The 144179-nt window shown below is 38.6% G+C and overlaps 2 protein-coding genes across 2 annotated transcripts; one reads left to right on the plus strand and one right to left on the minus strand.

Annotated features, from left to right (window-relative positions):
* Positions 1-2098: 2098 nt before the first annotated feature.
* UTP23 (UTP23 small subunit processome component) lies at positions 2099-8429 on the minus strand. The gene is made up of 3 exons (XM_041769699.1): positions 8157-8429; positions 4720-4894; positions 2099-2960 (listed from the first exon to the last, which is right to left on the minus strand). The coding sequence occupies exons 1-3, from the start codon at positions 8342-8344 to the stop codon at positions 2580-2582; spliced, it is 744 nt and encodes a 247-aa protein (XP_041625633.1). The 5' UTR covers positions 8345-8429; the 3' UTR covers positions 2099-2579.
* An 11902-nt stretch (positions 8430-20331) lies between these two features.
* Positions 20332-116217, plus strand: EIF3H (eukaryotic translation initiation factor 3 subunit H). The gene is made up of 8 exons (XM_041769409.1): positions 20332-20499; positions 43102-43258; positions 100794-100961; positions 102485-102584; positions 103791-103940; positions 112373-112493; positions 114452-114584; positions 115994-116217. Exons 1-8 carry the CDS (start codon positions 20368-20370, stop codon positions 116089-116091), a joined length of 1059 nt encoding a protein of 352 aa, XP_041625343.1. The 5' UTR covers positions 20332-20367; the 3' UTR covers positions 116092-116217.
* Positions 116218-144179: the final 27962 nt, after the last annotated feature.

Raw genomic sequence — 144179 nt, forward strand, 5'->3', positions numbered from 1 at the left:
TACCTGATCATGAAACCCTAGGGATACTGATTCAGAACCACCATTCAAAGGTGTCATAGGCAGTACAAAGTCAGGCGTTAAAGATCAGATTCCACTTTTCCAACTTTATATTTCAATAGTACAGCACAGAAACATTGTAATTTTGGTTTGGTGGATAATTAAAACAATTGGGGAGAGGGCTGAAAAAGACAACTTTATTCCTAATAGATTCCTAATAGAATCAGCCATTCAGACATTTTATTAAAAAATTCAGGGGATCCCTGGGTAGCGCAGCGGTTTAGCGCCTGCCTTTGGCCCAGGGCGCGATCCTGGAGACCCGGGATCGAATCCCATGTCGGGCTCCCGGTGCGTGGAGCCTGATTCTCCCTCTGCCTGTGTCTCTGCCTCTCTCTCTCTCTCTCTCTGTCACTGTGTGCCTATCATAAATAAATAAAATAAAAATTTTAAAAAATTCAAATGTATTTACTACATAACCTGTTAAGTTCTATTTTTTTTAAGACTTTATTTATTCATGAGACGCAGAGAGGCAGAGACATAGGCAGAGGGAGAAGCAGGCTCCCTGCAGGGAGACTGATGCAGAACTAAATCCCAGGACCCCGGGATCATGATCTGAGCCAAAGGTAGATGCTCAATCACTGAGCCACCTAGGTGTCCCAAAATCTATTAAATTCTGGTGACCCCTTAGACACCCTTTAATTTACATTCATAACCAATCTTAGAGTATTATTTTGGAATTTTGCTATTGAATTTAACATTTACTTTCTTAGTGGACAAATGGAAGTAAAAAAATTTTTTAAAAATTCTTTTTTCCCCCTTGGACCCTGTAAACAATTAGGAGACTCTCTAGGGGAACTCAGTGAAATGATTCTCAATCAAGAATTATCTTCTTGGGATCCCTGAGTGGCACAGTGGTTTGGCGCCTGCCTTTGGCCCAGGGCGCAACCCTTGAGACCCGGGATCGAATCCCACGTCGGGCTCCCTGCATGGAGCCTGCTTCTCCCTCTGCCTGTGTCTCTGACTCTCTCTCTCTCTCTCTCTCTCTGTGACTATCATGAATAAATAAATAAAATCTTTAAAAAAAAAAATTATCTTCAGGCTCCCTGCTCAGCAGGGAGTCTTCCTCTCCCTCTCCTGCTCCCCCTCTTGTGCTGTGTGTCAAAAAAATAAGTATTTTTTTAAAAAGGGGGGCACGTGGATGGCTCAGGTGGTAAGCATCTGCTTTTGGCTCAGGTCATGATCTCAGGGTCGAGATCAAGCCTCATGTCCATCTGGCTCCCTGCTAAGTGGGGAGTCTGCTTCTTCCTCTGCTGCTCCGCCTGCTTGTGCTCTGTCAAAAAAATAAATTTTTTTTTTTTTTTTGAAAAAGAACTATTTTGTTAGGGCTGCCTGATTAGTAGAGTAGAGCTTGCAACACTTGATCTCAGGGTTGTGAGTTCAAGTATCATTTTGGGTGCAGATATTACTTTAAATTTTTTTAAAGTAATTATCTTGGGGCACCTGGGTGGCTCAGTGGTTGAGCATCTGCCTTTGGCTCAGGTCATGGTCCCAGGGTCCTGGGAGCTTATCCCACATTGGGGTCCCCATAGGGAGCCTGCTTCTCCCTCTGCCTGTGTCTCTGCCTCTCTTTCTGTGTCTCTCATGAATAAATAAAATCTTAAAAAAAATCTTTAAAAATAAAATAAATTAAAAAAAAATTCTTGCTAGATTATTAGTGCAACAAATGAGGATAAACACTGGTTGAGCCTCAAAAAATGTACTACCTACACGCTCCATGCTTCACTACAGCAAAAGGGAAAACCAAGAAAGAGTACAAAAACCTGTAAGTTTCTGGATAAGGGCAAGAAGTACTTGGATGACAGCTGAGCAACATAGCTGGCAGAAAACCTTCCTACATTGGAGGACAGAGGACTCTAGAAGTATCTCCTGGAGTGAGGAATTCTCTCACATTATCATATAGAAAATTCTAAGTTCCTTTACAGAGTTATTGGAAAATGAGGCAAAACCTAGTCAGAGACTTAAAGAAAATGAGGACATTATTAACTTTCAGAATAACAAAGTAGTACAGGAAATAAATTCAATCATAGCATGGAAAAGTTTATAGTCATAATAATGAAAATGCTTTATTTATAAAGGCTAAAGTATTAATATATTAGAAATGTGGAGGAGTAATAAAAGCAAAATTTCCACTTTATAGTAGAAAGTCAAATAACAGATGGACGAAAAGGTAGCAGCATATTCTTATTATTTGGAAGTATAAATTTTACAACCACTGTGTGAATTGAATGAAGACTTTCTGTGAATGTGAAAGGGGACAACCTCTTGTTACAAATCTTTTGTATTTTTTTACACTATTTGCATATAATGTTAGGGTGTAGAGGGATATGGTGAGACAAAGAGACAACAGTTTTATACTGAAAAAGTGTTTTGTTTTGTTTTTTAATACAAATAATCTTACTCAAAGGCTTATGGGTCAATATCTATTTATAAAAATAATAGTCTTTTATTGTAAATACTTCCACAGTTTTAAAAAGAAATTTGTTTTTCACATTTGAGCGTCTTTAAAAGTATTCAAAGAATTATCATTCTGCATTCTGCTTTTCAGAAAGTACTTTTGAGATAGATCTGTTCCGAATTCTTTTTCTTTTTCTTTTCTTTTCAGAGGCAGACGATTTTGTATCCTGTGCTTTCTTCTTTTTCTTCAAACAGCTAAGAGGATTGGGGCCACTTATTTTCTTGTGTTTCTTTCTTCTTCTCTGTTCAGGGTTTTTCACTAAACCCTGTTCTTCTTTGAGTTGCTTGATACTTTGTTTCTCATGCACAGAGACAAGCTGACCTGACTCTACTGCTTTAACAAAAGCAACTGTTTTGGGAGAAGGTTTGTCCAAGACTATAGTGTTCTGAATAATAAACATGAGAGGAACTCCAGGCTTTTTCTTTACTTTCATAGACAAATTCTGATCCTATTAAAAGAAAAAAGAATGGTTTAGTTCAGATATTAAGCCAATTAAATAAGATGCCTTAAATAGTAAAAATAAAAGAGATCACAAGTTTTACTTTACCTTTTTTTTTTTTTAAAGATTTTATTTATTTATTCATGAGAGAGAGAAAGAAAGAGAGAGAGAGAGAGACAGAGAGAGAGAGGAGAGGCAGAGACAAAGGCAGAAGGAGAAGCAGGCTCCATGCAGGGAGCCTGATGTGGGACTCGATCCTTGGTCTCCAGGATCACACCCCAGGCTGAAGGCAGTGCTAAACTGCTAAGCCACCAGGGCTGCCCACAAGTTTTACTTTTCAAATCAGTTATGTCCGTATCACTAATGGGAGTATACATTATGATTTAAAAAAAAGGAAGACAACCATGAAATCTGAACACAGTTAAGAGGCAACAATGTGAACCAGACATCATTATGTAGCACCACAAATTACAAACTAACCCAAAGGTAAATGTATTAGGCAATGCCCCATGTTTCTACTCTAAGACATGCTTCAAAAAGGGGTAAGAATGTTAACAGAGGATGAAGGAATAGCAATAAAGAATTAGCTGACTCAGATTCTAGATTCAGCTCTGCATCTAATTGTATGATTTTATAATTCTAAGCATATTTAAACAAATTTGTATGTATGTGAACTTCTTTGTTAACATCAATCCTGAGAGTCTCTCTTTCCCCTTCCTAGTCTTTAAAAGTCAGAAACAGTTCTATATTGGTAGCACAATTTCAAGTAATATGAAACATGACTTTTAAAATTTTTTTTTTTTTTTTTTTTTTTAATGATAGTCATACAGAGAGAGAGAGATAGAGGCAGAGGCATAGGCAGAGGGAGAAGCAGGCTCCATGCACCAGGAGCCCGACGTGGGATTGGATCCCGGGTCTCCAGGATCGCGCCCTGGGCAAAATGCAGGCGCTAAACCGCTGCACCACCCAGGGATCCCTGAAACATGACTTTTTGAGAAAAAATATGAACTATAAGAACATGAAAAAACACTGATGAACACAGAATGTAAAATCTTTGCTCCACACATTTTCCCTTCAAGAACCCTGAAACATACAATCACATCTTTGTCAATAACTGTATTTATTTTATTTTACTATTTTATTTTAAGATTTTATTTATTTATTAATGAGAGAGAGAGAAAGCGAGAGAGAGAGAGAGGCAGAGACACAGGCAGAGGGAGAAGCAGGCTCCATGCAGGAGCCTGACGTGGGACTCGATCCCAGGTCTCCAGAATCACGCCCTGGGCTGAAGGCAGCGCTAAGCTGCTGAGCCACCCGGGCTGCCCAATAAATGTATTAAAAAAAAAAAACCTCAGAAAGAAGAAAAATCAATTATGCTTAAGGTTCTCTTCTCAAATTCTCCAATGATAACTGCTTTTTTTTTCCTCTAAGATTTTATTTATTTGACAGAGAGAGAGCACACAAGCAGAGGGAGTGGCAGGGAGAGGGAGAAGCAGGCTCTCTGCAGAGCAAGAAGCCCAACGTGGAGTCAAACCCAGGACCCTGGGATCATGACTAGAGCCGAAGGCAGATGCTTAACTAACTGAGCTACCCAGGTGCACTGACAACTGCTTTTATTGACTGTAAATTAACTTAAAAGGCTTCATTTTAAAAAGTTGAAACATTTTAACCAAGCACTTCCACCTAATTTTTTCTGATTATAAGTAGCTCCACATGAAATATAAATACAAATGATTAAAATGGAATCTGGTTTCAAAAGCATTATCACCTGTGTTGCCACAAAATAATGATGAGGATTTCCCTCTTCAATCATGGAGAGCAGACATTCTGATCCACTCACTGCATTCTTGAAATGGGGACAATTTCGGACTTGGCATTTTTGTGCAATCAGTTTTGCCCCATATAAGTCCTTTCCCAACGTTTCTAACTCTTTTAACACACATCTGGGGAAAAAAAAAGTTATTAGCAGCTCACAATTATATCATAGACATATATCGATTGTTCACATAAACTAAGTATAAAAAATACTCAATTTTATGAAATTAAAACTATATCATTACAATCAATTTGTCATGTGTTGGCCCCAATCATATGGTAGCCATTTTACTCTTTTAAAAACCTGGAAAACACAAACATTAAGTAGAAGGAATAATAGTTCACAACTTGCTTTTTCAGTCTGCATTTCTGTATTAATATAAGCCAATGTTTTTCAAAGTGTCAGCTAAAAACTAACCATATCAAAATGAAAGTGATAATTGCATTAATTTATACTCCTTTCTCATCCCCAAATCTGCACCTCTCGTGGAGCCAAGTATTAGCATTTTAATAAGCTCCCTAGGCACGTCTTCCATCAAAGAAAGAAAGAAAAAGAAAGGAAGGAAAGAAACTGGGAGGGTGAGTTGGTGGAAGGAAGGGAGAAAAAATTATGAGAACTACCTAGTTAAAAATTAATCTCTAGCCAGCTCTTGCCAGACTCTACTCACTTTAGCATGTCTTTAGTTTTTAAGAAGAGACTCCTTTCTAGTCGTCAGTTTTGAACCCTTTTTTGGAGTTTCAGGCCCAAACCGCCAAGTATTTATTGAATGTTTCCTATGGATGTACATCAGCTCTTCAAATTCATGTTTATAATTAAAGTACTTCCCTGCCTCCAAACTTCTCCAGGGCAAGCTATCTCTTTGAATTTATTTTATTTATTTTTAATAGATAAAATCTTCATATTAAAAAAAATTTATTTATTCAAGAGAGACAGAGATAGAGAGAGAGAGGCAGAGACACAGGCAGAGAAGCAGGCTCCATGCAGGGAGCCAGATGCGGACTTGATCCTGGGTCTCCAGGATCGCGCCCTGGGCTGCAGGCGGCGCTAAACGGCTGAGCCACCCGGGCTGCCCTAGCTCTTTGAATTTATTAACTTCTCAGACCCTGGGTGTAAGTCAGAAATCCTAATTGACCTTTTCTTCCTCATCCCTACCTCTACCCCACTACCTGTTAGTCCTATTTCGGCTGTTGGTATCTATCTTATGTCTCTTTGTAGAACTCCGACATTCCTGCCTTTCCTCTCTAAAGTCCAGGCTCCCATTGTATCTTGATTGGACAACCATAAAAGGAGTTTGCCTGTCTTCATGCTTTTGCTTCTCCAACTTAGCTGCCGCACCACCGCAATTAGCTTTTCTAAAAGACAGCTATCAGGTCTGACAGCAATTATCTCTTCATAATGCACACCAAGAATTGACAGAATAATATGCTTTAAAATGAACTATTAGTAAGGTGGGAGGATGGATAAATGAAACAAGATTGGCTGTGCCGATAATTCGAAAAGCTGGGTGATAGACATTTCATTGGACTACTCTACTTTTGCGTATATATATAAAATATTCTTGAAGTTAAAATGAATCTTTTAAGGAAAAAAATGCTATAGAATATTGTTTCATGCCGTACTTCCCAAACTTTTTTTATTATAGTACTACATTAAAAACATTAATATTTCTAGGCACACAGGAGTAAACAGACAGGTTTTGTGTAGCCAGAAGCGAGGGACTCAGGGCACAGGCCAACTAAGGAGCTGTCTGGCAGCCCTGAGGGCTAAGGGGATAAAAAAATTGTGGGGTATCTATAACCAATCTGAGGCGCTACTAGAATATGGAAAGCTGTTCAGTATTATGCGAGAAAAGCAGGCCAATAATGTTGTATGCCCAGGAAGAGTCCGTTCCTGTGTGTGTGCATGTGCATACATAAAGAACGGGATGGATGCTGCAGCATGTTAACAGTGGTAGTAATTCACTGGGGACATTTTAATTTTCTTTTTTTACTTTTTTTGAGTAAATACTCTCCAATGGGGGAGAACCCCCTAAGTTTCTTATCAGTTCATATTGTATATTCGATTTACCTTCTTCCCAGCTTCGTTTCCAATTACATCCTGTGCTCTAACCTCTTTTCCAGGCATTTCACGACTCCATTTCTTTCCTTTTTAAATAAAAAGGATTTATTCATTTATTCATGAGAGACACAGGCAGAGGGAGAAGCAGGCCCCATGCAGGGAGCCCGACGCGGGATCGGATCCCGGGTCTCCACGATGATCACGCCCCGGGCCGAAGGCGGTGCTAAACCGCTGAGCCACCCAGGCATCCAGGAGTCGATTTCTTTACTCAAGAGGTCTCCACAAGTCACTTATCTCTTTTCTGTCACTCAAATAGTCCTTCGGGGGAAGCCCGGGTGGCTCAGCATTTTAGCGCCTGCCTTCAGCCTGGGGAGTGATCCCGGAGTCCTGGGATCGGGTCCCGCGTCGGGCTCCCTGCGTGGAGCCTGCTTCTCCCTCTGCCTGTGTCTCTGCCTCTCTCTCTCTGTGTGTGTTTCTCATGGATAAATAAAATAAAGATCTTAAAAAAAAAAAATAGTCCTTCGCCTCAGAACCGAAAGGAGTCTGGGCTCGAAAGTGATGTCTTCTACGAAACCCTCGGTGACTGCATCCTCACTCCCATCCCCAAGAAGTTCCATTTTAAAAGTGTCCCCACACTGAGGAAGTCACGACAGGTTGGGGTCAAATCACACCCACGGGGGCGGACTTAGGCACTTCGCTGGCCATGAGGGGGGCCGTGTGTCCTGTTGGAGTAACCCTCCGTGACCGGAGCAGTGCCCGGCCTGCGGCTGGTACCTATTAAGGCGGCTGAATAAACAAATGATCACGGGCAAAGGTTTTAACCTCGAGTTCTGGATTCTCTGCCTAGCGATCGAAGATGTCACCTCACCGAGCAGTTGGCAGGCTTGAAATTTTTTTTTTCATTTACGCCAGGAAAAGGTGCCCAAATGACAGCAACCCCTGACGGGGCAGGTTCTGGGCGCCCGCAAGCGCTCTACACACACTCGACCTCGTTTGAGCCTCACAGCAACCTCCTCAGTCACGGTCTCCTCCGCACAGACGAGAACTCCAAGGCCCAGAGTGAACTCGCCGGAAAAGCACCGCTGGTGGGGCTGGGGCCTAGACTCGAGGCCAGGTCGCACTGCGGGGCACGGGTCTTACGCGTGGCGCTGCACTTTCTACCGACATTGCAGACACTCGCCTGGCCTCCTCAGCGCCTGCGCGGTCACCTCCTCGTGGGTGGGGCGTTTGGCGCGGCGCGCCTCCGCCTCCACCACACCCGCACGACCCCCGCCCGCCCGGGCCTCCTCCCCGGACCCGCCGGGCCTCCTCCCCGGACCCGCCGGGCCCACCTGGTGGTGCACAGCTGCGTCTCCCCCATGAGGTAGCGGGGCAGCTGCTCCCGCAGCTGGATACGGCCGCGCAGCGCCGCCTGACAGAAGGTACCGTCCAGCAGGATCTGGTACGGCTCGCGAACTCCGAAATTATTGCGGAAGAAGCTGAGATGCTTCTTGGCGTGTTTCTGCCTCGTGATCTTCATGTCCGGTTGTCGAGGACCGAGACCTACGGCTCTAAGAGACGCCTACAGCACCGGCCGCCCCTCCCGGAAGTAAAGCTCCTTTGCCCCCGGAAGCAAACGCCCCCATCTCCCGGGCCTGCCCCGCCCCTGCTTACGTCACGGCCAGACGAGCGCGCGCTTCATTCGCAGCGCCCGCGCTTTACGGCGCGCGCCCTCGGAGCCGTGCTTGCGCCCGGCGCGACCCTGGGCCTGCCGTCAGGCGCAGCCTCTCAAAGGTTGGCGGTAAACGATAATCAGCGAGAGATCTCGGAACCCTGGTATGCTGCCGCCATCGTTCTAAGTAATTTACCATCCGTCATTCCCTTTAATGCGTGTAATTCCCAAGTGGGGAAAGCTGGACGACGCCGGGAGGTTTGTCCGACTGCCTTCCCCTAAAGTTAAGGCAGTTTGCTAAGGGCACGTGGTCTGCAGTGTTAGGACTGAACCTGGAAACCGCCGCTGGGGTTAGGGTCCCCGTAGTCCGGTGTTCTTGCTACCCACCCCCCGGAGGAGCTACTGTGGCCCAGAGCCGAAGTTTGGGCGGAAGATCACATCATTTTCCATTTCCCCCGCCCCTTAGGACCGTTCTAAATGGTTTCCCCAAGGTGTTTTCCAAAACACTGTCAAGAGCTGCTTTTTCTGAGGGTCAGAATCGCTAAACTTGAGTCCTATTTCTGCCACTAACCCAGGCTGTTTCACCTTGAGCAACAACTCACAAGAGCTGGGTCCAGTTCTTCAGTCTCCCAACTGGTTGGTGGGACTAGACTATTTAAAATATAAATATATATATTATTTATTTGTTCATGAGAGACACATGCAGAGGGAGAAGAAGCAGGCTCCATGCAGGGAGCCCGACGTGGGACTCGATCCCAGGTCTCCAGGATCAGGGCCTGGGCTGAAGGTAGCGCTAAGCCGCTGAGCCATCCAGGCTGCCCCTGGGTGAGACAAAATAATTATTTTATTTTGCTTATTTTTTTTAATTTATGATAGTCACACAGAGAGAGAGAGAGAGAGGCAGAGACACAGGCAGAGGGAGAAGCAGGCTCCATGCACCGGGAGCCCGACGTGGGACTCGATCCCGGGTCTCCAGGATCGCGCCCTGGGGCAAAGGCAGGCGCCAAACCGCTGCGCCACCCAGGGATCCCCTAAGAACACTTTATGTGTCTCCACTCTCTTGAGGTGTGAAGATCACATACTGCAGTAATAATAGGAAGGGGAAAAGATGGCCAAAAGTTTGCAAATTAGGTGGTCAACTCAACTAATGAAGAGTTCTTTAGAAAACGTTGTTCTCCAGCAAGTAACTGCCAAGCATCCGCCTCAATTCACAGCATGATAATCAAAGAATGGGGAGAATAGAATTTTGCATATTTGCCCTGGCCTGGAATCTGTCCCAGATCTAGTTTTGGCTAACGCTCGAAAGAAAGGACCGACACAGAACAGTGATTTACAAAGTGATTGAGATGTATTATTTGCATTTGGGGTTGTCTTTGAAGATCCAGGTTTATGAAATTGGAACTAAGACCTTATATAATGTTTGCCGTGTTCTAATTCCCAAGACCAACACTTAGATGGGCACTTTTATCTGACTGAAAATAAATGTAGGAACTGAAGCTATAACGTGTTATTATGGGATTGGATTCATGATTCTTGAGTATAATTGCTCACTGCTTTCCAGTGTTACTCTTTTATTCCTTCATGCCAACTCCCCACCCCAGCTATACTCCCACCACAGAGAAATTATACCATCCGAGCCTTGCAAAACAGTTAAAACATTTGTTTTTTTAATTGAGGTATTATTTACTATCACATGTTTATGTACTTACAAAATTGTTTTTATCCAATACACCATCCTACATAATATCTCAAGAATGAATATCATATTCCGGAAGTAAAAATGCAAGCTTCTTAATAATGTATGCATAACCCAACATCTTTTGGATCACAAAATACCATCTATTTGGCTTCAGAGAACACAAATAACTTTTTACAATTTTTTGTAGTCAAGAAGAAAGTAAAAAAAAAGAACAAAGTAAATTCAACAACATAAATTTAGTTGACCCTGAGTGTATTGCTAATTTGCATGATTTTTTTAATACATGCATATCATTCTTCCCTTAAACTTACTGGTACACTACCATTTGGTTTCTATTCAGTCATCTCGATTTTCTACCTTATTTAATTCCTAAGATAAGAAGGAACAGAGAGGGACGCCTGGGTGGCTCAGTGGTTGAGCGCCTGCCTTTGGCCCAGGGCATGACCCTGGAGTCCGGGGATTGAGTCCCATTTTGGGCTCCCTGCATAGAGCCTGCTTCTCCCTCTGCCTATGTCTTTGGGTGTCTCTCATGAATAAATAAATAACATCTTTAAAAAAAAAAGAACAGAGAATGGGCAACAGTTAAAACATTAAAAAAAAAAACATAAGATTCACAGATTTATCTACCAACTTCATCCCATTGGTCGTATTTTATTTGTGATCATTAATAAAGGGAAACCTCACTGTAATGGAGTTGGAAAATTAGGCAGAGAGAGCTCTCACACCCCACTACTCTTACTCAATAACAGACCCAATGGGAAGCGACAGACCTTGTAGGTGGATACTACTTTACTACCCCAGCAGGGGGATAAAAGGCTTTCATTATCCAATGCCCCACCAACAGCCCAGCCAATGATAGACAGTCACAACTTAGCCCTGGAGAAGCCACTACAAAGTTCTCAGTTTACACCAATGGGCTTTTTGTTTATCCCGGTCTTTCTAACCCTCTGATTACCTCTATAAAAAGACCAGTACCAAAAAAAAAAAAAAAAAAAAAAAAAAAAAAAGACCAGTACCTCCTCTTTGTTTCCCAGATTTGCCTGTGGTTTTGCTGTAGCTCGCGTGTCTGGTATCGCAATTGTCTGCTATTCCTGAATGAAGCCATCTTTTTTCCTTGGTAAAATAACTGGGTTAAAATAACTGGTTTGATTTTTAAGGTTTACTAGTGAGAAAAATGTGGTGCAGGACTAGGGATCTTATTCTAGTTTTTTTTTTTTTTAATTTACTAAATGACAGCATAATTACTCTTCAAATTTTCTATATAGGACAGTGCAGCTTGCATATCAGATCCTTATTTAACAAACATGAAGACAGTCAATAATGGTGATTACCAAGTTTAAAACAGTTTTCTGTTATAGCAGTATTTCTCAAAACATGATCCTGGGACATACAGAAAAAGGCTCTTTTTCTGAGCCTTTTCTGCTGTGCTTGTTTAAAATGACCATTTCTGGCTTGGAACATGTATTGAGGAATAGGGATACTATTCAGAAAGGAAGTGATGTTTATTACAATTTCCCAAATCATTATTATGCATATTAATGTTCCTGAGGTTTGCAGTAAAGCATCACTGTTTATCCAATAGGACATTTTCAGTAGGTAGTCCAATGAATACTTTTTGGTCTGATGGTCAATGACCTAGTATTAGAAAGCCAATAAGTGGCCACAACCAAGGCAGAAGACAAATATTGCCATTAATGGTTGAACTATTTAGATATAAATTAAAATCTGAAATTATCTTTAAAAATTATTATGATATCATTGTTAAGAGTTTTAATACTCATTGAAAATAATTTTGGCCTTCTATTGCTGGAACAATAATCTGCTAGCTTTTTTCTTAGGTCACTACCCTGGACATTTTCCATGCCAAATAGACATTCAACTCAGGTAGTTAGGGAATTAATTTTTTTTCTTTATTTTTTCATGCCCTTCATATTCTTTATTATGTCTGGATCAAATATAATTTATAATATGATTTGTTGTACATGATTTTGAAGTTTTTTTTCTTCATGAAATTTTGATGAAGCCAAGTTGACAGAATGATTTATTCTTGCAAGGTGTGGCTAATTCCCAAACAAGACTTCTTCATGAAAGATTCATGGCCGAAATGGAATTAAATAGGTAAACATTAAATACAACTCATAAAGGTTATTTTGTTTAATTTCATAAATGTTAGTATTCCAGATAATTCACAAAGATCTCTTGTGACATTATTCTGCTTTACATTCATATTTAAATATTTTAAAACATTGGTTAACATCCATTAGTTCAAAAAGAATACAATGTTCTTTCTAATATTGTGTAGCTAACACATGTCCTAAGCAAATAATTTCCCTAAATAAGTCATTTAAAACAACTTAGGTAAACTGCATTGAGGGCCTACTAAGTTCTTCACTAGGATCCCCTGTGATAAACTCCATCCTGGACTTGCTTACCGTGAATTTTCATATGTGGCAGACAGTGTTTTGAAGGTTGGATCTGGAGGCTCTCAATGTTTTAAAACATTTTTATGTTTTTCAAATTGCAAAAATGGCTATCACAACAAGTGGAACAATGGAACAACGCAAAGATATTCATCCCTTCTTCCCTTGCCCAGAAAAGACATGAACAACCTACTGTGTATCCTTCAATTTCTCATACTCATATACTTACACATCATTTGCAGACACACATGTAGAGTTTTGCCACTTTATGTTATTAAAAATGAAATAATATTTTATCACTTTTATACATTTTGCTTTTCTCACCCAGCAATCCTTGTGGAAATCCTCCCCCGCCACATACCCCAAGTCAGTTGGCATAGATCTCATTCATTATTTTTAATGGCTGCATGACATTCCCCACAAAACCATCACATATAACATAGTGGATGTGACAGACTGTGAATTGTCACCCAAACTCTCTTTTTTTTTAGTAATAGAATTTTGATTTTATTCAGGACATTAATACGTGCTCAAAGAAAAGAATCCATTTTCCAGACTTCTGTGAAGGTAAGTATCATCATATGGTTAAGTTCTAGCCAAGGATACATAAGTATAAATGTTACAAGGGACTTCTGGGAAGGCTGCTTAAAAGATGCCAACTTAGCTCAGCGATTGGCACTTTGGTTTTTTTCCACTTTCTTCCTTCCTACTGGAATTGGGTTGTGATGAATGGAATACTAGAAGCCTATTTTAGTCCATGAGGTAAACTTGGGCATGGAGACCATGCTAACCTGGCAAAGCAGATAAAGGAAGGAGTCTGTGTTATTTGTGAGACCATCTTTCCAAATCTAGGCTTTCTATGTCTGGACTTGTTTTACATGAGAAGAAAAATAAACTTTTACCTTGGTTTAAAAAATATTATTTTAAGTTTTTTTTTTTCCACTTCCCGAGACTTTATTTATTTTGGAGCAACTTAAGGTTTACAACAAAATTAAAAGGAAGATGCAGGGATTCCCTATATATCCCCAGCCTCAAGACATATGCAGCTTCCCTCATTATCGACATCACTCACCAGAATGGTACTTTTTTTTTTCATCCGAGGATAAATCTAGAATGGCACATTCAGTTTCTTTTATATGCAGCCAAACCCACTCCTAACTGATAAAGTTAAAACTACTTGCCAGAATTTTAAATTGTCAGATGTTTTCGATGAAACTTTGATGTTGGTTTGTGTTTGCCAATATAATTGCCCTTTCTTTGAACAGACTAAAAATTCTAGTTTATATATTTTCTGTAAAAGGTAGAATATTTTTTCAAGGCAAATTAAGTTAAACCTTTTTACATACAATAAAAGCTATCTTAACATTTTTTTTTCTTTTGAAAGTTTAAACAATTTGATTTGAACTGGATATGTCAATGGGATGAATCTTCTGTTGAGTAAAGTTATTTAAATACGAAGACCCCCCACCCCCACCACCTCCAGCTGCTTGGGCAATAAACATCAAGGAAATGTTAGTGCAACCCAGTTGTCAATTAAAGAAAGCAATTAGGATTTTTGTCTGTTGGCCCAACTAGTACCAGTGAGCACTTCCTCCAGGGTATATGAGAATAAAGAAAATGTCTCTTAGAAAAAAATTTCAAGGGATTTCGGTTTGTCAACGATATTTTCAAACCAGGCAGTAAACAGGAAGTATCCACCATTGGTTATCAGATGGCTGTAAAATTAGGCTAGCAAATTTGCTTGCTGTAATAGTCTATCTGAATGAAATCATACAGAGAACAAATACTGCCACGGGAATTAAGTCTAAAGGGATTCAGTATTTCATTATAACAGATCTGAATAGTGTTCTACATCGGGAGGTTACTAACAAAATGTTTAATGGTATTAATTAAAGTAAAATCGAAAACTGGTAGAGAAGAGGAAAAGTTCAAAAGTGGCAGCAATGTGCAAACTATTTTACTTTGATGCATAACAAACTGCCCTTTGAAATTTAATTAAATCATAACTGAAACTAGTAGAGAAGTTTGTACCGTATGGGGTCTTTCATTTTAACTTATCAAAGCATTTTAGAAGATTAATGAATCCTTGTAAAATTACTCTAGGTAAGCAAATATTATTGCTGTTACTTAAAGGAGTTCGAAGATTGAAAATTATGTCAGATTATGGCATCAAAAGGATTTTCTACAAACACTATTTATTTATATTGAACAAAATGTTGAAGACAACCATTTCACTCATGCTTTCGTATATATTTTTAAGCAGCAGGAGGACTTTAGGGCAGAAACCGAACTCCTGGTGGCAAGAAATTAAACAGACTTTCAATAATCCAGTAGAATATTATTTCAAAGTCTCATATTTATAATTAAATTGCACCAATACAAGGTATTAATTACATGATATTATACAAAAGAAAAGTCACTCTTAGAACCTGTGCTAATGTTTTCAGTGCTAGATCACTTGTTTTAATACTAGTTGGTAATTCATAAATCAAAATACTGGGATGAAAAGGCCAAATGTTGTTCTTTAAATTATTATTATTTTAGCAAACACATAGAAAATGCCTGCATGCTGGGTCATATGTATAAATGAATATTATTTTCTTTTTATTGGCTCGATCTCTCTATTGTTCCTTTCGTGATACTGAGCAAATCACTTAGCTCTTTAAACAATGGCCTCACACAGTCTCATTCCACATGTACATAGAGGGAAGCTTAGGACTTAAATTGATCCCAATCAGACTAAAGAGAAAGATCCTTTTTCCCCATGCGTGGGGGAGAGGTTTTCTTTTTCTCGCAATAAATGTAAGAAATTAAGTGCATTGTGTCCATTGCTACTGGCAGCTGTTTTGAAATTATAGGGGTAGCCAGTCTGTGGACAGAACCAAAACATGTCAGAAGCCAGAGTCAAGAGAATCATAATGATATGGAACTGAGATTTTATGCTACTTTATTCGGAATATGCTCGTACTAGAAATTTTATTATGTGATTGAATATATATCCTTCTTGTTTAAAATAATTAAAATTGTTTGTGTGTGTGTATTTGTTTTTTTTGTTACTTATAGCCCAAAATGACCTAACTGATGGAATATTTGCTAAATCCAGCCCCCCAAAAAGTGTATTTTAAAAGGAAAAATGATGCAGGTGCCTGGCTGACTCAGTTGGTGGAACGTGCAACTCTTGGTCTCAGAGTTGTGAATTTAAGCCCCATTTTGGGCATAGAGCTCACTTAAAAAAATAAATAAGTAAAAGGAAAAATGATGGTATTACCTCTATAATACCTTACTTTATTTATTTATTTATTTTTTTATAATACCTTACTTTAAAGAAATTTAAGATGTTCTGCATATGTTCTTGTCAACATTAGGAAGAGGCTTGGATGCAGAAACCTGTTGCTATTATCTGCTTTCAGCATCTCCCAAAGGCATCTTTTCCACTCTAGTTAAATATTAAGCAAAGGGGATCCCTGGGTGGCTCAGCGGTTTGGCACCTGCCTTTGGCCCAGGGCGTGATCCTGGAGTCCCGGGATCAAGTCCCACGTTGGACTCCCTGAATGGAGCCTACTTCTCCCTCTGCCTGTGTCTCTGCCTCTCTCTCTCTCTCTCTCTCTCTCTCTGTCTATCATGAATGAATAAATAAAATCTTTAAAAAAATAAAAATAAAAAAATAAATATTAAGCAAAATGTTAGTGTTTCAGCCTGATGATTTTCTTTGGCCAAGTGAATATTTGTAGACTTCTAAATATTTGTAGTTTTTCCTTATTTATATGTTGTTTCTTCTGGCTTTGCTTACATCTAATTTTTGTGTCGTAGACTTGGCCTGTTATTTATGATGACACCATATAGTCTCATAGGGAGGAGGAGAAATTGCCCTTTCCTCTCATTTCCATAGAAGGGGGAGTTTCTGATCCCCTCCTGACGAGTGAGTATCATTGGAGGGTAGCCTTCCTGTTTCTCTCCATTCCCTGTTACTTGTGACGCCTGAAAGAAGGAAGAGCTAATCTGATATTTTTGGAGATCTCATAACCATTACATAACCACATCTCCTTCCCAAGGGTATAAAAGATCTTTGTACTTCTTTCCTAGAAAATAATCTATATAGAAGAGTTAAGAACATACATCTCTTACAGAATCTTTTGCTGGAAGCTTTGAAAGTTTCCTAGCTTTGTTTGTTTCTAATGGATAGTAGAGGACAACCTCTTAGCTGTTGTCATGGATATACAGTTATTTCCCAAAAGGAACAGTAAATAGAAAGATCAGATTATTTCCTACCCTCTTCCTTCCCACGAAAGCTAGAACAGATGTTAAGTTGGTCCTATAGAGGTTAGCTATAAGCCCTGGGCAGGCACAGACACAGAGCCCAATCTATGTCTATCTACTCCATGACCTAGAGAGCTGCTCAGCTCAGGCCTCGAGACTTATCAGATGTTCAAAGGAACTTTGCCTTCCACAGAGGTCTGGAAGCAGGCAACAACTGAATAGGAATAAGCTGATATTAAAAAAAAAAAATTCTTCTGCTCATCTGTGTACTAAATAGGAATAAAGTGGCATTTAAAAAAATCCTATGGCTCATCTTGGGTGTCTTGACTCTCATTTTACTACATTGAAAGATTTAAGTAGGCCTTAGCCAAGTCAGAAAAAGCAGCTCCAACACTGGCTGGTTTCTAGAGTATATGGCTGGCTGGACTGGTGACAGTCTGACATTCAATGGGCTGTGTTTTCCTAGTGGGTAGAGTTACTATGCCACAAAGCAGAACTAGTCAGACTGTTTATTTTTTCACTTTTTCATTCAGGTATGACAGGCTATTCTTTGCTTCCTGACTCTAGGCAGTAGTCACCCCCCGGCACAGCCCACAGCTTGCTTTGGAAGGTCCTTCCCATCCTCTCTCTTTTTGCTTCTGACTAAATTTGTAATATTTTTGGGATATGTAGAAGTTTGCTAAAAACTTTAGTTCCTGTGACAGAAATAATGAAGAATGTATTATTACAAATACAGGGTAAATATATTTTGTTCAGTAAATGAATAGCCACAATAACATTAATATCCATGATATCAAACTGCTTTTGGCTGGGGCGGGGGGCAGAAGTACAATGTAATGACTCTGACCAAACTTCTTTGGGTGATCAGTAGAGAATAATCAGCATTCTGCAATAATCTGTTATTTAAATTTTTCTGCACGCTTTGGTTTTATTTTTTATGTTTATTTTATTTTATTTTTTATGTTTATTTTTTAAAAAATATTTTATTTATTTATTAGAGACACAGAGAGAGAGAGAGAGACAGAGAGAGAGAAAGAGGCAGAGACACAGGCAGAGGGAGAAGCGGGCTCCCTGCAGGGAGCCCAACATGGGACTCAATCCCAAGAACCCAGGATTATGCCCTGGGCTGAAGGTGGCGCTAAACCGCTAAACCACTGGGCTGCCCTTTTTAATGTTTATTTTAAAGATTTTATTTATTTATTTATTTATTTATTTATTTATTTATTTATTTATTTGAGAGGGAAAGAGAGAGAGAGAGTGCACAAGCAGGGGGAAGGGTGAGGGAGAAGCAGACTCCCCAATGAATGGGGAGCCCTACACAATCCCAGGACCCTGGGATCATGACCTGAACCAAATGCAGACGCTTAATTGAGCCACCCAGGACTTTAGGTTTATTTTGCTCTTATTTTTCTAAGATTTTGAGAAGGGAGCTTTGGTTATTGATTTGAGATATTTCCTCTTCCATAATGTATACATTTAGCTATAAACTTTTCTCTTAGCACTGATGTAGCTGTGTCTCACAAATTTTGACATTTTATGTTTTCACATTCATTCAGTTCAATGTGTTTGTGTTTTTAAAGTTCCCTGAAGACTTCCTCTTTGATCCATGGGTTATTAGAAGCATGTTGTTTAGCTTCCAAGTATTTGGAAAATTTTCTGTTACCTTTTTGTTTTGACTTCTAGTTTGAATCTGTTGTGGTTGGAGAACATATTCTGTGATTTTAGTTCTTTTAAACTTGTTGAGGTTTGTTCATGGCTCAGGATATGGTTCATACCTTCCATGGGCATTTGAAAATAACGAAACAAATGTGTATTCTGTTGTTCGGTGGAATGTTTTATAAATGTTGATTAGATCCTGTTGATGGTATTGCTGAGTTCTTTTATATTTTTGATGATTTTCTCTCTAGTTGTTCTGTTAATTGTTGAGAGAGGGGAGTTGATGTCTTAAACTATGGCTGTGTATATGTCTATTTGTCTTTGAGTTCCAGGAGTTTTTTCTTTACAGAAGCTCAGCTTTGTTGCTAGGGAATACACATTTAGAATTACTATGTGTTTTTGGTGATTGGCCAATTTATCATTATATAACGTCTCTCTCTGTCTCTGGTGGTTTTCTTTGCTCCAAATTCTCCTTTATCTGGTATTAATAATATAGCCACTCCTGCATTCTTTGGCGTAATGTTTGCATGATATATTTTCCATCATTTCACTTTCAGTGTGCCTATATTACTATATTTGAAATGAGTTTCTTTTCGACAGCCTATAATTGGGTGGATTTGTACTATGTCAACTTTGCTAAGCTGGAATCATACTTCCTAGAATCCCCTTTCTTGTAGAGTCTGAGCTAGGGTTGGCTGCAGGGGTGTGAGGGAAACAGAGAAGTCAAAGATGACTCTAGGGTTTTTGGTCTAATAAACTGGAAGAATTGAGCTGTCATCAAATGAGATGAGGAAGACTATGGAGGGAGGTGGTATTTGGAGTTCAGTTTTGGAAAGTCTGGGTTGGAAGAGCATGTTGAACGTTTAAGTAGAGAAGTTGCATAGGCAGATGGACATGACGGTGTGGATTTCAGTGGAGGCGTCTAGGGAAAATCAATTTGGGAATGATCAGTTCTGCATAGACATCTCTTGAAGGCGTAAACATTTCAAAAATAAGCAACAGGCAAAATTTGGAAAGACGGAAAGAATGTCTTAAATCCCTTATCTAAAATGATTTGCTAAAGCTGTCAAGTATTCTTTCTTTTTAAAAAATTTTTATTTATTTATTTTTTTAGTATTCTTTCAAAGACTTGGGTTTTGTATTTCAGAGAACTGTCAGAAGTCAGCATGATTTTTAGGGAGTATGTTCTGCATCAACCCTGAACACTACGTAAAATAGCTTCTTTGGTACTCGGGTAAATCCTGCATGAAACTAGTATCAGCAAAGGGCTATTCATTCTTTGTATTCTGATCAAAGCTGCCATATTTTAATTAATTTCTAAGTGGTTAGAGACCGCTATGTAAAATTACCTAAATAAAGCAAATTGCAATACCAGCTCGTACCGATCCACAGAATGACCTTGGACAAACTGCGCCTCAGTTTCCCAGTATGTGTGATCGGAGTTAGCAGAGCTCTTCATAGTTTACAAAATTTCACAAAATTTTTAATTAAAAAAAAAAAATTAAAAGTGAAATCGTTTTCAGGCGGGACGCTACATGCATGAGAGCTATAACGCTGTTACGGCCAACTGACTCATGGAGACCGACTAAACGTGAGGTGGGAGATTCCTTTAAAAGTCTATCTACCTGCGTCTTAGAAAGCTTTTGAGGAGAAAGAAGCCGCAAACGCACTTCGCACATGCGCAAAGGCGCACCCTGGCGGGAGCGTGGAAGCGGGACGGGCGGAGGGAGGCGGGGCCCCGCGCCAGCCTTTCCTCCCCGCTCCGCCCCTCGGCGCCGGGCTGTGCGTGACGTCACGTGAAGTGCGTACTTCCGCTTCCGGCCACTCACGTTTCTCTTTTTTCCTGTCCGGCTGAAAAGATGGCGTCCCGCAAGGAAGGCGCCGGCTCCGCGGCCACTTCTTCCAGCTCCACCACCGGCCCGGCGGGGAAAGGCAAAGGCAAAGGCGGGTCCGGAGATTCGGCCGTGAAGCAAGTGCAGATAGATGGCTTGGTGAGTGGGCTTCCGTTTCGCCGGGTCCACGTGGGGACCTCAGTTCTTCGTCCTGTCCCGCCAGACGCGCTGCTTGGCAGCCTCTGCCTGGGGCCTGGTGAGACTGGGACAGAGTTTTCCCCGAAAACCTTTCTCTTTCATCTTCACTGTTTGTGGGGAGGCGCGACAACTTTCTCTGCCACCCATCGTGGGGGTTGAGGACTTAGGGAACAGGGGCTAGGGGTGTGTGTGTGACAGATTGTTGGGGTCTTGTCATGAGACGCTTAGATTTGGAGAAAGAGTCGTCTGGAAGACACACAGGGGAAGGGAGGTGTCAAGAAGGATCTAGGAATCTACGGCTTTTGGAAGGTGAGGTAAACTTCATTGCTTCTCTGCTGGGGTCTGACATCCGTAACTTCCCAAGTGGAGATTGACTTTATAGCCACTTGTGAGCCGGTGAAGCCGTGGAGTGGGGATAAACACTTCTTATGTTGGCTTCCCCTTTCCCCGTCTGTGCCTGTTGGAGTGCCTCGGGATTGGGGTTTAGGCATCTTTCTATCCGGTCTCTGTTTGACTGGTGTAACCAGAGGAGGTAAAAGCACACTCCTGGAGCCAGACGGCGTGGGTTTGAGTCCCACCTGAATAAGAGACGCCTGGTGGCTCAGTGGTTGAGCATCTGCCTTCGGCTCAGGTCCTGGGATCGAGTCCCGCATCAGCCTCCCCCCATGGAGCCCGCTTCTCCCTCTGCCTGTGTCTGCCTCTCGCTCTGTGTGTCTCTCATGAATAAGTAAGTAAAATCATTAAAAAAAAAAATTAAAATTAGCTGAATGGTATTGGTTAAGTTAATCTTTACATTTATGTTCCTCATTTCGGTTGTTTTGAGGATTAAAATTGGCTTAATATGTGTCAATAACTAGAACAGTGTTCTGGGACATAGTTAATGACCATTTAATCCCTAGTTGCTCAAGTGTTATTATTTGTGTTCCAAAAAGTCACAACAGTAGATACTCCTTGAATTCCTTTTTTGTGGCTTTAAATATAATTTATATTCTGATAACCTTTAGATTTATATTTCTTGCCAGACTTGGTTTTTCAGTGCCACTCTTGAACACCCCACTCCTTGCCTGACATCCCTATTTGGATATCTTAGAGGCATCTCAAATTTTACTTGTCCAAAATAAAAGTATGGCCATCTCCCTTTCCTTCCTTTCTCCTCTTTGGTCTTTCCTTGGTCTCCCGTCTTAGGAAATGGATCTATCATCTATGCATTTGAACAAGTCAGAAAACCTAGGCATTAACCTACATTTTTTTTTTTCCTCCATCAGCAAATCCTGTTAGTTCCACCTCCAAAATGTATCAAATTCCATTGCTTTTTTTTTTTTTTTTAAGATTTTATTTATTTATTCATGAGAGACAGAGAGAGAGAGAGAGAGAGAGAGGCAGAGACACAGGCAGAGGGAGAAGCAGGCTCCATGCAGGGAGCCCGATGCGGGACTTGATCCCAGGACCCAGGATCACAGCGTGAGCCAGAGGCAGACGCTCAACCGCTGAGCCACCCAGGCGTCCCTATATCAAATTTCTCTGCTTCTCATCTATATGCCATCAACCATGTCCACTTGAATAAAATATAGACTTCTTACCCCATTCTTCAAGGTTCTGCTATTCTAGTCTCTTCTCCAAACTCACCTCCTACTTGTAGACTACATTCCTAATGACATTTTAGTTCTTTGTTTTCTCCTGAAATACTCAAGTATTTCTTACTACTTGGTGGCTTCTTATGATCCTCGAGGTCCTTGGCTTTATTTTTAATTTTTATTTTTTTAAGATTTTATTTATTTATTCATGAGAGAGAGAGAGAGAGAGAGAGAGGCAGAGACACAGGCAGAGGGAAAAGCAGGCTCCATGCAGGGAGCCCGACATGGGACTCGATCCCAGGTCTCCAGGATCACGCCCTGGGCTGAAGGCAGCGCTAAACCACTGAGCCACCCGGGCTGCCCTGGTCCTTGACTTTAATGCCGCATTTTAAGAACGGCTTTGCCTACCAAACCTGTCGAAATGTATCTCTCCATCATCCTCCATCACACCACTCTGTTTCATAGCATTTTCCACTGCCTGTAACTGTCCTTGTTTTCTTGTCTCCCCCACCAGAATGTAAGCTCCTGAGGGCAGGCAAGGGACTATGCTCTTTCATGAGTTATGTTTCCAATAGAACCTTTTAGCTGATATGGATAGAATTTAAATGAATGAATAAAAGATTTCATTTTATTTTTGTTTAAGATTTCTTTATTTTAAGAGAGGGAGTGGGCAGGGTAAGGGTGTGGGTCAGAGGAAGGAGAGAAGCAGACTTCCCACCCACCAAGTGCTAGCTGGCTGTGAGGCTACATCCTATGACCCTGAGATTATGACCTGAACCAAAATCAAGAGTTGGACACCTAATGACTGAGCCACCCAGGTGTCCCTCATTTTTATACTGATCCTAGTTCATGTCCTGATATCTTATAGATTATTTTAATGATATCTTGAATTGTTCTCTTAGCCCTCTTCAGTCAATCCTTCATACATTTTTTTTTTAATTTTCATTTTTAAGATTTAGTTTATTTGAGAGATAGCAAGAGAAAGAGAACACACAAGCAGAGCAGGGAGGGAGGGAGAAGCAGGCTCCTCTCTGTGCAAGGAGCTGGACACAAGGCACCCAGAGTCCTGGGATCATGACCTGAGCCAAAGGCAGATGCTTAACCAGCTAAGCCACCCAGGTGCCCCCTTCCTTCATACTTTCATTAAAACCTTCACTTAATGTGAAAGTTAAGATCTTGTTAACTTCCTTCCTGAAATGTTTACAGTGATATTGTATTGAATTCAAGGCCTTCTAAGATGTCCTTGGTTTTGTGTTCAGATTAATTTCCTACTGTTTCCAAGACTTGTAGAAAGTGTATGTTCCAGCCACATAGGACAATTCGTTAGCTTGGTGTTTAATTACATTTGTTCCTGCCATCTTGTTAGAGGTCAAGACCTGTTTTTCTTCTTGTATTGACCCTTTCCTTTCCTATCTTTGGTCTATTTCATAAAATCTTCTATATCTTTAATATTACCTTTCTTTTACGAACATTGTCAGGACTTTTCCCATGTTAAAATGCTCAGTTCTCTTTTTCACGTAACACTGTTCCATTCTTAGTTGCCACTTTTTTCCTCTTGAAGTCAACGGTTAATTACATAGATTTGTAGTTTTTCATTCTTTCTTCAACTCACTGTTAGAATCTCCATCCCTGATTTAGTATTTATTTATTTAAAGATTTTATTTATTTATTCATGAGTGACACAGAGAGAGACAGAGACACAGGTAGAGGGAGAAGCAGGCTCCATGCAGGAAGCCTGATGTGGGACTCTATCCCCAGACCCTGGGATCACATCCTGAATCAAAGGCGGACACTCAACTGCTGAGCCACTCAGGTGTCCCCCTGATTTAGTATTTAGAAAAATCATTGATAGCATTTGCAAAGAAGTATAAAAAATGCCAAAATATTCTCACACATGCAAAATATCACACATGCAATTATATCTATGATACATAATTTAAATAATCACAAAATTAACATCCAGTTATCTGCCATTCAACCTGAGAAATAGAACATTATGAATATCTTTGAAACCTCTTCCCCTATTTCGTTCTTTTCTCCCGTCCCTAATCCCGACTATGTAATCACTATTGTGAGTTTTGTTTCAAGGATTGGGTTTTCTTTATAGCTTCACCATAGAGTATTTCTAAACAATTTGTTTACTTTTGCCTCTTTATATTGATAATATGAATGAAATGTGAATTAAATCATAGTACATGTTCTCTAATGTCTTGAGTCATATATGCATATCTCACATTGTTTTTGAGATTAGCCCATTCTAGACAAAGTGGCTATAATTCATTCATTTTCATTACAGGTAGAGCATCTCATTGTATAAATATGACATAATTGTCCTCATCTGACCATTAATGGACAATTAGATGGCTTGTTTCCCTTGTGTGAAACGGTATCTCACAAGAATCTTTTCGTTGTCCATTCCATTAGGCTTGTCAATGTGACTTGTACTGTCACATTGTACTTGTACTTATCATTGTACTTGTCACTTGTACTGACGCTGCAGAGTCAGTGCTCATGTATCCTCTTGGAATGGAGGAGTGGATCTGTGGATCTTTGTTGTAGTCAGATGATCTCATTGTTCCTAGAAAAGATCAAACTTATCCTTCCTGTTGAACTTTTCACGTAAAACCCATGTCATTCCCCCAAACCAGTTTCCATGGATTAGAGAGACAAGCTGAGTTGCTCTCACCTGGTACCTTGTTAAAAATGCAGAAATACAGTATATCAGAATCTCAGGCCCCCATCTTGATTTACTGCATCAGGTGATTTATGGCATATTAATGTTTGAGAAGTATTGTTCTGGTCCACATTGATTTCTTCCTTTATCTGAACTTTTTATGATGACTGCTTATATTGCTCATCTTGACACATGGTCCTAGACTGTTCATTACTGGTTTCCTGTTTATTTTTCTTTTCTCACTGAGATGACAATTTGAAGGCAAAATTGTAAAAAAAAATTTAGGATTTTATTTATTTATTTTACAGAGAGAGTGATTGTTAGTGGGGGATGGAGAGGGACAAGAAGACACTGTGCTGAATTCTTGAGTCTGGAGCCAAACTCCAGAAGCAGGGCTTGGTCTTGACCTTGAGATCACTACCTGAGCCAAAACCAAGAGTCAGACCATTGCTTAACTGACTATGCCCCCAAGGTACCAAATTGTAAAATATTTGTATCTTTCATAGTTCCAGTGCTTAAAACTAATTACCATAGAAATTTATTTCCTTTTAAATTTTGTTTTTCTCTTTATGTAAAACTATCTTACTGTTTAAAATTGTTAGCTACCTCATCCGTCCTTTATTGGAAGTAAGGTAGAATATGTTACTAATAAATGAAAAAGTCAGAGTTCCATATACTTTGTCATCTGGGTGTCAGCTCAGATGTTACCTCACAGGTACTTCCCAACTGCTCTACGGTGACCCCATCAGTTCATTGACCTTTATATTCGCTCTGTTGGGCCCTTTGTTACTGTTGAAATTCTCTGATTTGTTGCTTGTCTTCTCTCTCTCTGTCTCTCTTTTTTTAAAAGATTTTATTTATTTATTTATTCATGAGAGACACAGAGAGAGAGAGAGAGGTAGAGACACAGGCAGAGGGAGAAGCAGGCTCCACGCAGGGAGCCTGATGCGGGACTCAACCCCGGGTCTCCAGGATCAGGCCCTGGGCTGAAGGTGGCACTAAACTGCTGAGCCACCCGGGCTGCCCTGTTGCTTGTTTTCTCAAACTAAAATACCAACTTCCTGAGAGCAGGGCCAGTGTCAGGTTTGTTCACTGCAATGTTAATAGTGACTGACACAAAGAAAGCACTAAGATACTATAAATGAATTAATACAGTTCTGTGGTACAAGAAATTTTCTTGAAAATGAATCGTGAGGAAACTGGGGCAGTAAATGCTTTGTAGCAATGTGTTGGTGAGGAACACAGTGAGTCTGGGAGACTGAGCTTTATAAACTCACTCATATTTCTTCCTTTTTTTAAGCATCGGTGTCTTGGGGATCCCTGGGTGGCGCAGCGGTTTGGCGCCTGCCTTTGGCCCAGGGCGCGATCCTGGAGACCCGGGATCGAATCCCACGTCGGGCTCCCGGTGCATGGAGCCTGCTTCTCCCTCTGCCTGTGTCTCTGCCTCTCTCTCTCTCTCTCTACCATAAATAAATAAAAATTAAAAAAAAAATATTTAAGCATCGGTGTCTTATCTATAAGAAAAATCACTAGTGTTAATTGAGCACCTGCTATTTATAAGACCCTGTGAAGGAAAGTTCAGTTAGATTATGTCTGATTCTCACAACAGTTTTAAGGGTAGATGTTACCTGTCTTACTTAACTGGTGGTTATTCAGATCTGATGAGAAAATGGTGGTAGAAGTGCTTTGTGAACTGAAATGAGTAATTCCAATTTGTAAGGAGATTATACGAGGCTATGACACATATGACTGTATATTTTGTGTGTGTGTGTGTGTGTGTGTGTGTGACACTACATGAAGTTGCAGAGACTAGATTGCAGCGCATTAAACTATAAAATGGAAGCCCTAGTCTAAAATCCATGTCTCAAGTAGAATACAGTTTGGCCTTTTAATGTTTCAACAACAAAAAATTGTGTGGCTCTTGGCTCCTTCTTTCCTTTTAGGTTTTTATTATTTATTCATGAGAGAGACAGAGAGAGAGGCAGAGACATAGGCAGAGGGAGAGGCAGGCTCCCTGCAGGGAGCCCGATTCAGGACTCGGATCCTAGGACCCCAGGATCACAACCTGAGCCAAAGGCAAGATGCTCAACCACTGAGCCACCCAGGTGTTCCAGATTGTCTTCAGGAAAGAATAAGTTGCTTCACGTACTTGGATATTTTAGTCAAATAACTTGACATTCTTTCAAGCACCAAAATTTTTACATTTTAGCCATTTTAATTATAAATCATTCTGAAGTGTATTACATGAATTTCTGCCTCTTTAGTCAGAGAATATTGGACATAGCCAAGTTTTGATGACTTAGTATTATCATTAAGAACAAAATTTATTGCCCCATACTAGACAGTCCTCTTGAATCCCGTTGGGTATTTACATCTGTTTATTTCTATATTGTCCTGTGTCTTTGAGGTGTCTTGAGTAATTTGTCTTTCTAGTTGGCTGCCTTTCTTTCTTACTGTTTTGTTGGTAAATTTACATGTCTTTTACCCCATTTATTTCCAACTTGTCATTTGCTGTGGATAGTAAACCAGATAAGCAGTCTTGTTAGCATTATTTTTAATATGAGACTAAACAGACTCTGAGTGAGGATTGAATTAAGTATGCAGTCTGACATTTTGACTACTTATATTTTTTGCTTTGGCAAGTAAGATATCACTAATTTTAAGTAATAGTGTTTTATAGTAGATTAAAACATTTGACAGGACATACAATATTATATCCCTGGAACTTCAGGAGCTGATAGAACTAATATTAGCTGGATTAGATGTCTATTCAGTCACTCATGGAAACTGAGTGGCTTTTCAAGGGCATAAAGTGATTTTAATTGGGAGCTTGGACTCAAATCACAAATTGCCACCTTTTTTCATTTTGTTTTCCATTATTCAACTGCTTCATATATTGTAAGTACTCAGTAGATGTTAGCTCTTATTAATGTGCTAGGTACTATTCAGAGTACTTTATATCTATTATAGCGTTGAAACTGTATAGCTCTGATTTGGGAACCATTATTACCCCCATTTTACAAATGAGGAAGCTTATATATATATATATATATATGTATATATATATATATAGGTTATGTGACTTGATGAATCTCAGGATAAGGGGAAATAGAAGTAGTGTTCACAAAAGAATTAATCCAGTGTTTCTTGCTCAAGCATCAGGAAGTGCATTTTCCAAAACTTAAGTCTCTTAGAGACTTAGAACTTTAAAATGTACAAGAAAGCTAATATATCAGAATCTGTATATTTAATAATCTGTCATATTCAAGGGGAAGATTTGTAGCTAAAAGAAGTCAATTTAGTAAACATTCTTATTTAGGAAAAGGCAACTTTAGCTGGTGGGTCACACTGTAAGATATTGGGGAATCAACATTGAAGAAAATAGGAGGCATACCAAAGACAACTGAGAGGAGTGCTGGTAGGTATTCCTCAGTAAGGTTGTTTACTTGCCTTAGGATAGGCAAATCTAAGTCTGTCTGACTTCTTAGGATGCTTTTAAGATTTGTATAATCGTGCAGACATTCTGGACTTTGTTCCTTTCCTTTAAGGTCAGAGGGCTTATTGAAATCCATTGCCTTTTTGAGACCGCTTTCTGATCGTGCTTCTTGTTTACGGCATATATATCAGTGTTTCTTGTAGCTGTCTTGGAATAACTTAAGGGGCATAGCATACACGGTATTTCTCATGGGGGAAATGATTTAAAAAATCAGTTGCATCTCTGGGTCTTAGTTTCTTCCTTAATATGAGGATAACGTGGCCTTCCTATTGTAATAAATAGAAGCTTAATATATATTATTTTTATTGATGTTTAATTATTGCTAGTAACAGATTCAGTAGTTGGTATTGATTTTAATAGTTGGTATTCATTACAGTGGGATTCCAAACTCGATGTTTTACAGAGTAAATGGAAGATAATGAAAAATTTTAACTTTAGTTGTAGCATATCTGACCCAGATGAAATGGCATATGTACTCTTCAAATGGTTTTTTTGACATTAAAAGGTGTGGTTGCACAATATTTAGGTTTCTTTTGTTTTCTTGTCATCTTTGGCTCCAGCTAGCTCTTATATAATTATAAATTCTGATCTTCAGCTTAAAATCTGAGATTTCAAGAGCTTTGCTGAGCAACACTAGGTATTTTAAGTCTTCCTAGCATTTTTCTGGATGTTCAGCTTAGTCCAGCCTTTAATACTGGGGAGACAAGCCTCTACAAAGCATTAGGCTTTAGCTAGGGTCCTCTGGTCAAGTATCCTCACTTGTACTTTACCAGGTCTTCCTTAATTTCTTGGGTGAAAACTTAACGATTTCAGCACTGACATGGAAACTTGGTTGCATTTCCTTTTCTCTTGGAGATTAGTTCATAATTTTTCTTTTGTAAAATATCATTTAAATTATGGTACTTGGACATGATTTCCTTCAGCAATGTATGAGAAAATATACTTAAAGAGAAAATAGATTTTTTCCCCATAAACTGTAGATCATTTTTTAAAAAAATTTTAATTTAATTTAATTTTTATTTTTTTAGATCATTCTATAAAATGGTTATATCTTGTTAAAGATAAGATTTAATAGCAGAAATTACAGTGCAATGTACATCTCCATCTATATGGTGACAAACTGTACTTATTTCATTAAAACCGAAAAAGCTGAAACGGACACTGGTGTATGCCAGAGTAGTACCCTGTATTTTTGTTAATGTTGGCACCAAGCCCAAAAATACAGGAGAGAAAATTGATTTCAGCAAAATAGTGATAACTTAGTATTAACTTAATCAAAATATAAAACTTTTTTACTGTTTGAGTCTGGATAGCAGCTGTATTTTGGCATAACATTTTAGAGTTTTAGTTTTACTCCAAATAGTACCTAAATACCACAGATACTCCTCACATCCTGATGATTAATATGAATTTTTTTCCTCAGTACCTCTTCTACTTCTATCCTTGTCCCAAGCTAGTTTAATCTGACGTAAGTAGCAAAAGTTTATCTGTGGGACAGTAGTAATGTGCTAAAATTCGATTTTTTTAAACAAAAATTAATATGTATTCATTGAATGGAAAGTTTGGAGAAATCAATCATAGATACATGCACATGCACACGCCTACACACACAAACCAGAAAGAAAATTTCTCAGTTTATAAGCTCATAACATGAGGGTGGGTAGCACCATTAAGATTTTGAGGTTTACTTTTCTAATGTTTTCCCTATGCTTTAATAAATACCTACATTGAGGTTAATGGCTTGAAGATTATGCATGATTTTAAGCATGTTGCCAAATTGCTCTCCAGAATAGTTGTATAATATAGTTTATTTTCCCATGTATAGAGGATTGAAGTGCTGCTTCTTGGCATCATTGCCAAAGGAGTTAGGATTTTTAAAAATCTTACTCTTTTTTTTTTAAGATTTTATTTATTTATTCATGAGAGACACGGAGAGAGAGAGAGGCAGAGACACAGGCAGAGGGAGAAGCAGGCTCCATGCAGGGAGTTGGACGTGGGACTCGATCCTGGGTCTCCAGGATCACATCCTGGGCTGAAGGCGGCGTTTAAACCGCTGAGCCACCCGGGCTGCCCAAAATCTTATTTTATATTTTTAAAATTACATGTGCCTATTAGTATGCTAATATACTTGTTACAGTGATTCCAGTGAGATGCTTTTTGTTGTCTGTTAGTGTTACCACCATCTGCCCAAGTCACTAGGGCTTCTGATATCATCTTTGATTGCTCTATAGGGTTTCCCTTGGATTGTTTTTTTTAGAATCACTTAGTTTGTGAGTCTATAACTGTGTTATCTACAGTATTCATTTCTTACTCTCTGAATTATTGCAAAAGCCTCATGTGACTGGTCTTACAGATTCTATTTTATACTTGGCTACTACTACACACAATGCTGCTGAGTAAATAATTACCTTTTTTTAAAAAAGATATATTTATTCATGAGAGAAACCTAGAGGCAGAGACTCAGGCAGAGGGAGAACAGGCTCTCTGCAGGGAGCCTGTTGTGGGACTTGATCCCAGTACCCTGGGATCGTGACCTGAGCCGAAGGCAGACACTCAACCACCGAGCCACCCAGGCATCCCATAAATAATTATCTTAAAGGACAGCTATAGTCCTAGAATGCAAGAACCTTTTGGAAAATCCCCATTACACAAAATAAAATCCAACCTGATACCCTGACTATTAAGATCTTTATCTTCTGTTTTTACCTCCAAATGAGGACTTGTAGATAACTGTAGATAAATTTTCAAGTTTGGTTTAAGGATAGCCTTTAAAACAATTAAAACCAAAGTATTTTCCCTTGAACCTATGGTACATAAATCAAAAAGCAAAAAAGAGTATGTATTGCAAAGAAGCTCTCACTTTCATCCATCTTCAACCACCATCTTCTCAGAGGCAGTCACAATTACTCTTTTTAATGTGTCCTTCTGGACTTATTTTAGTAAGCACTGCCTCCTGTTAAGAACAGAAACAAACTATAATTGAAGTGCCCCCAGATCACCTAAAGGCCTTCTAACTAAGCAGTGATCCATTCTCCTCAATATAACAAACTTAAAACATGTTAGGAGTGGATCGCTCATAGCAGTTTTGTAATTTTTCGGTTTGTTTTGTATGAGAGAGGAAATGAATTTTGTTCCAGCAAAGCTTTTTTTTTTTTTAAGATTTTATTTATTTATTCATGATAGACACACAGAGAGAGAGAGAGAGGCAGAGACACAGGCAGAGGGAGAAGCAGGCTTCATGCCGGGAGCCCGACGCCCAGGAAAGCGTTTTTATCACTCATTTTACTTTGGAAAAATTAATTTTTTAGTTTTTGGGAAAATTTGCAGATCGGTTATGTACATTGAGTTGGTAAAAACTTAACGTTAAAAATAAAACATCCTCATCACTTAACATTTAATTGTGATTATACATTTGTATGTTTGATTACATTATTGGACTTTCTCATGACAAATTTTTATGAGGAGAGCAGTGCTATTCTGTTGAATTTCTGGAGACTACTTTACCTTTCTCCCCCTTTCTGCAACAATTATTAGTTGATTTAACTTTAAAATTGTGGACCATTGATGAACATTAGATCCAAGAGAATAATGATGAAGTATGCTCTTTCAACTGAAATATTCTAGAAGTGATATTGATTAAGTGTTTTGGAGCATTGCAACTAATCCTGTATGTGTCAGGAGCAAAATGTCTTTTTTTTTTTTTTTCGCTATTGAAGTTACTTAAATTTCTTTCACATCAAAACTGAACAGCAGTGATTTAAATCCTATTTATTATTTGACTCAGCCAGTTATGAAATGGAGCCCCTATCCCACTTGAGCCATAAAATGTGTTAAATTTAAGACTAATGCTGCTTTCTGCTTTTTGAATTTACATTTTGGCAGTAACTACCTTCTTTGTTCAGTGTTAGAAAAAAATGATCTAGGCTTAACCAAATAAGAAAACTGCCAAGTTCACAGATCAGTCAGTGAAAGAAGCCAGAATTAAATGAAAGTCTAGTTATTGACTTTACAGAATATGCTAAGGGGAGATTCTGTGGCATTACAGTTTCTTTGAGACTAAAATTCTTCTATGGTAATAGCTATTCTTTGACAGTGATTGATGTGAGAAATTCAGGCTGTGGACCTTACCTCCCAGAATCTCTAAAACTGGAATAAAGCCAGTGTAGGAATCATGCATCCTGCCTGACCTCTTCTCTAAATGACCAGCAACTGGTGCAGTTGGGTGTTTTGCCTTTTTATTTCAGTTTTAAGAAACTTTTGGAGTGGATCTAGTCTTTACCTTTAGCAAGGATGATGATATTTTTAAGGGAACTTGCGTGCATATGTAAACACATGTATACACCGTATGCACTGCTGTTTTGAATAAGTCCATTTACTGTTAACTTTGACAATTTAATACAGATGTAAAAGTCTTGTTTTAAAACCCTGTGGTAGGGTATCCCTGGGTGGCTCAGCGGTTTAACGCCTGCCTTTGGCCCAGGGCGCGATCCTGGAGTCCCGGGATCGAGTCCCACGTTGGGCTCCCTGCATGGAGCCTGCTTCTCCCTCTGCCTGTGTCTCTGCCTCTCTCTCTCTCTCTCTCTCTCTCTCTCTCTCTCATAAATAAATAAATAAATAAATAAATAAATAAATAAATAAATCTTTAAAAAAAAACAAACCCTGTGGTATTGGTTGTTATAAGAGCTCTAGATCAACATGATTGATACGTCTTAACAAAACTAGAAGTTTGGTGTCAGGTGGTTGATTTTTTTTTTTAAATAAATCTCCTTTATTAGATTAAGTTTTTTTTTTTCTTTTTTAAGATTTCATTCATTCATTCACGACACAGAGAGAGAGAGAGAGAGAGAGAGAGAGAGGCAGAGAGGCAGAGGGAGAGAAGCAGGCTCCATGCAGGGAGCCCGAGCAGGACTCGATCCCGGGTCTCCAGGATCCAGCCCTGGGCTGAAGGCCACGCTAAACCGCTGAGCCACCTGGGCTGCCCAGGTGGTTGATTTTTAATAAATTATATTTACATCTTACTAGACTGAAAGAAATCTCTGAGGAATAAACTGAACATTCTGGGGAGGCAAGGGTCAGTGACATGACCTGGCATATTCTAGTCAGTCACTAAATATTTGTTGGATAGGTGGACAGATGAGTGAATGGATTAGGTGAAATGTTTTTTCTAGTAGCTATTGTGTTTCTGAGAATTTACTAGGCACTGTGTGCTCTAGGTACTTTGGGCGGATTATTTTTTGATCTTTGCAACAGTGCTGTGAGATAGGCACTGACTGATTTATCTCCACAGGAGGTAGATGAGGGCTGCCAAACTTTATTTTGAATTCTAGTACTCCAGCCTTTCAACTGTGCTATATAGTTTTTCTTTGTACAAACCAGAGGTTCACATTTGTGTATACAATCATAAGAAATAATTTTTAAGCTTTTACTAAAATTTTCTTTCTCACTTGAACATTATTTTTTTTCACACAGAAATTAAGATTACTTCTAGAGTAATCTAGATTAAATTAGTAAATTAAGGTTAATAAATTAAGATTACTTCTAGAGTTACTATGTACAACAAGTGGAAGACAGCAAATTGACATTTGAATGTTGGGTCTTCAGCTAGGCTTACTCACTGGATAAATAATCCACTTTCTTACCTCTGTCCTGTAGAGCTTATAATTTAAAGTGGGCCGCTGACATAAGTTTGTTTTTACCCCTGTTGAAAATGCAGTGTTCAGAATGGAATTAGAGCTAAGAGAATAGTGGTTTGACCCCATCTAAGGACTATGCTTGTCCTCTCCTACAGAAGCAGCATGGGGTGGTAGAGGAACTATTGGGCTCGATAGCCCCATAGTTTGGAGTATATCCCTATTGAAATATTGTCATATTTTGAAAGACTTCGTATCAGTAACATAATTTAAGATTTGTTTGATTATAATGTCTAAGTGTTCATCTTCTAGAGCTAGGAGAGAATGGTCTACCTGCTTAATGTTACAGCTTCCATAAACCAGTGCCACCTAAAATATGGGTATGGTTTGTGAACTGTTTACTGTCTATATGAAATAAACACAGGATTGAGATTAAGTGTTTAAAAACCTCTGTAGCAGTATAATATTGCTGTGATAGCCAAGAGTGTGATCCCTGGGCTTGTATTTTCTCTTTTGAAAAAATGTCACTTTTCTTGTAAGTTTTATTTTTTTTACTATGGTATTGGTCTGTGAGGGCCCAGAGGAAAATAAGTTCTTCATTATGGATACTTTGAGAAGCCCTGTTATAAACTATTTGCATACCTATTTTATTTAGCTAATAGCATCTTCAAATAACCAGAGTCTAATAATCTTATATAGAACCTTGTATAAAATACTATTGTGATTATTAAATATCACTAGATTGGCTTTTTTTGTATTGGCTTTAGTGATAAAACATTTAAATGCTTTCAGCATTTCTTTTATCTGTGAGCTGTTTAAAAAGATGAACAAATGGATTTAGTGTTTTCTTATTCTAGGTGCACAATACAAGTTGCAACCTCTGAACATTCCCTGTGAACTCAGCTTTATACAAGAAGGTTTAAAATGATAGAAGGTATAGTTCTACAATTTAAAAGCTACTTATGCCTAATTTTATTTTATTTTTATTATTTTTTAAAGATTTTATTTATTTATTTATGAGAGACTCACAGAGAGAGAGGCAGAGACATAGGCAGAGGGAGAAGCAGGGTCCATTCAGGGAGCCCGATGTGGGACCTGATCCCGGGACTCCAGGATTATGCCCTGGGCAGAAGGCAAGCGCTAAACTGCTGGGCCACCCAGGGATCCCCTTATGTCTTTAATTTTAATTGGGCTTTCAGCAGATCCTTTTTCTGTCTACTATAGGGACAGTGGGAAACCAGCTTTTCTTGGTGAAGACTTACTGCTGTTAGTTTGCTCAAAATTTGAATTGATATTTTTGCTGATTTAAATTGGCTTATATTAGGCTTCTCTTAAACAGACCTCTCTGCTTGTTGAAAACCAGACTGTATATCCAGAAGTTACCTCTTTGACCTTGGTGGTATGTACATACACATATTGTGTAGTCCTTTGTATATGTGAGTGCAGTGAGATCTGTGAATAGAGGTGAAGAGTAACCATATCAGCAGGAGATTAGAATTTAAAGTCAGTAGATGTTCAGGCTTACAGTTGTATTTTTTCATTTTCTTCTCTTTCAAAGCCACTTATTCACCCACTCCTTTTTTACATACCCCCAGAAACATGCTAAAATCAAGATAAGTCCACATTCTGTAAACTCAGGAGCATTGTCAGAAAGAAATTTTGGGTTTTTTTTTTTGGGTGAAACTTCATGCAGTAAATTGCTGTAGTCGCTGGATTTTAAAATCTTTTAACTTTTTCTTTCTTTTTCTTTTTTTTTAAGATTTATTTATTTATTTATTCAGAGAGAGTGAAAGAGAGGCAGAGACACAGGCAGAGAGAGAAGCAGGCTCCATGCAGGGAGCCCGATGCAGGACTCGATCCCGGGTCTTCAGGATCACACCCTGGGCTGCAGGCGGCGCTAAACCACTGCACCACCGGGGCTGCCCATCTTTTAACTTTTTCTTAACATTTGATGTTTTTTGAATTGAAAACAAATACATGCCTATTATAACTAAATAATAACAGATTCATAAAAGATATGTCCTTCACCATTCTTGTTCATGCAGACATAAAAGCATACCTGCATGTATATAATACATTTTTATTACTAACTCAGAAGTCTAGGACACCATCTTTTGATCTAGGACAGAAAATGGATTGTAATCCAACTCCTAGCTCTTGGATATTATATCTAGGTCTGATGTACCTTTGGATACTACCGTGTGTTAATTCACACGGTTAATGTTCTGGTTGTTGGTTTCCTTGTCTTTACTTGATTGATCTATTTTAAACTTTATAGAAATTCAGTATATTCAACATTTCTGTATGTCTACAGGAGTAGAGGGGATTCGGGTACTGCAAACTGGCATATTGCAAAGACTAAAAATTCCAGGTATATTTCCTAAATAGTTTGTTTTAACCCTGAACTTTAGTAAAGTTCCCTGTGGGAGCCCAATGAGGGACTCAATCCCAGGACCCTGGAATCACGCCCTGAGCTGAAGGCAGATACTCAACCACTGAGCCACCCAAGTAAAGTTGCTTTAAAAGGGGAATTTTGTGTGGTAGATTCATAGACCTAAATTTACTGGGTTAAAGATGGACTCTGACACTGGTATTGGAAATATTGTTGATCAAAAGTCATTGCAATATTTCCTGAAAGGATTTTGCTAATCTACAAAAATTATATGAAATTTCTCAAATTAATATGATGGTATCTTGAGACATAACTTCCTGTGAGGAGATTGAGTTTATTATTTATATACCAGTGCTTTTGGTAAAAGCCTGAAAGTCTTCTGCTCCCATCCTAGTGTTCATCCATCTTTAGGCTTTTTTGTTCTCCTGAAGTTTAACTTGTGTACTTCATAAAAAGTAAATATTAGCATTTTAATTTGAAATCCAGAGCTGGCAAGTATTCTCTTCACCTAAGCTGGCTGACTGATTTTCACTTCTCTATTCAGGTGTCATCAGGGGTCTTTCCAGGGTCATTCCAGTGGAGGTTACCTCCTTTTCACTCCTCTCTCTATTTTCTTCAGAGTGCACTTCACTATAATTTTCATTCATTTTCTTAATTGTCATTCTGGAATAGTGGTCTTTTTTTAAGATTTTATTTTATTCATGAGAGACACACAGAGAGGCAGGGACATAGGCAGAGGGAGAAGCTGGCTCCATGCAGGGACTTGATCCTGGGACTCCGGGATCACACCCTGAAGGCAGACGCTCAACCCCTGAGCCACCCAGGTGTCCCAGGAATAGTGGTTCTTAAAGTGGGAGAATTCCCAATACTTTTATAGAGGGTCTCTGAGATCTAAACTATTTTCATAATAATATTTAAACGTTACTTGTCATTTTTACTTTGATTTATGAGGGTTAAATAGAGGTTTCTTCTTTTCTCTTTTCTTTTCTTTTCTTTTCTTTTCTTTTCTTTTCTTTTCTTTTCTTTTCTTTTCTTTTCTTTTCTTTTCTTTTCTTTTCTTTTCTTTTCTTTTCTTCTTAATTTTAATTCATTCATGAGAGACACAGAGAGAGGGGCAGAGACATAGGCAGAGGGAGAAGCAGGTTCCCTGTGGGAGCCCAATGAGGGACTCAATCCCAGGACCCTGGAATCACGCCCTGAGCTGAAGGCAGATACTCAACCACTGAGCCACCCAAGTACCCCTAGGCCGTCAGCTTTTTATTTTCTTTTTTGTTTTTGCTTTTGTTTTTGTTCTTTAATACTGATGGCTTTAATATATAGCCGAGGTGAAGACCACTCTTCATTTATTTAAAAATATTCTGCAGGCCATTTTGATGAGCTGAGAACAAGGGATATAGAACTCTTGAGTATGTGGGATCATTTGTGACACTTACAAATAAAATATAGGAGTATGTTTTTGTTTTGGAGATTATTAAGCTTTCATGTATCTATTTTTAAAAGAGGAAGCATGACATAAACTATTAATTAAAATTATATCAGCACTGTTCTAGGGACAGAGGCATATGGTTGGTTGAGGGAGGGAAATAAAAGGGGATGAGCTTGACTGAAACAGGACTTCTGTGGTGGAACATTCCCATCTTGTGGCTTGTGAGAATAGTGCTGCTCAATATTGAAAGCTGTATTGCATTCTGGCAACTAGTGGCAGTTTCCTGTTGATGCTACTTGATACCTAGTGGTCAGGGCCAAAAAATTTCACCTCTAGCACCATTCCCTTACTGTCTTTTGCTGCCTGACCCTATAACCTTACACTGAACTTTTTCTGCTTCATGACAAAACCTTGCTTCTGCAGTCTAGTTACAGGGGCTTCTTCAGAGCTGTTGCCCCTGCATTCTGTTTTAACCTTGTAATTACAAAGTTACTCAGTTATTGTCAAGTAATTATAAGTACCTTGAAGTCGAAAGTCATATCTCACCTCCCTGATTTAATAAGTCTGTGTCAGATTGTCTCTGTTTCCTTATCTGTCAAGTAAATGAGGAAATAATATTTCTCACTTCATACAATAGTTATGGGATTGAGTCATTGTGTGTAAGACACTGTGGAGTGCTTGATGTAAGTTATTGATAAATGTTTAACTTTCATTCCTTCAGCAAATATATTCTGAGTATCTTTTAAGTGCCAGTACCTGTGTTGGGTGTTGAAGATGTGGTGAATAAAAACATCTCTTCATTTCTATGAGAATTTTTAAGAGGAAAGCAGAACATGAATTTTTGTCTTAGAAATATGAAACATCTGTCAAACATTTTTAGTTATACAGTAAATTACTGGATATTTCTATAGAATATCAAAAACTTGCATGTGAATTTGTTCCTTCTGATCAGGAGTTTCCTTTTGACATCTCTCAAGTTTGAATTGCAAGTCCATTACATGATTTTTTGAACTAAAGAATAGAGATTTTAGCCTGTATGTAGGAAATAAGGGTATAAGATGTCAGACTGAACAATGAGTTAGCTTAATTTTGATAGAAAAATTAAAAAAATTTTTTTGGATGTTTTATCAGATTACATTACAGTGCAAGATCATAAATGATAGAGTGGGGAATTATTTTACTGATCACTAAAGTCTTTTTATTTTGAACAGCATTAAATGCTAGAGAGAATTCATCCTTAAAATTTAAGCCTTCTTTCCTGATACTGTCACCTGTGGTCTAGTATGTCTTTCAAAAGAAGACACATCCTCTTGTGCCTCACTAGAGAGTGCTGTTTGTGATGGGCTCTACTCTGGAGAGAGATTGGAATTCATTGAACTAGTTCTTATCACAGGGTTTTAAGCTTTCTTACTTATAATTATCCCTTTCTGTGTATACTTATTTACGTTGTTTATAGCAGATAGTTAAACCACCTGCTTCTCCCATCTCTGGTTGGGTACTGTTCCTGTAAATGTTCTCTGGTCATCATAGAGAACTGAATATGACAGGTGATAATTTCTCTTACTTGAAGTACTGTTGATGCTATATGAAGTTGCAATGATTCTTTAGGCATATCAAGCTGCGGTGCTGTTTGGTTATATTCTCTCCTATCCCTCCCCCTCCATTGATCTACAGTTCATTTTTGTTACAGTTAAGACAGTGCTTCCGTACAAGTTATTTTTGTATTGTGGTAACTAATTTTCAAGTATAATAATAATTTTTCTTAATTTTCTTTGTAAGAGGAAATGGGGTTGTTTTGGACTGGCTTCTTTTTGAAACTGCTGGGTCCTTGTCATCACACTCCTTTTTGCACGTGTGAGTGCCAGCTGTTGAATCAACTCTAGAGTTTGTCTAAAGATCTTCATTAAGCTCCTCTGTCTTCTGGCATCTCTCATCTCTCATTTACTTTGATTTCAACAGTGGTTCAGTGATCTCATTGATAGGGTTAAGTGTCTAGGAACCTAGGCAACCTAGACAAGCTGGTAGGTGTGTTTTTAATAACTTTTATTAAAATAAAACTTTTTTTTTCTGTTTATCCTTTCTTAGTCATCCATGTTTCTTTTTTAAGTGTGACAACAATTGCCCTTAGCAGAGAAGTAAATTGAATAGGAGTTAGTGGTTTTTATTAGTTAGTGCTTTTTATTGACAAAAATCAATAATTTTGATCATTTATTTATTAATTACGTGTCAGACCCTGTGTGAAGTATTTATAATACATTATCTCATTTTTAATAGTGTCCATGTTGCAAATTAGAAGTCAAAGATTGAGGGGACACCTGGGTGGCTCAGCAGTTTAGCGCCTGCCTTTGACCCAGGGCATGATCCTGGAGTTTGGGGATCGAGTCCCGTGTCGGGCTCCCTGCGTGGAGCCTGCTTCTCCCTCTGCCTGTGTCTCTGCCTCTCTCTGTGTCTCTCATGAATAAATAAATAAAATATTAAAAAAAAAAAGAAGCCAAAGATTTAGAAAGATCAAATAGCTTTCCCAGGGTCACAGCTAGTAAATGTTAGAACTGGAACTCCTACCCATACCTGCATGACTCTTAAAGCTCATTTTGTGCTTTTTCAAGAAGGGGAAGAGGTCTTTTATGTACAAATGTGTAAGATGGTGCACTTTCTTCATTTCACAGTATTGATGGTCTTAATCAGTTGGTGTTCTTTCCACGTTAAGTTCTTTTCCCTGCTAATTGCTTGGTATCCTTAAAAGGGCTGGGTCTCATTGGTGTAAAATCTTTTTGGGGTCAGTTAATCTGTGAGTAATCCACTGTTTTAGTTATTGAATTATTGATTTTAAAGTCAGTTTTCTCGTTATTAAAGTTAAAATACTCACAAAGCTTTGGAGTTCGGCTTGGTTTAAAACTTGGTTTTTCCACTTCTTGGATGTGTGATCTTTAGCCATTTATTTTCTCTCTGCTTTTGTTTTGTTTTGTTTTGAAAGATTTATCTTAGAGAAGAGAGAGGAGAGGGGTCGAGGGAGGGGGAGAAAGAGTCTTATGCCGACTCTGTGCTGAATGCAGAGCCATATACAGGGCTCAATCCCATGATGTTGAGATCACAACCTGAGTCAGTACTAAGAGTTGGATGCCCAACTGACTGCACCACCCAGGCGCCCCACTGCTTTTGTTCTCTTGTTTGTTGAAAGATTATATTCCTTTCTCTTAAAATAGTTATAGGAATTACATGATTTGATAATACACATGAAATAATTAGAATATTGCCTGGCATATAATATTCACTAATTATAACCTGTTATTAACTGGTTATCTATGATTAATTTATGTCATAATGTATTTGTTTTAAGTGAAACACAAATCAATAAAATACTAGTTAGCATTTTGTTGTAAGACTTATTTTGCCCTCTGGGAACTTACTACATTTTAGATTGTGTTGCCCTTTAGTCTTCAGCTCATGTGCTTATACTAAATGTTGTTACTACTGTTAATAAATACTATGTGCCATTTGCCATTCAAAGCACTTCACATACATTAAAAACCTTATTTCCGGGCAGCCCCGGTGGTCCAGTGGTTTAGCGCCTTCGGCCTGGGGCGGGATCCTGGATTCCCGGGGTCGAGTCCCACGTCAGGCTCCCTGCATGGAGCCTGCTTCTCCCTCTGCCTGTGTCTCTGCCTCTCTCTCTGTGTGTCTCTCATGAATAAATAAATAAAACCTTTAAAAAAAATAAAAACCTTATTTCCTAGGAATTATAATTAATGAGTACTGTTACTGTGAACTTTTAAATTAATTGCATGTCCAGCCTTACAGTGTTACTTCTTTATCTTTGTGGAAATGTTATAGGAGGGAGTAATATAAGAGCCAGTTTTTCCATTAAAGGTTATTTGGTGTATCTTTCTGGTTGAGGAAAATTATCTAGTGCTGGAGACTTTGTTCTTTGTTTTTTGTGTTACCAAACATCCTTCTTGGATACAGGTTTTCACTGTTGCTTTCTTTGGCTTAATGAGATGTTCTGTTCAGGAACCATCTTGAGATGTTGAAATTGTCAGGGGAATAGTTTGTTTCAGAAGAGGACAGAGTTTCTTTACAGAATTTCAAGAATTTAGGGGAGTCTGCAGCATTAAGAAGCCTGCTGCTCAACCCACACCTTAGACAGCTGATGGTCAGCCTCGATCAGGGCGACAACAAGGCGAAGCTCATGCGAGCCTGCATGCAGGAGCCCTTGTTTGTGGAGTTTGCAGACTGTTGTTTACGGATTGTGGAACCATCCCAGGATGAGGATTCCTAAGATGGACTATTGTCCTGCTCATTCGAACACGTGTGCATGACTCTAAGAACCTGCCTCCTCCCCCCAGAAGAACTAGCGTGGGGCCCTCAGCAAGGGTGTGCGGCACAAAGGGTGTGTGTTTCAGGCAAGATGAGGATACTCGAGGTGGTAAACCCTTTATTGGAGGGAGAACTTAACATTCAGATAGTTGTCTTTAAATGTTTTAATTTTGGTGCAGTTTAGACATTACACATAATTTGTCAAGTTTCATACTCATCTGAGTTAAAACTTGCTTAATGTCGCTAAATAAAATCAAGATACAGTGAAAAAAAATTGAGGTAATTGAGTTCTTTGTGTCTTTTTTTTTTTTTTAAGATTTTATTTATTTATTTATAGACACAGAGAGAGAGAGGCAGAGACATAGGCAGAGGGAGAAGCAGGCTCCATGCAGGGAGCGTGATGTGGGACTCGATCCCAGGTCTCCAGGATCACACACTAGGCTGCAGGCGGCGCCAAATGGCTGAGCCACCGGGGCCGCCCTTATCTCTGTGTCTTATTGATGGTTTTATCATCTCTGTCATGAAATTATCATCCTATTAACAGACATTAACTTTGGATTGAGGTGATACTCTTTGAAGGAGTTCCTGGATGCCAGACCTTTTGGAAGCCTTGACCTGAAGGTCAAAAGTGCTGTACGTGGACATTTAAAAACATTTTAAAAAATTTATTCATTCATAAGAGAGAGGCAGAGACATAGGTGGAGAAAGAAGCAGGCTCTATGCAGGGAGCCTGATGTGGGACTTGATCCCGGGACTGCGGGATCACACCCTGGGCCGAAGGCAGGCGCTAAACCGCTGAGCCACCCAGGGATCCCCATGTACTTGGACGTTTTTGACATATCTTCAAACTCTAGGAGTTAACAGATGTACATTTAGATTATATCAGTTTTATTACTTGTATCAGAGTAAAGGAATTGATTTGTAAGAAACTTGGTTAGTTCTGTCACATAATTTTGTGATTTTTGCAAACCCACTATTTTGGTTCATTTTTTTCCTTTGAAATAAGGAGATGTAAATTGTTAGGATTGTTTTAAACTTACTTTTGTATTTCTTTTAGGTGGTATTAAAAATAATCAAACATTATCAGGAAGAGGGACAAGGAACTGAAGTGGTTCAAGGAGTGCTTTTGGGCTTGGTTGTAGAAGATCGACTTGAAATTACCAACTGCTTTCCTTTCCCCCAGCACACAGAAGATGATGCTGATTTTGATGAAGGTAAGGGTACTTATTTCACATGTCTACAGTACACACAAATGTTGACTTGTGAGTTGAGGGAGGGGCAGAAGGAGAGAGAAACAGACTCTTAGGCAGATTCTGTGTCAAACTTGGAGCCGGATGCGAGGTTTGGTCTTACTACCCTGAGATCACGACCTGAGCTGAAATTTAACAGTTGGATGCTTAACTGACTGAGCTACCCAGGAGCTCCAGAAATTGTTTTTAATACAGATCTTACCATAATCTTTGATTATCTCTTATTGGGAGCCTATCAGGCCAGCCTAGTACATTTGATTACTGGGTTTCTTGAAAAAATTATGCAAATTATTTGAAATGAGGATTTATATTAAAAACTTCAGGAATTGGCCTTATTTGGAATTTGAGATTCTGATTTTGTAATTTGGATAGGAGCTGTGCTGTTAAGTTTCCCATCATGAAATCACTTGCAAATGACTGACATGGTGAAGGGTAGAGATTATCATTATGTGTCCATCATCCATTTTCTTCTATAGTATTTTGAATTAATGTTTAAGAGGATCAGCATAGCCATCTATTTCAAAAAGAAGACACGAAAGATTTCAGGAGTTGTGGTTTTTTTTGGTTTGTTTGTTTGTTTGTTTATTTATTTATTTATTTATTTATTTATTTATTTATGTGCTACAGATATAATTGCTTTGTTAGCAAAGGCCATTAGTAGTTACAGCTCACACCAAAGGCTAAGGTCAATAATTTCCCATTTGTTTGAACCCTCAGGGATCGTTTTCTATATAACTTTTTTTTTATAATGATAAGAATGAATAGCTTAATTTACCATCTTAAAGTGTTTTTGGGTGTGTAATATAGAGTGTTAACTATATGCAGGTTCTGCAACAAAGCTCTGGAATTTTTTCATCTGGCAGAAACCTGAAATTGTATCCTTTGACCAACCCCAGTTCTTTTCCTCCTTGCCAGCCTCTGGCAACCACTATTCTGCTTGCCTGCTTGCTTGCTGACTTGCTTTGCTTTGCTTTGCTTTGCTTTGCTTTGCTTTGCTTTGCTTTGCCTTTCCTTTCCCTTTCCCTTTCCCTTTCCTTTCCCTTTCCCTTTCCCTTTCCCTTTCCCTTTCCCTTCCTTTCCTTTCCTTTTCTATTTTATTTTTAATTAATTTCTATTTCCAAAGTTGGGCTCAAACCCATGACCCTGAGATCAAGAGCCAGCTAGGTGTGCCATCTGCTTTCTGTTTCTAATAGTTTGACTCCTTTAAATATTTCATAAAAGTGAAATCATGCAGTGTTTGTCTTTCTAGAGACTGGATTACTTGACTTAGCTTAATGTTCTCAAGGTTCATCCATGTTATAGCATATGACAAGATATGCTTTTTTAAGGCTGAATAATATTCTGTGATATGTATATACTACTTTATCCATTTATCTGTTGATAAATATTTAGATTGTTTCCGTCTTTTGGCTCTTTTGGATCATGTTGCAGATATGTCTTCAAGGTTCTGTTTTCAGTTCTCTTAAATGTATACCCAGAAATGGGATTTGCAAGATCATATAGCAATTCTGTATTTAATTTTTTTTTGAAGAACTTCCATACTGTTTTTCATAGTGGTTACACTAGTTTGTATTACCCACCAGTACTGGGCAAGAGTTCTGATTTCTTCACATCCTCACCAAAATTTGTTATTTTCTGGTTATTTTTTTGATAGCGATCCTTCTAATAGGTATTAGGTGATATCTCAGTGTGGTTATGATTTCTATTTCCCTGAGGGATAATGATGTTGAGCATCTTTTCATGTGCTTGTTGTCTGTATGTATGCTTTGAAGAAAGGTCTGTTAAGGCCCTTTGCCCATTTTATAGGATTGTTGTTGAATTGAAGAAGTTCTCAGTGTATTCTAGATATTAACAGTTTATCATATGTATGGTTTGCAGATATTTTCTCCCATTGTGTAAGTTACTTTTTTGCTCTGTTGGTTGTTTCCTTTGCAGAAGTTTTTTAGTTTGATGTAATCCATATTGTCTGTTTCTGCTTTTGTTGCTAGTGCTTTTGGTGTAACATGTAAGAAATTATTGCCAAGATCAGTGTTAGGAAGTTTCTTTTTTATATTTTCCTCTAGGAATGCTATGCTGGTACCATTCTGCTTTGGTTACTGTTGCTTTGTAATATGTTTTGAAATCAGGAAATGTGATCCAGCTTTGTTTTGCTTTCTCAAGATTTTGGCTGTTTAGGGTTCTTTGAAATTCCATATGAATTTTAGGATTTTTCCCCCCTATTTCCATGAAAATACATTGTGATTTTGATAGGGATTACATAAAATCTGTAGATCACTTTCGGTAGCTTGGGCATTTTAACTATATTAAATCTTCAATCTGTGAACACAGTATGTCTCTCTATTTATTTGTGTTGTCTTTATTTTCTTTTTTTAATATTTTTTTCCTTTTTTTATTTTTTATTTTTTTATTTTTTTTATTTATGATAGTCACAGAGAGAGAGAGAGAGAGGCAGAGACACAGGCAGAGGGAGAAGCAGGCTCCATGCACTGGGAGCCCGATGTGGGATTGGATCCCGGGTCTCCAGGATCGTGCCCTGGGCCAAAGACAGGCGCCAAACCGCTGCGCCACCCAGGGATCCCGTGTTGTCTTTATTTTCTTCCGGCTCTTTTGTAGTTTTCAGTGTACAAGTTATTGCCAGGTGTTTTATTCATTTTGATGCTTTTATAAATGAGACTTTAAAAATTTTTCCTTTTTATTTGTTTCCTGTGTAACTTTTAACTGATGACTTTTCACATGGATAAAATGTTACTTATATTATTTGATTTCACATACTCACACTACCTTGAAGATATGCTAGACACCAAACGTATTCTTGCTAAGGTTAGTACCTTGATATTGCAGTTTGTCTACAAAAATCATTTTTTCATTAAAGTAATACCTTTAGAAACTAACCGCAAGGCTGTTTTATTCTAGGCACTTGTGTATTTACATTTTTAAAAACTTTACTGCACAAGCTCTTCTTGTTTCATATGAACTGTAATATATTTTTTTTAAAGATTTATTTATCCATGAGAGAACAGAGAGACACACATACATACACACAGAGACACAGGGAGAGGGAGAAGCAGGCTCCATGTAGGGAGCCCAATGCAGGACTCGATCCTGGATCCCAGGATCACACCCTGAGCCAAAGGCAGATGCTCAACTGCTGAGCCACCCCGGCATCCTTGAACTGTAATATTTTATCTGAAGTACTGTAATACTCTCAGATTATGGTTGGGATTTCTCTGCACTCTATTCTGGCAGTGTTAGGATATCTCAGTTCCTCTCTTTACCACTCTATCTGGAGATGCTTAATTATATCTCAGTAATAACTCTATTAGAGCTGGAAGACTAGAGATGACAAGGGATTGTTAACGTAGTTTTTTTGGTTTGCAGGTGAGGAGTCTGAGAGGTTCACTTGTAGTGACTCAGTTACTTTGTTAGTGGCGTAGTTGGGAGTAGAATTGTTTCCAGAATGGTTTATATTGTCACATAGTTTTTCAGGTAATTAATTTTGCCTTGTAAAATTCTCAATTTAGAATACGTGTAAGAAATAATGGTCAGTGCAATTTGGGTAGATGAGCAAAGCAAAATGTATTATTAATTTTTTATCTTGATCCCTGGATGCTGAATTTTTAATGGGCTTTCAGGTGATTGACCAACATGCTATTTTATTAACAGGTACTTTAAGAAGCTCATTAAAAAGGTGTTTTAACAACATAGACATAATAAGAATTTTCAGTTTAGTGTTAAATAATAAAAAAAACTTCCTGAGTACTGTGTGCTGTGTATTATATGTACATAGTCTGTAATTAATCTGCATATTTGAATGTTTTATCAGTCCCATTTTCCAAATTAGGAAACTGATGCTCAGTAAGACAAATAACTTGTCAAAAATAATTTAACTGGGAATTTATAGAATAGGGATTGAAATCTTGGCTGCCTGGTTCCAAGTCTCATGATTTTTCTTCTATATATTGTTGCTTTTAGACATTTAGTGAACTGGAAGTCAGTGATTAAAGGATATAGAATGAGGAGGCATCATTATTTTGTAACTGAAATCTGTTTTTTGGTAAAACAGCCATGTTTTTAATTTATCTTTAGAAGCTAGTAGGATTTGCCATTTTTCTTGCATGTGAAAAATCTAAGATCATACTCTATTTCTTCCTACCCTAAGAGAGAGTCAGTCTTGAATTTTAGGTTCTCTAACATAATTCATGAAATAAATGAATTTGAATAGGCTTTAGTATGTAGTCACCATTTGATTTTTATCAAACCTAGGCAAAGGCTAAATTTTCTCATTATATGGGTATTACTTGGACTAGAAGAGCCCTTCATGTTGATTATATTAAATCATTAAACATCCATTGGTTTACGTGCTGCTTTTCTGTTACTTTATGCCTACTAAAACCAATATTTATTTAGAGAATATCCTTTTTTTCTACCCTTCACTTTATGGAAGTAAAGATCTCACAAACTATTTAATAGTTTTAATGATTAAATATTTTGAGTTGCTTAGGTGTTTGTTTGTTTCTGTGTTTTTGTTTTGGTGCCTCATGTAGAGTGGAGATTTTTAATCTCAGATCTCAAAGTGAAATGTTTTAAATTAGGGGGCTGACAGGCTACAATCTGGGCCTGCTTTTGCCTGTAAAGTTTTATTGGAACACTGCCATGGCCATTCATTTATATATTTTCTGTGTCTTGTTTTCCTGCTACAGTGGCATAGTTGGCTAGTTGTGACAGAGACCATATGGGCACCAAACCTGAATTTTTTAACTCTCCAGCCCTTTAAAGTTTGACCACTTTTCTTTAGTGTATGTGCACACACACGTACACATATTTTTCTTCTTGTTATTTTCTGTCTCTCATTAGATTAAAGAATAAGGTAATAGTTCTCTCATTGTGTCATGAATAGATGACTTTTTCTTTGTTGGTTATTCCATCTAGATGTTGTCTTAACATTGACTCTGAGTCCAGAATGTATTGTGGGCACTGTAAAAAAAACACTGATATCATTGGGTATTTGTTTCACATGCATCTGGAAAGTATCAGAGGATGTAGTTTTTCCTTTATTTTAATGCATTTTTTTCTTTTGATCCCCCCTGCCCCCAATTGAGTTTTGATGTTTAGGGGAACTGTCTATAGATATTAGGGAAGAAAAACATTTAATTCACGGTTGCAGACTTGTGAGCCAGGTACAGGTTTCCATGAAAGTAGAGTGTTTCTATGAAACCTTTGTCGCAAAGTGAAGAGGCAATTACCATTAATTTATATGGAAAAAATTTTGAGTGTTCCCAGACCCAAGAAATAATTTCTGTTAGGCTTTTCTGATACCTTCATACACATCTTGCTAATGGATGCACAAAATAAATCAAGATAAAGCACAGATGCTTACAGGCACAGTTCAAAGCTATGGCAGTTTGATACTGGGGATGTTTGTTAGGGCCACTCTTGCTGCTTGGCATCTGTACTGCCTTTGACAGTTCACTGCAAAACAAATGCTGAATGTTATTTTCGTTTTTTGCCTCTTTTGGTAAGAGTGAAAATTCTCTTTGGATTTCTTTCAGTAGGACTTTTGGAAAAGTGAAGTGGTATACCACAAACTTCCAAAAGCAGAGTATGCCTGTATTATGGAAAGGTAATGAATGGTAGGAGGCCAAAAAACTTGGGTGGGAATCTCAGCTCTATACTTAGATCAATGTGACACTGAATGACTTCAGTTCTGAGCTAGTTTTTTCCTGACTCTGTACTATCTTTCATTTAACAAATGTTAATTGCTTACTTACTGAGTACTAGAAACGTAGCTGAAGGATAATTTCTTTATGAGATCAGTGCCACTTTGGATTATGTTACCAGAGGGTGATTCAAAACCAGGAAAACTTGTGGCATGAAGTCTTTCTTTTTTCTTTCTCTCCATGAATTCACTTTCTGCTTTTCCACATGTGATAATTCTCCCTTAAGTGGCTTCAATCTTGATACTCTTTTATATTACTGGATTTACTTTGTGGTTAAAAGTGAGATAACTTGCTCCTATTAGAGAATATATGCTTTTTAAAAATTGAGTAGAAAGACTCATATTAAAATTCCCATTAGGGGGCACTATTATCAAGCTTAGGAGAACTGGAGACTAATTTGTTTTCTCAGACATGCTACCCGAGGCTTGCTAAAAGGGAAAAATATTTTCATCTGATAAGATTCAGATACTGTTTTATACAACTGGATTCCTTAAATATGTTATAAAGTGCACTGAATTAAACACAGATCTAATAACTCACTGTCTTGTTTTTCAGCAGACTAAATCAATTTAATATTGCAGGTGATATAAGAAGCTTACTTTATTCTGCATCAGAGCCAAATCCATAATTTTCATATTTGGAATGGACAGATTTCTTATTTTGCTCTCTTTAAGTCAGTCCAAAGGATGATGCTTAGACTTCAAATAAGTTTCCTTCAAAAACGAAGCATGAAGACTATATTGTACTACTAAAATGCAGTTAGGGGAATGAAATGATGCCTAACTTACTCAGACAGTACGAACGTGTGCAGCATGTAGAATTTGTGAAGTGATTCCACACACAGACGTGATATGTACACAGAGATAGCTTTTGGCTTTTTTGTTCATTTCCACATACTCGAAAATTATTTTTTTACTCAAGTTTGGTGTTAGAGCAAGAAATACTACCTTAGACTGTTGGACACAATTATTTTGTTATGATTAAACTTCCAAAAGAAAAGCAGTTATGTAGACTATTCAACAGACTTTTCAAAGCCAAAATATGAATTGGCAAAAATGGAATTACAATAAAATGTACTGGGAGTTCAGAGAGAGTAGGTTTTATGTAGCTACCTTATTTGTAACACTGTCCACTTAAGCAAGCCATAGTTTGCATTGGGGAAAATCTCTGCTTAATCGCTTGCTTCCTGAACTCTCACCTTCCTTCTCTGTCTTCTTCGTTTGCCTGCAGCCCACACCCAGGGCAACACTGCTTGAAACCTCCCCGATAATTACTGTTTTGGCTTTGTATTGCTTTCAGTTCAGGGGAAGAGTTGAGTCAGGATAGAGAAAGCTTTCTTTCTTTCTTCTTTTTTTTTTTTTTTAAATACGGATGGGGACATTTTGTGACAAGACATGATGCTTATTTTGTATTATCTTCTGTCTGTGTGAATAATCAGTGATCATTGTGATCTGTTTGCAGATTCAGTTTTGAAAAAAAATCTTGTTTTTACTGCATTTTCTTTTCCAAATAGCTTTTTTTTCTTGGCGCAAATATTGGAAATACATATAGATCGTTTTGGAGTGTGTTTTGAAACTTATTGGAGAAGTCGGAGGATGTTTAATTTGTGACCTCAGATCCTTAAGAGGTATGATAAAATGTTTCAAATATCTCAGAAAACAAAACTAGTTCTTAGTAATTCATTTCAGCATTTATTCAGCAAATTACATGGAATGGGTGGTGGAAAAGATCCAAAGAAAGGGAACCCTGGTTACTGCTTTGGAAAGATACTAAGTGGGAGAATTATGAAACAGAATTGAGAAAAGTCTAGAGTGGGGAAGGACAAAAAGTGATGCGAACACTCAGGTATGAGCTAATAATTCCTCCAGGGAAATGACTCCACAGGAGAGCAGAAGTTTGATTTTGTAGGTGGATGTTGTTTGTATTTTAAGTAATTTTTAAGGAAGTTACATCTTGTGAATTTGTTGCAATTATTCACATTTCTGGGCCTGCATAAATAATACAAGCATTTCTAGAAACAAAGCAAATTATTGACTATATATTCAACTTGGCATCTTTATCTTTATTGTTCAGTGGTAATTATATTCCTTGACAATATTTTTCAAATTTTTTGCTGATTTTGTATCCAGGTGAGGAAGCTGTTTTTGACATCTAGGGTTTTTTTTTTTTTTTTTTCTTTTTTTTGGATGCATAAAGGACTCCTGACAATAATTTAGGGCCATGTTTATAGAAATCTAGGACTCATGCTGCACTTAGCTCTATGTAAAATATTTAATAAATATTTCAATGTGATATCTAATAAATTGTAAATATTTAATAAAACATTTAATATATATTTAATTTTAAATGAAACAGTGTATAGGTAGGTAACTAGAGAGAATCTGTACACTGAATTATGATATAATTCTCCTGGGTACTGATCTCTTTGTTGATATTCATGGTAGTATTTTGAAAATGTTAAACCATTTGCATTTAATGGCTTATCACTGAATATTCAGGGCAATGAACTTTAGATTATTATTGCTTACTTAAATTATTTTGATTGCTCAGAAAGTCTGGTTTGTGATTTGGAAGTAACTTAAGAATTTTACTTTATATGTTTAGTCTTTGGTTTATTAAAGTGATTCGAATATGAGACATACAATTCAAATGTGAAGCATCAATCCCAGTGTTTTTATGCCTTTTTTGTTCTTTTACTTTGGATGTCTCAAGATAGTAAATACAAGAGTAGGAATAAAGTCTAGCTTTTTAAAAGTTTGAAGAAATTTTTTGCGTTTAATGTTTTAAAAGTTAGGTTTATTCCCCCCTTTTAAATGAGTTGAGGAATTCCTGTGCATGGAAGGATATATTCTATTGAAAATGTGGTCAAGGTAAAAGATTTTTCTGCTTAAAGAAATTAAAGCGCTTTACACTATACCCTCCCTTGGTCCCTAAAGTGTAAGTGCTATGGTTTGGAAAGAAGCCAAGTAAAACGTGTTCAAATTTTGTGCAGACTTAAAGTAATACTTTAAGATTTGAAAATTACAGGTGGATACAGTACTTAAATAGTATTTAAAATTCCTAAGTTTCCCAAGTCTAAAAGTGTAATCCTTAAATTACTATTCCCAGTGGTTTACATTTTAATTAAATAAAAATTGTCTTAACTTTTGAACCACAACAACTTTAGGTATAGATACTTGAATTTATTACTGAACTTTAAGGTAATAACCATTAAAAATGAACTGTTTTGGCACTAATTAAATGTCAGAAAGCCACAGTTACAGTGTGTAACCAAAGATCCTTGCTGTTTCTGCTTTTCCAAAAATTGTCCTAAGCAACACAGTTTAAACTTGCTTCCTATCTTGCCCAGAAATGCAAACCACCTTATCTCACTAGGTGAAATTTTCATAGATCTTGAAACTTTTATCCATTTGCGATTACTTTTGTGGCTTACCTTTTACACCACTTTGAGAGTGCTGTTTTCATACCTTTATTTTTTTCCACCTTGAGGGCTATCAGCTGCTTTACTTTTTAGTAGTAATTTTTACCCAGTGCATTTTAGACACTTTCTAATTTATTTGAGAACAAAGGCAATTTTTATTTTGGCTTAAGTAACAGTATAATTGATTACTTAATGCATTATCATGCAACCCTACATCTCCTCACTACCCTTATCCTCATATACATTCATTTTGTTTTCTCTAACACTGAACCTACAGACATTTTAATATACAGCGACCTTTCTTCCCTGCTTGATTGGTGAGAAGATCACAAGGTTATCCTAGTGGTCTTTGTAGAAATATTACATAATGACCGTTTTGTAGAATTGAATAGTGCTCACCTCAGAGGGAGTTTTTGATGGCAGGTTACTAACCCCGCAACTTGCAACTGTGGCTGTAAGAGTCCAACAGCAGAGTCCTAGGTGGGGCTCTTTGGACTTGGAGCATGCCGTTAATAACCCCAGCAGGCAGCAGGGCAGTAGCAGCAGTTGCTCTACAAATACCAGTTGTCCTCAAACCACTATCTATCTAGCTCATCTCCTTTCACTTTACCTTCCCCTTTTTTTTCTTTATTCCTTTGTTACTCATTTCATCAAATCAATATTTAAGTGGGAACCAGGTGCCAGGCATTTCTACTGGCTGTTATGTACCTATGTTTCTACTAAGAATGTTTTCTGAAGTCTTCATTATGTAAAGAACTTACGTAGCTATTCTAAGTGATATATTTGACTTGAAGGTTTGTTAGCACATAATTTTAGTGAATTATTATTATTACTTTAAAATATTTTATCTATTCATGAGAGACACACACACAGAGAGGTAGAGACATGGGCAGAGGGAGAAGCAGGCTTCATGCAGGGAGCCCAATGTGGGACCTTATCCTGGGGCTCCGGGATCACACCCTGAGCTGAAGGCAGACGCTCAACTGCTGAGCCACCCAGGCATCCCTATTTTAATAAGTTAGATTATTAGTATAAAGTAAAGATTGTAATGTTATTTAGGTGAAAGTGTCCAGAAAATATTTTTATGTAGTTGGGGAATGACTCACGTTTACAAGTATATATTGGCAAATCTGTGTCTCCAAGTTTGCAATTCAGAGTGTTTCTGTTGTTTTGTTAAAATAATTTTGTTCCTGAAAAACTGTAAATCATCTGTTTTTCACTTTCATAGTGGAAATACTTCGTTTTTATTTTTGATCTCATTTAGTAGTGACTCCTAGAATTTTAGATGAACATTTTTCTGACAATAATTTAATCTGTAAATAAATATACTTCATTTAAAAAGTCTATCACCAAGACTCTTTTGGTAATGTGAATTCTCCTTAGATTTAAAATTTCTTCTCCTATTACTCCTATCACCACTCCTGCCCTGAAAATGTAGTTAATACAAAAAGATTTAGTACTAGGGGAGAGTGGAATGAAAGGTTTTATGAAGAGTGGTGACATAAAACTTGGATGGGTATTAGCCATTTTCTCTGGTGATCGCTTGAGGAATGGGATGGTATGGATATAATATGAAATGTTAAGATCATTGTAAGCCATATCTGAGTTATTTCCTTGCTCCTTTAGCTAATAATAAGACTGTGATGTTTTATCAGAATCCAGGCTTGAATTTCTTTAGAATTGTCTCTATTCTCTGAGCACCCTGATAGAAGATAGCCAGTTTCACATATATGGAAATGATGTGTGTATGCATAAATATCATTATAGTGATATGATATAGTGCTCCCAGCTGAGCAGGGAGCATGGTATGGGTCTTGATCCTAGGGCCCTGGGATCATGACCTGAGCCCAAGGCAGACACTCTACCGACTGAGCCACCCAGGTGCCTGTCCTCCCTACCCCCCCCCCCCCCATTATAATCTTAGTTGAGAGAATTCCCAAAATCATTCATAGACAGATCTTGCAAACTTTTCTGAAAGGCATAAAAAAAAGGATGTTTAGAGTGAGTTCTAGCCAGAGTTCTGGTAAGGTTCTGGCTTACTACTAATTGAAATCAGGGGTCTCTCCAGCCTCAGTTTTCACATTTGCAGAGTAGATCACAACAGAAACTTTTGAAGGAGGGCTGGGTGGCTCAGCGGTTAAGCCTCTGCCTTTGGCTCAGGGTGATCCTGGGTCTGGGGATCAAGTCCCACATCGGGCTTCCTGTGTGGAGCCTGCTTCTTCCTCTGTCTGTGTCTCTGCCTTTCTCTCTCTGTGTCTCTCATGAATAAATAAATAAAATCTTAAAAAAAAAAAAAAAGAAACCCCAACATGAAATGTGTAATCCACAACAATTTAGGAGGGTTGTCAATAATCCTAGTATTTTGTCAAAATCACTGTGAGTGATATAGATGCCTGCAGTTGTAACTGGCAGGATGATATATTTACTTAGAAGTTTACTTCTTAGTGTTACCAGTTACTGTCAGCACTACTGGAATCATAGTTGACTTTACTGTTAAACTTCAGAAAGTTTCCTAAGTTTGTGTATATACACTAGGTGGTAAAAAAAAATAAAGGACAATTCTAACCTTTAGGTCAACTGAAAATTAATACTAGTTGAATATGTACATTCGGCTCAGACTCTTGAAACCCATTTAAATACTGAAAGCATGTGTTCTGATATTTTGCTACATGGAATGAAGAAAGTAATTATAGGTTAATCTGGGTAGATTAAGGGAGGAAAATAGTTCTTATTAAGTTCTACTGAATGCAGTTCCAAACAATAGGTTGAATAGATGTTTAATTAATTTAGGAAATCATTGTTGACTGACACAGGAAAACTTTCTAGAATACATTGCTTTGCAGATGACTTAAACAGGCAGTAGTGATAGAGACTGAGTACATGCATTGTTAAGTGGTATGTTGTGCACTGTTTCCAATCTGCTGTGACTGCCATCTGCAAGCAGAATGAAAGAGAAGAGAGCATGGAAAGGAGATGGATTAGTTAGTTGTAAGGAATCTATTTGAACGCTGGGTGCCACTCGTGAAACACTGAGCAGTTACTTAGTGGTTTTCCTTTGTAACCAGTACAACTAACTGACTGTAAACTGGAGGTGTGCAACATGTACACCTCTCACAGTTGACCTTTTTGGATGTCACAGTGTGTATCTGTGGTTGAGACCAAGTAGGAAGTCCAGGGATTTTAACTATGATCATGCTACCCTTTTCTTACTCTTCTCTATCTTTGGTTATAATCTTTTTGCTCCTTCGGTGTTTGGCACCAATATGGAGGTAGATGTAATATGCACATATTTACTGTGCCAAATGGAATCTTTTTGGAAACAAATTATGCTCTAAAACAAGTTTCCTGAGAAACAGTTAAGTACCTTTGAAAAACGTCAATAAGACCTATAGATAGGAAAATTGCTTCAAAATCTTAAAGTTGTAACCAGAGAATCATATGGATGATGGAAAAGTTTTGTATGGGTGAGAGGAACTGACTGGTACAATCTAATCTGTGTACCTTTGTCAGTGGATAAATCTCTTATTTGAATCTGAGGTTTATAACTTGTAAACACTTCTTTTTATGTGCATATGGTTACCTTTTTGATGTAAACATATGAGCCCTTATAAAACTGTGTTAACCATGAGTCATCTGGTACCTTCTTAGGAATTAACATACTTATATAGATGACTAATAATACAAAGCCACCGTGGTTTCTGTGGTTTTACCCGCCATGGCTCCAGTTCTAAAACATTTAAAAGGAGACCCGCTCTCTCTTTTTAAATTTTTTTGGACGAAGAGTTAGCTTATCAGAAAACTGCAGTAAACTTAAGCAGATCCATAACTGGGGGGAATTAATAACAGAAAGTTTTTGTTGACACCAGGAAGTAGATTAAATAGTGCAATTGTGGTAATGAGTACCATATATGATAAGCCTGAGCCACCTGGGTTTTATTAAGCTGCTTGATACTTTGATCACAATATTATTTCAAGGCTTGTCTGTTTAAATTGCTAAGGTTTCTCGTCATCTTTGTGATTTAGACCATAATTTTTTTCACTGTGAAGAGATTTTTTTTTTTTTTTTTTTTAAAGAAAGACTCTGCTCAAGCCAGAATTCTAGGGAGGTGCAAGTTCAATAGCTAAGTGAGCCATAGAATGAGAAAACCTGTAAACATAAAATTAAAAGCTTGAAAGTATAGTAGTTGAATATCAAGTTCATCTGACCTTGCTTCTCTTTAGTTTTTTGCTTGGATCATAATTATGCTTTTGTTTATCATATGATAGTGGAGTACTATCAGGACGTTTGACGTAATTGAATTAGTTATTATTTGATAGAAACATGTGCTTTTGGGCAGCTCTGGTGGCTCAGTGGTTTAGTGCCGCCTTCAGCCCAGGGTGTGATCCTAGAGACCTGGGATCAAGTCCCACGTCGGGCTTCCTGCGTGGAGCCTGCTTTTTTCTCCCTCTGCCTGTGTCTCTGCCTCTCTCTCCATGTGTGTCTCTCATGAATAAATAAATAAATAAAATCTTAAAAAAAAAAAGAAATATGTGCTTTTAAAATACAGGTTTCGTGCTATGAGAATATAGTACTGCTACTGGTTTAACTTAAACTGGTATTAAGTGGTGATGGACATCTTTGAGGATTTATGGAAAGATTTGAACTATTTCACCCATAATGAATGAATTATATACTAATCATAGAATTTATTTAATTTGTTTGAGAAATTATCTTGGTTTGTCTTTGAACTTGAAATTTTAAACTTATGTCTGGTACAGATGAATGAAATTTTTAGTGATCAAAATCAACAGACTCTATCCACTAATTTTCTTTACTATATACTCTTTCACAGATATTTAATACATGTTTGTTATGTATTTAAGTAATTATTTTGGTTTGGGAAAATATATCTTCATTTTGATTAGTAAAGGGGGAGAACAGGGATGATTTTGAAATTTAGGATGTTATCATTAGCATAATGTATAATCATTATTAAGTACCATCTTGAAAATTTACATATAAATGCTTTGTAGATGCATTCACGTGCTTTTTTTTTACTGTTTTGATTTTTGAGTACTCTTAAAAATTTTTTAAAAGATTTTATTCATTTGTCAGAGAGAGAGAGAGAGAGAGAGAGCACAAACAGAGGGAGTTGCACAGGGAGAGGGGAGAAGCAGACTCCGATTGAGTGGGGGGCCCCACTCGAGATTCAATCCCGGCACTCTGGGATCATGACCTCAGTCAAAGGCAGATGCATAGCCGGCTGAGCCACACAGGCATCCCTGATTTTTGAGTATTCTTATAACTGTTATAATTTGGCTTGAAGTTTCCATGTCCCAGTGTAACTTTAAGCCTGCTTTTGGGCACTTAAGGATGTAATGTTCTTCTTTTAGTGTATCTTCTTTGCCCTTGGCACTGAAAGGATTATACGGAAGTGGCAGTCAACAGCGCTTTTCTCTTCTCTGTTAAGACAAAGGAGAAAAGTATTAAAAATAGAAAATGAAAAAAAAAAAAAGAAAATGATGTGAACATGGATAGAGTTGTTTACCAGGTGTTTGTAACATTCTGATTTTTGGAAAATAGGGAAGTACTTCTAAGTTTTAGGGATATGTGACTCATAGATTGAGGAAAGAAAGATGAACTCTGACAAAAGGCAGAGAAGCATGGATTCAGGAATAAGCGTGTGATATAGGCATAGAAAAATGAGAAAATCTGCTAATTAGAGCAAGCACTTAGTACAGGGGGAATGGTCTGAAATAATAGAGTCAGATCATGGAAGACTTTGAACGCTTGAAAAAGCAGCATAGACACGAAGCAGCTGTGAATCATTCTAGGTTCCCCAGAAGAAGTATGATAGTATAAAATCAATATTTTTTGGCCAGAGGCAGGACAAACTGGTGGATAATGGGGGTTTGAATGAAGTATGGGCAGTAGCAATAAGAATGAAAAGGTGAGTTCTAGAAAGATGGAAGAAATGGCAAATGATTGAGATCAAGGTAGTATACACACATTTTGAGGGGTTGACTTCAGATATCAGACTTTAATATCTGACATATTCTAGAAGAATTAAATTTCCGCTTGTTATCTCTTTCCCTCTTGAATAGTTTGTAAAAAATACCTGTTGTGTGATAATGGTGTGTATGATAGAGCAGATGGGTATAGTAACTGTAAGCTGTTGATAACCAGCAGGGGGATTCCTGTACTTACAATACTAGCATTGCTTAAATATTAAATATTTAAGATTTTCCAACTCAGGGAGTTGTTTGGTCCATTTTGAAAGTACATATATTGTTTGGAATAGTTGATATGAAATAGATGTGACGTGATATGTTTATTTTTGTCCTAATGTAATCGAACCAACTTGAGTTTGCTCTTTGGTGAGTCACAGATTAAGAATCTATACCAGGTGAGTTGTCACACAAAGGAAACTATTTGTAGCAAATAAGGAGATCACTGGGAATAAGTTCCAAAGCCATGACTCCCTGAGCAAGGGTAAATGGGTTCCTTTTTTACGGATTAGGATGAATATTTAAATAGGGAAGCCTTGTCATTGTATGTAAGGCGGGTATAAGGCTGGGCATACACCTTAAGAAAACATGCCTATTCATACATTGCATGTTATGTAGATGAGGTTTGTGTGCCTCCTTGGACAGAAGTTTTAGTATTATGATAAGATAAAGGGAGTTGTCGGTCATTCTAGAGGTCACTTCATGGTTCCTGTGCGCAGGCATGAGTTAGGGGTATCCTCAAAGTGGTCTGGGTGGTCTGGGCCAGTGGAGGGTCTTGTTAGGGCAGTTTCTATCACTTGAAGGGTGGTTTCAGTTTCCATTTGCCTGTGTTAAGAGATGAGCCGGAAGGAAGAACTTAAGCAAAAATGTGGGGCAGAGGTTAGTGTGGTAAAGCAGGTGGGCAGTAAAGGTCAGGTCTTGGGGTCTAGCTGGTGACACTGCGAGCATTAATCTTTAGTATAAAGATCCTAAGATATAGGGCAGCCCCGGTGGTGCAGCGGTTTAGCGCCGCCTGCAGCCCGGGGAGTGATCCTGGGGACCCGGGATCGAGTCCCACATCAGGCTTCCTGCATGGAGCCTGTTTCTCCCTCTGCCTGTGTTTCTGCCTCTCTCTCTCTCTCTGAATAAATAAATAAATCTTTAATTTAAAAAAAGATCCTAAGATATAGAAATAAAAGGAAACTTGCTCCACCCTTTGAACAGAATAATTCTTTCATGGGATGGGATCCTTACACAGTTATGCCCTGTCTTAATGATAGCTTTTGCAACTTGTTGGATTCATTCATTTAACAGACATTGGGATGCCAGGGTGGCTCAGTCCATTCAGTGTCTAACTCTTGGTTTTGGCTCAAGTCAGGATCTCAGGGTTGTGAGATTGAGCTCCATGTAGGGCTCCATGCTCAGGGTGGAATCTGCTTGAGATTTTCTTCTCTGCCTCTGTGCCTCCCCCCACATGCTTGTATGTGCATTCTCTCTCAAATAAATAAATAAATAAATAAATAAATAAATAAATAAATAATAAATAAATAAATAAATTCTTTAAAAAACCACATCCAGATATTTACCTTGTGCATGTATCTCAGGAGCTTTACCAGATGTTGAGGGATAGCAAAATGAACAACTGGAGTAGGAAGACATTAGACAGTTAACCAAATAAGTTGTGCTAAGTACTGTGGAAGAAATAAGCAGATGCTTTAATGGGTGGTGTCCCACTTAAGCAGATCCCTTCAGGGAGTCTGATATGGAGGTATATTTGGCTGAAGGATAAAGTATATTCAGTTGACTTGAAGGATAAGAATGGTGAGGATAAGCTGAGTGAAGAGCCTGGAGTGGAAGAAAACCAAGTGCAAAAGCCACCCCTGAGGTGAGAATGTGCTTAGCGTTGTTTAGCAACTCTTAGAAGACTAGTGTGTGTCCGAATAAATCCTGCTGAATGAGAAACAAGGAGCTATGCCATTGAGAGCCTTGCAGGAGTTTGGATATTATTAATTAAGCAGCAAGAGGCTATTGAATTGAAGATTTTTAAGAATATGTAGTAATATAATTGAACTGATGATTATTGTGTTCTTTATAGTTTTGTGACCTAATTAGGACTTTTGGTGTTGCATTGAAATGTTTATAGAAACTCAGTTTGGTGATTGGATTCATTGGTGATAGTGTTTACTGTAAGAGAGTTTACCCATGGCTACTAGATAATCTTCATAAAAACATAAAGTTTGTCTGCAGTCTTTATTTTTTATTAAATTTTTCATTTTGGAATCATTTTAGGTATACTAAAAACTTACAAAGATAGTACAGAGAGTTCCCCCTTGTGGTCCTCAACCAGACTTCCTCTAATATTATTATCTTACATTACTGTGAAACTCCAGACTTTATCCAGATTGCACCAGTTTTTTCCATTAATGTCCTTTATTTTTCTGGGATCCAGTTCATAATTTCACACTGCATTTAGTCATGTCCCATTAGTACCCTCTGGTCTATGATTATTTCTCAGTCTTGGGGATCCCTGGGTGGCGCAGCGGTTTGGCGCCTGCCTTTGGCCCAGGGCGCGATCCTGGAGACCCGGGATCGAATCCCACATCGGGCTCCCGGTGCATGGAGCCTGCTTCTCCCTCCGCCTGTGTCTCTGCCTCTCTCTCTCTGTGACTATCATAAATAAATAAAAAATTTAAAAAAAATTTTATTTCTCAGTCTTCCCTTGTTTTTCATGATCTGGGTAGCTTTGGGGAGTATTAGGTAAGTGTTCTGTAGGATGTTCCTCAGTTTGAGTTTGATATTTTTTCATTGTTAGATGAGAGTTACAGGTTTTGAGGGAAAACCCCACCGCGATGAAGTGCCCTTCTCATTACATTCTATTAGAGGGTAGAATGATAGCCACATGGAAACCACTAGTGATGCTAACTTTGGTCTCTTGGTATGGTGGTGGTTGACATCCTTTTTGAATTATCATACTATCTTGGAATTTTGTAACTTGAGGAACCATTGTGATACAAATGTTGTGGTTGAAAAAAATCTTTCTTGGAAGAAACAGCTTGAATAATTTTCCTCCTTATACTATGTTTCTAATAGTTTAATATTTAAATAACATGGGTAAATATTATATATTATGTGCCTTACTGTGTAGCTTTTCACAGATTAGATGACACTTTTGTTTTACTTATGTACTGTTTACCATCTTAGATAGACTTTTGGGTATCTAACTTCATATAGGTGACGTAGGATCCATTTCTGACTGAATCTGAATTAGATTTTGGAGAACATCCTTTGTAGCTTATTAGCACTTCAATATCAGGAATATTTGATAACAGCAATTAACATTACCCATGTGTGATGTTACACGGTGTTATTGGCAGTTTGTTTCCATGACACAATGCCTTTTATACAAAGGAACCCTCATCCAGCTTCCCTTAATATTAACATCTTATGTAACCAAACCATGGTGCATTTGTCAAAACTCAAAATTGGCATAATACAATTGACTAAGTTACAGATTTTATTTAGATTTTTCCAACGTTCCTACTCGTGTTTTCTGTTCCAGGATTCAACCCAAGATACCATATGCCTTTAGCTGTCATGTCTCTTTAGTCTCCTCCAATCTGTATCTTTTCCTTGTTTTTCCTGACCTTGACATCTTTGAAGAGCAGTGTTAGCCATTAGGCCTGTTGTCTGTCATTTTGAGTTTTGACATTTTCTCAGGATCAGATTAATGTTATAGATTTTGTGGAAGAATACAAGCAAGTGCCTTTCTCATCACATTATATCAGGTGCTGTGTTGTTAACTCAACATAGTGATATTAATCTTGGTTACTTGGTTTGGATGGCGAGTGCCAGGTTTCTCCACTGAATAGTGACTGTTTTCCCTAGAAGTGAGTCCTAAGTCCAGCCCATACTCGAAGAGGGAAGCTAAATTCATCTTCTGGTGGAAGGGATATCAAAGAATTTCTGAAGTATATGAAAAACACCCTCGTAGTTAATAAATACAATAAGGGCTATTAGGCTATATCTTAATTATCTTTTTCATTTATTATCATTTACTTTTCTGGATGCTCATCAGCTTATTTTTTCTATTGAATGTAGAACAGTGGCATGTGGTAAATAGTAAAATATTTATTGAATGGCTAGAACTGAAACAGGGAGTTTGTGAATTGTTTACAAAGCTGAAGTTAAGCTTGATGCTATAGTAGTGAGTGGAACAGTTTAATAGTGCTTGAATCATATGAAAAATTTGTTTTAGTTTCCTTTGTTTTAATTTTATTTGTGATTAGGGAATGTATTCTTCCCTAATTTTAGCATATTTAGAAATACTTTGAAGAAATACTTTGAAGAAATACTGATTAGAGTAAAGCAATTTAACAAAATAAATTTAGACCAGAAGTCCTATTTTATGATTAAAGGTACTAGTTTAGTACCTTTAGAATGTTTTGAGCATACGCTATGTTTAGAAGGGTGGATTTAACTTGAGAAAGCATATAATTTCTAAGTAAATTAGCAGTGATAGAAAAATCCCTTCCCATTTCTCAAAAAAGGTGTTTAAAAGTACCAGTATTATGTTTAAATTAGCTTTTGCATTAAAAATGGACTCTGAACCCTAAGCATGCTAAACTTAACTTCCATATTGAATGGCAGTTTTACTTATGGATGCCTTTCTGGGTTTCTTTCAAGCTGTCTAAATCTTTCTTTTTTTTTCCATTTTTATAAAGAATGTTGTTTGATCCACTAGAAAGAGGAAGAGTAAGCTATTTGACCATTGGTGTTTTTGCTAAACAGTAGCTAAGAAGTGAAGAGGTTTCTTCTTAAAGAAGCACTTGAAGAGTTTAGGAGATTGACAGTTGGCTCTAATCTTTTGTTTCAACTGCTATGGCCACCACCACCCAGCATTCTTGCTCCAGGGCCAGATTATCAGTAGTTTTTAAAGATTGTTAAAATACTTTGTCTTCTACTTCATTATTTCCATTAAAAACAAAAAATCTACATTGTCATTGTGGTTGATTTTCAGGGTCCTTACCGTTAAAGGAGAAGAATCAGAAGGGTGCTTGGGTGGTGCAGGTTAAGTGTCCAGCTCTTGGTTTCAGCTTGAGTCCTAATCTCAGAGTTGTGAGATAGAGCCCCATGTTGTGGGGAGTCTGCTTGAGACTTTCTGCCTCTCTGCCCCTCCCCCATAAAAATAAATAAATTAAAATCTTTTAAAAAAATAGATCTTTAAAAGAGATTAATCAGAGCACCTCTGTGTTCATTTAAATTAGCAGTTTTGGTGAAATTTAAGGAAAAACTGTAGAATTTAGAGGCATCAAATGTCCAATGTTACTGATGACAAAAATTATTGGGAAATAGAACTGTGAAATGAGTGGAGATGTAAATAAATGTCATCAAATCGGTATTTATTTATTGTAATTCACAAAATGATACAATTGCATGACTTAAGATGGTGGAGCTATACCTCATTTATATATATAACATGTAACTCATTTCTATAGCATGAATGTGTGTGTATGTCAAACTTACATCTAAATTCTTAAAAGCCACACCTCTGTTAAATGTCTTGCATCTCTTAGTGGAAAAAAGTATTGAACAGTGATATTTAGGAATAGGCAGCATTAAAGAGGTAGGAAGTAACATGAGGTTAGGATTTCTCAAAATGGGGGTAGGGAGAAGTTGGTGTGGTTAGCCATTTAGAGGCTGTTGCATGACCAGAGGTAGCTATATATGCAAGGTGTGCTAATATCTTTTAGTTTTGATTTCCTCATTTGTAAAATGAAGACAATTGGTAACTTACAACATAGTGTCTGTTGTGACCATTTTGTTAAACAGGTTGGCCTTTATGCCATTGACAGTAAGCAACTCTGAAGGCTCTTTATGAATATTGTGATAATGTTCATATCTGTTTTAAGGAAAAATATGAAATTAGAGGAAGACCAGAGTATTATTGGTAGTAAGAATGAAGAGAAGGGGTAGATATGAGAAATTTTATGTCTTCTGAGTAAGGGGGTAGTTTGTATTAGTGAGTGATAGCTAACTTGTAGGCTAGGCTTATGAGAATGTAGAAAATTGTGGCTTAAACTCATTTTGAATGAAATGTATACGGTGTATTTCTTTAAATAATCAGCCTTGTCACATTTTTGTATCAGAATAATCAGTTAAGTAAAGCTATGGTGAAAATAGGTTTGCCTGGGTGGCTCAGTCGGTTAAGTGTCCGACTCTTGATTTTGGCTCAGGTCATGATCTCAGGGTCCTGAGGTTGAGCCCCGTGTTGGGCTCTACACTGAGCTTGGAGCCTGCTTGAGATTCTCTCTCTCTCTCTCTCTCTCTCTCTCTCTCTCTCTCTCCTCCATCCCCTGCTCATGCTCTCCTTTCTCACACTGTCTCTCAAAAATGAATGAATGAATGAATGAATGAATGAATGAATGAATAAAGCTGTGGTAAAAAATAGCTGCTATTATGATTATTTGGTGTGTGAAATCAGAGCTACCCAGTAACCATGATTATGGCCCTCTGGTGTAATAGTCAAAGCATAGGCTCTGATGTTAAACAGACTTGGCTGCATTTGAATCTGATCTGATTGTGAGTGTGATAACAGCATCTACCATTCAGAATTGTTCTGGGGATTAGGTAAGAATGCATGTGTAACAGTAAGGTGCAATGCCTGACTCATGGTAAACACTCAGTGAACAGTAGATATTGTTATTTTTCACAATTTTGGGTACATTTGGGGTATGATTTTGGGTTCATTGTATGCCTGGAGCCATATGAAATACATGGAATCTGTCTTCCACCATAGCATAATTTAATCAGGTGAGATTATGCTTATCAAATTTCAACATCAAGCCTTATTGAGTAGACTAATTTGCATTGTATAATACCAAGTAATCAGGGCAAGTTGAAATTTAGATTTTTAAATAGTATGATATTTAATAGGAACAAATAAAGGTTTGGGCCCTGAGGGAAGAAACGTAAACCATTACTAATTCAGTATGAGGAGGACAGGTTTAGCTAGAGGTTTCTGGTAAAGGGGGTAAAAAAATGTAAGTTTGTAATATAATGCAGTGGGAACCTTCTTATAATTCCAGTTTGATTCACAAGCTCCCTGGTAGAGTGGTCATCCTTAGAATGTCAGTTTAATTCACAAGTTCATCGATGGAATGAACTCCAGTTTGTTCCCAGTGTGTAGGAAGGTTATTTACTGGTAGTAGAACAGAAGTGTAAAGAACAGGAGCAGATCTGCCAGCATTGGTAAAGGTTGGTAAAGGCAACAAACAATAGGTCTTTTTTTGCAAAGAGGCATGCATTTTTAAAAATTAAACTTTTCTAAAAACCTTAAAATCTGTCCTTTCTTTTTAAAGAGTTTAATGCAGGCCCATTATTTCCCCTGGGGGGGATTTGTAACCTCTTAGGAAAGCCACAGTGAGTGAGACTGCCACTTGTGTGCCCTTATATGTGTTATAATATGGGGAGGTTTGGTGTCCTAGCCTTTTTTTGTTTGACTGCATGTACTGCCTTAACTGTTTTTATTTTGCTTTCTTTTCTTTTTAAAAAGTTTCTGGTCTCTGCTTTGCATTCTGTTTTTAGAGGTAGGCTCTTCTTCCTATGTTTTGTAGTCAAATTTACACATCAATTTTACTCTCACAAATTACTTTGGTTTTTGTTTCTCAAGAGGATTAAGCATGATACAAGGATTAAATGTATGAGTATATAAGAGAAATTCAATATCCTACAAACACCAAACTGAATTGTAAATATTCTGAAGCCTTAGTTATGGAACCCTATAGATAGTAGTAACATATTATTTCAGAAATAATTTCTGTAGTGCCTTGGAATCTAATCTTTGATGTAGTCATGAAATTTGCTTTTATCTTCTATCAAATCTTAATCACTATTCCTAACTATGAATTATAGTAGAGCTAGAAAACTTTGAATAGTGTCAGGCAAGAACCATTTATGAGTATTTGGCCAGGGGTGGGGGTGTTTGGGAACTTTGTAAGCAGCCTATTTAAAAACTTTTCAATTTAATCATATATCTGTTTGTATCTGTGTATATTCACAGTTTCCTTTTTTATTCAATGGGTTATTATTATACGTTTCTGTCATTATTTATTTTGATGTTCATTTTATCCCAAATTTGATCAGTAGGATCCCATTCCAGGTAGCTGTGGCCTTTTACAATGTCCTCATCAATTATTTGAGCATCATTTCCTTGCTCTGTGACATAACACGATATTCCAGATTGATTTTGTATTTCCCTGTCACAGGTCTGGATTCAGTCACTTCTCAAAGGAGCCCTTATTCTCCCCAAGAGGAATTGTATTTAGAAGATGAGAACTGGGCACTGAGTGTGCTTATTGCTGTTGTAGTATCACTTCCTCTGGGCCTTTTATGCTGACAGGATTAGGGAATGTATATATTTAAGGTGGTGCCTAAATGAAGTGTTTCTTGATTGAATGGGGGCCCCCAAATGTGGGACAACAATCCAGTGGAAGCTGGTGTGCGGGCTGTGAAAGAATTTATCCAAGGCAGAACAAAATAGTTTATTCAGTACACCACAAGGAAGGAGTGTGTAGGAGAGCAAAGCAGAACTGTCTCCTGGAAGGTGGTGGGGTTTGGGGGAGCTGCAGTTAAAGGGGGAAGGTGAGGAGGTGTATGCGAACTGGGAATTGTCTTTTTTTGGTACATGTACCCAGGCGTTAGGTAACCCATTGGTTAGCTATGGCTTATGGATATTTTCAGGTGGGTTGCCTATGGGCCTGTTTATACTCAGCCAGGGGATAGGGGGTCACTGTGGGCCCTTCTGCCTTACTCGGGTTTCCATTGCTCAAGTTGATTGCCTTTGAAGTGACCTCTACACTATCTATGGCTTGCCTTCCTTAACCTCGTTGAGGTCAGATGCTGACTTTTCAGTTGACTTTTTCATCTATCACTTCCACCTTCCCCACTTTCCTGAGTCTTTGACACCCCATGCCAGCCATCCTCTTGTGGGGCTGCTTTTCTTACCCTGTTTAGGCTTGGACACCATCCTCACCTGCTCAGTCTTTGGGCCATTGTACACCCCTCTGCTCCCCAGGGTGTGGACTTACAGAATTTAAGAGGTTGATTCTAGTTTTCAATGCCTTTGCATTAGATGGGATTTTCTTAATTGTTGTTTAAAGATGATGCGGGCTGATCATATGATAAATAAAGGAATTCTGGAGAGAAACTTTTATTTTCTTAGTCCCTGTTAACTGTGTTATAATACCTCCATGAGTTAGTTTTAGTTCCTGCTTCCTTCGAATGATTAAGCTATATATATTACATAGTATCTCGATCTCATCTGAACATAATTTAGTTTTAGGAATATTTTTAGGAAGAGGTAACAGAACTACTTCTCAAGAATAATTTATATATAGACCAAAGATTTCAGTGTAATAAAAACAAAACGAAAAATAAAATCATGGAAGAGCGAAAGAAAACATGAGTGAATTATATAATATTCGATCTTAGAGATTAGGATCTTTCTGTGTATGGCATAGAACCCAGAAGAAATAAAATACATGGTTGATAATTCAAAAAAATAAAAATTAAAACATCTATATGGCAAAATGAAAGAAAATCTTTATAGTTCAGCACTGACAAAAAGCTAATTTCTGAATTATGTTTAAATCACTTTTATAAATCAGATGGGGGAAAAAGAAAACAAGTAGACCACTGGAAACAGTGGGCCAAAGATGGTTCATAGAGTTCACAGGAAAAGATAGCAAATAACTCAACCTTCTTCATGATGTGTAAGAGATGGAGTTTAAAATTACAACAGAATTCCATTTGTCACACTTTAGATTTGCAAAGATTAGAAAGTTTTGTAGCACGCTGAATTTGACAAATACTATGTAAAAAAATAGGGACCCTCTTATATTGCTGATGGAGTTTGAAGTTGGTACAAACTATATGAAGAGAAATTTAGCAAAACAAGTTTTTCCTTTTTTTTTTTTTTAAGATTTTATTTATTTATTCATGAGAGACACACAGAGAGAGGCAGAGATATAGGCAGAGGGAGAAGCAGGCTCTATTTGGGAATCCGATGTGGGACTTGATCCCGGGACTCCAGGATCATGCCCTGGGCTGAAGGCAGATGCTTAACCACTGAGCCACCCAGGCATCCCAAGACAAGTTTTTCCTGCTCTCTGAATGAAAGTAAAACATTTCTGTGAAACCTTTTTTAAGCCAAAATGATAATGAAGTGAAAATGTAATTACCATTAATTTATATGGAAAAATTTCTGAGTTCTCACACCCAAAAAATAATCTCTTAGGCTGTTGTGATACTTTAGGACACAAATTGCTAATGGATGTGCAAAATTAAGATAAAGGACTGATGCTCATAGACACATATTGAGGGCTCTGGTAGCTTAATGCTGAGATGCTGAGATGCTGAGTGGTAGGTTCCTCGGGAAAGATCTTGGAGGTGCCACTCATACTGCTTGGGGTGCTTGTTGGAAAAGAAATTCTGAGTGATTTTAACTTTGCTTTTTTTCTGTAAAAATGAAAGTCTTCTTTGAATTTCTTTTAGTAGGTTTTTTGTAAAAGTGAAGTAATTAACATGAACTTTGAAAAAGTGGGGGATACCAGTATCAAAAATGGAAATACTTGGTCACAGTTCTTTACTTTAAAATTTCCCTCAAAGATATTTGATGTACATATTATCTTACACATATGTGAAGTGAACTACATACAAGAATATTGATTATAGAAATGTGTGGTATTGGAAGATTGAAAAAACTTTTTTTTTTTTTTTAAAGATTTTTATTTATTTATTCATGAGAGACACAGAGAGAGAGAGAGGCAGAGACACAGGCAGAGGGAGAAGCAGGCTCCATGCAGGGAGCCCGACGTGGGACTTGATCCCGGGTCTCCAGGATCAGGCCCTGAGCTGAAGGCGGCGCTAAACCCCTGAGCCACCCGGGCTGCCCAATTGAAAAAACTTTAATGTCCACCAGTAGAATGATTAAAATATTTTATACCCATTCAGTGAGATGCCACACATCTGTACAAAAATATGAAAAACTTTATGAACAGGTGTGGGAAATCTCTAAGACATATTTTTAAGGTAATATTTGGGGGGGGGGGCTTTTTTTTTGGTATGCTACCATTTGTGTTGAAAATACATGAATTTATGTATCCTTATTGGTAATGGCTTGTATAAACAAACTGCATCTTTAAGGATAAATACACTGGAAAGAGGGTGAAGTCTGAATGAGGAGCATTAGGAATGTGGGGAGGATCCACTTTTCATTTTGCACCTACTAAATTTTGAAACACAGGCATATGTTATTTGGGGAAAACTTACTCAATTAATATAAGTGAGCAAATAATTTTATGTTGACCTACTCCGATGTTGATGCTTGCAGGATGTTTCCTTGGTTACTGCTTCTATCTTAAGCATAAATGACTTTTCATTTGTTGGTTGAAACTCTTTATTTTTTGAGTCTGTGTTTTGGGAGGAGAGATTTAATAGATAAAACAAATTTTATGTTAAAAATATTTTTAACTGCACTACAGTGGACTCCTCACAAATTTGGGTTTTTTTTCCCTCACAAATTTGTAATTCTTATTTCCATCATGGGTTCAAAGTGGTTTAGTGAATTGGCCTAGCAGGCTGCCCAGTTTAGTATTCAGCATCCACTTATCAGTGCAGCAGTGTGATTCTATTCATTATCGTGTTGTGAGTGATGTCATTTGGGAAGCATTAAAACTTTATTTCTAAAAAATTGGCCCTGAAAACAGCTACCCCTTACTCCTAGGTAGGCTGTTCTGTTAAACTGTCATTTATAATTATGAACAGTTACTAAAATTTGCTGTTATAAATGATGCTAATAATGTACTTATAAGATAAAAAATACAGTTTTCTGCAAATTGAACATTCACTGTATTTTTGGGAATACTTTACCTCTATTTGGTAATCTAACAGCCAAATTTGTTATTTTTGACTTCCTAATAGATTCTTGCATCAATGTTACTGAAGGCCAAAAACTTACCTAGTTTTTAGGAGGCATAACATTTTTGTTCAATTGCATGCTTTTCTGGACATGGACTTTGGATATTAAAGATTTTGGGCTTTAAGAAATCTTTTTTCAAAGTTAGTTACTTTGGCATATAAATTGATTTCAAAAAAAATAAATTGATTTCACTTTATTCCTAAGTAGAAAGAGGGAAGCAGGAATTGGCATAAAGATAAAATTAATTGGGCAGCCTGGGTGGCTCAGCGGTTTAGCGCCATCTTCAGCCCAGGGTTCAGACACATCATTCATGTGTCTCTCATGAATGAATGAATGAATGAATGAATGAATGGAGATATAAAATTATTATTATTATTTAAAAAGATTTTATTTATTTATTCATGAGAGACAGAGAGAGAGAGGCAGAGACACAGGCACAGGGAGAAGCAGGCTCCATGTAGGGAGCCTGATGTGGGACTTGATCCCAGGATTCCAGATCACACCCTGAGCCACAGGCAGACACTCAACTGCTGAGCCACCCAGGCGTCCCTAGAGAGATAAAATTAATTTAAGCTTTATGCCAGATAGAAGAACTTGGTATTTATTAAGACATAGCAGATTATAGAATCCAAACTGAAGGCTTGCTATTCTCTTAGACTCTCTTAAATTTGATATTGACTATTTTAATACTTTACTTTGGAGAATAAATTCAGTAAACATATTATTGTGTACTGTATTTCTAAATAAATGTCTGCCACAGTATAAAATGAAAATGGCAGGAGAAGGATTCCTTTTTTGAAGGGTAGATTATATGTTTTTCCTGAGTTTAATTCTTACTATTGTACCAAAACATTCTCTAAATGTTTTGCCTAAGTTCCAGTTAGGTTAGATTTGAAAACTATATTTACTTTTAATCAAAGGTAATAAGCTAGGTGGTCTTTTCTGTGAATCAGCCGACTTAATTGGTCTTTGTGTATTGATACTTTTATATATATGTTATATACTTTTATATGTGTTATATATATAAGTATCTTAAAAGTATCTATAGCATATATTGTATATATAAAGGCATCTATTATAGCATTTTTATATTTTTGTATATATACATAAATGTATATATTTAAAATCAAGGTCCTGAAAAAAATACATAGTTGTACTTTTGTAAATCTCACGGTCTTTTAAAATGTACTGAGAACTCACCATTAAGAGAAATCTTGGTTGTTAAGTCTTTATGAAGTGGATGACTGTTTCCTTTAGTTTCTCTTAGTTTATGTAGTATTATTGAAATCAAAAAAAAAAAAAAAAGAAATCATGTTGAACTTGTATGAGATTTAGGAAGCCTTTCAGAGTGCTTGCAAAATTATGCATATATTTTTCTACATTTATCCTTGTAGTCTGTTACATTTAGCTTGGTCCAGTAGTGGAAATAAATGGTGCTAGAGTGGGATCCAAGGGAGGATTTATAGGAGGTTGTTACTAGAAAGCAAGACCTTATCTACCAGCGTAAAACAGTGAGCACTGGGTACAGGGAATTCATATTCGTGATTTCACTAGCTATGAGAATATCTCTCATCCAAGTGGAATAATATACAAATTATTGTGTCTCTATTTATATTGGACAAATAGACTTTAAGACTGTAACAGGAGACAAAGGACACTAAATAAAGGGAATATTCCAGCAAGAGGATATAACAGTTATACATAAATATTTTTGCACCCAACATGGGAGCACTCAGGTACATAAAGCAGTTAATAACAAACATAAAGGAAGTAATTGATAGTAATATAATAATGGTAGAGGACTTTAACACCTCCCATATGTCAGTGGATAGACCATCCAACCAGAAAATCAGTGTCTTTTAATGATGTATTGGAGCAGACACATCTAATGGAACAATCCATCCTAAAACAGCAGAATATATCTTCAAGTGGACATGGAAAATTCTCCAGAATAGACCATGTATTAGGCCACAAAATTAGTCTCAACAAATTCAGAAAGATTGAAATCATACCATGCATCTTTTCTTACTGCAATGCATTGAAACTAGAAATTAACCACAAGAAAAATTCTGCAAAGATCACACATACATGGAGGTTAAGTAACATGCTACTAAACAGTGAATGAGTCAACCAAGAAATCAAGGAGAAAAATAAAAAAATACATGGAGACAAATGAAAATGAAAAAACAATGGCCCCAAATCTTTGGAATGCAGCAAATGTGGTTCTAAGAGGGAATTGTATAGCAATACAGGTCTACTTCAAGAAGCAAGAAAAGGGATCCCTGGGTGGCGCAGTGGTTTGGCGCCTGCCTTTGGCCCAGGGCGTGATCCTGGAGACCCGGGATCGAATCCCACGTCAGGCTCCTGGTGCAAGGAGCCTGCTTCTCCCTCTGCCTGTGTCTCTGCCTCTCTCTCTCTCTCTCTGTGACTATCAAATAAATAAAGAAAAAAAAAAGAAGCAAGAAAAATCTCAAACAACCTGATCTTACACCTAAAGGAGCTAGAACGAGAAGAACAAACAAAACCCAAACCCAAAACCAGCAGAAGAAAAGAGATAATAAAGGTGCGAGTAGAAATAAATGAAATACAAACTTAAAAAAAAAATGGTTCCTGAAACCAGGAGCTGGTTCCTTGAAAAGATCAACAAAATTGATAAACCTTTAGCCAGACTCAAGGAAAAAAAAGGACTCAAAATCAGAAATGAAAGAAAAATAGAAAAGGATTATAGAGAATGTTATGAAAAATTATATGCCAATAAATTGGACAACCTAGAAGAAATGGATAAATTCCTCAAAGCCAATAGCCTCCCAAAACCAAAGCAGGAAGAAGTAGAAGATTTGATAGACTGATTATCAACAATGAAATTAAACCAGTAAATAGAAAAACTCCCAAGTAGAAGTTTAGGACCAGACAGCTCCACAAGTGAATTCTTCTGAAGATTCAAGAAGAGTTAACACCTACTGATATGAAGCTATTCCAAAAAACAGAAGAGGAAAGAAATCTTCCAAATTCATTCTATGAGGCCAGTATTACCCTGATACCAAAATCAGATAAGGACGCTATTAAAAAGAACTATAGGTCAACATCTCTGATGTATATAGATGCAAAAAATCCCTAACAAAATATTAGGATGCAGAATCTAACAATACAATAGAAAAACTATTCACCACAATCAAGTGGGATTTATTCCTGAGATGCAAGAGTGGTTCATTATTCACCAGTGTTATACATCACAGCAGCAAGAGAAAGGATAAAAACCATATGATCATTTCAAAAGAAAAAGCATTTGACAAAGTACAACATCCATTCATGATAAAAACCCTCAATAAACTAGATTTAGAGGGAATATACTTCAACAGCATAAAGGCCAACATATGAAAAACCCACAGCTGAAATCATACTCAGTGGGATAATGGGGAAAAACTGAGAGCTTATCCCCTAAGGTCAGGAACAAGACAAGGCTATCCACTTTTACCAGCTTTACTCAACATAGTACTAGAATTCTTAGCCATAGGAGTTGGACAAGAAAAAGGAATAAAAGGCATTTGGGTAAGGAAGAAGTGAAACTTTTACTGTTTGATTGATACTATATATGGAAAACTCTGAAGAGTCTAGCAAAAAGCTGGTAGGACTGATATATGAATTCAGTAAGGTCACTGGATACAAAATCAATACACAGAAATCCATTGCATTTCTATATACATAATGAAGCATCAGAAAGAGTAATTAAGAAAACAGTCCCATTTATAATTGCACCAAAAATAATGAAAACAGGCAGGAATAAATTTCACCAAGGAGGTGAAAGACCTGTACTCTGAAAACTGTGAAACATTAATGAAAGAAGTTGAAGATGACACAAACAAGTGGGAAGATACTCCGTGCTCATGGGTTGGAAGAATTAATATTAAAATGCCCATACTATCCCTACCCAAAGCAATCTACAGATTTAATTCAATCCCTGTCAAAATACCAACAGCATTTTTCACAGAACTAGAACAGACAATCCTGAAATAATGGACCCACAAAAGACCCTGAATAGCCAAAGCAATCTTGAAAAAGCAGAACAAAACTGTAAATATATCATAAACACAGACTTCAAGTTATACTACAAAACTGTAGTAATCAAAACAGTATGGTACTGGCACAAAAATAGACACATAAATAAATAGGTAAGTGGAATAGAATTGAGATCCTAGAAATAAACCCACAATTATATGGTCAATTAATCTTTGACAAAGCTGGAAAGAAGAATATACTATGGGAAAAAGACAATCTCTTAAACAAATGGTGTTGGGAAATTTGGTAGCTAAGTGCAAAAGAATGAAACTGTAATAGTTTGTTAACACCTTATACAAAAATAACTCAAAATGAACTAAGGACCTAAATGGGAGACCTGGAACCATAAAAATCCTAGAAGAGAGTGCAGGCAGTAATTTCTCTTGCATTGACCATAGCAGCATTTTTTTTTTTTTTAAGGTATGTCTCCTAAGACAAGGGAAACAAAAGCAAAAATAAACTATTGGGACGACATCAAAATAAAAATTAGCTTTTGCACAGTGAAGGGAAACAATCAACAAAACTAAAAGATAACCTACTGAAGATAGGGAGAAGATATTTACAAAAGACATATCTGTTAAAGTCTTAATCCAAAATATATAAAGAACTTACACAACTCAACATCCAAAAAAGCAAATAGTCCAGTTGAAAAATGGGCAGAACATAAACACATTTCTCCAAAGAACACCTAGAGATGGCCAACAGACACATGAAAAGATGCTCAACATCACTGATCATCAGGGAAAGGCACATCAAAACTACAATGAGATATTACCTTATATCTGTCAAAATGGCTAAAATTAAACACACAAGAAATAAGTATTGATGAAGATGTGAAGAAAACCCTTGGCACTGTTGGTAAGAATGCAAACTGGTGCAGCCACTGTGGAAAATGGTATGAGGGTTCCTCAAAAAGTTAAAAAGGGTTATGATTCATTAATTGTGCTACTGGGTATTATTTACCCACAAAATATATAAATTAATTCAAAGGGATACATGCACCCCTATGTTTATGGCAGTATTTTTTACATTAGACAAATTATGGAAGCAGTTCAAGTGTTCATCAATAGATGAATGGATAAAGGAGATAGTATATATACACAATGTAGTATTACTCAGTTCAGTATATATACAATGTAGTATTACTCAGTTCATTTAAGTGAATGAACTCTTGGCATTTGCAGCAACATGGATTGATCTATAAAGTATGAAGCTAAATGAAATAAAGGAGTCAGAGAAAGACAAATATATGATTTGATTTGTGGAATTTAAGAAAAAGAAATGAAAAAAAAAAAGATACAAACCAAAAAACAGACTCTTAATTATAGAGAAAAGATGATGGTTACCAGAGGGAAGGTGGACGGGGGGATGGGTAAAGTAGGTGAAGAGGTTTAGGAGTATATTGACTTGATGAGCACTGAGTAACTCGAATCATATTGAACTTTTGAATCATATTGTACTCTTGAAACTAATATAACACTGTATTTTAACTATATTGGATTTAAAATAAAAAATAAAATCATTGTGTCTAATCTATCAAACCTTTGAAATAGGAACTTTATATACCCCTCCCCCCCCCGTTTTAAATAGATGGGCATTTCTTTTATAGGATTCATTTTAAAAGTTTGTTTTTAGTAGGTGGAGCTTACTGGTAGTGGTGTTTTGAGGCAGAATTTAAACAGTTGAAGAATGTAATGTGGTAGGCAGGAAACACAGGTTTAGTACATGTTGAGCAATCAAAAAAGTACATGTGAGAGCATATTTTTTGAGTGTCCTTAGGGCTTTTTAAGTACATCTTTCCTCTACTGAAAGCCAGGTTTGTAAAGAATGACAAGTGAGTCAGAACTAAAAAATGGCATTTTGGTCTTGAACCAGAGTCCATATTAGCAGTATTTCATTAAATGTATTCTTTCTTTCTTTTGTTCTTTCGTTCTTTCGTTCTCTCTCTCTCTCTCTCTCTGTCATGGATAGAGATTTTTTTTTTTTTTTTTAGGATTTTTATTTATTTATTCATGAGAGACATAGGAAGAGAGGTAGGCTCTCCATGGGGAGCCTGATGTGGGACTTGATCCCAGGACCCCAGAGTCATGACCTGAGCCAAAGGTGGATGCTTAACTACTGAGCCACCCAGGTACCCCAATATGGATTATTCCACCATCTACATACAGTATTACTTCTAGAGAGATGAGGCTAGAAAAATTGTTCTCATCTGTATTAATGAATTTTATACCTTACTGTTTTTTTTTTTTTTTTTAAGAGAGGTAGAGAGAGTGAGTGAGGATAGGAAGGGGCAGAAGCATAGGGAGAGGGAGAGAATCTTAAGTATTAAGTAGGCTCCACACCCAGCCCAGATCCCATGATCCTGAGATCATGACCTGAGCTGAAATCAAGAGTCAGACGCTTAACTGACTGAACCACCCATGGGTCCCTTTAACAACTTTTTTTGGGGTAAGATTCCTGTACCATACAATTCTCCCATTTAAATTATACAATTCCAGCACTGGGTATTATTCTGTATGTTGGTAAATTGAACACCAATAAAAATTAATTTATTAAAAAAAATTAAAATAAATAAAAATAAATTATACAATACCTTGTTTTTAAATGTATCTACAGATAAATACAGCATCACAGTGGTCAGTTGTAGAGAACATTACCTCCCAAAGAAACCTTGTATCATTAACTGTCATCTCCCTATCCCCCCACCCTCCACCTCTAGCCTTAAGCAACCACTAATTTACTTTCCAATCTATTTTCTGTTTTGTGCATTTCATATGAATGGAATCATAGATTGTGTGGTCTTTGCGATTGACTTCTTTCACTTAGCATGTTTTTAAGATTCATCTCTATTGTAGTGTATGTCAGTACTTCATGTTTTTTGATATACATATTTTTAAGTTGTAAAATATACATATAATAAAACTTGTCACTTAAACAATTTTTAGATATACAATTAAGTGGCATTAATTATAGTCATTATGTTGTACAACCATCAGCACTATTTCAAAACTCTGCCATCATTCCAAATGGAAACTCTATGCCGGGATAGCAATACCTTCTCATTCCTTTTCCCTGCAGCCCCTAATAACCTCATCTGCTTTCTGTGTGAATTTGACTTTTCTAGCTACCTCCTAGTAGTAGAATCATATATTTGTCCATTTGTGATTGGCTTATTCAGAAATTTTTCATGTTCATCCATATTGTTGCATTGATCAGAACCTCTTTCTTTGTTATGGCTGAGCAGCATTCCACATTTTGTTTATTAGTGGTTGGACACTGGACTCTAATACTGCTGTAAACATTTGCATACAGGCTTCTGTGTGGGCATTAGGTTGTAATTTCTCTTGAGCATATACGTAGGAGGGAATTGCTGGGTTGTATAATAACTATGTCTGATCAATTAAGGAAATACCAGAATTCTCTAAAGTGACTAGACCATTTACTTGGGTTTTTTTTTTCTTTTTTAAAAAATCAGAATACTCATTAATTTTGAGCCATTTGCATCACTTAATTGTGATATTAAAACATATCCCATTTAACAGCATGTTTATTGCATAATTTACAGGAGAAGTTCATAAAGCAGATGTGGTTAGGTGAATAATTACAAAGCCATCACCCACATAACGACTACTTTGGTTAAGAAACAGAACATGGATTGCACACCAAATCTCCCTTAGTTTAATGTGCTGATCAGATCATCCTTTTGTTTCCTACTAGAAGCAACTAGTTTTCTGACATTTCTGGACTTAGTCTTTTACAGTTTTGCCAGCTCTGTTATCTGTTATGAATTCAGTTTTGTTTGATTTTTGAACTTAATGTAATAACAGTATGTATTGGGGATCCCTGGGTGGCACAGCGGTTTGGCGCCTGCCTTTGGCCCAAGGCGCGATCCTGGAGACCCGGGATCGAATCCCACGTCGGGCTCCCGGTGCATGGAGCCTGCTTCTCCCTCTGCCTGTGTCTCTGCCTCTCTCTCTCTGTGTGACTATCATAAATAAATAAATAAAAATTTAAAAAAAAATAACAGTATGTATTTTATGTCTTCTTTTATTCAGCATTATATTGTGAGGTTCATCTTCTGCAGTTTATTCATTTTCTACTGTATTCTATTGTGTAAATATATCACATTTTATGTATTCATTCTATCCTCAGTGGGTATTTGTATTGTTCCCAGTTATTATGTGAAATTTCTACATTTTAAAAAAGTTTCTACGTTTTTAAAAGCACTGCACATATCAAGACATCTTATGCTATGCTAAAGTTGGCCATTTACAACCTTTATTTAAAGTATGAATACCAGAGAGAGTTAGACACCATTCTGTGTTTAGAGCTAGTATTTGGAGCATATTCAGAAGAAGGCATTTCACTACTGTCTAATATGTTTATGGTGAGTTTGACAGTAGTTGTTACAGTTTTCCTTGTTACTCAAATTTTTCTTTAGTTTTTCCCAATAATAATATCATAGATAAAAGTGAGGGAAGTAAGGAGTTAAATCGGACTGACTAAATATATATTTACCTTTATTTTTTTATTGTTTTGGACTGACCGTAACATTTTGTTGTATTGCATTTAGGCTGTGGTCAGAATATGCCTCTTGACCTTTCAAAGCACTTTATTTTTAACTATCCTTAACTTGTATTGTAAGTATATATGGGCATTAGTAAGACCTGCTTCGTTCTAGATTGCTGTCTTGGGCATTGTAGGTTTCTTATTTGAATGAATGATTGTTTTTGTGACCAAGTTTCTATTACAAGTAACTTTAAAAGGAATTATGAAGAATTTACATAATTTAGCAGCCCTCATTGTTAGAGGTTTTAAAAATTTAGGTGGTTTTCAATAGGTTTGAAAATTATTTCAGAAATCAAAGCAACCGTGGGAAAAACAGTTTGGAAACGGCGCAGTTTTAAAACCCTATAAAAATGTTCCAGATTAAATAAATGTCTCCTGGCCCTTCTTACTTAAAAAAAAATAATAATAATAATCAGAGCCAAGTAGAAAACACTTCATAAGCCTGTCAAATGGCTGCATTAATTTTTCTTGAATTCCTACATCTATTTGTCTTTAGATGATATAGTAACAAAATAATGGAATTATAAATTGTAGCAGTTGTTTATTTGAAAACTTGCTGGTTGCACTGTTGATTTGTAGATTTTATGATAGCAGTTTGTGATTTATGTCTCTTGCTAGGGCTCCAAGGGTGGGGCAGGCAGAACGTGGATTTCTAGTCCCCTTCTTGAATGTAAACTTAGGTGATTTCTAAAATTAAAATTGTATTAATTTTTTAATATGGTATACAACCTAAAACGCTTTTGGGAATTTTGATACTGCCTCGGTGGCACACTTACTTTTCCATGAACCCCTTTTAAAGGTAGCATGTAAAGTTGTTGAGCGTATTCCATTTCTCGTGTTAACTACTCTGGCTGTCCACATACCTAACTTCAGGCCTTCCTTATCATCTCTGGCCTGAATTATTGCAGTAGCCCCATAATAGATCACCTTGCCCACGTCTTTCTCTTTTGGGTTCATCTTCCACTCCAAAGTGATGCCGTAAAACAGAAGTCTTGACAGTGTCACTCCTGGCTCCTCTCCCTTAAAACCCTTCTCTGATACCTTCCTGCCTGCACAGTGAAAACCAATTCTCCCTGGCCTGTGGCCCTTTCAGATTTGGCTCAGGCCTCAGATTTGGTTTCCATCCCATCTTTTGTTCTTTGTCCTGTGCCCGTGATACAGTATGTGATTGTTTATAGAGTTCCCTAAAAATGTCTGTCTTTCACACCTCTGTGTCTTTGCATAGTGGTTTTCTCAGGCCCGAATACTGCTCACTTGTTCTGCCTGGCAAGCTCTTGCCCATCCTTTAGAAACTAGCACAGGTTTGGAACCTCTGTAAAGTCTTTACTGTTGCCTCTGTTCCATAGTCCCTTGTGCATTAATTCTGCACCCTATATATCTACTGAATTTATCAGAGGGTATTGTTAGTAAGACTTTCTTACCTACTGCGAACTGCTTGAAGGCAGGCCTATGGCTTGAATCAAGGCTGGCTGTCGGCTTTCACCAGAACACCTAGAAATAGATGGCAACTCACTCTGTAATGATTTTGGTAATCTTTTCACATCCTCCTGTTTTTAATGTAAAATGGGTGATTTGAGTCCTTTTAGTCCCTCATCTTTTATTTTTGAGGATATGTAGACTATTATTCTTTCTGATTTGTAGGTAGTCAAGATATGCACAGAACCACCACACATAAAAAAATTCACTTCCACAGAGCTTATCATTGACTTTGAACTTGGTGTAAAATCAATTCCTGATGTCATGCTAAATGCTTTATATTTTAAGTAATATGGTTTTATTTAATCCAGAATATGGAACCCAAAATAAATGTCGTAAATAACATTTGTAAACTATCCCCTAAGGCTTTTGTGATTAGTTCTTTAGTCCAGTAGTTAAGCAGCAGAAATGAGAAGTTAAGTATTCATTCTTTTCATTGATAACTTCCTGTGTTTAATAGTAGGATTAGTCTGTAATTGTGTTCTCTTTTCTTCTGTCAGTAAAGTTTATTGTATTAAAATGTTGGGTAAAATGCAGTGTCTCTTTCATGAGTACTAATGGAAGTAGCTGATAGTGTGAGGTGATGGAAACATTTTATTTCTAAACACTTTTCAGTTTGCAGTTGATTTCTATTACTCTAGGGGACTGATCCTTCACAGCTGTTAGAAAATGTAAGTGGGTTCCTCTCCTGCTGTGCAGATCTTTCCTTGTTTGGGAACCTTTGATGGCACAGTAGGGGCTTTTAAAAGTGTCACAAATGTAAGGCAATTTATACTGCAGTAAAGCATAGAATTTTGTTGTTGCTGTTTATGGCAGAAAATTGAAAGTTAAAAGTAAATGGAGGAGAAAGGCTGCTAAGCATGGTGTGCTTATGAAAGCAGCCTTTTTTGAGTTAATAATACCATCTCTCTGGTTATCTGGACTTGCTAGTTTTCCTTGCCTGTTTCTTCTACCCCAGGTTCTCTTATTGGTGAATTGAAAATAAAAGCAGAATAGATTGATGAATCACAGACAAGAAATAGCATACATCCTGTCTTGATTAATGCCTTGGTTAATGTACTTGGGGGAGGGATGTAATCAGCAATCACATGGTAGAAGGAGTCTATTGAATAGGTATGTGTTTTGATCTGAAGTGTGTACTTATTACAGAAATATTTCTCTGAGTACTCCGTGAGGCCCAGTTGTTAGCATTTTGCTTGAGAAAAAGAAAGCACTCTGTGGCTGAAGAAGGTACTTCTTTAGTACCTTTTTATTCTCCATTATGCCTTTACCACTTAGCATGGAGATTACAGCTATCACGTTGGAATATTAACCTTAGCAACAGATGTGATCCTGAGGCACGTTACACATTTCACCAGATGTTCCATTTCTCTTTAGGGCAAACTTCTGGATTCTTGTATCAAACACTGTAAAAAGTCAGAATTTTAAGTTTATTTTAGACATACTATGGTTGTTTATAAGTAAGAGAGACAAAAGGCACAGCCTTTTATAACCTGAAAGACTGGGTGATTTGCATAATATCAAATAACTTGTTCTGCAACTACACTTTATAAATATTTTCCTAGTCAATATTGTATTCTGTATGAAAAAGTTTGGGAAATACATATATTTCAAGAAGTACTTCTTACGAACTAAGTAGTAAAGTAGTACTCTTTGTTGATTGTGCTGCATATATTTATGATTTGCATACTCCTTCCAAAAGAGCATTTGAAGCAGATATGAGTTCTTGTTAATTTGACAATTTAAAACAATTTATAATTGAACAAATTGTGAATATTCTTAATCATAACATCTGCAGGATGTTGATTTATAAACACTGTAAAATGCCGTGTTGTTTTCATGCTATGCATACTTCCTGTAGTGTATGCTTACAGTTCAAAAGAATTATTTTCTTATCTATTTCCTTCAGTCTTTGAATTTTAGCACTAGTCATAATTTTGAGTCTGGAAAAGATTTCATGATATTCCAAATTTCTTTGTTTTTCCTTCCCATCAATAATGGCCTAGCAGTTTTATGTAACATTAAGGAGTGCTGTTTTGTAAAAGTAGCAGTAGTATCTAAGGAAAAATGCATCATCTTGTTTCTTTGGAATGGTAGGAACAGAATAGCGGCAAAGTAATTTTAAAAGGTGTATTAATTGAGAAAAGGGAAAAGTCACCATGACTTCTCTTTTGGAAACTTTGTGTTCATTATACATCTTCACTTTAGGGGAGATTGAGCAAGAATAGTTTTAAAGTAGGTGTATTATTTCAGAAGATACACTCTCTGTTCTTTCTATTTTGAATCAAATATTTTGGAAAAAGCTCTAGTGTCTATAAGACTTCTATCTGGTGAGACCTTGATCCTGTCCGCCCAGTTTCATCTTGGCTCTCTCTAGTGGTTGTAGCATAATAGCTTCTTTTTAAGATTAAAACAGAACAGAAACAGGTTCTTTTTATTAATAATCAAATGAAAGTTTACAGGTTTGTGATTAGTCTTTTCCAGATAAGGAGTTAATTAGAGACAGATAATATTTTATTCCTTTGAACTCTGTATTTTAAAATTGTACTACTGTAGTAGACAATGCTTATACTCTCCTTGTCTGTAAAATGGGAGCAATAATAATACCCACATCATAGAACTGTTTGGAGGATTATCACAAATACATGAGAAGTGTGTAGGCTACCAATCAGTGAAGGCTCTTAGTCATCTTGTGGCTTTAAAAAAATAAAGATAGCTATAATTAAAAACAATTCAACATATATAACTTGCATGGTTATATAAATCACTCAGTGCTAGTTATAACCTTAGCATTTACAAAACAGCAACTTCATTATAGCTGGAGATGATGTTTTTTGCTTTTGCTCAGTTTTGTTATTGTTTCCTTTTAGTCTTTTCTATGAATATTTTGACATCAACAGTTTTTTTTATTTAAAAACTTCATGATTTAAACATTTTTAGTTTATGTCATCCATCCCTGTGCAGACACACCATAGCCAAATTGAGAAAGTGAAATAGAAATTGTTATGGACTAACAAAATTTATATGTTATTTGTGTCTTCCAAATTTTATAGGTTGAAGCCCTAACTCCCAGTGTGATGATACTTGGAGATAGGGCCATTGGGAGGTAACTAGAGTTAGATGTAATGCTGAGGCTCAGGCCATAGTCTGATATAATTTGGTCTTTACAAGAAGAAACACTGGAGAACTTGTGCATTCATTTCTCTGACATGTGAAGACACAGGGAGAAGTAGGGCAAGCCAGGAAGAAGGCTCTTTCTTACCAGGAACCTGAGGAGCCAGCACTTTGATCTTGGACTTCTCGGCCTCTAGAATTGTGAGAAAATAAATTTCTATTGTTTCAGCCACCCAGTATATGGTATTTTGTTTTGGCTGCCCAAGCACAGTTATATATAAACAAGTGAAGCTCAAAAATGAAGTTAACAGTCAGGTGTAAAGTAGGCAAATTAATCTCTCATACTAAGGATACATATAGGGCACTGAGACAAGAAAAGCCATTCTGTTTACTGTGTGATGTATGGCTCTATCTGCTTTTATTTCTGAGAGCAGGTATCTATTGAAGTTTTTGTTTTATGATGCCATCTGTAAAATGTTATTGTTTAGTAGATGGTGGGAACTGTGATACGTTTTGACCTTAAATATTCATGCAAGTTTAGTTAATTTCTCTGAACAGGCATTTAATGTACTAGTCATAATTCAGTACCAGATGATTATCATCTAAGCAAAGGTCTCTTTGGAAAAGTTCATGCATCACAACTATAGCAGGCAATATTCCACAATATTTTATTTTTTGTAGATTCTCTTGATTAGGTTGTTGAATAGAAGTAACAGGCAATTGGAAGGTAAGACTTTCATTCCCAAGACATGAAATGTTTCCTGCTCAAGTGGATTCCTACCACTTTGCATATCTTTAGTGAAAATTCCATTTTAATTTTGTAGGGACGGTAAAATTATTAGATACAGACCAAACACTTAGGATAATTTTTACTTTTTACCTATTATGAGTAATTTAACAAGAGTATGCACCTTCTGTTCTCTTCAAGTGTGACCTGTGAAGTGTCTCTTGAGGGCATTTGAACTCTGCTGCCTCTGGAGGCAGGAATATCTTTTTAAAGAATATTTTTAATCTGGTTTTGAGAAGTCCTTAGAGAAAAGTATCTGTAACATTGCCTAATCTATATAAAAGTAAAACAGGAGAGAGATGCTTGGAGAGAAAGACATGGTGGCAGTGAAATCAAATAAAGTGGATATTTGCTAATTATTGTTAGTAACTTTTTACTGCTTCAGATGAGACACTGTTCACTTAAATTATGCTATTGACCTCTGTGTTTCGACCTGATTGCTAAACTTCCTTTCCCCGATGAAATGCTTGAGGAAGCACTCTTCTCATCTTTCCAGTACTTTCTTACTCAACAGCCTTCAACTGATTTTAATTTTGCGTTTTGCTGAGAGCTTAGTGTGGCTTGATCCCTTCAGTGTAATGGACAATTCTGTAGTAAATGGACCCTACTTTATGCTCTTTGATCTGAATGTAGCCTTTGACATTTCGAATTTCTGTCTCCTAGACCCTCTGCTGCAATTCCATAGGAACATCTGGTTTACCTCTTGAAATGCTTCTGTTGCTGAACTCCTCAAATTCTTGCATCTTTCTTTTGCTTTTTCTCTCCCTATCTTATCTGTATCTTTAAACTTAACTATCACTTTTGTGAGCATGTGAATTTTGTTACGAATTAAAGAACAGAATGTACTCTGTTTGAACTTTTAGTTCTTGCTAAGTTTTCCTTTTTAAAATCTGTTTTTTGAATTATAAAAAGGCAATAGAATATTTTAGAAAATTTGGAAAATAGGAAAAGATACTCATCTTATAGCTTTAACAGTGGTTGTTAATAATTTGGTATATTTCCTTCAACTTAGAATGCTTTTTAAAATTTAAGATGTCTAAAAATTTTAATTTTAGTGTTTCTACCTTTTGTATCAGTCTCACATCATAGATCATATTGTGTTATTAAATGGTCTTCACCATCGTTGTTAAAGCTGTACTGTAAACACTTGAAGGCATGAACATACCATAGTTAAATGTTCCTGTCACCAGACATATTGGGTAGTTCAAAAATTTTTATGACCTCTTAATAACAACTTTTTCCCCCCGAAATGTGAATTATAATCTTATTGCTGATTTCTAGTAGAGGAATCAGTTATAGGACATAAGCATTTTTATGTCATATTGAAAAGAAGGTGAATTTGGTAGCTGGGAAAGGCTAGTTTTGAGTACTGGTGGTTGCCTTTTTTATGAACAAGTTACTCATGTGACAAATGGAAAAAACTGAGACCTATCTTAGTATGAAATATGGGGAGTGTCTGATTTATTGATTGAAATATAATAGGTGCTTAGTAATTAGGAATTACTGTGACACAATTATTATTACTGTGGCTGCCTGAAAATAGGTTTTATTGACTTCTTGAGTCATTTCCCCCCTTTCCCCAAAGTTTTTAGTCATTTATGAAACTTTTTCAAGTGGTGGCATAATGCCATCAGAACATTTGTGTGTTTAAGAAAAACTACAGTGACATATTTTTTAAATCAATAAAGTTTTTTCCAGTACAAACCTAAAATAATACTTTCCAAAGAATTATTTCCAAAAATAATGAATTTTGTAGCTAAGAATGGTCAAATCCCGACTACCAGAGCATCATTCATAGCAGTACTTTCTTTTAAAGCACAAACAAGCAGAAGTCACACTGTTGCAGTGAACCTTATAAAACAGCTGCAGAGTTAATGACAAATACTATGTTTGGGAACAAAGAGTAGCTATGTTGTTTCTTTAACAAAATGACTGTTAAATACTATTGTTTAATACAAGTGATACAGTATGTAAAAACACTGTTTTAAATGTTCATGTTACTAAATACTCATTCAGCTTCACAATTGATATGCACAGAAGCATTTCTTCTAACCTAACATGTATGTTGTTCTTCTATAACAGAGAAGTGCAAGGTAATTTTCTTGCTCATCATGGAAGATCCATGATTGAAGAGGGGAGAGTTTTCTTTAACAATTATTTTGTGAGCTGTGATACAGTCTGGAAAAAAGTATGTTAGGATCAGTACTGGTGAATACAGTTTTGTTTTTAGCAAGAAAAGGGCGTTACCACAGTGCTCACCCACACACCACTTTGTTTACAGGGAACAGCTTCATTGACTCTAGAATTTTCCTCCTATATCCTCCCTTTTTTGTACCTGAACATCAATGAAAGTGGGTTGCATTTTTTTTTTAATCAGTGATGTCTAAGAATTAAAATTGCCAGCCCTCTTTCCTTCTTTTTTTTGTACTCAGTGGAATTTTAGATTTCATAAAATAATGTTGTTTCCTAATCTTAGTTTAGTATGGAGGGAAACAGTGAAAGTAATGAAATTAAAATTTCAACCTCTGAGTGTGTTTGTCTTTAGAATATGCTGAATGAAAAATCTGACCCTGCTTTTCCAGTACTACCTAGCAGGAGAAAGATGTCTGTATGAATCTTTGACATTAAATTTTTATGCTTTCTTTATGACAGTGCCGATAAAAGCTATTTCCATTTCTTCAAATAATTTGCTAAAGGTGGCATATTTTAGCTAAACATGTAGTAACCTAACTAGCATTACAATTAAGTAAAAAATCACAACTTTTAATTTTAAAATTGTGATCCTGGGATAAGTAGATTGTTTCCACTTTACTAAGTCTTGATAATTTTAATTTATTTGAGGAAGAAGTTGATGAGATTGCTGTGTATATTTTAAAAACTACATCTAAATATGGCAGTAGGACATGAATAGCTCCAGAGCTTAATAAAATCAAGGGTTAAAATCTAGTTTCCAGAATTTCCCTAATTGAAATAGTAGTTTTTAGGCCTAATGTGTTCCTTGGACAGATATATATGTAGGGTCATCTGACAGTAACAAAACACTTGTTGCATTTCCTGATAACCTGTAAGTCTCTTAGATATACCACCTATAACCCACATCATCCATCTCCAGGTTGTGTGTTAAACCCTGGACATCACGCACAGCATCTCTGTCACAGATATACAGTAGTTTTGTTATTGTTCTTAATTTTAATCAAACTTTTATTTATATAACTAAAATTAGGATAACAACATTTTTTAAAATTTGAAATTGGTGGTTTTCATGAGTGCCAAATGTCCAATAAATGATGTACCAGATGATACAAGTTTGAGAGACACTGTTCCACTGCTTATTTGTCTGAAATAAGTGTTAGAAAGAACATTTGATGCCTCTTTCAAAACTCCTCCTTCTTCAGGGTTAGCCCGAGGCCTTTTTTTTCTGTGTGGGGAGCCCACATATACTTGTTAGTCTAGAACTCTTGTCACCTTTTAAGCTAGGATCCTTGTTACTGCCCCTGCTCTTCTGACCTACGCTTGTCGTTAGAGTTTCTAGACCATATTTTTTAGTGAAACTGACTTTTTTTCATTTATCTCTGTGGAATATTAGCATCTAAAAGCATTATAGAGATCATTGATTCCAACTTCAAAGCTTAGCAAAGAAACACAATGAAATTTTATTTCTGGAGGATTTTTATCTGGTCCTTGCTTTAAAACTCTTGTCATCATTATCATGTGATAAGCATTAAACCAAATCATTTTTCCAGTTGAGATAAAGTCTAGATGGTTTTAAAACTGTATCTTTAAGGACAGTTTGGTTACTTGGAGGCTTTCCCCTGCTTTATTTTATTGTATTTACTGGCAAGGCCAAAATAGAATTCAGGTCTCCTGTTTTCTCAGCCTGCGAATATTCTTTTGCACTGCATTATTTGGCAGAGTAAGAAGCCAGGTCTTTGACTCCCAAACTTGATTTCCTGGTTGTTATTAACAGAGATAGTTTCTTCATTTTAAATGTGCAGAGAACTATATAGGATTGCCCAGATATTTTCTTGAGGGAACGTTTAAGCATTTGTGTAGATCCAGGAATGCTGGCCATCACTGTGTGTGTCATATCTGCTCTTCTCTACTAGAATGTCAGCTGCAGGAACCTTTCTGTCTTCATTGCCCAGTGCTGGACAGCACCTAAAAGTCTGGCAGAATAAATACTTGTATGAATATATGAAGAGATGAATGTGTGAATTTGCTGTTTAAGATTTTTCTCCCCCAGAATATGAGGAGGAAACATCTGTAAGACATTTATAATGCCTTTATCTAACCGACTATTGTAATCTTTTCTGCAAGGGAAAAAATGTGTGTCTGTATATACACATATATACACACACAAACACACAGACACACATACATACACACACCCTTCGGAGATGAAAGAGAGTTTTTGTTGTTTTAAGGTAATATTACCTAGTTTGAAAATGCTTTGAAACATTGCAAATACTCTGATTAAACTCAGCTTTTTAAGGAGATACTGTTTGGTTTGCCTTTGGCATAATTTCAAAAGCCTTGGCATAAGTTGTGAGCTCTCAGTATCTATGGACACTGCTGTGAGGGACAGCTTTTTTTTTTTTTTTTTTTTTTTTTTTGTGGGGTGGGAGAAATAATCTGAAACAAATTCAGAGAAAGTAAAACAAAGATAGCCCTTCCTAGATAGTTATTTATGCTTCCCTAGATATTTATTTATTTATAGTTATGCAGTTTATTTCTATCAGTGTAGCCCATAGAGGTTAATTCTATTTCAAACATCTGGCAGGATCTTGCCTGCCAATTGCGGAAGAGAATTATTTGGTCTGTTTTGTAGCCTTCCAACATCTTTCTGTAGTAATTTTCTTGCTTTTCAATGATTTTTGCTTCCTCCTACACACTGTATTTCATCTTCCTCACTAATCCAAGAGGCCTTCCATAGAAAAACATCTTTAGGAGCTTCAGATTACATAGGACAGCTGATTAGATATGTCTCCGTAATGGCATGTAGAGATCTCTGTAAAAACTCTAAAAGATAACAGGGTTACTGAATTGCCTGAGGATGGTGTTAGTGTTAGTGTGTGTCTGTAGAGCTGTATTGCCAAGGTACATTTGTATCATAGCAGAATATGATTGGTTTTTAGAATATAGTATTTTTGGTGGAGACCAACCTCTCCCCCCAAAATGTGTATTCTTCCCAAATAGAGAAGGGTTATTTCTCTTTTAGGATCACAACTCCCTCCCTACCTTTAGAACAGTTTTAGCTTGTAAGGCACTGTCGCTGTGTGGGTAAGCGCATGTTTTCTCTTGGCCATTTTGGGAATTACTAGTCTTGGTCACAGATTAGTTTAGGTGAAGCCTCCATCCAGCTTTCTCCATGATGGACTTCCTGGTCTTGGTAGGACAAGGGTAAAAGTGACATTGTTGAGTATCTTGCTGAAAGTTGGTGTTTTCTCTGGTCCTTTGGCCTGCCATTCTTACTCTTCTGGATAGTGTTACCTTTAGTGATCTCATTGCTGTTTGTGCTGCTATTTGGCTACCCCTGAAGTGAACCGATTATTGCTTCACACCTAGCCCCTTCTCCTCTCCCCACATACATAGAGAGGAGTGGTAATCCCTAGGTGGGACCACATTTGGCCTGTCCTCCATGACTTCTCAGTACTGGTTACTCATCTTTTGGATCTTGAATCCCTTTGAAAATTTAGTGAAAGCTTTCGATCTTCTCTCTACAAGAGTGCATGTGCATATGGTTTTGGGAAAAGGAGATTGTAACAGGAAAGGCAACATGGCCTCATTAAAAACAAGCCATGGGTTTTCTAACCTCAGATTTATTGTGGCTGCCATAAGGATTTCTGCTTGATCATTTTCTCAGCATAGAACTCTTATGTTCCTTCTCCTATAAAAGTAAGTTTGGACGAAGCAGAGCGTGTGGGGAAAGAGGTGAGGGGCACACAACACAAAAAAAAAACAGGTGAATGGAGAGTGGATTTTAGTAATCCATAGGAAATTGTTTGCCCTTCCTAACCTTTTCTTTAACTCTGGTCATTTGCCATTTTTGCCAGCTTTCTCTTCTTTAATTAGTAGTTAGGGATATTCTTCAAAGACTAGGCCCCTTAGGCTTTCTTCTTATGGCATCTTTAGTACTGGTTTTCTAGTCCAAATTGTCATGATGTTTGAAGGTAAAGGAACCTATCTTTGGAAAGTTGAGGCTGCCGGAGTGGATCATCTCTCTAAGCAATAGGAGCATGTTATAAAGCTGTTTGCTATATCTGATTGAGTTTACTATTTTACTTGGAGTGGCAGTATTTCCAGTAGCCTTTACCTAATTCCCATGTAAGCTGTCATTACTGCTCATTCTTCCTTCCCATCCCCACTGGCATTCTGTGTTGTTTTTAAAGTCACCTGTTGGGAGGGGGCAGGGGACTTATTTTCTTTCTTTGGAAGAGTTGCAAATGGAATCAGGAGATAGAAACTTATATAGTACAATGCAATTATATTGTTATATACACAGTAATAATAGAACACCCAAGATTACCTTTTCTTGAAATCTAATTTCTGTAGCTTGTCTCTTTCTTTATTGAATCTGTTCTTTATTGTGCAGAATATAATTAGCTTATAGTTTTAGTATCTAAGAAGTAATTTTTTTGGTTTAATAATCTTTTCTCATGCTAGATTGTTTTTTTGATCATATTCATATTTGTACATATGAATTCAGTTTCATGTAATGGATGTTACAGATTCATAGACTTTTTTTTTTTTTGTAGTCACACATACAACCTCTAACCTCCTTCTCTGTTTTCCTCATTCCCTCCTACTCCTGATATGGAAATGGGCAAAAGAGAGTTTATATGACACTTGGAGACCAAGTTAATCAAATCCAATTTTCCAAAACCTTTTCCTTCACTCTAGATAAGTGCCATGACTTCTCAATTCTAAGTAGCATTTCTGAATAATAGATGATGGTGAAGACCTATTTAATTCTTCTTGAGGTTAACTACTTTCTAAAGTAGGTACTGTTTTCCCTCTTATTTTACAACAGAGCAGACCTAGGCCAAAATAATTTTGTGTAGGTTATACAACTGATATGTGTTAAAGATGGTGTCTTGGCTCCAGCTGCTGTAACAAAATATAATAGACTGGTGGTTTAAACAATAGGAATTTATTTCTCAGTTTTGGAGACTAGAAGTCCAAGATTAGGGTGCTACAGAGCTGGCACGTTTCACTGTGACTTCATATGGCACAGGTAGTCCATACTGCCTGTGGTTGGAGATGTGGTTGGGAGAGAGAGAAAGGGAGGAAGCCGACTCTGTGGTGTCTCCTCCTGTTGTATCTACAGGGCACTAATCCCATTGTGAGGGCTCTACCCTCATGGCCTCAACTGAACCTGATTACTTTCTAAAGACCCCATCTCTAAATACCATCACCTTGGAGGGTTAGGGCTTTAAATAAGAATTTTGAGTGGATCATAATTCAGTCTAGAGCAGATGGTATTTAGACCAGGTTGGCTACTTTAGATTCTGAGTAGTCTGGAACCTTGTTCTATTCCCTGCTCCCATAATTTAGGAGTGCTAGTACCCAGATTATTTGATAAGCATGGTAAATGTAGGCCAGTTAGCCAGCAGTAGAAAATTCTTTTGATACATACTGCATATATATGCCTTTAATGTCATATGTATTGCACAGTTCTTTTGCCAGAAAACATGGAAAATAAGGGCAAGAATAAGTAAGAAAACAAAAATCATGTATGATGTCACTCCCTGGAGAACTATTGCCATTACCATTTTAGCATATTTCTTCCTAGTCTTTCCTGCTACAAGGAGGGAGGAACCCAGTTTGTTCACATATTGGCATTTATATGGTTTATAGTTTTATATTCTGCCTTTTTTCCTAGTAGCATCTCATGAACATTTTCCCAAGTCATTTTTAAATCTTTAAGAAACATTCTAAATGCCTTGGAGAAAATAAATGTGAGACCAGTTCAGACAGTAGATAGCTATATAAGCTGAATATGAGCAATGTGGTCAAGATTAGGGTTTTGGGGTGGGATGGATAAAGTCAGTGTATATGTTTATAGTGTGTAGTATCTATGGGACTTTCTCCTGAAAATGCTCAGTAAGCACAAAGCCATGTGGGCTGGAGGTAAATTTTTTAAATTGCCATCATTATATGGTTGGAAGTGGAAATCACCATTTTCCAGCTGGAGAAATTAAAGCTCAGAGAGATAAATGCATTAACTACCACCAGCTTGTTGGGCAGCCATATTGAAGAGGGCACTTTTTAGAAAATGGTGTCACTATAACTTTATGAGGCTCCCAGCACAGGTGGTGCTCAGTAAATGGTTTCAGTACAGTTTTGCTTGTACATTCCAAACAGTACCTCTCAGAAGTGATCATTTGTTCTCCATTATGAAACATTACTGCTCACTGCTAAAACATCTCATTCTATTTTTCGAACAACTGGAGTTTGAATTGATAGGGGATGAAACTTTTAAGATTTATTTATTTATTAGAGGAAGAAGTGAATATGTGCATGGGAGGGGCAGAGAGAGAGAGAGAAGGGGAGAGAGAAAGCTCTTAGCAGACCGCTGAGCCCAACTTGAGGCTCAATCCTATGACCTTGAGGTCACAACCTAAGCTGAAACCCAGAGTTAGACACGCAGCTGACTGTACCACCCATGTGCCCCGGGGGATGAAAATATTAATTCATTTTGGCAGCCCTTTCTTTTCTCCTCTTTCTCTTCCCCTCCTCCTTCCCACCTCCTTCTTCCTCTTCTTCCTCCCTCTTCCTTCTTCCTCTTCTATAGACTGTTTTATTTGATGTAACAAGTACTCATGAGGCCATTCTTTCCTTGTTTTACATTAAAAACTCAGATTTATAGGAAAGGTAAATCAAGTGTGATTATTCTATTACAGAAATGTCTTCTGTTTCTCAAAAGATTGCACAGTAGTTTTGCTTTGAAACCTAGTACTAGTACTAGGGAAACTAGTACTAGGAAAAGTCTTACCAACTTTGAGCTCTGATGTTTTTCTCCCTTTGGATAATATAAATGACCATATTTCCCTTACTGCTTTGATGGCCAGGTTGCTCAGAGCCAAATTTGTGTATTCAAATGAAAATATCTATGGTTTTTACTTGATTTTGTTCGGGTCTCTGCCTCACCTGCAATTTCTCCTTTACGTATTCTAACTTATACTTTGCCTAGTCCTGATTTACTGATGGTTTTAGATGTTTTAAAGTAAGCTAATTCATGTCCTTTGTGAACATGGTTATGTATTTATAAAATGTTATATATGTGTATATATATAATATATATAATTTATTATTAGTTGTGACCTTTTTAGTACATTAACAACAATCATGTTTTTGAAATACTCTATTTTTTTCTGAATATTTTCACTACTTAACTTTGGGCCAGAATTAATGTAGTACCTGATATATAGCTGTAAATATAACAGAGGTATTACTTGTCCTCATGAAAGAGCTTGTAACCTAGTATGAAACATGTATTTTTCTGAATCCAGAGATTCTCCTTTGATCTTCTAACATATCATCCTTATAATTATATCAAGAGGTAGCAGTGGTCAACAGGCTGCTCTTGAAGATAGAATTCTTCAAGATTATGGGCAAGGAGATCTATAGCCTTTGTCTCATTCAGGTGAATTCACTTTGTATAAGCAGATCTCAGATGACATATAGTTAACTTCTTAGTTGCTCTCTCTGTCATCCAGTTACCTGCATGTGTTTTCATGACCAAGGGCATAAATGTATATACATTTTAAATTTCATGACCTCAAAGAAATAAAGATCTCTTGGTTGTGTTTCATGATTTGGTTGTACAAGATGTACACGTTATTTTCTGTAAAGAGTCCAGTTTATTTCATAAAAGACTTTTTAGAGACACATAAAGACCTCAAAAAAAAAAAAAAACCTCCTGATTTCCTGTTTTCAAAGCTCTTACTTGTCTTAAAAGATAGCCCCCCACCCCCTTCCTTATCTTCATCTTGGCATTTAGAAGAAATTATTGGTCAGAATTCATAAACACTTTAAAGAAGAAATTAAACCACCCAGGACAAATGAACTATTGAAAAATATTTCTGTAAGATTATTAAGAAAAGTAGTATTTTTCATATTCTACTCTAGATAGAGTAGAATATATATCAGGCACTTAATGTGAAAAATGAACTGTTACCAGAATCCTTAAGCATTCACAGGGGTGGCCTTAATAACAGATGTATTAATTGAATAAAAGGATGAATATATGATTCAGACTGGGTGAAGAGAATATGAAGTTATTCCATAATTCTCTTCACTCAAAGTAGACTCTTATTTAAGGTTTTTTTTTTTCAAATGCACATTCTGTTTGCTTAAATCTACATCTGCTACTAGCTTTGAACACTGCCTGAAACGTATGTGCAGCTTGGCAGAAAGTCTGATATAAAGAGGAAAGCACAGAATGGTTTGTCTTGTTAAATAATGAGGCAAAGCCTTCACAGTTCATAGCCTATCAGTGCTCACTGGTGTCCCATGCTACTGCTGGGAAAAAAGCTTGTAATTATTTTTTTAAAAGTCCTGCTTAGGTTAGCCCTTGAGCTAAAACAGCTAGGAAGTTTTGATGTATTCCACTTCCCTGTCATGTTTGTTGAAATCATTGATTTGTTTCAGGTTGTGGGGTTTTGTTTGTTTGTTTGCTTTTAAAGCCATTTGCATCTCTAGATTGAACTTAGTAGGTTTCTTTGCTTGAAGAGAGCATTTATACTAGTTCTGGTGGCTGTTCCCTTACTTGATGTATTTGTACAAGCCATTTTTGATCTAAGCCAGTTCTTAGTTACAAGGTAGTATTGCCGTAAATTTCAAATAATAACATAGAATGCAGTGTTGAGAAGTTTGATTACATATTTGTGATAACTATGGACTTGCATATTTAACAAATCTTTTTAGGTAGTTTTTAACTTAAAATCTTGCTGGTATTGCTAAATTATTTGTTGATTTAGTGGTCAAACATGCACAAGCTGTGTTTTCTCAAAATCTAGAAATTGTATATTTCTGTTGTGTTAGTGTGTTATGCTTTATTGGCTCAAAAATAATTTACACTTTACCAGTAAAAGGAGATGAAATTCTGTCAGTGGTTGCCTGGGCTTTGGAGTCAGAGAGTCTGAAGTCAGATTGAGTCCTGCCACTTTTCAAGCTGTGGTAAGCAGTTTTTCTAAGAGGTTTTCAGTAATGGTGATTATGATTAGCTCATTAGAGTTATTGTGAGGAATAAAGTCAAATAACATATGTAGACCACTTCGCAGGAAGTCTGACATAGTAAGTGCTCAATAAGTGCAAGTTTCTCTCCTGGTGTTTAGCTCTGTCCTTTGCATCTAGGCTGTGTGTGTGTGTGTGTGTGTGTGTGTGTATTTTTATATAATTTTATCATTTATTTTTATTTTAAAATAATTTGTATTTATTCAATAATAGTGTTCAGTCATTAAATGAAACAGTACATCTATTAAGTTGTCTTTAATTTCTAAAATTTAAATTAGGTCACATTATCTTTTAAAAGTTCCCTAATAAGATATCTATAAAACCCTTTTTTTTCCTTCCTTAGTCTGACATACATTAATCTTGAGTTTTGGACTATGTTAGAGCTTTCACTTTCTGCCTTCAGCTCATCACAGCCTAGCCTACTGTGGCAATTTGTTTTTTTACTGAGAGATTATATTTCAGTAAGGCTCACTTAAAATAATAAAATAAAAAAGATGATTTTAAAGATGAGGGTGAGGAATTGAAGAATATTGATTAACTATTCTGAGCTAAGAAGCTTCTAATTCCTTGTTCTTCTCAGTGATATTCAGGACTCAACTCTTAAAGGTTTTTTGTTGTTTGCCAGTGTAACTCCAGATATAGCATTTAAATATAAAACAACATATTATTTTCAGTGTTTTCATATTTGGAGATAAAAACATGAGAAAGCCTAACAAATGTGGTAGATTTTTGAAAGGAATAGTTATTGGGCAGCCTGCCTCAGTTAAGACAGTTTTAGCTCAAGGCAATTTAAAATTGACTGTTTTGCAAAGAGGATATCTGGAAAAAGTGAATGTGAATATACTGGTGCCAAACTTCGAACAGTTATTCAGTGTTGTAAACCAGGCTCCCCTTTGCTTGGGAGAGGCTTTACCAATTAAGACAATTCTAGAGGTTGAAGAGATTTATAAAGCTTCAGCTCATTTTTAATATCCTTCCAAATTTTGTATACCACCCCAGTTGCATGTTAATAAGTATAGCTTTTGTATTAGTAATTTGAGTTGGCTTAATAGTAACTACCAATTCGTTTTTGAAATTTATTTGCTGTGTACTGTTTCTCCTTGGTCAGTAGGATATTTGCTTTTTAGACTAAGAATGCTTAAAAATTAAAAATTTCTTTCCTAAACTTTTCACTATACAATTCTGATCTAAGCCCTTCTGTTGGATATTACCATGATTTAAAAATCGTCCCCCTCCAAAAACAATTTTCCTCTTGCTCTTCATCTTTGGGAACTCCCCCAGGAATATTATTAATTCAGAAGCAAATATCATTGGTTGAAATTGCTGCTTGGGCTTCTTTTTGTTAAATATGAGAATTTTAGAACGAAAGTGAAAGTGTGCCTAGTCCTAGACCAACCCTCAAAGATGCCAGGAAGTGCTCCTTATTTCATTGACCTGCATTAACAATAGGGAGTTGTGGTACTTTGTATTCAAGGAGCCTCATTTTTTCCTTTCTTCTCGTTTTATTTTTTTATTTTTTTTATTTTTTGCTGTTATTCGCTCGAGTTCTGAGGTGTGAGGCACTTCCTAGACAGGGGTGAACCTTATCTCTGCCTAGACAAATCTTTTATGTCTTCCTCTTACAACTCGAGTCCAGCTGAGCTCGGAGAAAGTTAATATGGCTCTATCTCCCACTCACCCAGAGCCTCTGGCTTGGGACAAGGCATTCTCACAGCCACTTCCAGAAAGCAAAAGCTTCCTCCTCTCTCCTGTTACCTTAGTATTGTAGCTGAATTGGGTCTCTTGTGTGCCTTAAGTACCCACCTCCAGTGTAACTCCTGAGAGGAACTACATAGCCATAAAAGCAGTGGCATTCACCTGGGAGATTAGAGTCTGCAATGATCCATCCTTACTTTCCTGCATAAAATTTACTGGCACGTCACTATGTCACGATTTTTCCCTTGTGTCTTCCATAGGCCAGAGGGGTAAATAGGTGTTAGCTCGTGTGGCAGCTCAGATCATTTGGTGGAAGCTGCCTGGAGCATGGTTTTGAGACCATTTTCATGGGATAGTCTGCTGTGCATTTCTTATCCTTACTTAGGTTTATGAGGGTTCTTTTGCAGGATTGGTTTTGTGCTTTTTGAAAATTTGGGTTGGAGGAGAAAGAAAGGAAACACTAGGTGGGTAAAGGAAGAGAAGACTTGTCTTTGTCATCATTAGAAGGGAGGACACACACTGAAACGTCTGCAGAGAAAGCAGTTCGCTTGGCTGGCTGTGAGGTTTTTCTTGTTCCTCAGTTTGTATATAGTAGAAAAGCATATCTTCATATATATATTTTTTTTTTTAATTGAATTAAACTTACCTCTTTGAACTGTGCACTTACTGGAGGCTCATATGAATAGTCCTGGTAAGGACTGGGCCTCAGTGTACCCCAACTTTACTTTGAAGCTGCAGCTTCAAAGATGAGCCCCAGTGCTCATCTTTTCACAGGTCACTGCAGTCCTTTTATTTTTTAAAGATTTATTCATTGACTTTAGAGGGAGCATGAGCAGGAGGGGCAGAGGGAGAGGGAGAGAATCTTAAGCATACTCCCATGCTGAGTGTGAAGTCCGACATGGAACCTGACTTGGGGCTCAATCTCATGACCCTGAGGTCATGACCTGAACTGAAACCAAAGAGTTGGATGTTCAACTAACTCTACCACCCAGGTGTCCCATCACTTGCAGTCCTTTAAGATCCTATCTTTTTTGTGCCTCCAAGACGACATTCTTTGTGTTTTTTAAAGTTGAGTTTCATGTAGAATAGGTCCAGAATATATTTTTTGTGCAATAGTGAAATTCCAGTGCCTTGTAGATTTTTAGAACCAATTTATCAACTTACTTGTCTTGTTCCTACCCCTTACATTTTAATACTTATTTACCATATTTAGGTCATATGAAAACTCTTGTGACCTTAAAAATAGGTTTTTATTAGAGCCTTGCAAACTCATCTCTCTATTTGTAAATTCTCAAGAAGTGAATACACTAGAGCAGTGGTATCTCCCATAGACAAGCCTTCTATTCCTTAGTCTCTTCCTACCTGCGAGGAATACTTTATTTTCATTCTTGTCCAAGGGGCTGTAAAGTAGGTAAGATTCTGAGTGAAGAAGGAATTTGGAGGTTTGCTACTGATCATAAAGTTCATTTTACCTCCTGCATCCTGAAAATGCTATTATAAAACATTTTGTATTGAGGCTATTTGGGGAGTGACTTAGTAAGATTACCAACTCTTTTTCAGAGGAATGCATTTTTAAGTATCAATGCATGCTGGAGGCTCTGCTTAGTTTGTAGTAAAATTACTACTTATAATTAGCATATTCAGTGAACACTGTGAAGTCAAAACATTTTGACTGTGATGTGCTCTCAAATCTTTCTGGAGATGGGAAGGTTGAACATCGGATAAGGAGCAATAACTGGACAGCAAGATTCCCCATAGAAAAAGAATCTAAGATCTAGTATAAGAACCTAGATCCCAAGATCCCAAGTCTTCTGACTGAATCTAACTTCTGCTTATATCACACCTAAATTGTATATTGGCAGATATTTTGGAAATACTGATTTTAAAAAATCATCCTACACAACCACGTTTGTACTATCAGTTGCTTGGCAATCTCTCCCCATCTCTTCCCTACTCCTTTAAAATGAATAGTAAATTTAGTCTGACTCCTGTTGTAGTTGTGATATTGGAACTTTGTGTGCATTAAATTTGATTTTAAATTCCATTAGACAAAAGAGTGATTTTACTTTAAAAGACGGAATTTTAAAGCAGAAAGAGACCATAGCAATGGTTCTATATCATATTTTTGTGGTTGGTGTGTATGAATCTGTTGAAGGAAGTCTGTTAGGTGCTGGAGAGACAAAAATTTAAGTAAAAGGTGATTGATATACGATTATCATATTAATTTTATACCACTTCTTCTTGAGGCCATCATATTGTATATAAAAAGAAAAACTAAAAAACTCAATTCTTGAATAGTTAAAAAGTTGGCTGCCATATTTTATCATGAGAATTATAACCTTCCTTGGAATAGCAGATTTATAATTTCTTTTCCTAGTAACAAATGTTGAAAAATAAGATTGTGACATCTGAGGGAGGTTCTTTTTTACTTCATGATCCTGAATCTTGTTTGTTTTATAAAACCGTAGTGCTATAACCAAGGAATTCACAGGCATATCATTTTACTTTTGCTAAAACTTGATCGAGAGTTTTAAAAATGAAATGGTAAGATTCCAAGTTAAGCAAATATATTTATTCCACATAGCTGTACATTCATTATAATAGAAATAGCTTGGATATTATGTTGACTATAAAATTTTCTCCTGTATTACATACTTGCTACTCATTATTGGGCTTTATTGCTTCTTAAAATCTTTTACTTGTTATAGTCTTAGTTTGCACCTATTCTAGAAATATTGCTTTAAGTTAATGTTATACATTATAGTCATTAATTTGATGAAATTATAGCCTTTCAGCCTTTTCATTCTATACATGGTGATTAACATATAACTAATGAAAAATTAATATCTGTTACTTAACACAGAAGAACATACAAATAAAAAATTATTTTTAAAATTTAGCATATGCAGCAGGGGGCACCAGATGAAGGCAAAAATGAATTCTTATATTTTTAAATCAGCTACAGCTTGTATTCTGTTCATATTTAAATAATATGGTAGTTAATTGTTTCCCTATTCATTCTCTTGATGATTTTAACCTCTCAGTTCTAAAAGCTGAGTTGAAAGAGACTTTGATAAGTATTCTCACTTTACTAATTCAAATGAATGTCTTAAAACCAACCAGTTTAGCAAATAGACAAATTTTTTTCTTAAAGATTTACTATTTTTTAAGAGTTTTAAGAAATGAGTGAAAACTACATTTAATAAATAATTTCTTGTTTAGAACAAGGCATTAATGTGTTCTTAGTAAGTTTTCTACAGTAGGTCGTTTCATTACTGAAAAAAGGAAAGCTTCAGTGATTTGAAATGATTTGAAAGCTTAAGTTCGTTTTTGTTATATGTGAACTGATTGAATTTTAAACCTGGAAACCTGTGCCCTTTAGCTAATAAATGGTTGTGTAAAAATTCATTTCCAAAAAATCTTGTTTTTACTATTTGTAGCATCATTAGTTTTTCTTTTACCCCTCTGTCCCTGTCATCTAGTCCAGTATCAGATGGAAATGATGCGCAGTCTTCGCCATGTCAACATTGATCACCTCCATGTGGGCTGGTACCAGTCCACGTACTATGGCTCGTTCGTCACCCGAGCACTCCTGGATTCTCAGTTCAGTTACCAGCATGCCATTGAAGAATCTGTCGTTCTCATTTACGGTTAGTAGGAGTTTCCTTTATTATTCTTTTCTTCCCTTAATGTTATTAGTACTATTTTTGCTTTCTGTCTTTTTGCCTCTAAGAGCAGCCTGGCAGGCCTTCTCAAGTAAATACCAACCCTGTTTCTGCAGCAGCCTCAGCAGCAGCTAAGTCTAGACAGGGTTTCCTTCTTTCTGTTTATTTTTCTTGCTATCAGAGCCCTGATGTGTACATTTTGGAATGCTGGAGTAGCTGCTTCATTTTTATTCCTCCATCTCCCCTCCCTCATTTGAAGGGGCTGGTGGAACTAGACCAGATGTCTAACAAACCCCAATTGCTAGAGTGTCTGGCTCTGTACGTGACTGACCAATCATAACACAGTGTGCCAAGTTTTTTTATACCTCTGACAGCAGCGTACAAAACCTGGACTGTTTCTTAGCACAAAGATTTTTTTCTTTTCGGCCTATTTAATGGTGTTTCCTCAAGCTCTCCAGACCAGATGTTCTGTGCTGTATCAGAACTGTAGGCAATTTAACAGCTTTATAGCCTTCCCCCTCCCCAAACACTCACAGTTTGCCATATCTGGCAGACTTGCATATAGTTTCCAGCTGAGAAGTAAATGTAACGTCCTGAGTATCTGTCAGAAAAAATACTAATGAATACGATCAATCTTATGAGCTGCCCCAAAATTGTTTCAGTATGTTAACAATTGGATTACAGTAAAGAACAAGTTGTTAAAGTGTACTTATATTGGCTGGAAACATTGCATCATCAGACCTTGATGAATTTTCCACTTGTTTCAATCTATTTTGGTTTTCATTTTATCACCTATTGCTAAAAGTTTCACTGTGTTAAGTTTCAGACAACATGAATGTTAACACAGGTTTTAGGCGAATATTGGCATGCCGGAGCCGTTATCATGCAGCAAGTGCTAAGCTCCCTTACTCATGGAGTGTGTAAGCAGCTAGTTTTGACCAAATAAGTTTCTCTGAAACTAAAAAGACACTTTTGTGATAGCACTCTTTGGTCATTTTTAGAATCTCTTTTAACTAAAAAAATTGGACAATGATTACTAGGGTGGATAAACTTTTGTTCACAGGGCCATTCATTTAAATTAGTCCACTGAATTACACAAGTACACGGTGTATTTTCATATTTAATATTCATTAATATTTTTCTTCTAATTATACAAGATGAATATAAGCTGGACAGAACATAGGAGATGTTTAATTTTCATCAAGATTTCTGGATCAAGCAGACGAATAGGTTTAAAAATAACTGCATTTTGAATCTTCTGTTTTTACCTTAGGGAGGAAGTTACTCTACCTATTACAAGTAGGATGATAGGGTTCCTATGTTTTTTCACTTAACTATTTGCTATATGATTTGAATCTGCTTCAGACTGAGTTCTGATCATTTATTTTGATCTTCATTTTGCAAAGATTGTACGATTAGTAATAGTGTGCCTCGAACCAGTGTCATTCAAGCAAAGCACTGGCAATAACAAAAGTGTTAGTAATTTCTTTCTCTTTTCCTTATTTGAGATCCCATAAAAACTGCCCAAGGGTCTCTCTCGCTGAAAGCATACAGACTGACTCCTAAACTGATGGAAGTTTGTAAAGAGAAGGATTTTTCTCCTGAAGCGTAAGTGTTTGGGGGGCTGTGAGGCGTATGGTAAAGCATTGGCTGTTTTCCTCTTAAGATTGTAGTTTGCCACATTTATTGAATCCTTGGTGGTGGTGGTGTGGTAATGCTTTTGCCATGTGGACTGTAGAAGAGTTTTGCATGGCCGAGTGCCTCTTGATTTCTCCCTTTCCATGTTTAAACTGTTCTTTATGGAATGTCTCATCTGTTGTTCACACTGTGTATGAATTCGGTTGGAGGGGGAATTAAATAGCTACTGGATTTGAAGATATAAATGATTAAGAAAAGAGAGAATGGGATGAGTGACCAGTGGCTGTCATACTGAGCTCTGTGTCAGGATAATTGTGAGCTATATGTCTTATGTTCTGAGTCCTATTTCATGCAGGTGGGGATGGGAAAGGCATAAATATTTTAAGGTATCAGTAAGGAATGTGGCATTTTGGAAATTTTATGGGTGATAGATATGCACAGAATTAATTGGTAAAGCTGTTTTATGATTTTTCATAATAGCATTGGAATATTTATGTTAAAATTTTTTGAAAATTAGAATTCTTTCATTTTCTGTTAATTAAGGGCATTTTGGTTTCTTATTAAAGTTAGCAGCTTTGGGACAGGTTTTTGCTAGTTTTCCAATAGCTTTTTAAGAAATTAGGTTGCAAAAAATTTTAAAAGCTAACTCATGAACAACTCCTGGGTATGGTAGTTAAAACTAACTTATGAGAAACCGTTTTCTTGCTGTATTCTGAACTATTGTATATAAGATAACTGTGAGTGTTCTGCTAGTTGTTAATTTCTTTAGTTTGGTAGACTTTTAAAATGGAACTTTCCAAGAACTGCAGTATTTCTCTTTTCCAGCTATTTATTTAAATGTTTTAGATAGAAGTTATATAACATAATTTCCCATGATATTTACATTTTAGTATCAATGAAATTTTGAAGATACCTGATTATAAAGAAAGACTAGTTTCTTCTGCCAAGAATCTTGTTTTTGGGGCTTTATAGCTCAAACTTGGATTGTTTTCAATGTTATTCATATCATTCAGCTTCAGCTTGACTGTAAAACTAGTTTCTCTCTTTTTTTTTAAAAGAGTGCTAATGAAACAGAGATCCTGGAGAGGGCCTGTAATTAGGGAAAGATGTATGAAATAGTCAATTTAACACTTACTTCTGACCACCAGACTAAAGTATTTTTAACACGCTTCACAGATTGAAAAAGGGAAATATCACCTTTGAGCACATGTTTGAAGAAGTGCCGATTGTAATTAAAAACTCACATCTGATCAACGTCCTAATGTGGGAGCTTGAGAAGAAGTCAGCTGTAGCAGATAAACATGAATTGCTCAGTCTTGCTAGCAGGTAAGTGGCCCTGTCTAATGAAAAGTCCTTTAAGAAAACAACAACAACAACACTTTCTGTGAAAGATTCTTTCAGTTAGAATTTAACTCATGGACCAAGAAAAAAAATTACCCAAGTACATTTTGAGGTTCTTAGGACTTGTATTACGACACGTAGTACTTGTCCAGCCCTGCTAAGAATTCAGGAAAAAGGCCAAACTGATAAACAGTGTTTGAATACTAATAATACTGTTAAAAGAACCCTCTGATGCCTTTGTTGTATTATTTTTGCTTTGATACGGTAAATGCCCATGAGGGAGGGCTCTTTGGGGGAGGGGGTGCCTAGCTTTATTGTACACTGTCCTTAGAGGATTATGGTATTATGTCTGGATGTTCAATAATGCTGAGGAATACCGTGAAAAATGCAAATGCTTCTTTGTTTTACTGGTAGCACTTGCCCTTGTTCAGATGCAGACTCTTAGTGAATTTCCAATGTGGCTTTTCAACTAAAATTAGAATTTTCCGAATCTGACCCTGGCTTTTGGTATCTTAGATGGGGGTGACATAACTTCCTCCATTGTGACTGGTTTATTTATTTATTTATTTATTTATTTTTTTAATTTTTATTTATTTATGATAGTCACAGAGAGAGAGAGAGAGAGAGGCAGAGACACAGGCAGAGGGAAAAGCAGGCTCCATGCACCGGGAGCCCGACGTGGGATTTGATCCCGGGTCTCCAGGATCGTGCCCCGGGCCAAAGGCAGGCGCCAAACCGCTGCGCCACCCAGGGATCCCATTGTGACTGGTTTAGCTATCTAGTTGCTAGATATTATTTATTTTATTGGTAAAGTGCTGACTGATGTTCCAAATAGATTATTTCCTTTATGGAATTAATGTTTCTTTTCTATCATTTATTGCTCTTAACAGAAATATAAGCAGAATCATCTATAGGTAGCTCCTATGAAATCCCCTGTAAGCTTGATCTTGGTGATTGTTTTGTGGTGGGAGTATGCTAGCAGCAGACCTGTAGAATGAAGTTAAATAGAGTAGTAGGTAGTCAGTATGCATTTGTTGAATGACTGGAAGAAACAAGGTATGTTTTCTTAAGCAACCACTTTGGAATAGAAGCACAGTTGTTTATCAGGTTTCTCTTATCCCAGATAGAAACTTGTACAAAAGAATCTACAGACTTTGTACTTCTTTGTTATAAGACAACTAGGGTAAACCCAGGAGGACCAGAGAACCCAGTGTTGTTTTCTGTGCTCTGGGGTGGATAGGACTGTGCTTTAAGTGCCACTTTTTATTGCATGAATCCATCATATGGGCCACTAGAAAGTCTGTAAGAGGAAGGAGATGGAAACTGCATGAACGGAGTGCTGAGTAATGCAGCCAGCTTGCAAGGCTAATTTGGCACTGAAGAGTGTACTGTTGACTGCAAACATATATTCATAATAGTCCTTTAATTTGTCTCTTTTAGAAGGTCATACTTTTCTTTATTGCTTTTGCAAACACACTCAGCACACCTGTACTTAAAGCATTGCGCTAAGAACATTTCTTTAGTGTGCAAGGTTACAATTTGATGTATTAAGTATATGTAGTTATGCAGTAATTTTAAATTTACTACATGAAAGCATTTGCTTATATAATTTATGCCTTCACCTTTTTCCAAGTTTATTGAGCATACAAAACAAATATAGCCTCTTTGTGCTTTAAATTACCAATGAGCTGGTCCATAATGTCTGTTTGTCCAAAATAGCATTTTTCAAAAACTTTATTTAAAACATTTTATTTATTTATTTGAGAGAGAGCATGAGCGGACAGACTTCCGTCTGTCCAGGGCCTGGGAGGGCCTGATCCCAGGACCTTGGGACCATGACCCGAGCCGAAGGCAGACACTTATAAGCCACCCAGTTGGCCCCAAACAGCATTTTTAATAGTCAGGAAAACATTCCCAGTTTGCCATAGCAACTAAGGTCTAGAAAAATGTTTTATTATAGTTTTTATCTTCTGTATTTTAAGTGAAATTGAAAGAGGGGCCCCTTCTTTTTCGTGTGAAATTATTTAAAAGGTAAATTTGTGTTCTTGTTGGAAGGAAAAAAATAAGGCAAGCAACCCTGAAGCAGTGCCTATACTAACGGGCTATTGTATTCATCCAAACTGACAGTACTGTTTTATAAGAATGAAATATAACCTTTGTACATCTCCGATTTTAATTCTTTGAAGATTTATTTGTTTTGGAGAGAGAGCATGCAAGCAGGGGGATGGTTTGAGGGAGAGGGGGAGAGAGAGAATCTCAAGCAGACTCCCTGTTGAGTGCAGAGCCTAACATGGAGCTTGATCTCACGACCCTGAGATCATGACCTCAGCCGAAATCAAGAATCGGATGCTTAACTGACTGAGCCACCCAGGCACCCTTCAAATTTTAATTTCCAACATTAATAGCATGATGATAATCAGGCCAGTCACCATAAAATTTTTTCTGAGAAACCATATCAGAAATCATGTCCAAACAGCTCCTCAAATATTTTGCTTGGTCTTGCTTTTCACAACCCATATGTGGATTCCACTTTTTTGGTTTACTTGATAAATTTGTTTTAGGCTGTGAATGAAACATACTACATTTTCTTTCATTTAATTTTTTTTCTTTTTTAGTTTTAATTGTATTTGTTGGAAGTTCTAGCAATGGCTGTTTTCATAACAGCCTTTAAAAAATTTTAAAAATCTGTTACCCAAGTCTTCAGCTTTTCACACATGAAGAAACGATTCTGTTTTTATTTCTCCTTTAAACAAGTAAACTGAGGATGGGCATTATACATCAAGGATAAGGATAAATTGATCCTGCAACCAGAGCAGACTTCTCACCGCATGTCTTGGTTTCACATCTGTTTAAGTGAGCTGTTTTTCAGTTCTTTGTTTCCTTGACAATAAAAGAAAAGGGTATATTACTGAAACTCCTAGCAATAATTCCCTGGTTCAGTATTCTAGTTGAATTGGTACTAAAAAGATCCCCATAAAGTTGTTCTTGGTAATGGACCCAATTCCCTGTGAATGTTATCTGTGAAATAAGTATTATTTTTAATTATTTTTTGTCCTTCAAGATCTGTCATGCAAATTTTTGAGTGTTTCTTATTGGATATATTTCTGAAAAACATTGTAGTAATATAAATGTTAGGAAATGCTTAAAGGCCACATATCTATGCTTGTCTTCTTTCTGCAATTGGATATATCTAACAATATATAATAATATTACTTTATATCAAAGACATTTTTTGGTGGAGAGGGAAGGTCTATTCTAGTAGCACCTTTCTCATTGCTAAAATCAGTATAATCTGTCTCTAGGATTTAAGGTGTGGGAACAAATAATAGCTCTGTCTCTGTATATGGCAGTAACCGTCCTTTATGGTTTTCTCTAATGTCACTACCACCATCACTACCATCTCCGACCCACCACCCTAACTAATTGTGTAATGACAGCATTTCTTGCCAGCTCTCTGAGCCTCAGATCTTCTGCTGGGGAAGTGAGAGTTGGTTCCCCCTTCCTTAAGGCTGTCCGATTCCCATCCATCCTGCCTTCTTGGGATCCAACTTGATTCTTCTATACTCTTTCCTCATATCTTCAGTTGCTATCTGTACTGCTTTTCTGTTAGCTTTCTTGACTTGTTTTTCCCATTAAAAAAAATTGAAAATATTCGGCTCCTTAGAAAAACTGAAAGAGAATGAGCTAATGAACACACATAAACCATTTCCTAGATTCACCACTGATCCATCTTGCCATATTTGTACCTGCTCTTTGTCCATACACATAAGTACATGCTTTTTTTTCTGAACCATGTGACAGTGAATTGCTGACATGACTTTTAACCCCTATTTGACCATACATCTCCCAAAAATAAAAATGTTTAAACTTAAGTCTCCTTCATCTTAAAAAACAAAGTTACAAAAAGAGCACTTTTTGACCTCATGCTGTTATTATCCATTTCCTTTCATCTTTTGGTTCATAGTCACCTGTTTGTTTGTTTTTTAAGATCGATTTATTTATTGGAAAGAGCGCAAGCAAGTATGGGGTGGGGGGTTGGAACAGAGGGAGAAGGAGAGAAAGTCTTAAGCAGACTCCTCCCCCTGCAAGGCTCCATCTCACAACCCTGAGGTCATGACCTGAGTGGAAATCAAGAGTTGGTTGGCTGACTGAGCAGCTACTCAAGCGTCCTGTATTCACCTGTTTTTATAGTCAAACTTCTTAGTGTTCCTTTTCTTCTCTGTTGTCAGAGCTCTCACTAAAGTCACAAAGGGCGACTTTATCACTGTGTTACTGGGTGTTGTAGGCACTCAAACATTTAATGTGTTGATTACTCCTTCCTGAAATAACCTTTCTTTTTGGAGTCTGTGCAACTACAGCTCTGGTCCTTCTCATTCTCCACAGTGAGCCCTCTTTGCTCATCCCTAAATATCATTGTACCTCAGGGTCTGTCTTCCCATGTGTACATTCCTGGGGTGATTTCATCTTATTTCTGTGTCTTTTGCTACCTTTGGCCAGGGCCTCATTATTTCTAGTCCTGATTACTTTCGCAGTCTCCTAACTTCCCGCTTTTAACCTTTTCCTCTTTCATTGTAGTGATCTTGCTAAATGCAAATTGTATGATTATATTACTCCTTTGCTTAACTTTTTGACTGGTTCCCCATTGACCTTAGAATAGAATCCAAACTTCTAGTCCCGGCGTCCAAATCACTATGCTGTGCCTGTTGTCTGCCTCTAGTGATCTTGCTAAATGCAAATTGTATGATTATATTACTCCTTTGCTTAACTTTTGACTGGTTCCCCATTGGCCTTAGAATAGAATCCAAACTTCTAGTCCCGGCGTCCAAATCACTATGCTGTGCCTGTTGTCTGCCTCTTAGTTTCACTGCTGTCTTTCTTCCCAGTCTCGCCCTTCTGGGCATTTCTTCAGAGGCATTCTGTTTTTTATGCCAGAGTGTCCGAACACACTGCCTTCACCCAGTAGCTGCAGTGTCCTTCCTGTTTTCCTTGTCTCCAGATCCTGTTCAAAAACTCAAAATTCAACTGTCAAATAATCTGGAAGGTCTCATCTGGTCCTACCAAACTATCTTTTCTGCTTCCATTCTGTTAGAGCAAAGACACCACTATGCTGTCCTTATCTGTTTGCATTCCCGTTTTCTCACTAGCATAGGTGGAGTTTAGCAATGTCTTACATAGCTTCAGTAGCTGATAGAGTGACTGGCAAAGTTCATATATACTCAGTAGTATCTGTTGAAAGAGTACATTTAGCCGACAGATTATTGTTAAATTTTAATCTTGAAGGAGTTTGGAACACAGTGTGGCTATGCATTCAGTGGACCTGGACATTTGAGTAGCTGCTTGATAGAAAAAATCATTTTAATTGCTCAGCTTGCAACATTGGCCCAGACACTTAATTAGAGGTGAGTTAAAATCAAGCTGTTAAAAAATTAGAAGGAAACAGAAACAAATACTTAATCTCATTTCCAAAGAAAAAGAAATATTTTAAAGTAAAAAAAAAAATGATTCACAAAATTAAAATGCAATTAAATGGAATAAGAAAAATATGAAAATTTAACTTGAAAAAAGCACTTTTTCAGAAAACTGAAACATTTGATAAAAGATTAAGTCATTAGGCCAAGTCACTGGGCCAAGGTTATGTAGATGCTGCCAATCCTAGGATTAGAGGGTACATTTATTCACACACACACACACACACACACACACACACAGCCAATCCTAGGCTTAGAGGTTACATTTATTCATACACGTGCACATGTGTGGTGCGCCCCCCCCCAACCCCCCCTTTCTGTGCTCTTTCTGCTATTTAAGAAGGAACCAAAACTTGCTAATTTTCTCCAGGTTACAGATACAGTCCGTTTAGGATTCATAATGTAACTGGATTACTTTCATTTATTCCCAACATTCCCAGTCTGTTCCTTCATAAACCTGCCCCTTCTCTGAAATGCCATAGCCAACCATTCAGCTGCTCAAGCCAGGAAACTGGGAGTCGCTCTTAATTTCTCTCACTTCTGCCCATTTTTCCCATGCTTACTGCTACCATCCTCATCTAAGCCATCACTGTTTGCTCTGTAATACCACAATAGTTCTGTGTATGTATGAGTGTGTGTGTGTATAGTGTTTAAAGTAGAGATAAGGGCAGCCGCGGTGGCTCAGCGGTTTAGTGCCGCCTTCAACCCAGGATGTGATCTTGGAGACCTGAGATCAAGTCCCAGTCCCACGTTGGGCTCCCTGCATCCCTGCATGGAGCCTGCTTCTCCCTCTGCCTGTGTCCCCCCCCCCCCCCCCCCATGTGTCTCTCATGAATAAATAAATAAAATCTTGAAAGAAAATGAGTATAGAGATAAAATTTATATAATGTAAAATCTACCATCTTAACCATTTTAAAGAGTATAATTCTGTGATTTTTAATATATTTACAGTGTTACCTGTCCTTCCTCCACAACCTGGCAGCCACTCATTACTTTCTGTTTCTATGGATTTGCCTATTCTGAATATTTCATATAAATGGAACCATACAGCAAGAGGCCTTTTGTATCTGGCTTCTTTTACTTAGTGTAATGTTTTTAAGTTTTATTTATGTATCAGGACTTCATTCTTTTTATGACGTAATAGTATTCTGTCATATGGGCATACCACAATTTATCCATTCATCTTTTGATAGACATTTGTTTTTTTCCCACTTTTTGACTATTATGAATAATACAATTTTTAACATACATGTCTGGTGTCTTGTGAGCAAATGTTTTCAGTTCTCTTGGGTATATCTACCTAGAAGTGGAATTGCTGTGTCATATGATAACCTAACTTTTTGAGAAACCACCAAACTATTTTTCATATAGTAGTTGTACCATTGTAAATTCATTCCCACCAGAGTGTATGGGTGTTCTGGGTTCTCTGTATCCTTGCCCGTACTCCACAATCAACTCTTAACTAATCTCCTGGTTTCTACTCTCCAGTCTGTTCTCTGCATAGTAGCCAGAGTGGTCATTAAAATGTTTTAAAAAATTTTTTAAGGATATTATTTATTTATTCATGAGAGACACACAGAGAGAGGCAGAGACATAGGCAGAGGGAGAAGCAGGCTCCCTATAGGGAGCCCAATGTGGGACTCGATCCCAGGACCCCAGGATCATGACCTGAGCCAAAGGCAGATGCTCAGCCACTGAGCCACCCAGATGCCCCAGTCATTTAAAAATTTATGGCAAAATCTATTGCAACCATGTACAACTCAAGGACACCATTTATGTTGAAGTTGTGGAGTCTCATTCACACTAACTGTGGTTGGTGTATTTTGTGGTGCATCTAATGGCTTCCCAGCTGTGCTTGTCCTTTGTAACCTGTCACTGTGCTCCAGACATGCCAGACCTCTTCCTTTTGTCTGCCTAGTTCTTGCCCTGCTCAGACATTCGGCACTGATGCTGTCTTCTGCCTGAAATACTTTGTTGCTTGGTTGATTCCTTCTGATCGTTTGCTTTCAGCCTGTTCCCCTCTGAAGGGAAAGAGATATGGCAACCATACTATCTGTATGTCTTTTTTCTCCTTCCCACTCCCACTCATTTGTAAGCTCAGTGAAGATAGAGACCATGAATGTCTCATTCATGATTGTTTCTCTGTTTGCTAACACTGAAGTGAGATCATAATAGGTACTTTGTCCTTGTTTGAAATGAATGAGCAAATACTATTTGTTAACTAGTTATTTTAAGAATACATATATGTAGTAGCAGGCTTTACTCTGGTAGGAGATAGTTGTAAGCAGAAATCAATGAATATGGTGGTCAGAGTACTAACCGGGAGCATCATTTTCTAAGGTGATTTTGGTAAATGAATTGTAATAGGAATTTCTGAAGAGGAAAAGAAGTGTGAATGACTGTACTACAGATTCTAGGAAGGGCAAGAAGAAAGGAGCCCTCTTTCTTCACTTGGCTTTGCAGAATAAATGCTATTGTTGTTCTTTTAGAACCTGCTAGATAGAGAAACCATGTACCAGAAGTCTTAATGTGTTGGCATGGTCCTTCCTTTCCATGGCTCCTCATTTAAATGCTCTGGAGCACAGTTGGGGAGAGGGTTGTGCTAAGGAAAAAGGTGCAGGAGTACTGAGCTTAAGTTAAACATGGTTGTTCAGAAAATACACATTATAACCTGCTAGATAGGTTTAACAGCCCCTACCCTGATATATGTATGCTCTGACAATAAGAAACTGAGCTATATCAGATATTCTGGTGGTTACAGTTGTGGGTTCAGTATGGAAAGTTTAATAACAAGCTGACTCAGATTCTTTCCTGTCCCCCTGCTTTCATGCATATGTGTGCTCTCATTCATTTGGCAAATGACAGATCAATTTAATATCTCAGGAGTGTTTAGAGCAGTGGCAGAGCTATAGCTTTAAAGTATGATATGTCCGTATATTTACCTTTCAGCAATCATTTGGGGAAGAATCTACAGTTGCTGATGGACAGAGTGGATGAAATGAGCCAAGATATAGTTAAATATAACACATACATGAGGAACACGAGTAAACAACAGCAGCAGAAACATCAGGTTGGTGTTATGGAAAAATTTGACAAACACAATTCATTTCTAAGTATGGTGCTTCAAGAGTTATCTTCAAAACGATCAAAATCATATTTGATAAAGCATTGACTGTTAGCTAGTAACTCTACATCATATTTAATTTATTATCATATATTATTTCTAAGTTGTACTTAAAAATACCTGTTTTAAAGAGAGCCGATGTATTAAGCTCAGATTGTGATGGCAGTGTTATGCAAATAAGAGATACATTTATTGAGAAAATCAGAGGCAAAAGAGATTCTGGAGTGTCACAGCTCATTTCTTTACTAACTATAATTGGTTTGGTAGTGGCTCATTGCAGCATAGTTAGCAATCTTCAGTTCATTTGAAAAACTGAGCAATTGTGATTAAGAGCAAGCAATTTTGATAGGAAATAATAGACCAACTGCTGTGAAATAGATAGTATAATACAGATAAAAACCCCAGAATTACCTGAATATTCTCATATCCACATATATACTGCTGTGGCCATTTAACCTTTTCTTTATTCATGTTGCTTGACGGCCACATGATTTTCACAGTTCCTGGAATATTGTTTTTAGACTGTATTGCTCTGCAGTGTTCTTATAGCATTTGATTCATAGATAAGTTGATTCCAGAATGTTCATCTGTGAAAGCATTTGTATAGGATTACTGTGTGTTCATTAAAATATATGTTAAATTAGGTATTAACTATAGTTTTCAACACAACTACAACTTAAATGTCTCTGAGAATTTTATATTTTTAAAAATTGTTTTAATATCAATATTCATATATAGTGAAATTGGAAATACTTTGTTTCTGCTGTACTGAGGATTTAAAAGAAATATGAATCTATAAAGTATATACTTTTTAACTGAAAAGAAAATGAGTGGTAAAGATGGCAATGGTCAAAAAAAACTTATAAAGGATCAGGGGATGACAAAAAAAAAAAAGCCCTAGCTTAATTCCATTCTCCTGCTGATTCTTCCCATAGGTAAAGGATGCAACCTGGAGTATCAAGACACTTGATTCTGGAACCAATCTTATAGATGTTTTCCAGACTTCCAGCATGTCTTAAAATTTTGCATTTGATGTTCATTTGTACCAGCACCATTCAGTACCCTTTTTAGATTTGTCAGGCTTTTACCCTCAAACCCTGTGATAAGTATAGAAATCTTTGCAAAAAGGAGGGTGTTCTCCTTCTTAAATTTTTTACCACCTTGGTTTCTCATTACCTGACCTTCTAAGGCTGCATGTGGGATATTTTCTCTCTGCTATTGTGAGCAACCCATAAGTATTAATTATCTTGATTATAATTTTCTCAGTAAGTTTGTACATACCTTTAGATGTATCCCCACCTTCTTAGATTTCTAGGAATCTAATTTGACAGTTTTTGAAACATTATCGAAGCTAATATTCATTCTTAGCTATAGAGCTAAAAGCACAGCTGATTAGTAGAAGTATTTACTATAATAACAATAGTGATGATGTTAACAGTATCAGCATCATCAGCATTATTGTTGTTTTGGTCAGTAGGGATAAGTTGAAAAAGTTCCCCAGTGTGGTGATTGATTGCTTTGTTACTACAGTTAAGATGAGTCATACTTATAATGCTGTCATTTACCCCATTTTCCTAAATGCTAAAACACTGCCCTTCACTCACTAATCATGAGCTTCTTTGCCTTTAAGCCCTCCTTTGCCACATAACCAGTTTGCTTTCTGCATGTCATTGGTTATAGACTCTTAAGAGCTCAGAGTGACACAAGAGTTTCCAATAAAGAAATTTTCTTTGTTGTCATATTTATTAGCTTCTTAGAAGAAGGAGGAGTTACCATGGATTACCATTTATAAAACTGAGCTTGGAATTCAGGGCAACGGGGTTTTTCTGATTGCATAGCTGAGGAGGCTTTTTATCTCCTCGGGTAGAGAAAAATAACCAAATCATTTCTTCTCTGAATTTTAGTATCAGCAGCGTCGCCAGCAAGAGAATATGCAGCGCCAGAGTCGGGGAGAACCCCCACTGCCTGAGGAGGATCTGTCCAAACTTTTCAAACCACCTCAGCCTCCTGCCAGGATGGATTCTCTACTCATTGCAGGTATTGTTAGCCAGTGCAAACATGGCTAGTTTTCTCTTTTCCTTAGGAAGCAGAAGACAAGAAGAGATTTATAAACTGAAAAATACATCGTAAAAGCTAGTGTATTTAAAATGGTTGAATGATGAATTCGAATCTAGCACCTATAATTTCTGAAATTTAAGAATTTGTCAGTCTTTGTTATTTCTAAGGTCCTTTCAGTGCTTCTTCATTCTGTGTTTATCTAAACATTTTTGAGATGGCATTGTAAACTTTCTAAAGTGGAAAGATTTTATTTGAGTCATCTTTCATAGAAACCAGGGGAAAATGTTTACGTTCCAAAGCAGAAGATCATTCAGCTCAAGCTGCTTGCTTTTCATGTTCCAGCCCAGCCCCACGTCTGCATGTGGGTGTTTGAACTGAATTGGATTTTCTGACTGCAGGAAAAGGATTTCCCTTACTTTGCCTTACATTGTAGCAACAGGAATGCAATTCTGGATGTGCTTTGGGAGTATCTACCATTTAATACTGCCTTTTAGTGGTGGAGTCTTATGTCCTATGTCAGGACTTGATTTTGCTCTTATTTATCTGTAATAACCTTATTTCTGTATAAATGTTGCTAAATACTGTTTGATTCAATCAGCCGGTTGCCTGTGAGAGATTTATTAGAGTGAAAATCCTACTTAAAGAAAAGCTGATATTCCAGTTTCTCAGTTCGGCTTATACATTTTCAGTGTGTGTAGAGGGGGGTGGGGTCAGATTCCAGATTTTTTAAAACTTTCTAGAACACATATAAATTAAATTTGGGAAACCAAGGCACATTCCTTACTTAACATCCAGTTCAGGCGGAGTTGTATTATATATATAAAACACCTTGCATGAATGTTGTATCAGATTAGATAATGAGTTTTAAGACTTAAAGAGCAGTGACAGAGCCCTTTCTTCATGGGGACTCTGTTTCTGCTCTGTCTTGGATTAGAAAAGGAAATCTTAATATTTTCAGAGAACAGCCTGACAACTCCTGCACTTGTGCACATCTGGGTCAGGTGGGGCCATTTCGTTTGTAGTTCTGTGATTTCGCATCTCCTTTGTACCTGGCTGAGGAAAGTCCAGTGCTGTTTTCCCACTTGTCTTAGTACAGCGTGTGTCCGATCTCCATGGTCACTGCCTTCTGAACAGCTAATGTGTATGTAACCACTGTAATTTTTCTTCAGTCTCCATGTAACCAAGAGTGGAAGATAGCTTCTTTTCAGAAGAATTTATGTTCTTTATTATAAAGGTGGGGACAAACAGAATTGATTCCTATAAACTCTTGATTCAAAACAAAATTTTGATGACTCTGTATTCTGATTTTCTTGCTTGCCTAGTGTTCTAAGTCATTTTGTAATTTGTGGAACATTATGACTTTCTTTCTCACTTTCCCCAATGCACAGGCCAGATTAACACTTACTGCCAGAACATTAAGGAGTTCACTGCCCAAAACTTGGGCAAACTCTTCATGGCCCAGGCTCTTCAGGAATACAACAACTGAGAAAAGGAAGTTTCCAGAAAAGGAGTTAACATGGACTCTTGAGATCACATTGGGGCAATCCTTGGAAGAAATACATTTGTGTATTGAAAAGTCTTTCTAGCTAATAATAAAATAAAAATAAAACAACCTTGACTGCTTGCTTATTTGATTTTACACATAGTATATATAGCTTGTTATTTTTGTTTTTCTTATACTATTTATCTCCACAAGATAAAACAGATTTCACCAGAAGCTACATCAAGCTCAGACCTAGGGGCTCCCTCACCTTTGCTGCTACATCTGAGGTGCCACATTTCAACATATAGTCCAGTGCTACTTGTCCTAACTCCTGACCCAGCGGCCCTGGCACCTACAGTGAATTCTTTACCTCATTGCTCCCAAAGTAGTGCCCCTAGAAGTCCAGGCTTTGTGAGCTTGCCCAGGCAGCCCTCATCCTCAGGCCTAGAATTGCTTGGCATGCTTCTCATTGCTCCACTTTTTTCACTTCCATAGGTAGTGGTCAACCAGTCCCCATGTTCATGGGTCATCAATCAGGCACGAGAATTTTTTTTAAAACTTTCATCCAAAAAAAACATATTTTGTATGAAAATGAAATACATTCTGTGTATATATATATTTTTTTATTTAGAACTTGTTTATCTTTTCTATACGATGAAACATGCTGACAGCATATTTTCTAAGTGGGGAGAGAAGAATTGGAAAAACAATACTACTTTGAGGGAGGGGGAACCTTTTAATTTAATATTTGAGAGATAATCAAGGGGGCACCTGAGTGGCTCAGTTGATTAACCATCTGCCTTTGGCCCAGGTCATGATCTTAGGGTCCTGGGATCCAGCCCTGCATTGGGCTCCCTGCTCACAGGGGAGTCCCCTTCTCCCTCTGCCTCTTCCCCTGCTCGTATTCTTTCTTATCGTTGGCTCTCTCACTCTCTCACTTTCAAATAAAATCTTGTTAAAAATAAAAAATCCTGCTATTTGTAACACCAAAGTAAGTGAGATCTACAGTTGGTGGAAGTGTGTCTGTGACGCTCTTATTTAGTGATTCTCACCTTGAAGACATGGCCCATAGGAAGACAAAGAATGGGTAAAGGATAAGAAGAGTTGAGAAACCCTTCCCCCCCCCCCATATTGTTTTGGAGGTACCCCTGGGGCTCCAGGATCAAACAGTTGGATTGAAACCTGACTCTTTTCCTCTAAGGTGTCCTTAAACTAGTTGCTTAGTCTCCCTGTGCCTCATTTTCCTCATCCAAATTAGATGAGAAAAGGAGACAAGTGTATTACCCTATAGGGTGGGTGTGAGTGTTAAAGAAGTTCATTGAAGGGCAGCCTGGGTGGCTCAGCGGTTTAGCGCTTGCCTTCAGCCCAGGTCATGATCCTGGAGACCTGGGATCGAGTCCTGCGTCGTGCTCTCTGCATGGAGCCTGCTTTTCCCTCTGCCTGTGTCTCTGCCTCTCTCTCTCTCTCTGCGTCTCATAAATAAAATCTTTTAAAAAAAAAAGTTTACTGAAGATTGGGGTAAAGCACCTAGAACAGTGGTTGTTATGTCGCAGGTGCCATAGAGTTTATGATGAGAGTTAAGCTCTTAAATTCTTATTTGGGATATTGGATTGTTAGCTGGGTTTTGCTTTTAAAAGGTCATGGCCTTTGAACATTGTAGAATTCAGGGATGCCTGGGTGGCTCAGTGGTTGGGCATCTGCCTTTGACTCAGGGCGTGATCCCGGAGCTCCAGGATCGAGTCCCACATTGGGCTCCCTTCATGGAGCCTGCTTCTCCCTCTGCCTCTCTCTGTGTGTCTCTCATGAATAAATAAAATAATATTTTAAAAAGAACATTGTGGAATTCAGATATTTGCTCACACAAATTAATTTTTCTAGGATAAATTTCTAGAAATGGACTTAGTGGTCAGAGAATCTGTAAAATTCTGAGGCTTTTTACCCGTATTGCCAAATTGCCTTCAAGAAAGGTTATACTGATTTGCTCTCCCACCCATGGTGCTTCCTTATATGAGTCACATATTTTGAGTGTGACTCTGTGTTACATAGATGAGATGTATTGATAAGCAACACTGGTCATAGTCTCTATCCTTGTAGATTATATACTCTTGGTTTATTTCCTTGCATTCTAATTGCCTACATTTGGAATTCTATTGGGAGTTAAAACACCCTTGAGGTATCAAATAGCAAAATAGAAGGAAGGAAAATCAGCTCAAACATAATTACTGTTTTCCTCATGGTGTAAGATTAATTTAACAGGATTCAATTATATTTTTAAAGACGTGGTTACTTCCTAAATTCTGTATGACTATTTAGATACCCCCAACTCAGAGTAATATGTGAGTACACACTTAATGGAATATTTTAGGTGTTTTGGGTTAGGAATTACTGTAGTGGGAAAAACTGTTTAGGGAAACATGTCAGTAGAAATTAAATCTGCACAGTATGTAGTGTTAGAGACTAGCTTCTGTTCGGCATTTGATTTGAGTGCTATATTCTGACATTTTTCAGGAACAGATACGTATGGTTCATCTTCTATAAATATTTGCAGTTTCTTCAAGTTAAAATGAGAAAAGCTCATAAACTGAGTATCAGGTCTAATAAATCATTCACTTACCCAAGAACAAAAAGACAGAAAAAACTAGCATGTTAATTTAATGGAAAATTAAATGTGACAAAGCGGAAAAGTAAAACATACTTGAAATTGATCCCATGATCATTGATCACCTTTTTAAGGTTCTAGAAGACATAGCATTATTCTTAATTGGAACTACCTGAGAGAATAAATCTTTAGCCTGCCCCGGATAACCTTATTTTTTAAATATTGAGGTAAACTAAAAACTATTTTCTCCATTTTTGGAAGCCTGGAAATGGAGGTGTAGTTATCTAATGTTTACTTAATCATTTTGGATTTTCAGATTTTAGTGTTTTTTAGAATGTTGCTCCGTTGTTCACACTATTTTTATTAACAGTCTTTGGAAAATCTAAGTGAAACCTTCACTTTCAAACCATGCTGGCATTGAACTCTGATGTAGATATTAGAGTCTTATGAAAGAATTATTTGAGTTTTATGGTAAACATTTCTCGTTCATATTAAATATATGCCATTTGTCCATTATTTCCCCCTTTATTTGTTTATGATAGACACAGAGAGAGAGAGAGGTAAAGACACAGGAGGAGGGAGAAGCAGGCTCCATGCCGGGAGCCTGACTCGGTACTTAATCCCGGGACTCCAGGATCGCGCCCTGGGCCAAGGGCAGGCACTAAACTGCTGAGCCACCCAGGGATCCCCTAAAGATTTATGTATTTATTTGTTTATGATAGTCATTTTTCCCCCTTAATCTTCTCATTGGGCATCTTCTTCTGTGATAGTCCTATCATAGAAATGGGACAAGGATGTTTAAATAGATAATACTAACCTGGGGTCAAGCCAAATGCCTATAGGGCCTATTTTAGCAATGATTCAAGTGCCCATCTGCAGAGAGCCTGATCAAGCCATCAGTGCACTTGGACAGCGCTTTGGTCTGTCTCAACAGAGGATTCCTTCTGTTGTGGCAGCAATTAGTAGATAAATAATGAGGGGGGAAATGAGGATCCCGATAGTAGATAAATAATGAGGGGGGAAATGAGGATCCCGAGTCCCTTAAATTAAATGTTTACAAAAATGAGGGGGAAAAAAAGCAGTGGGTGGTTTCTGCATCCCATAGTCAAGATTGTGCAAAAGGAGGAGTTGGAGCTGGCTTACTGTGTGGTGACCTCCAAATTAGAGTGAACCTCTTTGCATGGATTGGAATAGGATTGATCTAACTCCAAATTACCTGAGACTGGGAGGGAGGGGCTGGGGAGCCAGAACTACTGGGAAATTCTAATTTGCTGGAGCAAACAGCTGTGGCCTAATGCCCATTGCCTTGAGCTTTTCTTTTCTTTTTATGTAGAAAAAAGAGTGATATGTACCTTAAGCCTGATTGTCCCTATAGTAGAACCCATAATGGCTATACCAAAGCCTCAATAGTGATTTAAGAGAGAAAATCCATGGATGCAGAAATGCTTTCCAAGAGCTACTACCCCCAGCTTGGGGAGTTTGGGCCAGTCCATAGCGGTTTGGTTCATCCTAGACAATTCTTTGATTCCCTGTGTTCCTGTTCTCAGAACTCTTGACAGAGTTAGGCCCTCACATCAATTGTCATATGATCTGTTTGTTAGAGGCACTGTTTGATTCCATGGAATTGATGTTGACATCAGTTGCATTTTCTTAGGACTGAGTTAGACAACCCATTTCAGTTCTTTGAAAAGATTGGATGTAGTAGCCTTAGAGTCTTACTAATTTAAGTATTCCCTGGAACCTTCGTGAGTTGAAGGGATAGTGGATGCCAAATCTATGCTTGTAGTGGGACTTACTGGCAGCCCTTTTCAGTCGGTTGCAGATACATCTTTAGTCTTCTATGTTTATCTTCCTTTCGAGAAAACACTAAGAAAATCATAATCCATTGACGTTATACTACAAAGAAAGGTAAAAATGACTTTCTCTTCTTTTAATCCCCAAATTACTGTTTCTACATTTGAGCAAAAGTGAAAGACTCTACCACTTTAACAGACCTCTAACAATACAGGGTGGCCCATGTCTCCTTATTTATAAGTTTAGTTGATTGCAGCAGGAAAATATTGCTTCTGGCATTTGTGTCAACCTCAAGACATAAACTCAGGTGTCACTTCTATTTCCTTCAGTAATATTTTTTTTCATTGACCTTTCTCCAGGGCACAGCCATTTCTGGCATCTTCCATCTTCCTTTGTGGACATGGAGGCAAAGGATTTGTTTAACTTTTCAGCAGTGTTTACTGCTTCTGACGGTAAATGGTCCTTGCCTTTTCTTCTTGGACCATAGTCTCTCTTGCCAATGTTTTACTTTGTATGTATTGGAAACAGCTCTTATTTTGTCAGATCCCCGGAGTAATCTTTCCCCACCTTTGTTTATCTTGTCATTTGGCTTTAACTTGCTTAACTCATTCCTAGATTCAATCTGCTTGTGTGTTGTGTGTGTGTGTGTGTGTGTGTGTGTGTGTGTGTGTGTGTGTTTTGATTCTTGTCCTTCTCCGGCTTGAGGTTTTTAAACTGCATTTTATTTTTTTAAAATAGTCACACAGATTTTAATTTTTCCTTAATCTGATCATGCATTTCTGAATGTCATAATTCTCCAGTCGGGCAGGCAAGTGTCCCAGTAACCTCATCTCCTAGATCACAATGGTGAGGGTCTATTTTTCTCTTTGATGCGTGCAGCTCCCATTATTGCTAATGAAAGGTCTTCATGTGCATTAAGGGGAAACTAGACCTCTAATGAGATACAGAGAGGAATTGCTGCTGATGATTTCCACTCCTAGCCCACTGTACTATAACAGAAATGCACTCTCATGAGGCAATGGGCCAAAGAAATACAAAATGCATGTGCTGCCTACATAAAATATCTAGTGTGGTCCTAATGGACGGGTGGTATTGTTTTGGCGTATAGTCTTTGATAGTCCATACCTGCTGAGGGGGACCTTTATTGTGGAGGCGAAAGACCCAGATACTTGAAGAAAGTGAATAGTTACGTTGCATTTGAATCAGCTTTGAAGAATGATCTACATTAATATATTACTTTACAGTCCACAAAGTACTTTCCCATATATTTCCTCATTTAGAATGGGAAAGGAGGACAAATGCATTCTGAAGCCAATGTGCTTGGTATTGAGAATACTAAGGGAGTGAGAAACATATAATTCTTGCTCAAATATGATGAAACCAGACTTCAAAAGAATGATTGATTAAAGCAAACATATTCCTAGGTGGCAGGGCCAGGACTGGAGCTCAGGTCTTAGGTCCTCTTCCAGTACTTGGGACAACTTCCCTTCTTGACACAGCTCGAGGAAAATAATTCTTAGTTCAATATGGATTCCCATCCGTGATGTATCTTCTCTGTGGTGAACCACTCTCCCCTCACTCACCAATTTCAGAGAATTGTGTCACCCTCGTTATTACAGTGATTCACTGCAAGTCCCAAATTCATAAGCTCCCAGTGGTGAGCTCTCAATGTCTTTGTTTATAATTGGACCCTTTTCTGGTTGATGTGCAAGAAATGAGATTCAGGGGTTCTAGTGTCCATTCAGGCTCTTTCTTGAGTAGAGAATATTTAACCTCTTGTAACCATTTGTGATACAGGGCTGGGTTGCACAGCGGCGTACAGGGGAAGAAGCAGAGAGGTGCAAAAATGGAAGCATGCCTCCGGGTTCTTAACACTTGGATTTTCTGTTTCCAGTCCCTCTGTCCCTGTTTGTCTTCCTGCCCTTGGGTCTCGTAAAAGCATAGCTGAGTCTTAGTAACACTGCTTTTTTTTTTTTTTTTCTTCAGCACCTTTGAGTTGGTTTTTGTTGCTTTCAATCTCAAAAATACCTAACTCAACCCATGTATATGCCAAGGCTTATTTGCTGTTAGGCCTAATAGATTTGAAAAGGCGCAACCTTAAGAGGTAATAGAATAAAGGTTACTTAGCAAAAATTTTAATAGGATTTTAGAGTAGGAGGGAACCTAGCCTGATCAACAGATCAGGCCACCACAAACCTCTCGTTCACAGATGTGGAAAGAGGCTCCAAGAGCTTTAAATATTCTTTCCAAAACAGCCTAGATTGTTCACTCTTCTTTCAGTATTCTTCTGTGCCTCAGTATTTTTTCTTTTTCTTGATTTGATATTTGTATGTATTGCCAAATAACCAAAATGAGTAAGTCTAGTTAACATTTGTCACTGTACGGACTTAACAAAAATTTTTTTCTTGTGGTGAATATTTTTAAGATCTACTCTCTTAGCATCTTTGCAATATGCGCTATAGTATGAACTATAGCCACCATGCTGTGCATGATGTCCCCATGACTTATTTTATGACTAGAAGTTTGTACCTTTTGACCCCTTCCACCCATTTTGCTCACCCTATACCCCCGACCAGAATTTTGTAAAGAGCTCAAGTGTTGCCAGTATACACTGAATCTTTCCATGAGGGAAATGCTCTCCAACGCACTGCAAAGTTCATGTGTACTCTGCAACATTTGAAGCACGAAGGTAGACATTCTCAAGAAGGAGTTAGGGACTAATTAAAAATCTCTTGGATATCTGGGTCACCTTGACTGTTCCATCTGGGAAGTGGATGGAAGAGGTGAGTTTTTGCTTCATTGCTGGAGATTGGTGGTGTAAACAGGTGGTGGGTTATTCTAAATTTGGTCTGAGATGAAAACATTTCAAGCAAATGAGACTAAGCTAGATGCTTTTGACAGTAAAGTATTTCTTTAGAGATGCAGATGTCAGTTTTATTAAAGTACAGAGCAGCGTTGCAAAAAAAAAAAAAAAAAGTTGAGGGTGTGTGTGTGTGTGTGAAGACTCCTAACAGAAAATTTTGGAAAAATATAACTCGCCTTTGCCTTCTGTACTTAAGATGAAATGCTGTGTGGAGTCCATTCCCTCCCACTCCCAAACTTAGGGAAGGGGAGAAGCTAGAGCAATTTGTTAGGAACAAAGACATTTGCATTTGTGATGTTCACGTCTGTTCATGCTTCTGTTAAATAAAAAATGTACAGAAATTCAGAAATCATCTGGGGTAGAAGAGGGAGAAAGGGAAGGTGTTGATTTTGTATTTTCATGAAGCCCTGATGTGGCAAATCTCTGATGACAATCTCTCATCTTGTTTCAACGTACTGTGGCAGTTGTGGGGTGCTCTGCTGAAAGTGATTAGAGGCTAGCCATGCAAATCCTCCATGGATTCTGAATAAATTCAATGTTAGTAGTAAATCTTTGCTCCCAGTTTAAGGCACACTTGGACAAATGATGATTTTCTCCTGATGCTTTCGTATACTAGGTGCTCACTTGCCTCTCATTACCTCTCAGAAGAAAAGTCAACCAACCTACTAGCCAACCAATAAGAGTGGCATTTTTCCTTAAAGAGAATCAAGTGTAGAACCTTACCCTGTAGCTTTAGCACTTTTGAGTCTCTGTGTCTAAATTGGCACCTGGGTTTTATCTCTGCAAGTGGAGCATCACTGTGGGATGAAAGTAGAATCCTAGACTTAACACTTTAAAGATGCTGATCATCACGGGTTTTCCTGTGTGTGGTGTTAATATTAGGGCAGCTTCAGGTGTTCATTCAGATGAATGTGCCAGATACCACTCACACTGGGAACAAAGGGGTAGTATATCCTGACCCTCAGGAGGCTTACCCAAGGGCAAGTGGTTCTCTAAGTGTGGCCCTTGGAGGAGCATCACCCAGAGCTTGTCAGAAATGCACACTCCCAGGCCTCAAGCCTGACACACCAAATTAGGAGCTAAGTGTTGATCAGAGCCAAGCACCCTGCACTTTGATGGCCATCCTGGGTGGGTGATCCCAGTGCTTGCTGGAGTTTGTTCCTGAATGTGTCTCTGTGTCATTAAGGCCTGGAGAGGTTTTGTTTTGTTTTGTTTTGTTTTTTTCTGGAGAGGTTTTTTAAAAAGGTCTCGAAATCAGGCCTGGGAATCTTTTTTTTTTTTAAGTTGCCAGAGAGAATTTGGGGAAGACATTTCAATAAGGTAAAGAGTAGCCACTTTTATTAGAAGTTAAAGAGTAATAGTTAGGCCAGGTCGTTGAGAAGGAAGGGGATTCCAGGCATCGCAGAAAGAACCCAGGCCTGAAGGAGAGGAGACAAAGGCTGGAAGGAGGCCCAGAGGGACCTTCCCTCTTGAGTCACCAGTGTTTCAAACCAGGGGTACAGGGTATCTGCTACAATAGCAGGGCTCTGTTTACCCGGCAGTGATTGCAGGGGCCACCTGCTAACGTGCTACAGCAAAAAGGACAGCAAGTGTGTGCCACTTCACAGCCTTGCACCAAACAAAGCCACGGTGACATGAAATCTACGTTGAATCTCAGCAGCGGGAGGGAGAAGGACTGTGATAGCCTGCCTTCCATGTTCATCTTCAGCTTCCCCTAATTAGGGTCAAGGAGCCAGATTTTTCCAAAAGGAAAAAAAGAACACAAGATTCAATTAAGTATTTTTTTTTTAAGCAAAAATATATTACCCCCAAGGCCCATAATTCATGGTAAAAATCATGTTGATGTTGGAAAAAAATAATCACACTGTTCTCTGCCTTTGTAGTCAATCAAAATCACATGCAATTCTTTCTGAACTGATAGCACCGAAACATGACCCATTCAATCCTGGGAGAAATTCCTTGGGTATTTGAGCTCCACTGGTAGTGTTACACCAGAGCATGCAAAACATTCAGCATTCAGTGAAGGGATTTCTTGAGCACCTTTACAAAATTGGCAGGGAGAAGTGCATTTTTAGCAAACTGCAGAGTCTCAACCTAAGAGCCTGCTGGGAATGGAGGCTGCATGAACCGCCTGGGGGAAGGCGTACCCACAAACCTGGAGGCAGTCGGAACAAGTCATTGTAGACATTAAAAATAAGTTCTCTTTCTTGCTGTCGATAACCTTTCTTCCTCTCTACTTCAACTTTTTTTGGTAGTGTTCTCTGAAACTGACTTTTTTTTTTTTTTTAAGGAGCATATAGAAATTTAGATTTAATTTGTTACAGCTTGCATTTAAAACTCTGGAAAAATGCGAAATAATTGGAAGATAACAGTAGCAGCTGTGTAACCAGTTGTTTCAAAATATGGCAATAAAATATTAAACTTGAGACTTGCTATTTTTGTGCATGGGTGTCTGTCATTGGTTATGATAGATTTCTAACCTCCCTACCAAGTTAATATTTTAGGAGGGGGTAGGAGAGGACGCTTATGATAAGTTATGGACCTAAATATTATTCCTGGAGAAAATTTGTAGTAAATGAGGCCCCAACTGCAAACTTTACATATACTAGCAATCATTCTCTTTTAAAAAGTGGGGTGTATGTGAGGGGGGGAAACAGCCAAGTACATTGTTTAATTGACCTGGACTAAAAGGCAGCCTCTGGATACTGGATTTTGGATACTACCTTTGGAAAAAAGCCTGCGACTGATCCGGCACATAAATCCTAAGAACTTGGACTTATTGGGAAAGTGAGCGGTTCTGATGGAAGATGCAGTTTATTTGCATTACAAATGGGAGGTATGGGATGGTTAAAGTGTATTAAATGAACATCCAACGCCACCCAAGGATGGAGTTTCATTATTCCTGTAAATGGAATTAGCCTGCAGCAACAGCATGGACTATTCAGGTTATTTTAGTGAAAATGGAGTTCCATTTGCCCGTGGAGGGAGGTACAGTGTGTCTCAAATTGGGCATCGCAAGAGCAGTTGTGTGGGTGTTCTGAGGGGGCAGGAGCTGGCAGTCAGGGGAACGGGGACATGAAATGCTGCAGCCTCTCAGATGGGGATGGGGGACTGGAGGTGTCTCCACAGGGTGTCCCAAGGAAGACTAGTTTTGCAGGATATTTATATGTGCTACCTGGGCTGGGCGGGGGGTGGTGGGGAGTGGGGGGGGAGATCCCGAGAACTTCTCCAGCCACATAAACTTAGGAAAAGGTTACTTGAACCGCATTCGGTTGGGTTCTTCAAGATTTGCACAACCTGTAATAATACAAAAAGTTGAGCGCAAATTCTAACAAGCAACTGTATAGCCAGTGGCGAAGGCACAGAGCTGGTTAGCATCTGCGTACTTCCACTTAACTGTGCTGCCCTTTGCACATCTTCAACGTGGAAGTTGCTAGGATTTGACTGACCAAAAAACAACAATTTCACATGATTCAGCCTGGTTCCGTTTGCACGCTACGTATGAGCATAGTGAGGCCCAGCTCCTATGCTTGTGGGGAGAATTACATAAGGTGATGGGTGTGGAGCTCATGATACTCACAGTAGCAAGCGTTGGTGGACTGGTGGTGTGTAGGCCACGTGACCAAAACAGTGTGACCAAGGAGCCCTGGTCTCTAGCAGTAGCGCCAGGACGGCTATGGATTCTAGGGAAGGTTGCTAGAGAGCTGGGGTCGGCGTGCTTTCCATAAAGAGCCACACAGTAAATATTTTAGGCTTTGTGGGCCAGAAGGTCTCTATGGCAACTACTCAGCTTTGCTCTTGTAGCAGGAAAACAGCCACAGAGAATAAGTAAGCAGATGGGCGTGGCTGTGTTCCAGTAAAACTTTATTTATAAAAATTCAGGTGATGGTCGGTATTTGGCCCTGGGACTATGTAGTTTTCGGACCCCTACTTCAGACCAAGGAAAGCAGTGAGTTGTAAAGATATGAAGACTGAATCGGGTGTTAGGAGACCTAGATTTTGTTTCCAGATCTGCTATGGCCTGTCAAGTTGACGCCTTTGAGCCTTACTAGTTTTATCGTGACTCTGTATTTTCTGCCCTAATAAAGCTTTAAACTAAGAACAGCATGGAAGGACATGCCAGAAAGGCAGTCTAAAACCTATGCAGGGACACCTGGGTGGCTCAGTGGTTGAGCGTCTCTCCCTTTGGCTCAGGGCGTGATCCTGGGGTCTGGGATCGAATCCCACATCGAGCTCCCTCTGCCTATGTCTCTTCCTCTCTGTGGGTCTCTCATGAATAAATAAATAAAATCTTAAAAAAAAAAAAAAACCTATGCAGACAGAGAATAGTATTTTTCTAGGGCTAGTATCTGTTCACTTGTTCAACAAGTTCTTTTTTTGTATCCTCTATGGATCAGTACTTTGTGGATATGTTTGTGAATAAGATACTGCCCTTGTCCATCCAGAGCATATGTTCTCTTGGGGTATCTATTTTCGGAGTGTTGTTATGATTTAAATGGAAAGCGGTGCTCTAAGAAATTATTGACTCTTCACTTTTTACAGGCATCTCTTTGTCCCGTGAGAAGAATAGAGCAAGGTAAATGAGAAGGTGAGTTCTTCAAATATAACGTTAGTCTAGAGAAGGGACTGACTTTTCCCAAGATACTTACTGGATAGGACTTAGGATGAAGTCAGGTTTAGTTGGTATTTGAGCCCTAGCTGCAGTCTTGTGTATAAGAATACAATATTCTGTTTATACAGCAGACTCTGCCTCCAGCCACAGATGTTTCCGGCACCTGGTTAATTTATCCAGGAAAGGCCAATGCTCATTAAGGCTCCCAAGTCCCAGAGCTAAGTTTTATGGGTAGGGAAACTGAGGTACTGAAATTGGTTATGGGATTGGCTCAGATCACAACTCGCTGGATGTAGGACTCTGGCCAACACAACTGGCAGGTCCTAGGAATGGGACCAAGGTCTCCCTCCCTGGGACTCCCTGACTCTCAGGAACGGCTGAGGCTTCTCAGACCCCCGTCTCCAATTAGGCTTAAGAAATATTAGAGGGACTCAAGACCCTGCCGGGAGAGAACCTGTTTTGACAAAGAGAGGCTTGAATCAGGAAACCAGATGTTGCTTTCAGGGCGCAGGAGCTCCGGCAGCATCAGAGCTGTGAGCCCTAGACTGCAGCCTGTCAGGGACAAGCAGGACATGTGGAAACTGGGTCTCTTTTTCCTTTCGCTTGCTGGTTTCTAATGTCCCTGGAGTGGCCTCTTCCGAGATCTCTCAGTGGAGACACGTCCTGAAACCGAAGTGGATTCCTGTCTAGATGGTTGTGATATCATTTGTCGCTTTCCTTTTCACTAAGCACATCCAGAGGTGGAGCAACGTGTCTTACCCTTTCACCCCAGTCTATGGCGGTGGTCGGCAGCCCAGAGGGCTTGATGAGGCCCAACGTGGCCCCCGGGGGTTGGGGGAGCTGGGAGTGAATGGTATAGTTTGAAGAAGCTTATTTAATAGTATAGTTTAATTTTGCGCTTTGGACATTGTGAAAAGAGAATCAGTTGGTTATGTGATTTGCCCACCTTGGCACTTGCCTCGGTGAATTACCAAAAGTTTGGCTCATTCAAATTCTCTTGGCCACTTGGGATAACTAATCATACAAAAAATTGTTGGGAGACTAGGAGATTTTAATGTTTATTAAGGGGAGGGAAATAAAGAAGAAGACTGAAATACAAATAAACTCTTTTCTAGTTGCCTGGCTGAAACAACAAGCCCAGAACTGGGGGTTATGGACACAGTCACAGCAGTGAAGACTAAAATTAATAAAATGCCATGTCTTTGAAAGGGCTGTCCCAGCTTTCCATGGTGACAAGAATGGTTAGTGAGGGGGCTCTGCACTGTGTTTGGGAAGCCACCTGATTTGGGTTGGCCAGACCTGGTGAGAGCTGGGAGTGTCAGAACGGATCAGCTGCTTTGACCTCGGGTCCCTGAAGCTTAACTCAAGCAAAGAAGTTATAGATGTTCCCGTGTGATTTGAGCAAGGCCTCACCGACTCAGGATGTCAAGGTCACACTTTGGTGCCTGGCGCTGTTCAGAAGTTTTTTTTACTTCCTTGGAAGGTTAACAGGAGGCACAGAACTCAGATTTACATACAATAGTTTTAAGCCACCAAGATTTGGGGGTTTTTGTCACTACAGCAAAACTTAAAACTGTTCTGACTTAGCCTCAATTTTTTCATCTGCAAAATAGGAGTAAGATTAACCTTTTATGGCTTTTGTAAAGAACACAATAAATTAACGTGTATAAATTGTGTAGTCAATGCCTTCATTGTACAAGGTGCTCAATTAAAGGTAGCCATGTCCCTACTGTGTGGATACCATGTTACCATGTCGAGAACAGCTTTTTCCTTCAGTTTCCCAGAGGATGAGTTAGATTTGCTCTGATTCATCCACATTCTCTCATCCAAGCTTCACCATGTCTGCAAGCATATATTCATTTTATGCACATTAATTGGGGACCTCTTACACACCAGGCTTTGTGACAGGCCCAGGAAAAACTGGAGAATAAGTGAGAATTACTGCCTGTGTAAGTGTGAGTCCTCTGGGTGCTCAAGGAAGCAGAAGCCTTTTGTAAGGAAAAGGGGAGGGAGCTGGTGGGGGGTGAAGAGAGCCTTCAGATAGTCCCATGAAGGAGAGAGAACAGGAAGGAACTTGAGTAGCGAGAATCTCAGACTGCTGCTCAATTCTAAGAAAGCTTTGGCCCTCTCAGAGGAGTCCCACATCCGGCAGGAATGATCTCCACTCAGTGCTGGGCATAGCCTACGGGGAATGAGGCCGTGGAACAACACTTTGGTGGATTTGGAGCACAGCAGCTGGGGCCAGTTGTCACTTAGCCTCGGGACAGCAGGAGGCCTCAGTGGCCCATTTTTAGGGCTGTCACACTTGCCTTCATGGAATTTCTAGTTTGGAGGGAGACACAGGTATTAATCTCAGAAGCAAAGCCGGATTTGCAGTTGTAGTTAGAGCCATGGAAGAGAAGCACGGGAGACCAGGAGACGGTATCACAGAGAGCCTGGTATTATGAAAGGTTGGGAAGACTTCGTGGAGGAAGGGATTTCCTGGGGCCGAGTTAGAAAGACACCTAGAGGTTGGCTAGGTGAAGAGGGTCTGGAAGCCTCTTCCAGAGAGAGTGAGAGGCAGGGGCTTTCCAGGGAGAGACAATAGAGTTGATGTCTGACAAGCTGTCCTAGAAATTCTGGGGGCTTAAAAAAGGATCATTTCTGTTCTTTCCTAATATTCTTTTCTTTGGGATTCAGTGGTTGCATTTTTTTTCCCCGGGAAAAAGAACTGACCCCGTCCCCACCAACCATACATTCTTAAGGAGACCCGGCTGAGACTTCGTACATCAAAAATCCAAAGAAGTCTGGATTTATCTGCTCCTTGGGGGATTGGGACATCCTGGCCTTATTGATGAAGAATTTATCAGGCCATTGCTACCAAGGACCTCTAGTGTTGAGGAGAGGCCCTGGTCATCTCCCCTGTATTGAGAAATGAAGTACAGGAACAGGTTATAAAATTAGTCCTATGAGTGTATCTCAAGGACACAGTGTGTCACTTTAATGTTTGCCGACGGACAGCAAGAGTCTAAGCACGAGGTGGTGTTGTCCTGTCCACTCGACCCCACGCAGCCTCCCAGGCATAGGCTCTGTTGGATCCTCGGTGGTGTCGGTGGCCCTGCGCAGGTCATGGAGATGACAGAGGATGGTCCGTGTGCATCAGCCCTGATTCATGCACGTTGGTGTTGTGGGAGAGGGGCCAGGAGACAGAGAGAGAGAGAGAGATCTCCTGACTTTCCTATGAGACTTTTTCTGAAATTTATGGCTTTTCTTAAAACACTAGAAATCTTAGTTGATTTCTAAAAGAGGCCAGTGCCCCTACAACCCCTTTCCCTTCACCGAAACACCCTAACCAGACCCTCTGATAGTCAAGGGCACTGGTCCTAAGAGCGTCTCAGACGATTCCCGGCCCTTTGGGATGGAAAGCCCTACCTTGACTTCTGACACTGTTTCCATTTAGTTTCTGTGCCCTGTTGGAGACCGTGGTCTTTTCCTCTTCTGCCTTAAATATATTAGCAATATGTATAAATCCCAGCAGCCTTCTCTTGTCGGAGAATAACATTTTTAATATTACTTAAAAGAAATCAGCTCTGTGTGATGAAGCACTCATTTCGGTTTTCTGCCCGCCTGTGCACCTGAAGAATGGTTCTTATTAGATGAGAATCTGTCTTGGGCTGTATTAGCGTCTCATGTTTTATCTGCTCTTTCTTGCGAGAGAGGAATACTCCCTCCCACGCACCCTCCGTAGCTCGTTTCCAAATCTGTGCATCTGCTGTTGCTTTACCCAGGCCTGAGGAGCCGCTGACAGTGATTGGCAGAAAAGTGTTTCCAAGAATATTTTAAAAAGAAAAAAAAGAGTGAAAGGGAAGAGGAAAGAAGGGAGGAAAGCAAACCAAGTAAGAGAGAGGGAGAGAGAAGTTGTGGTGAAGGATGACAAAGAACAAATCGGCCTCTGCTTGCTGCGTATGATTGATTGTACAGACCAAGATGCTGGCCTTTTGAGTTACAGCTACCAGCTGGCACTCGCTGCATCACCCATATGACACCCTTATTTGGAACAGATAAATTCTGTATTCAGAGTGCTGACTGGGGTGTTTCTGGCTTGCATTTTCTCAGCTCCTGCTTGGCTTCGAAGCGCAAGAATACGGGGCTTGTAAGGAGAAGGAGGGTAGGCGTGGGGACACGGTGGTGCCTGTGGCACGTCCCACCATGTGAGAGGTGGTTTGGACAAAGTCTAGATCCAGAGCGAGTAGGAGGGCCAGCTCTCACCTCTGTTCACTTTGTTGTCTCTTTTCCCCTTCCCACTGCCATTTGTTCTGGAAGAGAAGTCTTAGTGTCTACACAGCATTAGAGAAACCAAATGGAGAATGTAAACCCCACAGAATAAATTCTCCAGGTGGTGGAGGTAGATGCCTTTTATGACATGATCTTGCTGAAATGGAGCCCTCAAAATGACCCTCCCCCTGCCGAAGATGTTCTGTGTTGACTCCCCATTGCCACCTGGATATGCCCCACTTTGAGCTTCTGATGCCGCCCTCAGCAATTTGAGAGGCAAGGAACTCGGTGAACTGGCCCCTGCAGTGCCTTTCACCATCCTCTGGTGCTGCCTGCCTCGCACACCCCTTCTGTGCCATATGAGGTGTCGAGCAGAGTCTAACCAGGGAAATAGGGACTCTGTGAGTTCTTACAACAGAAGGAATTGAATGAAGGGGATTAGGCGGGTAAAGGAGGGCTGAGAAGCCAACGGGTGGTGATGTGGCTGTCAAGAGATTAGCAAAGAGAAAGGCATAGGTGTAGGGACAAAGGCCACAAATGGGGCCTGGGTCACTGACAGAGGCCGTGGTCATGTAGGTCTGTCTAGCAGAAGTCCCTGCTGAGTTAGAGTGCCTGAGTCAGGGAAGGAGAGAGAGAAATGGTCTGACTTTTTCTTTCTCCTTCCTTCCCATCTCGGTCAGCTCAGGCTGCCATAGCAGGACACCACAGACCGGGTGGCTCACACCACAGACGTTTGTTCTCTCACAGTCCTGGAGGCTGTATGTCCAAGACCACATGGCCTTTCCCCTGTGCGTGCACTGAGAGAGAGAATGAATGCTCTGGTGTCTCCTCCTCCTGTGAGGACCCCAGTCCTTTCAGATTAAGACCCCACCCTTTTCTCAGGGCCCTATCTCCAGATGCAATCACACTGGGGCTTAGGGCTTCAACATCTGAATGCTAAGGGGAAACACTTCAGTCCATAACACTGCCCGTTTCCTACCAGGACATTCCATGGGTCAAACTGTGGCTGACTTGGGAAGCTGGGAAATGCAGCCTTTAGGGGTCAGGGTCTCGGTGATACAGACAGAGCATGGGGTCAGCACTGGGTTGAGTTGCATTGAATGCGTGTGTACAGGAAGGTGCTCATGTGCTCAAAATTGGGCTTCTGCTAGAAGGGGAGTAGGGAAATGGATGGTGGTTGGGCAACCAAAAGTGTCCACCTCAGAGCTGCTGAACCTCTTTCTGTCTCTGGAACTAACTGTGTTTCCTGAATGTTCGTGTTTTCTCTTTGCCTATGGCCCTCCCTGCCCCTTTCTTCTCTTGACTGCCCCTGGCCTGGCCTACCCCTCATCAACGCCATCATATCTGTAGGTTAGTTTCTTTCATTTTAACTGCCAGGCCCTGCTCTAGGCTCTGGTGACATAGAGCCAACCAAGTACCTACCTTCATGGAACTTACATTCTAATTGAGGGGATAGGGGTCAAAAAAAATAAATGAGCAAATATTAGTACTGCACATGGGGATATAAGAAGTGGGGGGAAAATAAGGTGGGGAGGACAGGGAGTACTCGTTCTCAGGACCCAGGGATCACAACCTGAGCCAAAGGCAGCAATCAACCACTGAGCCACCCAGGTGCCCTTAAACCAAGATTTTAAGGACAGGAGCCATGAGGGTTGCTATACACCCAATAATGCCCCCCCCCCATATGTCCCCATCCCAATCTCCACAACTATGACTATTAGCTTACATGGTAAAGGGACTTTGCGGATGTGATTGAATTAAAGATTTGAGATGGACAGATTACTCTGGATTTTCTTGGTGGACCCAGTGTCATCACAAGGATGCTTATAAGAGGAAGACAAAAAGAGTCAGAGTCAGAGGTAGGAGATATTATGACCAATTTAAGAAGTTGAAGTGATGTGAGGATGGGCCAGGAGTCAATATAGGTGACCTCTAGAAGTTGGTAAAGCAAAAATAGGAACCCCGTACAATGGTAATGGGGGACAATGTTCCAGACAGAGGAATAGGAGGTACAAATGTCCCATGGTAGAAGGTGCCTGATATGTTGATTCCATTTTTGCCCAGCACTTATCATGTGGTCAGCACTTTTTGCCTCTCTCCACTATCACCACCCAGGGCTTACCTCACTATTAAAATTGCTTATTGGTTTGTGTTTCTTCCCCTTTGACTATAAATCCCTTAAAAGCTGGGACCTAGATTTTTTTCATTGCTTTGTCCCCAGTGCTGGCACACAGAGTCCTTAACAAAATGCTGTGTCTTAGAAGTTGAAGAATCTTGAGGAAATTCCATCTATTTTATAATCCCATGGGACCACATGATGGCCTGTAGAGTGGTCTTTTGGGGTATTTGTCCACCTACCATCAATCTGGATTGTGGACTGGGCAAAGAAAGATATGACGGGAGGCACAGACTGACTGTCCTGCTGGTTTTGAGAGTACTAAGCCGAGGTAATGACATATCTGATCAGGTGCCCTGGTCATCCATGACGCGGTGAGGCCTGTTCTTTGTGGGGAGGGCCTCAGCCAGGGTCACTCATTAACCATGATGGGGATCAGGAAATCGTGGTTGTGCCCAGGGGAGACCTGGGTCCTCAAGGTCAGCACCTCATTAAAGGTTTTGCTGCTTAGTTCCTGTGTGATCCTCTCGGAGCCCAGCTGCCATGGTAACTGGGAAGTTACCAGACCCCTTCTGCAGGTCTGAGGATGCGCTCTCCCGCCGCGCAGTTCCCTGGGGTGGTCTCTGGCTCTCGTCCGCCTCCCAGCTCCAGCACAAGCCTCAGCAGCTGGGGAGAGGCGGCTTTCATCAGAACCCTTGGAAGCTGTTCAGGGGGGCTATCCGCTGATTTTCAGGCTGTCTGCTCGCCGGCGTCGTCATTATTTCACACTCCAAATACTTGAAACTGCCACTGGGTCACCCTCGGCTCCCTGCAATTAACCATTGGCTTTGAAAATCCAGCTGTGCTCAGCATTTCACTGATGATTACAGATGCAGGGAAGGAGGTCGAGTCTCTTAAGTAAGACAGTCGTTGCTGGAGGAGGGAGGAAGGGAAGGCGTCAGAAGGAAGATGAGTGGCTGGGTGTGCGGGCAGGGGACAGCTAAGTGCTAGGAAAGGCGCAGAGGAGGATGCGCATGGCCTGAGCACCTGGCCATCAGGACAGGACAGGGAAGAAAGGGCCCACAGGGAATGGGGATGTGCTGTGAGAACCGGGAGAGGGTGTGCATGTGGGTGCGTGTGCACAGGTGTGTGTGTGTGTCGGGGTGGCACTTAGGGATGGAGAAAGGTTGAGGGCATGTTTCTGGAGTACCGGAGACAGAGCGAGGGCCTCTCCCTTGGTGATCTCACTTAGGCTTTACCTCAAATGTGTATGTGGTCAGCATCATTACTCCCATCTTTATACACGAGGAAAAGGAGGCTAAGAAGGGCTGCACGGCTTGACAACACGGCGCAGGGCAAGGATGGCGAGGTCAGGATTCGGGCCCAGCTCAACCTGACTGCGGACTCTTGGCCCACTCTAGTATTTATCATAAATTTTAAAAGATGACAAACGTCAGAGGGTGGATCTCCCTGTTGGAAGTTTCCGAGCCCTGAAGAGTCGAGGTCATGCTGCAGTGACCAGTCACCCCATCTCAGTGATCTGTGAGCCAGTGGCTTATCTTGCAGTCATGCTTCATGTTCATTGTGGGCGGCATCACTCCATGACCCAGGTGGATGGAACAGCCTCGACCTTGAAAGTTGTGTTGTTTGCATTGAGCTCTAAGCTGGCTTTTTTTCTTAGAAATGTCACACATCTCTTCTGCTCATGTTCCTCTTGCAAAATCAAGTCCCATAGCCAAGGTTGCTGCCAGTGGGGCAGGGAAATAAATCTCCCTCCAAGAACGGCATTAGATGCTTTGAATATCAGTATGGTTGACCACAGGCAGCTAGCAGATACCCATGAGGCTTTACCACTCTCAGGACAATTCTGGCCTTGGACATAGCAGGTGCATGGCTGGTGCTGTGTGGTCTATACTGGGGCAGAGCATGCAGTAGTAACACTAGGAGCTGTGTTCCTGTGGGGTTACCTAACCTCCATGACCCTGCCTCCTCATTGGTAAAATGAAGGCAATAATAGCTTCCTCTAGGAAGGAATAGGATCATGGGAGATTATAGACGTAGGGCTATACACGCCCAGCAGTCAATAAATGGTATGTTGCTTCCCCTCCTCCTGAAACAGAGTTCTATTTTTCTTAATTTTCAGGACATATATTAAATTTGGATAAAACTGTAAAGAGAAATGAGAGAAATGATCTAGTAATGAACCCAAGCTGTGCTCCATTAAAATTTTTTTTAAAAAAATTATCACAAGGTGGGACACCTGGGTGGCTTAGTTGGTTAAGTGTCTGTCTCTTGGCTTTGGCTGAGGTCATGATCTCAGGGTCGTGGATCTATCCCACATCGAGCTCTGTGCTCAGCAGAGAGTCTGCTGAATATTCTCTCCATCTTCCTTTTTTTAAATAAAGATTTTATTTATTTATTCATGAGAGACACACACACACACACACACAGAGGCAGAGACACAGGCAGAGGGAGAAGCAGGCTCCATGCAGGGAACCCGACGTGGGACTTGATCCCGGGTCCCCAGGATCAGGCCCTGGGCTGAAGGCAGGTGCTAAACCGCTGAGCCACCTGGGCTGCCCTAATTTTTAATCTTTTTTATATAATTATCAATATGTAAAAATCAGGAAGTCACCAAAGCCTAATACTTGAAACTACAAGCTCTCTGAGGGTAGAGATCATCTATCACGTACATTGCTACATTCCTAGTTTTAAAATCCAGCACATAGTAGTTGCTCAGTAAATACTTAGCAAAATAACGAGTGAGAGAAAAATGGGGCTTTGAACCAAAGTAAGTAAGATCATCAGAGGGACTGCATGCCACAGGACAGAGTAAGCGACTTGAGTGCAGAACCAGGCCATCTTCAGAACTAGTTTGTCAGTCCGTTAGCATTGTAGCTGAAGTCTGGTCCCGTGCTGGGACCATTAAGTGCTATGTACTCAGACTGTCCGTGGGCTGATTGGTAGCTACTGCTCTTCAATCACCAGTTGCTAACTAGTACAGATGTGCATTATTCCCCCCCCCCCCGCCTCCACCGCCACCCCCCCCTTTACTGAGGTGTAATTGACAAAGTTGTAAGATATTTAAAATATAGATTGTGGTGACTTAATCTACATTTGTATTGTAAAAAAAAAAAAAAATCTAGCTGATTAACCCGTCTATCATCTCATGGATTAATTTTTTTTCCAGATGTGTGTTATTTGATCACCAAAATACTTTGAAGCTTTTTGACCTCGTCACAAACATTTAAGCATCGGGAAAGGGCCCTTAAACATCTGACCACTCTGGAGACCTCAGAGGATATGGGATATGGTGCCACCAGACAGGGAGACTCCATGGCCGTGATGAGCCGGAGGTGGGCGGGAGCCTCCTTCTCCAGGCAGGCACCTCCTTGGCCCTTGCTGCTGTTCTTTTCTGCCCTGGTGCACCCCGGTGTGTTCCCTTCCTGGCCCCTGTGGGCCTCTGAGTTTGAGACGCAGTGTATGTGGTCTACCCAGGAGCAGCTAGAGGGGCAGGGGGATGATTGGTCTCAAAAAAGGAAAACCATACTTGGGTGGGTTAGCTGTCATTGGATCAGCCTCAAAGGGGCCTGACCTGTTCTGTCCCCCGGGGGGAGCTGATGGAGCCAGCCCAAGTGTGGGGCAGGGGAGCAGCTGAGCAAGGCTCAAAATAACCAGCCGACATGAAACATTTCCCCCAAACCTACTACATACCCTGCAAGGAGCTAGGGATGTGGAGTAAGACACACAGAATCCCTCCCTGAAGGACTTTGTTCAAGTCCCTCTGGAAAGATAGACCGAGTGAGCACAGTTCTCGGGAGCTAAGCCAGATGCAAATAATGCACACGTGTCCCCCGTGCCCACCAGACACCGGGCACCACTCTGAGCTCTCCAGAGAGGGTGACATTTATTTCTTACAACAACCCTGTGAGGTGGACATTACTGCTTTATAGGCCTAGAGGGCTTTACTGCTCTTTGGCTTGGCCGTCAATATTTAAAATGAATTAGTTGAGGAAACAGCCAAGGAGGAGTGAAGTGACTTGCCCATGGCCACACAGCCATGGGGCCACACAGTCCATCGCAGGGCTGGGGTTCAACCCGGGAGCTCGAGCAATAGAATGTTTCTGCTCGAACATGAGAGACTCCTCTAACTCTGGGAAACCAACAAGGGGTGGTGGAAGGGGAGGTGGGCGGGGGTTGGGGGTGACTGGGTGACAGGCACTGAGGGGGCACTTGACAGGATGAGCACTGGGTGTTATGCTACATGTTGGCAAATTGAACTCCAATAAAAAATATACAAAAATATATATACAAATAAATGAATGAATGAATGAATGAATGAATGCTTCTGCTCAACCACCATCCAGGGCAGCCCAGTCAGGACTTCTCAGGGGAGGTGAAGGAGCGTGGCAGATGTACTAGGGACCGGAAGCTTTTATAGTCAAGGATGTGAAACTGAAAGGGATGGAGGATTCACGTCACTCAACAGTGGAGTCCGCAGCCCTGGGGATAATGAGGTGGTCATTGTAAGTGGCCATTTGTGATGCTGCGGAGCTGGTGGTGCATGGATTCTTCCAGAAGCTTCATTAGAATTGGCACACCTGCCTGCCCTGGTGGAGACACACTTCCATGCCAGCCTGGTGCACGGATGGCGTGTGACTGGGGGTTCAAGGTGGGGGCTTCTTTCAAACTGTCCCTTTTGTGAGGACAACCTTGAAGCAGAAACAAAGCTTCCAGGGGCTGCGGGAACTTGTATGCACGCTCCTGACTCAGAGGGGAGCCCCGGATTGGCCGCAGTTTGCCCTGCAGTCCATAGTCCCGGCGCCCGGGAAGCTCCTCCTGTGCGCCATGGGGCAGCTCAATGGAGCCTTTCTCCTAGAACCCGTGACCTCTGCATCTACCCAGAGACTCAAACTTGGTGAAAGGCAAGAGCCCACCTTGCTTCTCTGTTGGTACTTTGCAGATCATGGTTGTCAACGTGCCCCCCAGGCTAGGCCCGCATTTGGGCCTCACTGGCCAACGGCCGGGAATAGCCAGCCCCCCACCCCGTCCTTCAAGGGCCTCTCAGGCCTGTCATCACAAGGCCTTCCCACCACCCTTTACCAGATGTTTTCTCTCTCCGGGCTGTGGACCAATTTATCTGGACTTCGCTGAGGGTAACCTGGAAGGAGCTGCTTCCTCCCTTTATCTTCCTTCTTTACAAAAGGAGCATCAAAAGGAGCCAGGGTGGGGGGCACCTGGGTGGCTAGGTTGGTTGGGTGTTTGCCTTTGGCTCGAGTCATGGTCTTGGGGTCCTGGGATCGAGCCCCAGGTCTGGCTCCTGTTCAGTGGAGGGTCTGCTTCTCTCTCTCCTCCTCCTCCTTTGCCTCCCCCTTCTCCATTATTTCTCTTCCTCTTCTTCTCCTTTCCCTCCTCCTTCTCCATTTCTTTCTTCTCCTTCTCCTTGTGTTCCTCTCCCTTCTCTTCTTCTTCCCTCCTGCCCTTCTTTTTCTCCTCACTGTTATTTATTCATAGAGTTGGGTAGACGTTACCCTGTATCCAGCCTCCGTGTGGTTTCCTCTCAGCTCTAAACAGGACGTCTATCAGTCAGGGTCTCAGCAAGAAACAGATGACCTTATCATACCAGGTAAATCGAGAAGTCTTTAATAAAGGAGCTATTTATTTATTTATTTATTTATTTATTTATTTATTTATTTATTTTTTAAAGGAGCTATTTATAAAGGCTTAGGAAACTAGAGGAAACAGGTGCCAGTTGCACCCCTAGATCTGAAGGGGCAATGAGAGCGTATCAGCTGATTTTTGTGGTGATCACGGACAACTGCAGTATCTCGGAGGCTTATGACACAAACTTGCATTTCCTGTGCTTATTATTACCGAGGACTGTAGGCTGGCAGTGTTTCTGCTTGACTCTGCTGGGCTCAGCCTCGCTCAGTTGGGCTCAAGTGGGCTCAGGCTCGGCTGACGTGGCTCAGCTGCACCTGCCTTCTCATCTGAAAACCCAGGCCCACCGTAGTCTAAGAGACATAAGACATGCCGTTCTCATGACGGAGGGCAGAGGAAGGGCAGAGCCATCTGTGCCAGAGCACACAAAATGCTTCTGCTCTGAAGAGAGTGTCATACCATTGGCCAAAGCAAGTCAAATGGCCAAGTCCAAAATCAGTGGGGTCAGAGGTCATAATCTGCTTTGAGAGAGAAAATGGAAATCCATGAACAAATGACACAAAAGGGAGGGAGTGGTTATTGGAGCCTGGAGACAGAGCTGTGAAGTGAGGGCTACCTGGCAGGAGCTGCCACTTTGCATCCAGGGTGCAGCCAGCCATGGAGCACAGAGAAGGGATTTGGGGGAGTAAGTGCCTCAAGCCCAAGTCCTCCCTGCCTCCAACATCTGGCCAGTTCTCCCAGTGTCTGTACCCACCTAGAAGCCCAAAGGCAAGAGAGCTGCTTCTGTATCTTTACAGGTCAATTTCCAGGGACAGGGAGCAGGATGGAAAATGTTATCGAGTAAAACTGGAGGGTGAGAAGGAGGATGGTTTGGTCCCTACTCAAGTGCATTATGATCTGATCCATAATAAGGATACTAAGATCACAGAAAATGTACCACAAGCATTTCTTAAAAACCAGCCACTCATTCTTAAATAACTTAGGAGGAATTCCAGGCTGACGGTTCACAAAGTTAAAACGGGGGAAAAAATTAAGATGGCAATAAATCTTCCTCGAGACCATGCTATAAATCTAGGGGAAAACCCTTTTGGGTGACATAAGGCATAACCTTTCACAGCTAATAGTCTAGAAACTGTTTGCGACTGACCGTTCTGAGGCCCTAAGTGGTTTCCATTCCAACATTGTCATTTATCTTGCGATATTTACTTTACTGTGGTAAGTTGCGATGTTTTTTTTTTTCCCCTCAGTGATTCTGTGATAAAATAAACTCACAAGAGTAAGATGAATGCCAGCTTATTAACAAGCATCACTTAGAAGGGACTAGAGCTAAGCTGGCCCAGCAAGAGGCCTAAGTTTTGCATCCCTTAGCATCAATCTGGAGGAGATGCTCCTCTATGCCCTTATGCTTTATCACAGCCCCGTGGGTGCGAAGCGCTCTACATTCTGAAATACTCTTGAGCAGATGGTGAAGGAGGCCAAGGGATCGGTGCTGTGCCCTGCATCTTTCTGATACCTTTTTTCCCCTCAGATTCTATCCTGCTTCTTCCAGGACATGGTACCCTCATGTTTACTCCTGCTGCATAGATATCCTTGACTCTAGGACCTGGACTTTCCCTATCAGTCCTACTTTTTTTGTGAGAGAACAAAATCTAGAGTGTTTAAGCCCCTGTTAATTTGGGGTTTCTTCTCAAAGGTGGCCAGACTAGTCCTCAATGGTACAACCTCTCACTGGCACACTGATGATTTTAACTTGCAGCTGGCCTACCCCAAGGGCTTTGTGAGGTCCATGGGCTCAGTGTCTGGAGAAGAGTCTGAGGCAGGGTTCTAGGGGCTCAAAGGGGGGGGGTCACATCTCATCTCTTCCTGAAGTGAAGATAATCCCTTCAAGCTGGGTAGCATACCAATGCTCTGGTTTCAAGTTGAGCTCCTGGTCACACAACAACTTGGACTATAAGATGTGTATTGCACGCGCTTGGTTCTCTAGGAGGGCTCAGCTCAATACTACTTGCTCAGGGCTTGGCTGCCTCTTTGTTTTCTCTTGGTCAAGGGCAGTGCATGGAAATGTGACTCCTCACCTGAGATGTCACCATGCTGGAGACACTGTCTCCTAGGATGCCAGGAACTCTGTGGTCACAAATGGCTGGACAGCAGCTATGGAATCCAAGATGTTGAAGGCAGGGCATCCAGGGAATTCATTTGGCAGGTGAGGAAACGGCTAGGAAGAGACAGAGCTGGGATGATGATCTGGGTCTCCTACTTTCCAGTTTAGGGTGGAAACGTGGAACGTGGTATGTGATGTTGCCGGGCATGTTAGTGCAGATTCCCCAAGAAGTGAATGCTAAGACAGGATTAAATGTGCAAGAATTTTCTTAGGAGAAATGCCTGCTAGAGAAAATGGAGAAGAGGCTGGAAAGCTCGGGAGAGTTGGCAGACCAAGATGCAAGTCTGATGCCAAGTGAAGGAGAGAGGAAGGGAAGGTGGGGAGCCTAAAATGTGCAGCCTAAGGAGGGCCGAGCAAGGTTGTTGGTGAGTCTTTGACAGTCGGTCCTCAGAAATAAGTCAACTTTGGTGTATGTCCTTGGCGTGGGAGCAGGCCCTGGGAGGCATGGCCTTAGCCCAGCTGCAGCAGCGGATTTCAGAGCTGTAGCCCTTGGTTAGTTACGATTCCTGTCGTTAGAGGTCTTAGTCTCATGACTGCTATGTTGGGCATTGCTCCACTGCCAACACTTTTATACCTGTAATAGGATTTACATTTGTGTGCATCCAATCCAGTGTCTTCATGGAAAAGTCCAGATAGGGACATTCTTTGTGTGTGGACTAACATGGAAGAGTCTTCCATTTCTTATGACTTAACAGTGGATTTTGAGACATGCAGTTGAAGCAGTTGAGCTGCCCTTTGATGGGGAGAGGTCCAGTCACTGAACCTGATAAATACAGCCCTAAATGTAAACCATGGGATCAAAGCAATTATAATATCTTCCTTTTCCACATTTGTCTGAGAGCACAACAGGATTTCTGGTTAAGCTCACTGACATTGTTTTTCTTTTCTTTTTTAAAGATTTTTATTTATTTATTCATGAGAGAGAGAGAGACAGAGACAGAGACATAGGCAGAGGGAGAAGCAGACTTCCTGCAGAGAGCCCAATGCAGGACTCAATCCCAGGACCCCAGGATCATGACCTGAGCCAAAAGCAGACATCCAACCACTGAGCCACCTAGCATCCCTCACAGACACTTTCTAGAAAATTATATTGAGATCTTATGCAAATTCCAACCATAGACATGTGACTAATTTTTTATCACTGGATTTCCATATGTTTCTCTGCTTGCTCCTTGAAGCCAGGGCTGCAAGACAGACTGGGAGACATAAATATGTATTGTATACTGAGGTTCCTTTCCCTCATATGGAATCCAGGGAGCACCCCAGAGCACCTGGCAAGACCTGGAGACTCAAGCTTCTAAGGGGCTACAAGCATTTCTTCTGCTTAGTGACTACTCAGCACTCTCCAGACCCAGAAACCTTGAAGGCTGAGCATGTGTGAGGGTGATAAGGGTCTTTGGGACTGGTCCAGGTGGGAAGAAGCAAGGTCTGTAACAGCAGGTGCTGCCTACCTAATTCCCTGTTTTCTGTTCTCTCATGTTATACTCACATTGCCAGAAGGAGATATTCATTTACTTTACATCCAATAAACATTTATAGTGTGCCACTTATATGGGGCCACAGAGATGAATAGAAGACGGTTTTCATCCTCAGGTAGCTCCCAATGTGGTGGGTTAATGCACTTCTAGACAGAGAATAAAATCCAGTTTGTCAGGGCAATGTGAGCATAGTGAAAACAAGAGCCAGTAAGAGGGGAAAACAGTGCTACCAGAAACCAGAGGAAGAACACCTAACTCAACTTGGAAGAAGCAATATCTACATCTTACAAGAAAATCCAACATTCACCAGTAAAGGATGGGGTGGGAAGAGAAGTCCCAGCCTTATGAACAACAGCATTGTGTGTGCAGTAAATTATAGGCAGTTTGTGTTGCTAGAATAGTAACAATCAAAGTGTGGCCCTGGGACCACTGGGGATTCCTGAAGTCTTTTCAAAGGATTCAAGAGGTCTCATTCTCTCATGGTTTTACAACAGAGATCTCCAAATGCAATATTAAGTGTGTCATATCACACTTAATATTAAACACAGAAGCAGATATGAGAATCTGTCTTCTC

This window comes from Vulpes lagopus, chromosome 9 (assembly GCF_018345385.1).
Source record: "Vulpes lagopus strain Blue_001 chromosome 9, ASM1834538v1, whole genome shotgun sequence".
NCBI classification, from domain to species: Eukaryota; Metazoa; Chordata; class Mammalia; order Carnivora; family Canidae; genus Vulpes; species Vulpes lagopus.

Excerpts from the sequence above, each read along its gene's own strand:
- EIF3H (XM_041769409.1), top strand. The coding sequence starts at position 20,368 with ATGGCGTCCCGCAAGGAAGGCGCCGGCTCCGCGGCCACTTCTTCCAGC. Across the intron at positions 43,259-100,793 it reads TGATGCTGATTTTGATGAAG|TCCAGTATCAGATGGAAATG; the intron begins GTAAGGGTACTT and ends CCTGTCATCTAG. Across the intron at positions 100,962-102,484 it reads ATCTGTCGTTCTCATTTACG|ATCCCATAAAAACTGCCCAA; the intron begins GTTAGTAGGAGT and ends TCCTTATTTGAG.
- UTP23 (XM_041769699.1), bottom strand. The coding sequence starts at position 8,344 with ATGAAGATCACGAGGCAGAAACACGCCAAGAAGCATCTCAGCTTCTTC. Across the intron at positions 4,895-8,156 it reads ACGCAGCTGTGCACCACCAG|ATGTGTGTTAAAAGAGTTAG; the intron begins GTGGGCCCGGCG and ends TTTTTTCCCCAG. Across the intron at positions 2,961-4,719 it reads ATTATTTTGTGGCAACACAG|GATCAGAATTTGTCTATGAA; the intron begins GTGATAATGCTT and ends TTCTTTTAATAG.